The sequence below is a fragment of the Pelodiscus sinensis genome, chromosome 3 (assembly GCF_049634645.1).
Source record: "Pelodiscus sinensis isolate JC-2024 chromosome 3, ASM4963464v1, whole genome shotgun sequence".
Classification (NCBI taxonomy): Eukaryota; Metazoa; Chordata; order Testudines; family Trionychidae; genus Pelodiscus; species Pelodiscus sinensis.
The window spans coordinates 87,286,744-87,408,639 of record NC_134713.1 but is presented as its reverse complement, the minus strand read 5'-3'; the positions used below and the strand labels follow the sequence as shown (position 1 = coordinate 87,408,639).

General features: G+C 42.9%; 2 protein-coding genes and 1 long non-coding RNA gene across 5 annotated transcripts; 2 read left to right on the top strand and 1 right to left on the bottom strand.

The window, feature by feature from the left end:
* The first annotated feature begins 2,633 nt into the window (after positions 1–2,633).
* SERINC1 (serine incorporator 1) lies at positions 2,634–27,102 on the top strand. Of its 2 annotated transcripts, none has more exons than XM_075924068.1 (10): positions 2,634–2,793; positions 8,247–8,408; positions 10,527–10,720; positions 14,535–14,614; positions 14,824–14,961; positions 17,048–17,217; positions 17,350–17,440; positions 19,922–20,063; positions 20,175–20,405; positions 25,634–27,102. In XM_075924068.1, the coding sequence occupies exons 1-10, from the start codon at positions 2,755–2,757 to the stop codon at positions 25,770–25,772; spliced, it is 1,386 nt and encodes a 461-aa protein (XP_075780183.1). In that variant the 5' UTR covers positions 2,634–2,754; the 3' UTR covers positions 25,773–27,102. The 2 variants fall into 2 exon arrangements, with proteins under 2 accessions (XP_075780183.1, XP_075780184.1); XM_075924069.1 differs by lacking the exon at positions 2,634–2,793 and adding an exon at positions 3,051–3,074.
* Positions 27,103–30,526: 3,424 nt separating this feature from the next.
* HSF2 (heat shock transcription factor 2) lies at positions 30,527–64,306 on the bottom strand. The gene is made up of 13 exons (XM_075924067.1): positions 63,985–64,306; positions 50,483–50,591; positions 50,199–50,326; positions 48,540–48,664; positions 44,424–44,499; positions 43,135–43,196; positions 42,915–42,999; positions 40,588–40,757; positions 38,374–38,643; positions 34,157–34,262; positions 32,344–32,397; positions 31,907–31,985; positions 30,527–31,504 (listed from the first exon to the last, which is right to left on the bottom strand). The coding sequence occupies exons 1-13, from the start codon at positions 64,156–64,158 to the stop codon at positions 31,215–31,217; spliced, it is 1,728 nt and encodes a 575-aa protein (XP_075780182.1). The 5' UTR covers positions 64,159–64,306; the 3' UTR covers positions 30,527–31,214.
* A 12-nt stretch (positions 64,307–64,318) lies between these two features.
* Positions 64,319–68,965, top strand: LOC102462378 (uncharacterized). 2 transcript variants are annotated; one of them, XR_332699.4, is made up of 4 exons: positions 64,319–64,456; positions 66,382–66,440; positions 66,542–66,668; positions 67,200–68,965. It is a non-coding gene; the product is annotated as an uncharacterized LOC102462378 (long non-coding RNA). The 2 variants fall into 2 exon arrangements; XR_012902657.1 differs by lacking the exon at positions 64,319–64,456 and adding an exon at positions 64,465–64,603.
* Positions 68,966–121,896: the final 52,931 nt, after the last annotated feature.

Sequence of the window (121,896 nt, the reverse complement as noted above, 5' to 3'; positions counted from 1 at the left end):
CTTCATTTACCTTTGCCAAAACAACAAATCTACATGGCTCCGTCGACGGATTGCTCAATCCTGGCTTGTGCTGGGTCTAGTAGCCCCTCTCCTTGGGGGCCCCAGTGGGAAGCTGTGACCTCCCCTCCACCAGAGCAGCCTCTGCCTGCAGCCAGCCTGGGCCATCACAGACAGGGCTGCTGCCTGAATAGCCTCTGTTTACAATCAGGCTGGGCTAATGCAAAAGCAGCAGCAAGGAGTGTGGAGGGGAGATGGCACCACAGAGTTGGTTCTTGGGGGAACTGGCTTTTAAGCTGGCTTTTAAGCTCCTGCTTCTTCCCTACCCTCGCTGCCTCGGATATAGAGTGGGGGGGGGGGGGGGTAGGGGAAGACAAGTAGTTGACTCGACTACCCAATAAACAGACCAAGAAACCTGGTACTCTGTCCTTAAGAAGGAATGTCTGTATACACTGAGCTACAGTATAGAGATGCTGAGTTACTGCCTATTTGGAATACTCTTTCTCTTGGTCACTGACCATATTGTACTAAGGTGGTTCCAAACCACGAAAGACTTGAATGCCCTTATGGCATGTTGGTACTTAGCCTTAAAGCCTTTTAGAGAAGGACCCTTGAGTAGAGACTTCAAGGGCCAAAGAAGAATGGAGGGTCTGCAGTAAATGCCCTAAAAAGCCCATTAAAGATGTCTGAAAGTATAAGGTACTTGTGCTACATTGATGACATCACCATCTGGATTCATGGGAAGAATGCCCTTGTTGAAATACCTGTAGAATTCTTCAATTTCTATCCCACCATCAATCTCAACCTGGACTAGTCCACACAAGAGATCCTCCTTTCTGGACACTACAGTGCAAATAAGTGATGGTAACATAAACCCTATAATGGAAACCTACCTATAAATCTCCAGATTTTATCCAGAACACATCACATACAATTCACTGTATACAACCAATACAATCGCTTTTGCTCCAATCACTCAGACAGAGAAAAACACCTACAGGATCTCTAACAAGCATTCTTAAAGTACAATACCCTCCTGGGGAAATGAAGGAACAGATTGACAGGTATAAAACAAAGCAACAGAACACAACTGGCCATTACCTGCAGCCCCCAGCTAAAACCTCTCCAACGCAGCATCAAGAATCTACAACTGATCTTAGATCATGATTGCTCACTGTGATCGACTTTGGGAGGCCAGTCCTTACATACAGACAACCCTCCAACCAGAAACAAATATTTAGCATCAGCTACACACTGTACACCAGAAGCACTAACCCATGCAACAAACCTGATTGCAAAGTCTGCCCACATATCTACCCTTGTGACACCATCATAAAACCCAACCACATCAGTCATACTATTATTGCCTTGTTTACCTGCACATCTACAATTGTGATATATCATCGAGTGCCAGCAGTGACACTGCCAAGTACATTAGCCAAACTAGACTGTCTCTATGGAAAAAAAAAATCAGACATCTAGAACAGTAACATACAAAAACCAGGAGAGCACTTCAGGTTTCCTAAACACACTGTTACAGATTTAAAAGTTACCATACTTGATGTTTGTTTTTTGCTTAAAAGCAGAGTGCATCGTGAAACTGCTGAGTTGGACTTTATATGCAAATTTGACACCATCAGCATAGGGAGTGGTAAGGGCTAGTTCATTACAATAATTAATTCCCCCCTTTAGGTATTCTCACCTTCTTATTACTATTGGAAGTGGGCCACAACCATCCTGATTGAATTAATCTCATTACCACTGATGTAACACTCCCATTGCTGTGTGTATGTCTATATCCCTGCCAGCAGAAGCTTTCACTTCCTGTGTCTGAACTGTAGCCCACATTTGTACTAATACATTGTGGCTGTGTCTAGACTGGCCATTTTTTCCGGAAAATCAGCTGCTTTTCTGGAAAAAAACTTGCCAGCTGTCTACACTGGCTGCTTGAATTTTCGCAAAAGCACTGACTTCCTACTGTAAGAAATCAGTGCTTCTTACAGAAATACTATTCTGCTCCCGTTCAGGCAAAAGTCCCTTTTGTGCAAAGCTTTTGCGCAAAAGGGCCAGTGTAGACAGCTCAGATTTGTTTTCTGCAAAAATGCCCCGATCGCGAAAATGGCGATCGGGGCTTTTTTGCGGAAAAGCGCGTCTAGATTGGCACGGATGCTTTTCCGCAAAAAGTGCTTTTGCGGAAAAGCGTCGGTGCCAATCTAGACGCGCTTTTCCGAAAATGCTTTTAGCGGAAAACTTTTCTGTTAAAAGCATTTCCAAAAAATCATGCCAATCTAGATGCAGCCTGTTAGTCTTCAAGGTGCTGCAAGGCTCCACCTTATCCAGACAGCTTCTCCTGGAGCATCATCCTCTTCCCAGAGTTCCTCTCCCTGGGCCCAGGCCCAGGCCCGAGCCCGAGCCCGAGCCCGAGCCCAAGCCCCGCCCCCGCTGCACATTGCTCTGAAGCCCCGCCCCCTGTACAGAACTCCGCCCCTCGCTGGGCCATTCCCCCGCCCTCTCCTCTAAACGCCCCTCTTTTACGCCCCTGTCAACCCTGCAAGCGACGCCCCCTCGGCGCCTGCGCAGTGAGATTTCTGCCGTCAGCTGCTTGCTCGTTTGTGTGGGTGACGCCTTCCGGAAGTGACGCATCCTCTAACGTCAGCCAGGCAGGAAGTGCCTGTCTGGGGGATAAACAAGCTGCCTGAGTGAGGGAGAAGCCTCCATTTTTAAACCGCCGGACTCCGCCGCCCGCCTGCCCGAGCCATGGGAGGCGTCCTGGGCCTGTGCTCCATGGCGAGCTGGGTAACGTGGGGGCGGGGCGGGGCGCGGGGCGCGCTAACCGCCGGGCTCGGCGCAGGCCCTGCGGGGGTGTCCAGTTCTGCCCCCGCGAGCCGCGCCTGCCCCGGAATCCCTCTGTCCCCACGGAGCCGCTGCCCGGGTTTCGTCCGGGCGGGATTTAATGCCCGAAAGTCGCGCTGCCGCCCCGCTGTATCAGAGGCAGCAAGGGGCCGGGAGAGCCGGTGCTGGTGAGGAGCGGGCTCCAGCTCCCAAAGATCTCATCCTCCCCCCGCGCTCTCTGAGAGGTAGCAGTGCAGACAGTGAAGGGGGGGGGGCGGGCTGGAGCCAATTCATGTGAGAAGCTGGTTTGCATGCTAGCTACCTGCATGTGCCGCTTTGTGGGCCTGCCTGCCCTCTCTTACTGCCTCCTACAGAGGAATCCGGGTGGGAGGGCAGGTAGGAGACAGTGCTGGGGGGGAGGGGCTGCCTGCCTTCCCACCTGCTACCTCTATCAGAGGTAACAGCATGGGGTTGGGGGGGGGGGGAAGAGCAGGGCAGGTTGCCACAAAGCAGCTTCTGAGGGGGGGAGGGAGTCCATGGACAGAGTCTGTTCTGCATCCCATGGAACAGTGTCTGTCTGTAGTGAGCCTGGGCCCACTGCTGACAGAGGCTGCTTTGCAACAGCAACCCCTAGCCATGGGGGAGTTCGAGCTCCCTGTGAACAAAGGCTGCCTTTTGGTAGCAGGCACCCAGTCTGTGTGATGAATTGTTTTTTAAACTGACTCCCCTCGCAGACCAGCACCCATCTGCCATCCTGTGCTGCTGCCTGTGATACAGAGGCAGCAGAGCGGAATGGCAGGGGGCTCCGTGGTAGTGAGACCAGGAGCACATTGGCTGCTGGCACCCAGGGACTGTCGAATAGTCATGTAGTCGCTATGTTTTCATGCGGTTACATGACTGTTCGGTTACGCTATAACATCCCTAGTTATGTTTTCAAACCAGCACATTTTTGTTTAGAGGGAGCTATTCCCAAGTTTGAAGGATGGCATGGGAGTTTTGCAGATGTTTTCTAACTCATCCCTTTGTAAATCCCTTCATAAAACTATTTTACCATGATGGTACCTGCAAAAAATTGACTCTGGCTAGGCTGCTGATATGCTGAGATCACTGGTCAGCAGGATATGCAGTGTTCTCACTGTTTCCTTGTATTCTCCCATTAGTTTAAGCCTCCTCCCCAAGAGCTGAGTAGTGATTTTTCAGTGGCTACATGGTTACCTATTTAACCAAATTTTAATATTCCTAGTATATACAGTGCCTAGCATAGTGCAGTCCTAGTCCATGGCCTAGGGTTTGTAGGTACTATGATACTGCAAACAATAAATATATTTTAACTTCAGAGTTAAGAATACCAAAGTTGCAAAATGACAAATCAACTACATGTCTCATTTGGAAATAAAATATGTAATCAGGTAGTAGCAGAGACTCCTGTCACTCTTTGCCGGCCTCCCCTTCCCTCCCCTTCTCCCCCCAATAAAAAGTATAGTAGAATATTGTGTTTAAAACATAAACTACTAAAAAGAAGGAAAGCATCATTTTTCTTCCGCATACGCTAATTTTAAAACACTGTTAAGTGTATGTTCAGTTGTCAAACAAAAATTAGTTCTTTCAAAAAATTACATTTTGCATATTTCAGAGTTGCAAACATCATTCATTCCCAAGGCATTCGTGACTCAAGGTTTGCTATAATACGTATGAGTAGTATGCCTAGGTATGTGATGTGCATTTGTAACTGCCATGAATGCAAGTATGAGCTATGTTAGGACATGATTTTTCAGTGTGTAGTTATGTTCAAAAGTCATCGTCCTTTGTGTAAGTTAGGCATTGGGACTCAGACTAGAAGACAGTTCTTTATTTATGCTACTGCTTTCACTTTGCGTCAGACATGTCTCCATGGATGCCAATTTCCGGATCTTCCCTGTCTTTTGGGAAGAGAAAGGAGCAAACAGAGTTAGGAACAAGCTGTATAAGTCACTCACTCAATGCCCATGACCAGGGATACTAGTTTTCTGTGGCCAAACTCCCAAATTCCCCAAATAACCCACAAAAATCTAGATTTTTTTTCAGTAATTAAAATGAATTGCTTAACTTTATTTCTCCATGCCATGGTAAGTGTAAGTATCAGTTGAATACTTTGTTTTCTTGATGTACATTAGAACTCCATTTATCCAGTTCTCCATTATCTGGCTCTTTGATAATTGAAACACCAGCCATCTGGAGCTGGCAGTTGCTGAAACTTGGGCAGCAGCAGGAGCCCCTGCTCTTCTTCAAATAAGGAAAAATAACTCTGCCAATTCTCCTGATTATCTCAATTTTTGATTATCTGATCTGGCCCTCATCCCGATTAGATCAGATAAATGGGATTGCACTGTAAATTTAAAGGATGCTCAAAAATCAGCCATAAGAAGGGGAGGATATGCATGTTAATCGTTGGTATGTGGTTTTTTTTTTTCCAAAATGTGAAACGTAAAGATTGTTTGTACAGATGCAAATTCTACTTTTTTCTGTGGCAAATGGATTTCTAGAATCCCTGCTTATGACCCAGGGCTTTGTCAGAGTAGTGACTCTTTTGACCAGACAGTTCCTGCACCTAGACCCTAGCAACAGCTGATGAAACAAGCTCAATTCTTTCTCTGATAAATCCATCATTGACTGAGCAGCAGCCAAGATCTTGGGAAAAGAATAAAGTGCAAGTGACTCTGAAATATGAACAAATAATTTAGGGTATGGGTATTAATTGAGAACAAGTTGATTTTAGACCAGTATTTCTTAGTTGGCTGCAGAAAGTGGAAAGCCAGTAAGTGGGCCCACGCTTCTTTGTTTACCTGAAGGATCCATAGCCACGGAGCTTCATGGCTCCCATTGGCTCCAGTTCACCATTTACAGCCAATTGGAGCCATGTTAAGAATGATGCTTACTGGTTAACCATTCACATCTCTACCTATCATAAAATAAAACTGTATTATTCCTTTTTAACTAAATAATACAACCCTCCCCCCCAATATTTTAAAAAGAAATAGCTTGGGATAATCCATATTCCTAGATACTCCTTTTAATTGTTACCATCTGATGGACTCTACACGTGAATGTCACTAATTTAATACATTCTTGGTCTGAGTGGGAGAACGTTGCTAAGTGAATAAATGTTGTAGGTGCATAGTGAAACAATATGTTTTCCTGTTTAAGAGCAAACTGCATCCAGATGTGCTAAAGCAGTGAGTGAGTTTTGTTCTCCAGTGTAACATTTTTCTCAAGATATTAGCAAAGGTGGAAATAAATACCATAGAACTGAAAATACTTGCTAGATATTGAAGTAATTATGTATATACAGCCAGTCCCCGACTTACGCGGATCCGACTTATGTCGGATCCGCACTTACGAACGGGGCTTTCTCGCCCCGGAGGTCGAGGTAGCGGATTGCTACCTGCGAGCTCCGGGGCGAGAGAGCCCCGTTCGTAAGCTGCTCTGGTGCCCCTGGTCTGCTGGAGACTGTCTCCAGCAGACCAGGGGCACCGGGTGGGTTCCCGCGCTTCTGAGGCTTTGCCAGAGCAAAGCCTCAGAAGGGCGGGAACCCGCCGCTGCTGCCGCTTCAGTCGAGGTGCCTGTGGTCTGCTGGGGACCGTCCCCAACAGACCACAGGCAATGGGACTGAAGCCGCAGCCGCGGGGGGTCCCGCGCCTCTGAAACTTTGCCAGAGCAAAGCCTCAGAGGCACGGCACCCCGCTGCCGCTGCGGCTCTGCTCCCGGTGTCCCTGGTCTGCTGGGGGAGGGGGCGGGGGCGCGGCTAGTGTGCCCCCCCCCCCCCCCCCTCCAGCAGACCAGGCTTTTGTTTTGGATCCTGGAGCAGAGCAGCTGGGGTGCTGCTGATTGGTCCTGCAGCGCCGCTCTGGGCACTACTGGACCAACCCGGCAGCACCCCAGCTGCTCTGCCCCAGGTCCTGATTCAGCCGCTGCTGGTCAGTTTCAGCAGTGGCTGAATCAGGACGCCTGGGGCAGAGCAGCTGGGGTGCTGCTGGGTTGGTCCAGTAGCGCCGAGGAGCAGTGCTACTGGACCAACCCAGCAGCACCCCAGCTGCTCTGCCCCAGGCGTCCCCAAGTCAGCCGCTGCTGAAACTGACCAGCGCTGACTACAGGAAGCCCGAGGCAGAGTTGCTCTGCCCCAGGCTTCCTGGAATCAGAGCTGATCAGTTACAGCAGCAGCTGACTTGGGGAAGCTTGGGGTTCTTAAGTTGAATCTGTATGTAAGTCAGAACTGGCGGTCAGTTTCAGCAGTGGCTGAATCTGGACGCCAGTTCCGACTTACATACAGATTCAACTTAAGAACAAACCTACAGTCCCTATCTTGTACGTAACCCGGGGACTGCCTGTATTCCATTTTTGTTCGCTTTTTCTCATGCTTTCTACATTGTTCAGGTCAATCAAGGTGGGGGAAATTACCTGATGGGTCTTAGTTTGAATAGCTGCCAATCTTTCTCAATAAAGCAGAATATTTTTAACTGAAGGATTGGATGTTTTTATTTTTATTACAGAATTGCTGAGTAATTTCAGTAATATTTAAGATTTATGCATGCTGGTTAACTTATGCTGGTTATTCATACAGACATATAGAAAATGAAAGTCCTCTTCCAAAATGAGTATACAGGCAGTCCCCGGGTTATGTACAAGATAGGGACTGTAGGTTTGTTCTTAAGTTGAATTGTATGCAAGTTGGAACTGGTACATATTGTAGGAGAAACTCTAGCCAAACATTTCTCCAGAGCTCAGTTTTATTCTCCCACACCTCACTTCCCTCAGTCCTTTATTCTCAAGCTGAGGTGTCTGCTGAGAAAAGCCGCTCCACGTCTCCCTGGTCTGCTGGGGGGGGGGGGGAGCGCTAGCTTAGCGTCTCCCTGGTCTGCTGGAGGGAAGCAGCTAGTGCGGGGTTGCCTCACCCCGTTTGTAAGTAGGGATCTGATGTAAGTCGGATCCACGTAACCCGGGGACTGCCTGTATAAATGTTTAGTAAGAATCTAAAACAGCAAAACATTAAACAGATTTCACTGGCAGAGACTTCCTTAACTAAATAAGAACTGATGATGATACAATATTTAGGGACCCCTTCACCAAAATAACCCGCAACCTGTTTTCTCTTTAAAGGGGGAAAAAAAATCAGAAATCTACCTCCTGCATGGATGCAATCTGTATAACTTTTGTACAGTAACTAGGTTTCAGTGTAGGAAACCTAATCCCTTGGAACATTCACGGTCATAGACAAAACAATATAACCTCTTGCAGGGAATTATCTTTCATTGATAAAGAGGTGGATGACTAAAGTATTTTCCGTTACTAAAAATCCACATCCTGCTTAAATCTTTGAACAACATACATAACTCAATGTTCATAATTGTTTTAAACTGTTCTATAATCTCTCTCTCTTACAGATACCTTGCTTATGTGGCAGTGCACCATGTCTACTGTGCCGATGCTGCCCCAGTGGAAACAACTCCACCATAACTAGGCTAATTTATGCTTTCTTCTTGCTGCTTGGTGTGGGTGTTGCCTGTGTAATGCTAATGCCAGGAATGGAGGAGCAGCTGAAGAAGGTCATTACTTTTCTGTTATAATGTTTTGGTAGAACAGATGTTGCAAAATAGTGAACTGACACCATGAAAGAATGTGACTCGATGCTGTGAAGTACTTGCTTTGCTACTGGTAAACATACTTGTAATATTATTTGGCATCATCAGATAATCTTACAAGTTCTGTTTAAATATAAAACCTTGGAAGAAGTTACTTGGTATACAGTTGTCATAGATATTAAGCAGCAATCTTCAGAAGTAAAATTGGGTCTTTTGAATTACTAATTAGGTCCAAGTGCTGCTCCAACACAATACGTTTGTATGTAGGATAATACATTTTCTAGTTTCATTGGGTTCTGTTTATATATTCACAGATTTAAAAGCTAAAATTTAGCAAAGTGAAAGTGTTTCTTAAATGACACATTTTTCCCCATTAGCAAAAAATGTAATCGCACTGCAATTCAAATAATTAAGACTTCTTTCTAATATAGCTTCCTGTAGTTACATCAAAGAACACCAAACTGTGGGGCAGGTCACCTCCCTTGAGGTGGAGGTTTGAGAAACATGGGGGAGAGGCAGTGGCATTGCAAGGTCCAGTTCACCTCTGGTTCAGCACTTGTCCCTTTCCCTAGCCTTGGTGCACTTCCGCTTCCGGTCCCGCTCTAGCATCAGCCACTGGCCTTGACTCCTTTCTCGGCTGAGGTGGGCGATGAGGCCAGGAGTGGAGCCACACTTAGCCAGCAGCTGGGCCACAACCCTTCCACAGTGTGGCTGCAGGTCTGCCCCAACCAAGGCTCTAGACCAACCCCAATCTTGGCCCCCTTATCTCTGTTGTGGATAAGGACAATGGGGTGTGACTCTCCAGAGTTTGGGGAACCACTGAGTTACATAAGGAATTGATCCTAGTATCCTTCATTTTGTTGAATCTTAGTTTTCCCAATTAAATGTTACACTCCTTAACCAACATCAGAAGTACATTTTGTGGTCTTATCCTGTGTTAGGGTATTTATAAACACTTTGTGTTGGAAGATTAAACCTCTTAGAACTTGTGGTTAATATGGTTTTACCCTTGGGAAACATATAGTCTTGTAAAGCATGGCTGTCAGGAGGTACATCAGATTTTAATGAGTTCTGATATGAACAGAAACAGATATGATCAGCTGTATTTTGTAGAGTTGTCCCTTGTACTTTGCGCTTAATTGACTGCAGTGCGTTTTGGAGGCTTTTATTTTTTGTCTCCACATAGACCTAAAGAGTCTGTCTTTTTGTTTTATCTCCTTCATAATTGTCATCAAAAGGATATGTGACTCTGAGGCTGTTTGTTAGTGTTTCTTCAGATCAGCAAATGGAACTCAAGATTCTTTGAGTCCCAAAAAATTGATGATGGCTCAGTTGTGTTGTCCGAGTTCTCTTGATTATATATATTAGGGATGTAAATATTGATTGAAACAGCTAGCCAGTTAACCTGTTAAATATTTTAACTTTGGGTCCCATCAGGGCTGGGGTTCTACTGGGTCTGTGAGGCAAGTGTGGGGGTCAACCTATCCACCCTAGGGGCCATTTCCGTGCACCATGGGGCCACTCTGATGGTAGGGCCATGCTCCTGTCTCTTTGCCAAGGGGCCACTCTGATGTGGCCAGGCCAGGGTCTTGCCTCCCAGACCAATACAGAGGCAGCTGGAGTCCTATCCGAAAGCCAGGGCAGGTCCCCCACAACTGTGGCCAGGGTCCTGCCTGCTCCCCTAGCACTGCCACTGTCCCACCAGCAGGCCCAACACAGCTAGTACTGATATGGCCTAACTGGCTGGCTGTCCACTGAGGTTTGGGAAAGCTCGGGTTAACCAGGTATCTTGTAAGCATTCTAGTAAGCCTAATGCTTACTGGGTAACTAGTTAACCAGTTAAATTTTTACATTGCTTGAGTGTTTGTGGTTTTTATTATTCTAACCCACACACTAAATTAATTCTTTTTAAGACAAACCTAATCTGTCTAATGAACTAATTCATGAAGTTATGCAATGTCATCTTTTAAGTGACATATTGTGGTGTACATTTTGCAACTTATTAATAAAATGAACAATATATATTTCTTCATTGGAAGCATTTTAGAGATCACTGAAACATTTTGTGTTAATCAATTATAGATTCCTGGATTCTGTGATGGAGGGATTGGAACAACTATTCCTGGTGTACATGGCCATGTGAATTGTGATGTCTTAGTTGGATACAAAGCAGTATACCGTGTGTGCTTTGGTATGGCTATGTTCTTCCTTCTGTTCTCTTTGTTGATGATCAAAGTGAAGAGCAGCAGTGATCCAAGAGCAGCAGTACACAATGGGTAAGACATGAGAACCACAGCTGTTTGGTGTGTATCTCTGATATAGTTACTTGTGGAAATAATAACCAACACACACATGCTCAGATTGTGCTATGAAAAAAGAATTCTTTATGAGCCTGCATTATACTTCCACATGGTAAAGTATTTTTTACTGTATTAAACTAGTGTTTGTGAGGGAGGGAGATGTGATCAGAACCCTTTCAGAATTTGATTAGAATCATAGAGCTGGAAGAGACTTCAGGAGGTCAACCAGTCCAGCTCCCTGCCCAAGGCAGGACCAATCCGAACTATTGGTCAGCTATTGTAATTTGTCAAAAGTAGGGATGTAAGAGAGTAGTCGACTACACGATACGCTTAAGCCTTTTGGGTAGTCTACCCACATTCTTCTTTCCCCCTCCCTGCTGCCTCTATCAGAGGCAGCGGGGGGAGAGGGGGCGGGCAGAGGGGGGCAGGACCTGGAGTTGGCTTAAAAGCTGGCTCTCCACAGCACTTTCTCTGCCCCTACCTCCACTGCCTCTGCTTCTTGGACAGTAGCCCTTGTCCTCTGGGGATCCCAACTTCCTGCTGGAACTCTCCGCAGACAGAGGCTGCAGTGAAGCAGCCCCTCTCTGCAGGGGTCCCAGTGGAGAGCTAGAGCTCCTCAGTGGATGGGGGCTGCTACCAGCTGGGCAGGTAGCCCCGCTTAGTGCTGGCTTGCACCAGGACCAAACCCCACTGCAGCTCTGCAATTTAAAAGGCAGTAGGAGCTAGAACATTTCAGCTTGGAAAAAAGGAGACTAAGGGGGGGGGGGGGAATATGATAGAGGTCTATAAAATCATGAGTGGTGTGGAGAAAGTGAATAAGGAAAAATTATTTACTTGTTCCCATAATATAAGAACTAGGGGCCACCAAATGAAATGATTAGTTTTAAACCTGCTGCCCATTGAAAGGAAGTTCTTCACACAGCGCCCAGTCAACCTGTGGAACTGCTTGCCTGAGGAGGTTGTGAAGGCTAGGACTATAACAGGCTTTAAAAGAGAACTAGATAAATTCATGGAGGTTAAGTCCATCAATGGCTATTAGCAGGGCTCAACAAATAATGCAGTCTACTTGCCTGTGGCGAGTAGATTCCAACCCGGAAGAGCCGGGTTCGGGTGATCTGTGCATGCACAGATCGCTGGACAGCGCGGCTGACGAGCGGGGCTTGACGCGGATCAGCGAGCCCTGGCTATTAACCAGGCTGGGTAAAGAATGGTGTCCCTACCCTCTGTCAAAGGATGGAGATGGATGGCAAGAGAGAGAGAGAGCTTGATGGTTACCTGTTCAGTTCACTCCCTCTGGGGCACCTGGTATTGGCCACTGTCAGCAGACAGGATACTGGACTGGATGGACCTTTGGACTGACCCAGTATGGCCATTCTTATGTACTTACTATGTTTTAAACTGCAGAGTCTCAGTGGGGTTTGGTCCCAGTGCGAGCTGGGACTTAGCGGGGCTGTCTTTCCCCAATCAGGTAGTGGATAGGATTTTTATCGACTACATGATTACTAAAATAACCTCAATTTAACATCCCTTGTCCAAAGATGTCTTCAAATTAAAGTTGTTTCCACTCCATTCAAGACGAATAAGATTCCAGGATGCCTGATAATTTTCAGTCTAATTCAGCGATGGAAGACTTAAACTTAAGATTACAGTGGAGACTTAAACTCTTTATTTTGTTGCTAGGACGTTGACTTTCCTCACTATTTGGATTCCTTGGGACATTTAGCTGAACAATGCAGACTCCTCTAAATGTACTTTAGGATACATTTAGCCCCTGGGAGCTAACCCAGCTGCAGCTCTGCATTTTAATTGTACCCTACAGCACAGAGCAAAAATGGGGGTAGCTTCCAGAGCTGGCATGGCTCTGGAACCGCTGCCGTCCTTGTCTCCTCCATGCCGCAGAGACAGTGCTGGAGGGAACTGGCTGTTAAGCTAGCTCTCTTCTCTTCCCCCCCCTTCCCCTAGCATGCTGCCTCTGCCTGAGGTGGGAAGGGGGAAGCGAGTAGCCAACTTGACTTATCATGTAGTCATTACATGGTTGACTACTTACATCCTTAATACAGAGTTTATGGTGGTCACTTTATTTTTTTTAGTAGAAAATTTAACCAGTGTTGCTTGGGTCCTTAACTCATTTTTTTATTTGGTTTTTCTTCTTCTTCATTTAAGTCTTCGCTGGGGGTTGGAGCTAGAGATCTGGGGTTGAGTATGCAGGCTTCCCCACAGGGAGAGGACATCTCCAATCCTCTGTCACTTCAGCAAGTTGGAGCTAGGTGAGCGGCGCCTCCACATGGACGCTGCAGCAGACAGTCTGGGGAGGGTTGCATGCCCCTCAGCTGAGGGACAGACAGACACACATACAGACAAAATCTCTCAAATATATAGTATAGAGCTGTCCCTTTCTCTACTCCTGTCTTAAGGATGTTAAGGACTAGTCGACTATCTGATAATCAAATGCTTATCAGCTAGTCAAGTCGACTAGTCTCCCCCCCCCCCCCCCCCATCAGATAGAGGCAGCAAAGGGTGAGGGTAGAGGCGGTACTTCAAAGCAGCAGTGCCACACAGAGCCCGGGCTTCATATGGTGCTGTCACTTTGAAATGCTGCAGCAGTGTTTGCGTGGAGCCCGTGGAAATGCCTTGCAGAGCCCTGGATCAGCTGGAGTGTCCCCGGCTGCCCCCAGGCTCTGCAGTGGCATTTCAAAGCGGCAGTGCAACAAATACCCCACTGACCCCAGGTTCTGTGTGGGTGCTTCCACTGGGGACTCTTATACATTTCAAAGCTGACACGCCATGTGCAGCCCGGAGTCAGCAGGACTTCCCAACAGGGGCTCTTGTGCATTTCAAAGGAGGAATTCGGAAGTGCCTATGGAGCAGTCAATGAAAATTCCATCAATTACTCCAGTAGTAAATTGCTCGATATTTAACATCCTTACTTCTGTCCCCTGCGATTTGGGAGTTATAGCTGCCCCTTGGGAGTTATAGCTGTGCCAATACCCATCTCTGGCTCCTTGCTGCCTCCCTGTGGTCATTATACAGTATAAGTACTTCTAGCAGACCCCTTCCTTTCTGTTTTATGAGAAACAGTCACATTCCAGGCACAACCCATTGACCTGGCAAAACCAAACTTTTTAAAGTTATAAGCCAGCGTTGCATACCTAGCTCTTGCCTTTTAGTTCTTGAACAAATGGTCTCTCAGACACACGTTTCTAAAATCTGTAGTAAGATTATAAATATTTAGATTTGTAAAAATAAAATAAATGGTATTTTTCAATTCATCTAATGCAAGTACTACAGGTTCGACTCCCCCTGGTCTAGCACCCTCGGGATTTGGCTAGTTCTGAATGAAGGGACTTGTCAGACCAGGGGAGGCCCCTGTCATTGGTCTCCCAGCCTGCCACTCCTCCTTACTGCCAGTTACAGTTAACCAGTAGGGGTTGGAGTGGCCCCTCCATCAGTTAACACAACTGTTTAGGGACGTCAAGTCTCGTTTACTTGTTAAAACTCTTCCCTTGATGTGCTCACTGCGGAAGATCATTTAGTGAGTGGTATCTCCTGTGTTCTGCAGGAGCAGTTAATGAATATGTTTCTCAGAATGCAAAAACAAGGAAGTAAAGATGATGCATTTGAAATGCAAGCTAAAATAGGCAAGCTTTAAATCCTGTCATTTCAGATAATTAATTTTCATGTACATTGTGCTCTTTCAAGTGCTTATAAAATACATTGGTTATGGGAACACAAATGCAGATTGAAGTTCATTACCTTAAACCCCTTGATCTTTTGTTTCTGATTTCTTCAGATTCTGGTTCTTCAAATTTGCTATAGCAGTAGCAATTAACGTTGGAGCTTTTTTCATCCCAGAGGGACCGTTTACAACTGGTAAGAACATTGAATTAAATCTTATTCATGTGATTCAATTATAGTGTGACTTATTTTAGAATAACCACCTGTAAATGTAGCTGCAAATAATCTCTCACAATTGTTCCCCTTCCTCCCCCCCCCCCCATTTGTAGGAAGTAAAAAATTAAGAGTGAGCAGTAAAATTTCTAGTGCTCTGAATTTATTGCATCTGATTTTTTTCTTTACAGTATGGTTTTATGTCGGCATGGCTGGGGCCTTCTGCTTCATTCTTATTCAGCTGGTCTTGCTTATTGACTTTGCTCACTCTTGGAATGAATCTTGGGTTGAAAAAATGGAGGAGGGAAATTCAAGATGCTGGTATGCAGGTAACAGAGCTTTTATTCCATTTCAGAGGGCATTGTTGAGAACCTAGTGGAGGTGAGATGTAGTATAGTGTATAATACCATTTAGCCAAGACTATAATGTACAGAAGAGATTTTGTTTTCTGAGGGGCAGGAATAGCTCAGGTTTGAGCATTGGCCTGCTAACCCAGGGTTGTGAGTTCAATCCTTGAAGGGGCCATTTAGGGATCTGGGGCAAATCTGTCAGGGATGGCACTTGGTCCTGCTGTGAGGGCAAGGGACTGGACTCAATGACCTCTCAAGGTCCCTTACACCATCTCACAGAACTGGATCTCCATATATCATATTATTAAGTAGTATTTCCTCTCATTCCATAAAATCCAGCTCTACTGTTTATGGTATAGTTGGATTTTTACTTGGCAGCAAATAACTTCTCAGTAAGCAAATGTAACCCAAAAAAAATCTACATTGGTGCAGAGGTTGGCGCTAACTATGAAACCTTATATATTCCCTTTTTAACTCCTACTCCATGACTTTCAATACTTCACTACTCTGTTTAGTGACCACAAATATGGGCCATATGTGGCACATTGGGGTTCTATGCGTAGCCCATAAGACCTTTTATTTACTATTGCATATGTGCAGGATTTCCAGATTCTGCTGGTTTCTGCACTTTAAGGGCATGTGAAGTGAGATGCATACTGATTGCACACACTGTCAGAGCTGTACACTCCCTCTGAACTGTATCGCTGCTTTGATTGGGTGCAGTCAGCAAACTGCAAATTCTATGTACACAAGTGCAGTTAACAAAACTATCCTATCAGGGGAGACTTTTGGTTACAACAGTCTTGTGGTCCACTGAGATGGAGAGCCACTCATGTGGCCCTCTCACTATAGCTAAAGCTGCTCCCTATCACAACTATAATTTTTTTTCTGTGAGTGTCTCCCCTTTGCCTCTCAGGATATGTATAGTGAGTGATGCAAAATAGAGAATATGGTTAAAATTCCTGCACTAGAGTAATGAGATTGTAATAGGTGATCATAAAACTTAAGTTTTGTTCATTTTAGAAATAAAAAATGGCCTAGTAAGCTAGTTTCCTGATTGCCTGGCAAGTCCGCTTTTTGAAAATGTGGTTGTCTTTTTTTTTTTTTTTTTTTTTTGTAGAATTTTGGGGGAGGGAAAAAAAAAGAATTTTACAAAAATATGTTGAATAAGTTTATTGAGAAATAAGCTGCTTATAAATGTCTCTCCATAGCTCCAGATTTTGTTGTTGTTTTTAATTTGGGGACAATGCTGTTAACCTCTGACATCCTTACTTTGACTGGTTTCCTGGTAAGTGTTAGGCTTACCAGGTAACTGGGTGGCCAACTAACCATGCCAGGCTGGAGCAGCCCTGACTGTTGTGCCTGCTTCAGTCCAGTGGGACCCTGGCTCTGGTTGTGCCAGAGCAGCTCCAGGGGGCTGGCAGGATCCCCAGGCTGGGCAGCTTGGAGTAGCCTGCATAGGACTCTAGCCCTGGCTGCTCTGAGTTGGCCTGGGGTGGTCAGCAGGATCCTGGCCCTAGCCACCCTAAGCAGGTAGCCCATGGCCCCTGGCTGCTGTCTGCCAGTGGTTAAACAGTAGTATTGTAATAGGTTAACCAATTAACAATTTTTCATGGTTATTTACATTCCTAAATCAGATTTCCTTAGATACATTGCTACAGGTTTGCTTATCTTGCTTTTAACCAACTCCTCGGCAAACAAGCCTGTACAAATAATACCCACTTGAAATATCTGAGCATAACTAAAGCCTCAGGTTTCCCTCTGATGGGGTGATTTATCTTTGATAGCAGAACTTTGAGGCATCAGGCAGAATCAGGACCCCGTTGTGCTAAATGCTATTACAACAAAGTAAAACATTATTACTGACCTAAGGATTTTCTCATTTCATGTTTTAAGAAAAACCCTTTTCTTTTAAGTTTTATTGTTTCTTTTTGGTGTCCATAACTATCATCCGATAGCTTTGTGGATTCTTAATGTAGCAGCACAATCATAAGGTACTCTTTAAAGCTTAATAACTTATACTTTTTTAAATGCAAACTTAATTGCCTTGTTTCTCTCCTCACAGCTCTGCTGTCAGCTACAGCTCTAAATTACCTGCTGTCTCTAGTTGCTGTTGTCTTATTTTACGTTTATTACACTCATCCAGAAGGCTGCTCTGAAAATAAGGCATTCATCAGTGTTAATATGTTGCTGTGTATTGGCGCCTCTGTAATGTCAATTCTGCCTAAGATCCAGGTATGCTATGTTGTTGAATTTTTTTTTTTTTTTTTTTTTTTTTTTTTAATTCAGAAGCATCTCTCTAACATTTTAACCGTGGACATTTTGTTAGCTGCCCAATTGAATTTTCTTCATGGCTCTTTCATGTAGGAATCTCAGCCAAGATCTGGTTTGTTGCAGTCTTCAGTGATCACGGTTTATACAATGTATTTAACCTGGTCAGCTATGACCAATGAACCAGGTAAGCCTGTCAGACTTACATTTTTCTAAAAGGCTTTAGTCTTTTGTAAAGATGAAGTAGTTCCTTTGTAAAGCTGTTCAAAATGGTAAATGACAGGAGGGAAGAAGATTCTAGATTGAGAAGAAACTGTTATGTCATAGTCTCTTTCTGCCTACAATACACCAAAATCCATAACTTCATATTTCTCATATTTGGGAAACCTATTTCATAGATATGTAAGGTTCGAAGGGATCCATGCACTGAAGTAGGATTAAATATACTTTTACACCAGCCCTCTCAGGCATTTTTCTAACTTAGTCATAAACAGGGATTCCGTGACCCCTTTAGGTGACTAGTCCTTATCTATGCTTGAGAGAGGATTTTCCTAAAACTTTTAGTAAAATTCAATCTCTTTTGCTGTAAAGGAAGTACGTACATTGCCTTGAAAATAAAACAATATCTGAACACGTAATGAAAGACTATCATGCATAAGGGCAGTTAAGGTTCAGGGCTTTTTCATTTCCTGACTTTCCAGAACTTTATTTTTCATCCTTAATATTCTTTTCGTGTGAAGCAGAGAGATGTATGGGATTTCCTACTGTTCTTAAAAACAAACACAAATTCTGTCATATTCAACTCTGCTAGATACCATGAAAACACAGTACTGTGCAGTATGTACAGTCAGCCAGGACACTTCAGTCCATGCATTACTTTCTATATCTTATTTCTGAACAATTTTTCCTTTTTCCTTTCCTTATGTCCCTATTCTGTATTATGTGGAAGGATGTAGGACTCACTACAGATGTTTTGTGAGAGAGAATAGGAACACCAAGAGATCATTGGCTAACTGTTAAGAGATCATTTACATGCACATTGGAAAATTCTTTTAAAAACAAACACTAAACTTACAGAACACTAGATGGCCTCTCTTCCTGGCAAACTTTAAGTTCCTACTTCAAACCACGTAGGTACTTCAACTGTTTAAAAAAGTGTCATTCTGTATATAATCGATTAAGTGCAAGGGTGATATGTTCTTTTCAGTTTGAAACGACTGAATTCTCTTTGCTCAAAGACCCAAAAATCCCACTGTAGACAAAAACTTGAAAATCTGCCAATTATTAGCCTGTAAGGTTTAAAAAAAAAAAATCTTTGCAAGCTTTATAATTTAATCTTAACTATACAGGTATTACTTTGTGTTTCACTTGTGTTGCTGCCATTCAGAGACCCTGGTCATGGGTTATAACAGCAATAATTACAGGAAAGTAGGAGCATATCACTTAGGTTTCTCTCCTCTCTTTTCAGTGTACACTGCTGTTTGATATATTTTAAAAGCTCAGCTATATTTATGTGGCATTCTTTCATGTAGCTTAAGTCTTCATGGTGTTCAAGCTTAAGCAGGGAGGGGAAAGAGTTGGGAGGGGGTGCGAATCAACTGATTCATGATGCTTTGGAAGTGCTGGTAGGAAAGGGGAGCAAGGGACAGAAGACAGGGTGTGCGCAGGCCTCCAGATAGAACCTCGACGATCCACATGTTTCCCACCACTGGTGAAGACCCTGCATTACAAGTTCCCTCATGCATTTTAACATAGTGCAACCTAGTGTAAACATGTTCAGGTACACTAGGGAACTTATGATGCATGCCAAGAGGGTCTACACAGATCTATTATTATGCAACACAACAGTGCATTTTAGAAACTACACTCCCCAAGCACATACAAATATTGCTCTTTGCAAATAACCCCTAAATGATGGTTGTGTTTAGCTGCTGGTAATGTAACATTTTAGGAATGCTGGAAAAAATGCAATACATTTTTTGCCACAGTTCAGTAAAGGAATGTAACAGTAGGATCAATAAACAACGTTATACATCTTTTTTTAACACAGACATGTTAACTTGAGAGTATTTCTCTTTGTGTCCCTAATACCTACTAGGAATGTTAAGGACTAGTCAACTATCCAATTAGCAAATGCTTATCGGATAGTTGACAGGATAGTAGACTAGTCGCTTCCCTCTCCTTGCTGCCTCTATCTGATAGAGGCGGCAAACTGGTGGGGAGAAGGGGTGGGAGGGGCGGGTACTGAAAAACTGCAATGCTGCACAGAGCCCAGGGGACTCTCCTGCTGATTCTGGGCTCCATGCAGCACTGCCGCTTTGAAACGCCACAGCAACGTTTCAAAGGGGAAGTGTCGCCTCTCGACTAATCGAGTGGTTAATGCAAAAATGCATTGCCTGTTTGATTAGTCAATTGCTCGATACCGTAATACCTACCTTGTATTTACATGACATCGCTAGCTTGCTTTACTTTTTTTTGTCTTATCCATGCTCTTTATTGAGTCAGGGTTTTTTTTTATTTGAAGAAGTTTTGAACTTGTGAAACATTTGCATTTACATTGGACATGAAAATTCCTTGTATTGTTTTGTGTACAGTGTGGAAATTAAAAATACTTTGAATATCTGTTTGCCCTGTTCTTGTTTAATTTCTAATCTTCTTCCCAAATTAGAAAGGAAATGCAATCCAAGCTTGCTGAGCATAATTGGCTACAACTCTACCACTGTTCCAAGACAAGGTCAGGTTGTCCAGTGGTGGGATGCACAAGGAATTGTAGGACTTATCCTCTTTTTGCTGTGTGTTCTGTATTCAAGGTGAGATGAATTCATTAGGATTTAGGTGGCTTTTGCTACTGCTAATGATCAGATTACTAAAATTAGATTTTTATTTTGATAACGTTCTGTATTCATTTCCCTGAAACACAGCATCCGGACATCTAGTAACAGTCAGGTTAACAAACTGACGTTAACTAGTGATGAATCAACACTGATAGAAGATGGAGTACCCAGAACTGATGGCTCTTTGGATGATGGAGATGATGCCCATCGTGCTGTAGATAATGAAAGAGATGGAGTTACTTACAGTTATTCCTTCTTTCACTTCATGCTTTTCCTGGCCTCACTGTATATCATGATGACCCTCACCAACTGGTACAGGTACATACATTTCAGATGTTGCGCTATAATGAATGTGCAAGATATTACAAGATATTTGGGATTCAAGTTATATTTTCAGATGTCTTGAGAGATGCATCCTTTGGTACATGTACTGGGTGACAGGAATTCTCAGAGTGTAGCATTTATTACTATGTAAGAAACGAATTTGTAGTTTAAAAACTAAGCTCTTTTCAATGACCACTGCCACTAAATAAGTGAGAGGTTATAGCAACCTTAATTTCAGTGGAATAGTCCCATTCTGTTCACTCCATCTGGGGCATCTGGCACTGGGCTAGATGGACTTTTGGTTTGACCCAGTATAGGTTCTTTTGAATCAATGAAACACCTTTTGCAGTAAGTTACTACCTGAATAAGGATGGCACAGCCTCATTTATCTTGTGACTGACTCTTTGAGAACAAAAGAAATCTTTTGTTGAAAAACAAGTGAAATTGTAAACTGGTATGTGCAGTTGTCTAAATATTTGTCTTGGGTTCTGCAGAATTCTTAGAATTAAAAAGTGGTGTGTGTATGTTTAAAAAGGAAAAAAATGGAACACAAACATACAATCTGTAAATTTAATGCTAAGGAAAAGAGTAGGAAGAGACAGAATGAAGATTATAAATATGTGTATAAGGAAATAGTATATATTCTAAAATTTCATTGCAATGGGGGGGAGGGTATTTTGTGAATGACAGGGTAATTACTTGATCAACAGGCTCCGTCATGGAATCATAGAACACTAGAACTGGAAGGGACCTTGGGAGGTCAAGTCCAGTCCCCTGCCCTCAAGGCAGCACAATCTATATCATCCCTGATAGATGTCTATCCAACCTGCTCTTAAATATCTCCAGTGATAAGAGATTCCACAACCTCCCTAGGTAATTGATTCCAGTGTTTCACCACCCTGACACTTAGGTAGCTTTTCCTAATGTCCAACCTAAACTTCCCTTGGTGCAATTTAAGCCCACTGCTGCTTGTCCTATCATCAGAGGCTAAGGAGAACAATTTTTCTCCCTCCTCCTTGTAATACCCTTTTAGATACCTGAAAACTGCTATCATGTCCCCTCTCAGTCTTCTCTTTCCAAACTAAACAAGCCCAATTCTTTCAGTCTTCCATCATAGGTCATGTTCTCTAGACTTTCAGTCGTTCTTGTTGCTCTTCTCTGGACCTTCTCCAGTTTCTCCACATCTTTCTTGGAATGTGATGTTCAGAACTGGACACAGTACTCCGAGGTCTAATCAGCACAGACTGTGACTTCTCATGTTTAGCTTACAACACTCCTGTTAATGCATCCTAGATGTTTGGTGGGGGGTTTTGGGGAATGGGGGTAGAGGGAGGAGGTTTGCAACAGTGTCACCCTTTGATTAGTATCAGAGGGGTAGCTGTGTTAGTCTGAATCTGCAAAAGCGTCTGACGAAGTGGGTCTTTGCCCACGAAAGCTTATGCTCCTACACTTCAGTTAGTCTATAAGGTGCCACAGGACTCCTCGTCACCCTTTGATTAATTTAGCTTGTGGTCCACTATGACTCCTAGACCCCTTTCTGCAGTACTCCTTCCTAGACAGTCGCTTCCCATTCTGTATGTGTGAAACTGATTATTCCTTCCTAAGAGGAATACTTTGCATGCGTCCTTATTAAACATCATCCTGTTTACCTCAGACCATTTCTCCAGTTTTTCCAGATCATTTTGAATTATGACCCTATCCTCCAAAGCACTTGCAATCCCTCCCACTTTGGTATCATCTGCAGACTTAATAAACGTACTCTCTATGCCAATATCTAAATCATTGAAGACATTGAACAGAACCAATCCCAAAACAGACCCTGCGGAACCCTGCTTGATATGCCCTTCCAACATGACTGTGAATCATTCATAACTACTTTCTGAAAACAGTTAGCCAGCCAGTTATGCATCCACCTTATAGTAGCACCATCTAGGTTGTATTTCTCTAATTTATTGATTAAAAAGGTTGTGCGAAACCATATCAAATGCTTTACTAAAGTCTAGGTATACCTCGTCCACCACTTCTCCCTTATCTGCAAGACTTGTTATCCTGTCAAAGAAAGCTATCAGATTTGTAAAGAACCAATCATGTCAAACCAATTCATTCTGGCTGTTACCTATCGCCTTATCTTCCAGATAAATAATTCCTTAATTATTTGCTCCATTATCTTTCCTGGCACAGAAGTTAAACTAACTGGTCTGTAGTTTCCTGGGTTGTTATTTCCCTTTTTATAGATGGGCACTATATTTGCCCTTTTCCAGTCTTCTGGAATCTTTCCTATCTTCCATTGCTTTTTTCAAAGATGATAGGTAAAGGCTCAGATACCTCCTCTATCAGCTCCTTGAGTATTCTAGGATGCATTTCATCAGGCCCTGGTGACTTGCAGGCATCTAACTTTTCTAAGTGATTTTTCACTTGTTCTTTTTTTTTAATTTTAACTTTTAATCCTACCACTCACCGTTAGGCATCCCGTCACCATGTTTCGTCATAGTCTTGACAAAAACTGAAACAAAGAAGTCATTAAGCACCTCTGCCATTTCCAGGTTTCCTGTTATTTCTCCCTCTTCACTGAGCAATGGGCCTATCCTGTCCTTGATCGTCGTCTTGCTTCTAATATATTTGTAAAATGTCGTCTTGTTACTCTTTGTCTCTAGCTTGTTTGAGGTAGTTTGTGCCTTTACTTTTCTAACCTTTCCCCTGCATACTTGCGCTATTTGCCAATATTCATCCTTTGTAATTTGACTTAGTTTCCACTTATTACATGATCTAAAAATCAAAAAGATCTCCTGGTTAATCCAAGGTGGTCTCTTGCTATACTTTCTATCTTTTCCTATGCAGTGGAGTAGTTTGCTTTTGGGCCCTTAATAATGTCCCTTTGAAAAAATGCCGACTCTCTTCTGTTGTTTTTCCTCTTAGTTTTGCTTCCTATGGGACCTTACCTACCAGCTCTGAGTTTACTAAAATCTGCCTTCCATTGTCCTTATTTAGCTGTTCTCTTTTCTACCATTCCTTAGAATCATGAACTGTATGATTTCATGATCACCTTCACCCAAGCTGCCTTCCACTTTCACATATTCAACCAGTTCCTCCCTGTTTGTGAAAATCCAATCTGGAACAGCTTCTCCTTTAGTAGCTTTCTCAACATTCTGAAATAAAAATTTGTCTCCCAATGCAGTCCAAGAACTTATTGGATAATCTGTGCCCTGCTGTGTTAGTTTCCCAACATGTGTCTGGATAGTTGAAATCCCCCATCACCACCAAATCCTGCTCTTTGGATGACTGTTAGTTGTTTAAAAAAAGCCTCATCCACCTCTTCTGCTTGAGTAGGTAGTCTGTAGTAGACCCTAGCATGACCTCACGTTGGCTTTTTCCCCTTTTTAACCTAACCCACAGTCTCTCAAGTCTGTCTCGTATGTCCATCTCAACCTCAGTACAATGTATTCATTTTTAATATATAAGGGAACACCTTCTACCTTTTTTCCCTGCCTGTCCTCCTTGAGCAAGCTGTACCCTTCTATACCAGTATTCAAATCGGGTGTATTATTCTACCAAGTATCTGTGATAGCATCTGTCATAGTTCCGGGTTTTTTTTTCCTGCTTATTCCCCCTACTTGCATTTGTATACAGGCATCTAAGATTTGATTTCTGCCCTCCAGTTCTGCCTTGTCCCTCCTGTATCTCTGCTATTATAACCCATGCTCCCTCCCATTTCTGACCCATCTCCCAGATCTCCATGTTATTCACTTACTGGTGGGTTTTGGCCACCTGCCCCCACTGATTCTAGTGTAAAGCCCTTCTCACTAGGTTCGCTAGTCTGAATCCAAATACTTTCTTTCCCTTCCTCCAAAAGGTGAACTCCTCCCTACTTAGCAGTCCTTCTTGGAACAGCATCCCATGTTCAAGGAAGCCAAAGCCCTCCTGGTGACACCATCTTTGCAACCAGGCATTCACCTCTACAATGCACCTTTCTCTGCCTGGGCCCCTACCTTTGACAGGATATATAATGTAAAAGTAATAATTAACAGAGCTCGACAAACCACTGTTTCTACTCGCCTGTGGTGAGTAGATTTCAGCCAGTCGCTCCGTGCGCCCCATTCACCGGTGCTGCGTACATGTGAAGTGCCAGTCTGGCACGTGGGGCTGGCGAGTAGCTCTTGCCACAGTTTGTTGAGCCCTGATAATTAAGATTGTATAAGAACAGCGAAGAGAAACTTTAAAAAAAATAACTTGCAGTAGAGTCCTACTTTTGGTATCTGTTCCTACTCTTATGGTGGGCTTGCTTTGGCTTACCCCAAACAGTTCAACATCTTTGAAGACTGTTTTGAAAGGGGCAAAAGCCTACATTATTGGTGTTCAGGCAGTAAATGCCACTCGGGTCTTGTCTTTCCAGATATGATTACGAGTTCCTTGCAGGTATGTTTGCATTTGTGCCTGGTTCACTTTTTGCACTAGTTTGACTGGCTTGCTACATTATATATCCTCTTACACCCCTGTGACATTTTCTTAACTATTACTTTCAAGGTTGGACTGTTTGCCCCATGTCTCTGGACTTATGCGCTTCTATTGGCTTTGTTTATATTTTTGCTGGATTTTTTTTTTTAAGTATGGGAAATCTTCCCTGGGTTTCAGACATTCCTCAGTCAGAAAATATCTAAATCATACAGTTAGGGCACGTCTAGACTATATGGTTTTTTGAAAGATGTGCAAATTTGCATATCTTCTTCTGATCACTTTTTTTCAAAATTAGGTTTTCCCTCCAGGACTCTTGTACATTTCAAAGGCTACACAAGGCCAACTGGGCCTGTGCTCCTTAAAAGGGCTCTTGTACGTTCAGAAGGAACCTCATACACCCTGTGGGGCTTCCACTTTTGAACTGTAGCAAGAGCCTGGGAGGGCTCACTACAGTTCAGAGGCAGAGGCGCCCTTGTTGACTCTTTGAGTAGTCGAAGGAAATCCCATTGACTATTTGACTTAGTTAGGGATGTTAAATTTAGATTAACTATCTTGACTAAGTTTAGAAGGAAAAATAGTTACGATAATATGCAGGCTTGTTGTGTTTTCTGTAGAAGAGGTTAGATATTCTAGGGGGTTTAAAATTTTGAGCTAATTCAAACCCAACCAGTCATGAGCTTGAGAAATAGTGGTAATCTGTTACAACAGTCTACTAGCAGATCTCAGGTAAGTGACTCTCCCTGTAACTGTCTTTTTTTTTTTCTCCCCAGTCCGGACTCTTCCTATGAAATGATGATTAGTAAATGGCCATCTGTCTGGGTGAAGATATCTTCCAGCTGGATTGGCATTGTGCTGTATGTATGGACTCTGGTGGCTCCGCTGGTTCTTACAAACCGTGACTTCGACTGATCTGTGCCTCTCCCCTGAAGGCTTCAGTTCATTTCACTACTTGTTGAAACTAACAGTATTCCAGACTAAACTGTAGTTGTAAATTTGTGCTTGCTACCCATGTAATACTGTGCCTTGTTCTGCATGATTACCTTTTAGATCATGTCATCTTTCTCTGTGATTACTAGCACATTGATTTTTCCTCAGAGCATTTTAGGGTTAGTGCTATGGGTGAGGTAGATGTAAAATTAGTTGGAGTTTGCGTTTCCCTTCCTCCCCCAATGCTGTGAGTAACAAAGGGTGCAAGAACAACTGGCTTAGAACTTTATTAGGCGTTCAAAATAGGAATTATGGGAGGAATTTTAAGCATGTTGTTTTACTTTTGACAATTTGTGTTGCCTTATATTCAAAGTCAGCCTTCAGAATTGAGCATTTTAGGCAAATTAAAAATGTAACATGCATCATTTTGTCTGGTAGAATGAAGTCCCTTGGCACTGTCTTGGTTTCACCACATAATATATATTAATGCATTTAGCTTGAGTGATGACTGCAGGTATTGGATCCCACGCTTTCAGAGAAGTTATGTTCTCTTTGGAGCTAGTGTATCAGATGTGGCCTCTTGTTGACAAAAGAACATAAGAGAAAAATATGCTGTGAAGATTTGGTCCCAGGAGTCTGACATGGATTTGCAATAGAAAAAGGACTTTATATATTGCTAAGTTATACTCTTTGTATCTAATCAAGCTGGAAGTTTGCAAGGAAAGTAGCAAGTCTCTTTGCAAAGATTAGTGAATTACTTGCTGGGCTTGACAGCAAATGCTTATGATCAGATGGTTGGAGAGAAGGCAGTGCTGAAGTTACAAAAACATTACTTAAACTTTAAGTTCAGGATATTGGAACCTGATCTATTTTAATAGCTTGTTACGTGCTGGTGTCCCCATTGCCGGCAATGAACTTGTGCCTGGACCATATGACTGGGCATCAAGTTAACTAGTAGGTCTGATTTAAAGAAAACTTGTATAGTTATGTGCTGTTTTTGAAAATTTTAAATGCTTTTGTGCCTGTTGCTTTGTAACTACATAAATTGTATGTATGTGTACTGTCAGTCTAAACAGAACCCAGAGTGTGTGGCAGCAGCCATCTTCATATTATCTATTGTATGGTGTTTCTACTGATGTCTCATGTAGCCTAATTCTTGTCTATTTAAGTTTTTTTAATCTACTCCAGTCACATTAGTGTAAACTAATTAAGAATGACTTGTTACTCGGAGCCAGTGAAATTTGGAGGCAGATGAAGTTATGTACAGTCATTTTGAATATATTACCTATCAATAAACTCAGATAAACACTCATTGGCTTTATTTTGTGATGGCTAAAGCTAGGCAGAGCTTGCAGTCCATACTGAAGACTGACTAGAGTAAAGCAAATGCTACAAAATGGTGTTTAGAAAGTTCATGGAATGTGTGTTTAACAGCTGCCATCTTCTAAAGCCTACCCCCTCATCCTGAAGCAGGGTGGCCCAGCTGTGGTTCCAGAGCCACATGTAGCTCTTCAGAAGTTAATATGTGGCTCCTTATCTAAGTACCAAATCCAGGGCTGGAGGGTCCTCACTGTTCAACCCCCAGCTCTGCTTTAGGTGCTGTCCCCCTCCACCCTTTTTCCCCCTTAAGATCTTGCCACACCCATGCTTCTCTCTCTCTCTCCCTCCCCCCCCAACTGTCAGGGTGGTCAAATATTGGAATAAATTGCCAAGGGAGGTGGTGGAATCTCCCTCTGGAGCTATTTAAGAACAGTTTAGATAGACATCTGTCAGGGATGGTGTAGATGGAGCTTGGTCCTGCCTTGAGGGCGGGACTCGCTGACTTCTCAAGGTCCCTTCCAGTCCTATTATTCTATGATTTTATTCTATGAATAAAGCTTTGTATGCAACTTTTTTAGGGTCTGCTTTTAATTAGATACTAGCAATGTTTAGTGGAATTAACTTGATGCTTAATCAACCCATAAAGGCTTTAGTATACCTTGTCATGCCCCAACATTACTAGGTGTTTTATTTCCTTGGTACAGCAGTCCACTACTTTTATATCTCAAAAAACCTCACTGGGCTGCTATGCTTTCTAGCAGCTACTTGTTTGAACAGGATAGCAGCTACTCAATGAGGCTGCAGCATTAGCTTTCTAAATACAGTAACTCACTTCACATCCTACCACTTGACATTACTTTGAGGTTATGGCAGTGCTCCATTACAGAACATACTTGTTTAAAGTTGTGCAATGCTCCCTTAGGTCATGGCTCTGGTTCATGCCTGCAGAAATCTCCAGAAGAGTGGTGACTTTATAATAAAGCATTGCACAACTTGCTGCCAGCCCTTGCTCTCTCCTCTCTTCCCTCCCCCACCCCAAAGCTCCACTAAGCCTCATGGGGCCTGCTGGCACTGCCAACAGCTCCATGGATCAGCACTTACCTCCCCTTGCCTGATGCTCAAGGGCCTGCATAGCTTACCTGCCTCATTGTCTGCAGTGGGCTGGATCTGTGCAGGGTAAGATAGGGGCACCTCTCAGCATGTTTGTAATAGATATGTAAGTAACTCATTTGACTATCCAATAAGCAAAAGTTTATCAGATTTTGGGGGGGGGGAGAGAAGAGGGAAGTGACTAAACTATCAGCAGCAGCAAGGAGGGGAGGGGATGCTGGGAGGAGATAGCTTAAAAGCCAGTTCCCTCCAGCTCCATGGGCAGGGGCACAACAGCACTTCCCCTTTGAAATGTTACAAGAGCCCAAGCTGCTACTCCTGTACATTTCAAAGCAGAAGCATGGCTGGAGCACAGCCTCAGCAGGGGGACTCTCCAGTGGCACTAGGCTCCAGGTGGCATTTAAAGCTTTGAAATGCTCAAGAGCCCCTGTTGGGGATCTTGTATATTTCCAAGATAGAAGATGCACTAGTCCTTATCAAATAATTGAATAGTCAATAGCAATCCCATTGCCTATTTAACATCCCTAGCTTGTAAACACCATGGTACCCATTCTCAGTGATGCAGTTGCTTTGTGATCCAGCTTCACTCCTTCCACCTCCCCCTGGAATAGGATCTGACACCAAGTACTTAAGACAATTTACATGGCTGCAGCAGGGGGTGCACACAGCAATAGCCCTGCCTTGTTTCATTCCCTTGCCCCATCTGCTGAAGTGTGATAAAAACACACAGGGCAGCTTGGACAAATTAAGTTTTACAGGGGAAAACAGCTCCTGGTTAGCTGCACCTCTCTGGGTTACTGACCTCTGGGGGCCTTGAGATAAGTTTCCCTATCAGAGCTGCAGTCAAAGTAGCTAAAACTGCAAAGCCAGGCTAAGCTGCCCTTCCCCTCCCACAGGGACACCATTAGGAGCAGCACCTATGTACAGTGATCCCTTTCATGCCTAGAGATTACTGAAGGCATAGCTAAAAAGGCATTTCCCTGTCTGGGGCTTGGCTCAGAAGGAGGGCAGGATATATATCTACTTTCAGTGTGTTGCCAAGGGTCATCAATCATGTGCAGATGGATCTATTCTATTCCTAGAACTAGCTGCAGCACAAGTGGCACACCTTGCCTTCTTCCATCTTTCTCCATGCCAGTTGCACTAGGGGACCATGCTACTAGACATCCTAAGAAAGACCATGATCACACAGGTGGCATCTGGCTGTCATGCCCACAGTCACTGCTGGGGCAGCTCTCTCAGGTAGGTACACACAGTTCAGCTAAGGAGCTGCACTGCTAGTCCTGCATGCACCCATTTTCTTCACTATTGCATTTTAAAACTGTTTGAAACATACTGGTTTCCTTGAAACTTAACTCCTCCCCTGTATATTAAGCCTTAAGGCAAAACTGGATTTGTTCAACAATGATTTGCTTAAAAGTTGCATTTTTCACTAAAGAGGCACTGTACCTTTTATAAAGTCTACTGATAAAAATCTACTCAGTGCCATGGCTAGCTTAAGTCAGCTGACACAGTCAGGCTGAAAAATTGCTCTATACATGGTCAAAGCCCCAGCCTGAGCTCTAGTACCCTACATGTGGAAGCTTCCAGAGTACTGGCTCTAGCCCAAGCATCTACACAGCAAATCTAGTAACCCAGCCTAGTTTGTTATGCTACTGTACATTTGCACAGAGCCACACTACTAATTTGTAGGCTTAAGGTAATAGGTTAACTGTTTATACAGTTAGCCAATAAGCTTGAACTTTGTTACAGGGACTAGTTAGATGCTGGCTGCCACCTTACATTGCAGGCTCTGTATCTGAAAGGACCCAATACACACCAGGACTCAGTTGCTGCCTCCAATAGTATATGTCTGTCAGAAGCTAAGTTCCTTGCTAGACAGCTCCCTCAGCTACATCTCTGGCCCTACATGGACCCAGCAAGGAGTGGCACCTCTATGCAGCAAATACTTTTAAACAGTGATACAGAGATAGCTTGGGAACCAGATTTCATACTGTTTTATCAAGACATCCCATCTATTATTACTATATGAGCATGTTAGTGTATTAAAGAGTACATAGCTCATGAAATCTGCCATTTATCCCAAATTACTAATTTTAGAAACAACTTTTAAAACTAAGAGGCAGCATCTTTTGCAGCAATGCTAGGATGAATTAAAAGGGCTACCCTCTTGAGACTGTTGTACTAGAAACAATAGTAGTCTAACTTTAGGAACAGCATTATTTTTCAAGTACAACAGTGATTTGAAAAGGTATTCTAAGCTTCACTGACACATGGAGTTAATGTAAAATTACACCCCTAACAAGTCACAGCTAGATAATTTATTTTATCAAAGTGGATGGTTCAGATTACTAGTATTCATGCATGCAAGTAGCTCCATTCTTAATAAATAAAAGCCTCAATTTCTTTCCTTTGTAATGAATAAATGATTGATCACTCTGAAGAACTAAGGCAGGACCAAACAGTCAAGTAGGTTAACAGGCACTTTGTTCCCAGTTCAACCAGAAAAAACACCCCACAAAACTCAAGTCAAGGCCTTGGTCCTTCCTTCTCTTCACCCTCATCCTCTCCCCCCCCCCCACACTTTAAAACAGTTTGTAAAAAATAGAAAACAAATACAGAAATCACTGACTTCTACACAGTACAGTTATTCTAATCAATCGTACATAGAACCAAAAAATAAAAAACAAAGGTTACTGTGAAATTAAATTACTGGGATTTTTGTAATATCTATAAAACCAAATATTTGTCAGCAATTACATTGATAACTTGTATGTAACTTGGTATATGCAATTATATCCATGTCATTTGTATAACAACTATTTAAACAGGTCTTTGAATTTGTGTTTGTGTGGAGAAAGGTGTAAGAGACTCAAGATTCCACAATAGCTGGTTATACTAACCAAAGTATTTACCAAAAAGCCAAGGAGGATACCAAATGATATCCTAAATAAATAGTTTGTTTTGATGAATATATACAGAGTTCCTGCCCAGTTAGTTATCCAGGAATGGCATATCTGTGTCCATGGGTGCAGGAGCAAGTTCACATAAATAAAACAGTGTGGCTTCACTTGCTTCCGCCTCAGTCAGTGGCTCTAGTCGCACTAATTTGCTTTGAGTTGGTTCAGGGTCTAGGCTGCTTTCTAGAAGCTCATCCACTTCTAAGGGTTTGTCTAGGGAGGACGTAGTTTCAGACATGGAGTTTCCACCTTCAACAGTTGCACCTGGACTCCCATCAAGGAATGCAAGGAGTGGAAAGGCAGTATACTGAATGAGCTGTTTATCTATAAAAGAAAAACAATACTTCAGAAAGTCACTAATAGTTTATATACACAGTCCTACTACCAAACATTATTGCACTTTTTACAAAGCAAGCCACATTATAAACATATTTTCAACTAAGTATTGTTAAAATTGGGCACACTACTGAAGTGTTGCAAGGAACTAAAATTTATTATTCAGAGTTGCCGGACATAACACTTCTTCAGTTTCTCTTTGCATCTGGTACAATGAAAATTCTTGAGTTAATTATTTTGGTTCTTATGTTTTTATCAGCAGGAAGCAATTAAGCAGCTAAAACAAGGTCCTGCTTAGTCAAGTCTTAAGCATTCCACAATTTCCTCCATTTTTTCAGTTGAACAACTATGAAGCTCTTCCTGCAAAGCCTTGCCAGTTAGTATACTAACCTGATTTGGGCTTGGAACTTTGTGTGTCCTGTGAAGGAGACTGAGGTCCGTTACTCTTTGTGGTTTCTATTCCTTTTGTCTGCAAAGGGGAAAAAAAACAAGTCAAAATCCTCTTGGTTCTGGCTACAAGTGCGATCTTCACTTTCATCATCTGTAAAAGTGTTTGATGCTTCCCTTAAGACAGCATGGTGATGAACATGGTATTAAAATGAAAATAATTTTCTCCCCTCAACCCACAATTTTGGCTGTTTTTCCCTTCCAGCTATAAAGCAGATTAGGAATAAATTCAACTCCAGTTTTGTGTCCAAGTTAGAGGTTTTATTCACAATACATGAAAATGCTTTGTCACTTCAGTAATGGGCACAGCTAAAAGGCAGGTTATTCACCAACCTTCAACTGTATTTGTACTTCTCACCATTGTGCAGTTTGGAACTTACTTTTGTATTACCGATATGATCTGTGGGATTCATCTGCACGGAGCTTGTAAAAAGCTGAACAAGACAAAACAGTTTTAAAATTCTGAATGTTGGTGTACAGTAAGAATGTCACTAAATATACGTGAGAGAAAACACTGCACTATATTTAAGTCATTTTTCAGCTATTCTTAAACTGTGGGTCACAAACCCATTTTAACAGGGCCACCATGGCTGGCTTAGACTTGCTGGGGACCTGCAGCTGAAGCCTAAGCCCCACCTCCTAGGGATAGCCAAAGGCTGATGGATCTGACATGGTCCCTGCCTCAAGCGAAGTCTTGGCTTTTGCCTCCCTCCCGGGGAGGTAGAGCTTGTGTTTGGGCTCTGCCAACTCTCCTCACTGGAGCAGCAGAGCTCTGGCAGGCCCAGGCTTCATTCCCCTGTCCAAGGATAGTATTTTTGTGGTCAGAAGAGGGTCACAGTGCAAGGAAAGTTTGAGAAACCTTGGTTTATATTATGGGAGGATCAATAGCATCTAAGCAGGTTTGGGACACCTTTCATAAGTTAGCAAATGTTTTTCACAAAATGGCAAAGTAAAAGCTTAACTGTGGAGGAGACCGGTTACATTGAGACTGCAATGCTCACAACCTGTCAATGTCTGTACCATGTCTACCTCAAAATGATGCAGTTACTCCTGATGTTTCAGGAAAGTGTGACCTGCAACACAGTTGACCAGTTGAGAGGAATGATCAAAAGGAAGAACAGGTAAGAGAACTAAGGATCCATGGGCAAACTGCAGCCACCTTATCTATTTGAATTATTTTAAGCAAAAAAGAAATTTCACTCCTTTCTCGCCTCAGCTGCTTAGCTTTGAAACTTTTGGAAATTAAACCCATGAACCCTAATATATAGAAGTTACAGTTCTACAGCACCAGACTAGGATATGGGTATGTTTTTTCCTGAACAGTACACTTTCTGATTTACATGGGCACCAGCCACTAGCTAAAATTGGACCTCCAGTCCTCTTATTCCTTTGTTGTTTCTTCTCCAAGAATGTCCCTTTCTGGCACAATTTGCAATCATTAGAATACATACTCAATTCAAAATTGTGCGGCCCAGAATGCACTTGGACCTAGAACCATGCAAGTCTGATAAAGACTTCAAGAGCCCTACTTCCCCATTTATGAAAGCAGATGCCAATGTATGAAAGCAGATGCCAATGTATCTGCTGAACCATCAGCTTCAGGCCCCAACCATGAAATATATCTTTGGTTCTGTTTGCCCAATTTCATGGAAGTACATGTGGTTCTAGTCAAGAGCACCAGTTCTACTAAACATACATAAACTGGTACATCAATTAACAGCATATACTTCAGGGGCATGGGAAATAGTACATCAATATCAAAGTATGCTCTATTCTGTATTTACTCCCTCTCCCCTCCCCCCCCCCCCCCCCACACCCGGGAAGAAAATTTGGTGCTACAATTGCTCATGCAATGTTATTGTGGCATAGCTAAAGTAGTAAGTATCAGTAAATACAAAAGATTTTTATATTAATGTTAATTCTTCTATTTTGGAAACAACCTTTTGCATACCTATCTCCCGGTTATAAAAACTGGTAAAATTTTTAGTATGCAATATAATTAAACCTTATTATTCATTCTGTGTAACTGTAGAAGTGACTGATGCTTCCAATTTTTGTTTTTATAACTGTGCCACTTTAGAGATGCATGATTTTTTGTATTAAAAGGCTTTTCAGAATCAAATTCTCTTAAAATGTGTGGCTCTCAAGGATCCTGTTCATTACAAAACAGAGGATATTACTAGAAATACGTACATCAACCAGGAGATCTGGATCTATGCTGAACTGTCGTCCTGACAACATGGCTTGGAAGTCCTCTAAACTGCAATCAATACTATCAAGATAATCCAACAGTTCAACTCTGGAAGACAGAAAAACAAAAAAATTGTGTGCTCTGAAACAGCATTATCCATCCCGTTATGCACCCACCTTATAGTAGCCCCCTCTAATTTGTATTTGCCTAGTTCATTGATAAGAATATCATGCAAGACCATATCAAATGCCTTACTAAAGTCTAGGTATACCATATCCATCCCTTCTCCCTTATCCACAAGGCTCATTATCCTATCAAAGTAAGCTATTAGATTGGTTTAACATGATTTGTTCTTTACAAATCCATGCTGGTTGTTATCTATCACCTTTTTCTTCTTCCAGATATTTACAGATTAATTCCTTAATTACTTGCTCCATTATTTTTCCTGTCAGAAGTTAAACTGACTGGTCTGTAGTTTCCTGGGTTGTTATTTTCCTTTTTACAGATTTGGCACTAATATTTGCCCTTTTCCCGTCTTCTGAAATCTCTCCTGTCTTACATGATTTTTCCAAAAATGATAGAGGAGGTATCTGAGCCTTTAGCTATCAGCTCTGAGTACTCTAAGAAGCATTTCATTAGGCCCTGATGACTTACAGACCTCTAACTTTTCTAAGTGATTTTTAACTTGTTCTTTTTATTTTATCTTCTAAACCTACCCCCTTCCCACTAGCATTCACTATGTTAGGCATTCCTTTAAGTAACAGTACCACCATCATTGCTTGTTTAAAACTGAACTGGCAAGTGCTGACGAACAAAAGGAAGTTTTTCTTCACTCAGTACAGTCAACCTGTGGAACTCCTAGCCAGAAGACACGGTGAAGGCTAGAACTGTAACAGGGTTCAAAAAAGCTTGATAGATTCATGGAGATTAGGTCCATCAGTGGCTCTTAGCCAGGATGGGTAGGAATGGTATCCCTAGTCTGTTTCTCTGGAGTTGGATGACAGGGTAGGAATCACATGATGATTACCTGTTGTGTTCCCTCCTTCTGGGGCATCTGGCATTGGCCACTGTCAGCAGACAGGATATTGGGCTAGATGGACCTTTGGTCTGACCCAATTCAGCCATTCTATGTTCTTTGCGTGGTGTTAAACTGTTAAGAGTGTCTGACAGGAATGTCAATTTATGCATCAGATATTCAATATAAAAATTGATTGTGTAACAGCACAAACCCATAAGCGATGACCAATTCACAAAGCTGCTGTCTCCACAATAAAGAGGAGACCAGAATTCACTTTGCTTTAATTAGAATGATTTTTAAAGCTGGAAGTAGATTATATATTACAAGGTAACAGTATGAAAATAATCAGATGTCACATGTGGGGTTGAAGAGTGCCCAATTTAAAAAAAAAAAAAACTTTTCCGCCAGCAAGTGCCAATTGTAACTACCACTAAAGCAATATCTACAATGCCACTTTCACAACTAAAACATTAATCGTTCGAAGATGTGACACACACAAACCCCCGAGGAACAAAAGTTTTAGCACCGAAAAGTGCCAGTATAGTAAACTCCGCTCCCAACCATAAAGTCACATCCTTCGGTAGCGGTGTTTACTTTTTTAAAAAAGTGACCAAGGGAGAGCTGTGTCTCAGTGAAATTGTGAAAGCTCTTTGTTTCACTGAACAACCATTTAATTGCAGAGAGGCTTACTGGTGTCAGACACTGTCCAGCAGCCAAAAGCCTTCCTAATGCAGGCAGTCTCACATAAGTATCTAAAAGAAAAAGGACAATGCTTTAGTATCTAAACCAGTGGTCCCCAACGCGGTGCCCACGGGCACCATGACGTCCACCGGGCCATTTGTGTGTGCCCGCTAAACAATCTGGGCCGGCCCGGCCCCGGGCGCATGGGCTGCCCCTGTCCCGGGGTTGCAGCACATGCCGGTGCTGGCCCCAGCTACACGTGTGGCCCCGTCCCCGGCACACAGCGCATGTAAAGCCCCTGAGCAGCCCTGCCCCCGGCAGTCCCAAAAGGTTGGGATCCACTGATCTAAACTAATAGCATAATTGATAGAAGTGGGATATCTGTGTTTGATCTGACAAGTTTCCTGATGTTGTGCTCCATCCAAATCTTGGGTTTTTTTTAAAAGCAAATAAATGTTATTTCAGGGTGACTGTTGCATTCACGTGGACACCATTTTGTTGACGCAGTAATGACATTTGAAATGCACCAACAAAATTAAGAAAACGTGGCCATAAAAACCAGATGCTGCTTCCAACATGCTTAAGTCTGCATGAAATATTAAATTCAAATCAGAAACCAGAGTTGCTATGTGTTACTTGTCCTGCTCATCTGATTACTGTCAGCAGCTACTGCTATAGAAGAAATGAAAAACATTAAATCTTAGACAACTGGATTCGGGGCCATTTTCAAGAACGCAAACAAACTGAAGACTGTTTTATGTAATAAGAGATGAGCCTGTTGTGCCTGATTGATAGATGAACCTGTACTTTGTGGTTTGTCATGTAAATAATGTGGACTGTGCTAAAACATCCATCTCAACATGATTGTTGTTTCTAAAGCAGACCCTCTGAAAAAAAACTGGCAAAACAAAATGACCACGAGATTCTGTGCACCAAGACAATGTTCATGTTTGAAAATCTGGATCACAGAAAACCCTGGAATGTTTCCCTAATACTTCCAATATGTTTTCTAATACAGAAGTTTACTAGATCCTGACAGTGAAAATCTCAGCTAAACTGAACTTCAAGTCCAGATGTTTCTGAAAAATCTTTTGATTCCAGAGCACGAAAGGAAAATCTAAGATTTCAAAACCTTCAAACACAAATACTCAGCAAGAAGTGCGAAGTGATCCTGGCCCATAATTTGAGCCCCGAAGTGTTTGATGCCAAAGATTCTTTTTGGAATGGTGTTCCAGGTGTTGCATCCCCTCACCATCAACTTCACACCCGTACCAGAAACACAAATCCAGGAACTTATCCCTGCAACAAAACCCCATTGCCAACTCCATCCACATATCTACCCTAGCAGCACGCACCATCACAGGATGAATTACACAGCTATATGAAAGGCTCATTCACATGCACATCTACTAATGTAACATATGCCATCATGCCTTCTGCTCTGTGCACTGGACAAACCGGACTGTCTACCCAAAAGACTAAGTGGACACAAATCGGACATTAAGAATGGCAACATGCAAAAACCAGCGAGGGAGCACTTTAACCTCCCTGGACAGTTTCAGACTTGCATGTTACTGTTCTCTGGCAAAAACACATCAAAAACAGACTGCAAAGAGAAACTGCTAATCTGGAATTCATATGCAAATGTGAAACCCTAAACCAAGGGGTAGACACACACTGAGGTGGTTCTCGCATTTACAATAGGTAATTTCCCAATCAGGGGCTCTCTTCTCATCACTGTTGGAAATGAGCCCCATCCACTCTGATTTAATTAGCACTGTGTCACTTCCATCTCTGTATTTCCCCCTTTTTTCTGCTTCTCTTTCCTCTTCAGCATATGAGGAAATGAGTTGTAGCTCACAAAAGTCTATGCCCTAATACATTTGTTCATCTTCAAGTGCCACTGGACTCGTTCTTCCTCAAGATTAATTTTACAGCTGACTGACTTATGTTAGAGTGTTCCAGCCATTTGACACTAAAGATGAAATTTCAAATCTTAAAGGGGAATTTACTACTGATGTGAAGGTGCCTAGCCTTGATAAGAAACCAGATGTACTGGCTTTTTGCACCAATTATTAGAACACTTCCCAACTTGAGCAAAGTGGCACAGTGAGTTTTGAGTGTATCCCCTGGATCTTTTGATGCAAAACGCTCATTTTCAAAGTTGGGCTACCTCCAAGACCAGAAGGGGGGGGGGGGGGGGGGGAGAGAAGAGAATCACATGAGTGATAGTACTTCACATTTTCTTTGAGCATACAGAAACCAGGATTTCTGGAAAAACTATTAGGTTGAGGCAAAAAAATAAAATAATTTTTTTTGTTTCTCACTCCCTCCCCTCCCCCCGATTTAAAGGTAGAAAAACATGAAACGCTAATTTATATACCATGAAGCAGCAAAACAGCACAAAACTATGATTGAAGAATCCTTCGCAGGGCCTCTTCAAGAGTCTCAGTGAAAAGTGTTCTCTTAACAACCGCCTCTATCAACTTTAACTTTGTCAAAAGCATCAAAGCTACTCACTTCCCAAGAAGGTTGATGTTCTGTGAAATTACTCCATTCTCACTGAGTATGGAATCCATCATTGAGACAGGGTCTTCTGCAGTTAGAGTTGACTGGTTGTTCAACTGGACAGCACTAGACATGAGAGGGCTTGTACTGTCACTGACAGGACTGAGGGGATCACTTGCCGCAATATTGACTGGTTCAGTATTTTTATCTCCTTGAATTACTGGGATGTTGTCATCCTCATTATCATCTTCTACAATTACAATATCAGGAGAAAGACCACAGCTGCAACACACAGAGACCATGAATGAATTAACTCTGAAGAGCCAAAACTATCTTCTTCAAAGTCCTGCCTTAAGGATTAAAGAAAGTGAAGCACTTTGATATGGAAACAGACTAGCTCTGTAGTTGAATTTCATTCTAACTAAGTTTTGACCTCTCATCTCCTCCAATTTCCATGGCAGTAACAAACGTTTAATACACAATAAAAATAATGTCAAGAAATTGGAAAAATGCAGATCAAGCAGCTAATCATCTTTAATCAAAATCCTTGTTTTTAAAAGAAGTTTAAAAAGTCAGGATAATTTAATACAACTGTCTCAGCAAAAGTAGGTTAAGCAAAGTAACTCCAAGCTTCACATTCAGATTATGTTGGTAGGTGACCATTATGGGGCATTTTCCAGGAATTAAATACTTCAAAATCTTAAACTTAATTCTTTTGGACTGGCACTAGAGAATAGGAAGGTATCAGGCTAGAGAAAATTAGTTTTATCTTTCTTATGTCTGTTTGCTATTTTCCAAATCTGAAAGGTAATTTTACAGGACTGGAGGAGGAGGTGGAGAATGGCGCAGGGCGACTCCCAAGGGAAATTCCTGTGGGCATCAAGAACAAGAACTGAAAGTGGGGCTCGTGAAGAGAAGTCAATCTTGTCATAACTGGCTAACTTAGTTAAGCCCACTGGACATTTTAAAAATCTCAGAGATGGGGGCTAAGTGGATCCTAGAAAGTGTACTCTTCTCCCCTTTACTGTATTCTGATACTCCCCTGGCCCTATGCAAGAGATCCCAGAAATAAAAATTCCTTCCCTAAAATTCTCACAACCACCATTTAATAATAAGTGATGGGTATTATGTAGCAGCTCACAGACAGAATCTTTTCATTCCATGAAGCCAGGGAGAACAAAACAAAACAAAAACCCCTCAGTTTACACATTTTCAAAGTACCAAGGAAATGGCACAATTTTAAATGGACCAGTGGGGGTGGATCTCTTAAATATGAACCTTTCCTCTTATCTTACTGGGTTTATAATGCTCTTTTTAAAGAAAGCTACAATGTTTTTACAATTTTTTTTTAAAACTCTTAAATTCCTGATGTATCCTCCCACTTAATGACATTTTCAGGGGCTTAGGGGGAGAACTATCTATTTTCCAAAACTAAATCAATAGTTTTAAGTCTCAGGCAACAAAATCTGGATTTCAAATCCATAAAGCATAGTTATATGCTATTATGTACTGTAAACTAAAGGCAACATTGGAGACAATCCTTGAACCAGAAGGGCTGGGATGATCACCTACTTGTACCCGAGACGGTACAATAAACGTAAGTGTGGACACAAAGATAAAGCACAGAATTAGGGAGTAAAATGTGGAAAATGCACTCCAAAGACCCTTGGACAATAGAACTAAAAAGGCTGGAGGACTTCAGTTTCTGAAGTAATTAAATCAATGACAGTGGCCTGCAGTCAACAAAAAGAGGCCTGGAATAATCAGAAGGCAACGTTTACACTTGGAAGAAACAGCACAACACTATAATCACATAAATTAGGGAAACTCCAGTCTTGTCCTAAGGAACTAAGAACCAAGTAATAAAATGGCATGCAGATGGCACTTTCCTAAAAGTTGTATATACATACCCAAGTGACCCTTTTAACTGAATTCTCAACCTAGCTACCCTAAGCTACAACTGCTGATTTGTACAGTTTAACAAGTGCACAGGTTTGGAGTGCAAAGATTCACATATAATAGTAACTTTTAATAACCAATATGTTATTCAACATCGCATACCTGCACTTTGATTAAGCCTACTTCCTTTACTAAAAAAAAAAAAAAATGGAGATAGGTATCTTGTATAATTCTACAATGAAAATCTGAATTAGATTTTATGATTAAGCTCTTCCTGTCTATGCTGAATTGCTGAGCAACTTCACTATTGATACAAACATTACTTACTTGGAAGAGTCCGAAGTAGCATCCTCATTTGTTTCTGGAGTAACTGGAGCACTTACTTCTTCACCCATAGTGGTCTCTTCATCACCAATGTCATCGGTGACATCATAAATAATGATGTCATCTGAAATCTGTTCCCTCTGCTCTAGTCCCTCTGTTCTGCTGAGTGGTACCTGAGAATAAAACATTGCTATTGTAAAGAACCAAATTTCCAAACTAAAAGTAGACCCAAAAAACTTTGAGCCCTAACTGAATGCCTTTTTTAAAAACAAAGTCTAGATATCTAGACACCCCCCGCTCCCCACACACACAGATTGTGTATATGTTTTAATTATTTGATGCTTTAATTTTTATGAGAGAACATTTAAACAATTAGGCATATAGCTGTAACTTTTGTTGCATGATTAATTACTTTGTTATGGAAGTTTACTACTAACCTATGCAAAACCTCAATTACTTTGAGATAGTTGTCATGGTTGATGCTCCACTTCACATGTCTGTGAGCCCCTGCACTTCTTCAGAAGTTTTAAGTGCCCAGTTGGCTGCGCATGTGCAGTGGCTGTCTCTCTATTCTGAGCAGCTACACAGCATGTGCAACCAACTGTCCTCCCAGTTCCTTCTTTCCTGCAAGGGTCAAAAAAGCTCCAAAGCAGAGGGTAGAATAGTGGGGCACCCCACAGGAACAGCCATCTTGAAGAACCTCAGTTACTGCACAGATGAGTAACTTTCTTCTTTGGGGAACATCCTTGTGGGTGCTCCAGTTAGGTGCCTGCAGTGCAGTGACTGCAGCAGAGCTTTGAAGAGGTTTAAGGGATAGCGGGTAACACCAAGCATCAGCAGCTGATTGAAAACCACTGCATTAGAGAAAAACTGTGTGACCCAGATGAAGAAAATTGTTGATGCCCACAACCCAACAATCTGATTACAGTGTAGGCTGAGGCTGTGAGCTTTGGGGATGCAGAAGGGGGCTCTGGCTGGGGGAGGTGGGGGGCGAAGGGGGAGGAGTAGAGACAGGGCTGGAGCAGGAGAACAGCTCTCAGTCAGCAGTGTATCAGGGAATGCCAAGGCAAGCTTCCTGCCTCTCCTAGCACCACAGACCATGCTGTGCCTCAGGTTCCCAGCCAATGGGATAGTGTAGCTAGTGCTCAGGGCAGAAGCAGTGCATAGAGCCATTTGTGCTCTTCCTCCCTCCCCCCCTTGAAGCTGAATCTTCCCCCCTCTTGCACAAGAATCGTTCCTTCCCCTACCCCCCAGGAAGAGCAGCTCTTGTGCAAAAATGGAACCTCATTCATTATGCAAATAAGGTGCAGCAATATTCCATGCTTTGCCTCGTTTGCATTTTTTGTGCAAGAAGGGCCAGTGTAGACAGCCTCAATGTTCAAAGTGGCATGGGAATCCTTGAGTGTAGGATTGCATTTGTGCCTTCTGCCAACCGTGTGACTTTCAAAAGGACTAAAGGATTTCTCCAGCATCGTAAGATTTTAATTGGAGAGCTCTAGCTTTTCTAGACCTTACAGTGAGCCTGCCTTCCTCCCCCTCAACATTGGCACTTGTGTAATGTGGGTTTCTCCTAGGTGTCAGAGACATTGACAGCCTACAGGACAAATAGAATTTAAAACCTGGGGAACCAGGCATGTCAGGAAAGGTATTCACAAGGAAGGACGGACGGACGATAACCCCTTCCAAGTGCCTCTGGCTAAGAGGCAAATGAGGGAAAAATAAAAAGTATCTTCCCAAAAGGGGAAGTAAAATGGATGAGGAAATAAAGACTAAAACTAAGGGTTAAATTAAGGGATTAGGAACGAATAGCAAGGTTTTGGACGGTACTGCTGTTGTTCCAACCAAAGACAATGGTGATAGAGAAGGAACTGGGGGAGCAAATGCCTATGCATGCTGGGTAATAGCTCGGAGTAGCACAAGATAGTTGCCATGAACGCACAGCCAATTGAGGCACTGCTATCTAAAGTTACCAGCCAGAATGGCAGGGGTGCGCCCGACAACTGAAGTGGAGTTGAACAGTAATCAACTAAGGACAAGACAAAAAAACAAAGCAAGCCAAAAACCTTTGAGAGGGATACAAAAATATATCAGCATCATAAATAATAGGGTCACTATGAATGCTGGCAACAGAAACACACATTACAATGCAAAAGGTTTAACTACCAATTGTAATCTGCCATTCAAGTAGTTCACTGAAGTGAGTAGTAGCTGAATTCCAAACAGCACAACTTCAGCCACTATAGGTTACTCCTGTTAATAATTGTGTTGAGTTTTCTCCATCCCTTCAGTTGCCACAAGAACAAATAATGTACACTTCAAAAGGAACTTACAGGATTGTTTGTGTCAGCTGGTTCTTTGACAATCTGCTGAAACATAGTGGACTTTGGAGGTCCATTGGTATTCAGAAGTAGTGGCCTAAAATCAGAAAAAAGTCAATTGCATGTACACTTGTAAAGTATGAAGGTTTCTATAGGCAAGAAACAGCTCAGCAAAAGAAACCCATAGTTAGCTGATTCATGTACAAAATCCCATTTTTCATACTGTACTTACCGTTTGCGTTTTAGACTCACTAGCTGGTTATTCTGCACCAAAGTAACAATGAATTGTACGATCTACAATAAACAGAAAATAAGTAAACACTACCATGCCAGGTTGTCAATCAAGATAGCCCACCACTGTACAAAATTTACCTTAGACTAGGTGCCCTTTGCAGTCCTTCCTAATGCTATAATTCTAACTCCCTACCATAATGCAGGATTTGTGCCTTAACCTAAGTTGTGGTTCCCAATCTTTTTTATATTGTGGACCAGCAAACTCATTCAAAACTGTTGGCAGACCAGCACTGAAATATTTGCATATTCACTATGGTAATTTTAGCCCATGGTATATCAGGCAAATCAAAGGACAGGAGACATGGTTAATAAGAATTGGAACTATTGCACACACACTTAAAAATAAAATAGTTGCTAATACTTGTTAAAGAGTATTCTTCACTCCAAATCTTTGCCTCAATTGTACTAACATTTAAAAAGTTAACAGATCTGACCATGACGACACATTCTGCACATTCATATTTTTCTATGAACTTAATAAACGTTGGCTGGGAGCAACTGGAGGCCGGGCAGGCTCTTATCAAGCAGGGAGGGAGGGAGAACAAGGTTGCAGGGGCAGCTGCCTTCCAGCAGCACTTGGACTTGGCTGAGCACCGCAGCCACCCTCCACGCAACCCCACCAGCCAGGTGGCACCAACGGCCACTGGAGCTGGAACTGGGGCCATAGTGAGGCTGGCCCAGTAGAACAGCTTCATTGTAACCCCCAGTCACACCACTCACCCTGTGGCTGTGTGGAGAAGTGGGCGGGAAGCACATCTTTTGTGCATGCATAGGCATGCATCTGATGGGGAACCCCAGTGAGTGGGGCTAGTTAAAAGCTGGGGACATGGCCTGGCAATGTGCCACATGGCCTGTCAGGCAGGGGGTTTGGGGACCAGCGGTTGGGAACCAATCTTAACCATCCAAAACAGATGGCTTTCAAGCCTCCTTTTGAAAACCTCCAGTAAAGGACCTTCCAAAAATCTCCTTAGGCAGTCTATTTCATTGTCCTGCTGTTCTTACAAGTTCAGATGTTTCCTGAGATTCAATCAAGATCTTCTAAACTGTAACTTCAACTCACCGTCTTGTCCTGAATTCTGTGCCAAGACAAAGCAACTTCTCCATTTTTATGGCAACCTTCCAAGTATTTTAGACCACTATCCTATCCCCTTCAATCTCCACTTGTGAGCATAAGAATTTATCTAAATCAGACAAAAGCAGCTGTATAATCCACAAATGAATTCTTACCTTTCGAATGACTTGTTGCTGCTGCAAGTGTTTTGCTCTCAATTCTGCCACTTCCCTCCACAGAGATTCGTTTTCCCTGTTTCAACAAAAGGGATTTAGAAAGCTAAACACAAACATAAGGAACCCTTCCATTAATACAGTTTTGCAATGTCAGTCAGGTTCATTAATATGTTTCACATTAAGTATCACTGGCAGAAGCCATTTTCAAATCCCTGTTCCATACCAGGCTGAAGGGGAAATGAAATCATGTCTCCCAATACTAAGTGAATGCCCTAACCATTGAAAGCTATTCTTACCTTCCCCTCATTTTTTAATTGAGCCCTTTATTCCTTTGCTTTTATGCTAAAGACTGCATGAACCATTTTGTTTACATTTCAGGACAAACAATATTTTGTTCAGCTCCAAACAAAGTGTGCTGATTTTTTCAATTTGCCAAAGTTTTGAGGGAATATTCAGATTCTGTTCAATCTTTTGATTTTTGGAAATACCAGAAAACCAAACAGTTTATTAACCCAGCTGTAGGTCTGAGGCTAGAATCATTCCTCTCTCAAAACTACCAATTTTGGCAGGGTCATCCATTTATGAGCAAGTGAATGAGTGTGTGCTAGTTAGACATGGTATGTTATATGGCCCTCCCCAAATAATCTGAGACAACCTTCAGTCCCTTTAGCTATTATCCTACAATGTACTTTCCCCAAATTATCTTTCAATATATAAAAGTTTTTCCTGCATGAAAGTGGGACATGTCACTCAGCATTTCACACCCCTACCTCCCCACCACCTCCCTTTTGCCCTGCTCACCCTGCAGGGATTGGCAACCTATGACTCTTGAGCAGCAGTGCTGAAGGTAAACCACTGCTGGTGCAGGGGGGGGGGGGGGGGGGGGGACGACACATTGCAGAGGCCAGCCGAGTGGCCTGCTGTAGGGGCCAGACAGCAGGATTGCCCGGCCCCTGAGCTGGGGCAGGCTATACCTCTGGCGGGGGAGGGGAGAGAGAGATGGGGGAGGCTAGCCTTGGCCCAGCCCAGCCCAACCCAACCCCCTGGCAGCTTGGGGGGGGGGGAGGGGGAATGGAGAAAGGACGGGGGGGGGGGGGGAAAGGGGAGGCGGAACAGCTCATTACATGTATTTTGACATCCTTAACTCAAACTATTTCACTCAGATGCTAATAGAGATCAAAAGGGATGTTTACTATATCTTCTATACATGAACAAAAGTTATATTTGCAATGCATACACTCCTTTAATTACAGTTACATTTAACAGCCCTCCATTAAAGTTTGTGTTAATGTGAGAACATGTCTGGGTGTTCAATTAATGAAAACTAATGAAATATCCTATTGCTTACTATTACAAGCATTTGCTTTTGTGTAACCTTTGTAACTTACTCAAATCTGGTGAAATACTAAATGAAGAATTTAGGGACATAACAGAAAACAATTTCAAACAAAGTGGTCATCAAGTGAATACAAACCCTTGTCAGATTAGGGATGTTAAATGGCATTTGATCAGCCAATCGACCAGTTGATTAGTTGAGGGGAGGGAGGGGGACTGCAGAGCCACAGCATGGTTAGCTCCCAACCCTGGGAGCTAACCCAGTTGCGGCTTTGCATATTAAATGTATTAAGAGCTCTCAATACATTTAAAAAGCAAGATCACAGCAGAGCGGGGGACCTGGCACGAGCCAGGAATCAGCTGATTCTCGGCTTGTGCCGGGTCCCACGCAGAGATGGTGATTGGGGGAGGGGGGGGGGGGGAGGAGAAAACCAACTTATAAGCAGCTCCCCTAGCACCAACTCCTGCTCCCACTCCTTGCTGCCTCTCTGCTAGAGGGAGGAGGGGCACAGAGAGGAAGCACCTAGTCAAGTCTGGTCGACTAGTCACATCCCTGTGTCAGATTGGTACAGGCAGTCCCCGACTTACGCGGATCCGACTTATGTCGGATCCGCACTTACGAACGGAGCTTTTCTCGCCCCGGAGCTCACGGGCGGTGGGTCGCCACCCGTGTCCTCCGGGGTGAGAAAAGCTTCTCCCCGTCTCCCTGGTCTGCTGGGGGGGGGGTCCAGCAAAGCCGCTGGACCCCCCAGCAGACCAGGGACACCAGAGCAAAGCTGCCGCCTGGGCGGCTTTGCTCGTTTGCCCGGGAGCAAAGCCGACCAGGCGGCAGCTTTGCTCTGGTGTCCCTGGTCTGCTGGGGGGGTCCAGCAACTTTGCTGGACCCCCCCAGCAGACCAGGGGGACAGGAGCAAAGACTTGGAGCACGCCCGCAGCAGGACAGCTCAGGCGCGCTTGGCCTGTCCTGCTGTGGGCGTGCTCCAAGGCTTTGCTCCCCATCTCCCTGGTCTGACCAGCAGACCAGGGAGATGGGGAGCAAAGCCTCGGAGCACGCCAGCAATGGGACAGCCGCGGCGCGCCTGGACTGTCCCGCTGCCCGCGTGCTCTGCGGCTTTGCTCCGGGTCTCCCAGGTCAGCAGACCAGCGAGACGGAGCAAAGCTGTGGAGGACTTGGGCGGTCCCGCCACCTCCCCCTCCCCCCGCAGCAGACCAGGGAGACAGGGGTGCAGCTAGTGCCCCCCCAGCAGACCAGGCTTTTCTTGCCTACTCCTGGGGTAGAGCAGCTGGGGGCTGCCGGGTTGGTCCCACAGCACCGCTCCAGACCACTGGGCAGCACCCCAGCTGCTCTGCCCCAGGCGTCCTGATTCAGCCGCTGCTGGTCAGTTTCAGCAGCAGCTGAATCAGGACGCCTGGGGCAGAGCAGCTGGGGTGCTGCTGGGTGCTCCAGTAGCGCGGAGGGTTGCTCCAGTAGCGCGGCTCCTCTGGGTGGATTAACCCAGCAGCACCTCAGCTGCTCTGCCCCAGGCATCCCCAAGTCAGCCGCTGCTGAAACTGACCAGCAGCTGACTACAGGAAGCCCGAGGCAGAGTTGTTCTGCCCCAGGCTTCCTGGAATCAGCCGCTGATCAGTTTCAGCAGCGGCTGACTTGGGGACGCCTGGGTTTCTTAAGTTGAATCTGTATGTAAGTCAGAACTGGCATCCAGATTCAGCCGCGGTTGAAACTGATCAGTTTCAGCAGCGGCTGACACCAGTTCCGACTTACATACATATTCAACTTAAGAACAAACCTACAGTCCCTATCTTGTATGTAACCCAGGGACTGCCTGTATCTGTAAGCAGCAGCTATAAGGTAGATTTCAAGTAATGATTAATCTCTGGGCTATTTGAATTCTAAAGGGTACAGTAACTAACCAGGAGAATAGAGATCCCCAAGTTTATTCTGGGCATCTCTAAAAAAGACTTTTGCGAAACTGGCAAACTATTACATCTATGCTAGCTTTCTAGATTTATGAACTCTGACTCACCTGTTACTATGTCTTACCCACTTTAACCTCTCAATAACTCATTTCTTCTTACCCAATATACCTATAGTTCACCAAAGAATTGGCTACCAGCATTGTACTTGGTGTAAGATATGGAATACTAATTTATTTGGGAGGAAGTATTAACCCTTTGCAACTGGGAATAACCTGGTGTGGTGTGATAAATCCTGTTTATCTGGATGGAGAACTGAGGGGGCTGTCTGACTCCACTGTAAGACAAATATATTGATCCACGGGGCACATGTTACCAGCTTGTGAAGACTAATTTTAGAGCATACTACCAGTTCAGAATGCCTGCTATTGTTGTCTGACAGTCTCAAAACAGGACTCTCACAGCGATGAGCCACTCTAGACAGGTGTCAATGACATCAGTAGCTGACAGGTTTAAAATAAAATGTAAGATCTTCACACAGTGCACAGTCAATCCATTGAACTTATGAAGGCCAAAAGTAGGAATGGGTTCAAAAAGAGAATTAAAAAAAGTTCAGGGAAGACGTCTGACAGGCATTACTGCACCCAAGATGATCTGGGAAACAATCCCATTGTTCTGGATGTTCCAAAGCTAGAGCTTGGGGGACTCTGCAATATATGATTCCGTTCATTCTTTCTATACATTTCCTCTATAGTATCTGGTATTGGCCAATTTTAAGCACCAATGTATTTCTCACTAGATTTGCAGCTTCAAACTGATCAAATTCATTGCCCTCAGTGCTATTTATGAATCCTAAGTAATATTTACCTCTTTAATGCAGACAGCCTGGATTCAATGGTCTCATGTTTAATTTGCACCTTCTGAGCACTGCTTATGATTTTAGACAGATCTTCCTGACGGATTTTATTTTCTTCAGGTCTTGAAGAGGAAACCTTTAGAAGCAAAGAAAAAAAAAGTCACAACAACCTAGTGATGAAATCTTAATGCTAAATGTTATTTGTCCTACTGCTACTCCAAAAAGAAATTAGTATTTATGAAACTAATTTCTAATGATGATTATTCAGCCTCTCTCAAATTAACTTTCCATGGATAAACAGATTTCAGTAATGTATCTATGGAATGTAAAATACTTCAGTAATTTCTACATCACTAGGCATGTTTAAAGATTAAAGTTGTAAAAGTGTGTGTGTGTGTGTGTAGCGCTTCCCCCCCCTTTATAAAAGATTGACTTTTTAAAAAGGCAACTACAGTAAACGGTTATATTCTACTTCATACAACTTTTTACACAGCCATCACCACTGAGGAATCTGAACAACCTTCCAGTATTGTACTAAGTGAACATATGTAACATCTGTCACGTGTGGTTTGTTCTCTTATCCTCTCACGAGGGATAGTTTAATTTTTTTTTTTTTTTAAAGACAGCGCTATATATTTATACTAGCGAATGCAAGATTAAAGTAGTATGATCTGTAGATGGAACAAAAAACTAAGCAAAATCGTTTGATAAAAATGTACTGGGAGGGGAGGCTCACAGATTACTATAATAAGGGCCAAATTCACAGCCATACAAAATGCATTACAGATTGTGAAATCTGGCCTTATGTACTTTTACCCTATACTGTTCAAATTTCACAGAGACGACTAGCATTTCCCAGACTGGGGGTCCTGACCCTACAGGGAGTTGCAGGGGGAAATAAGGTTATTCTAGGTCACCCTTACTTCTGCACTGCTGCCTTCAAAGTTGGGCACGTAGAGACCAGTGGTTGTAATGTCGGCCGGGTGCCCAGCTCTGAAAGCAGCACCCTACCAGCAGCAATGCCATACCAGGTCATCCTTAATTCTGCACTACTTTCAGAGCTGGGCAGCTGGACAGTGGCAGTGGCTAAGGGCCCAACTCTGCAGGACAGCACAGAGGTGAAGGTAGTACTATAATACTATGCCATCCCTCTGCCCCACTGCTGGCAGTGGCTCTACTTTCAGAGCTGGGCTCCTAGCCAGCAGTCTCCCCTCTCCAGCTTCTCAACTCTGAAGGCAGTGCCAATGCTAGCAGCTGCGCAGAATTAAGGGTAGCAATACTGCAACTTCCACCACTACTTTTTGGGTCAGGACCCCTACAATTACACCACCATGAAATTTCAGATGTAAATATGTGAAATCAAATTGACTAAAATGGCATGTGAGTTTGGTGGGCCCTAACTATAATGGATATTAAGAAAAAATAAAACAGTGAATGAGATTTTTTTTCAAAAAAGTTTGTTTCTCTGCCACTGATGGTACAAATCCAAACAGATTACTTGGGAGACTACTTGGAAGAAGCATGATTTATGTCATTCTCTTTAAATCAAAATTCCTTTGTAACTACAAGCTTCAGTCAAAACTGGCTATTATTGACAACCTGCCCCCCACCTATTAACAAAACTAATTAAAAGCCAACGCTCCATATACTTTCTATGACCTTTCACTCACCTTCCTTTTAATGTGCTCCAATAAATCATCACGGCCCTGCTTAAAGTATGGGTGCTGGAATTCCACAGGACCATCCCGTTCTAATTTGACAATGCCTGAGTCAACATGGACTACTTTACGGAAGCCATCTGAAAAAAACATTTAACCATGAAGGAAAAAAAAGCACTACCAAATTCAGAACTTTATTGCTGCAACCTCCTCCCATTTTTAATGGATAGATGGGGAAAAGTTCTATGATATTCTTAGACAGCAATCTTTGTTAAAAACCAGGCTAAAAAACTTACACATATTTAGCTGTCTCACAAAGCTTGCCATGTTGTTGTGTTTGAAGTACTTAGGAAGAATCTCTTTTGCAAACCTTTGCTCATCCAACACAAGAAAACTCTGGCCATTCTAAAATAAAGAACACACATCGTATTTAACTTTTAAATATCTGTTTTACAACGGGTCACAATAAATACAGGGGTTGAAAAAGCCATTCATTCAACAGTGGCAAATAGTAATTTTCCCCCTAGAAAGTGTGGCATTTAATCCATGCCTTTTCCTCAAACATTTTACTAAAGAAAAAGCTTTTATGCTTCATAGTTACAAACACGTATGTCTGACTATTTGGGAATCAGGCTATACAAACGCATGAATTTTGTATGACATTACGAAGTTCATTATGCAAACTGCTGCGCTCATACGGACTGACTAGGGACATTAGAAATAATTAATTTTAGTAATCATGCAGCCGCAACAATTCTGTTATATGGTTTTACTGAAATGCTCCCATTCCCAGACAGTGCTCTCCTGGCTCCCAACACAAGTCCTGAGGGGCCCCCTGCCATGTCACGCTGCTGCTGTACGAGAGGCAGTTTGGGGTGGCAGGTGGGAGACACTCCATGAGGTATCACCATTATAGTCTGTGGACATGCTGTTCCAAATTAAGAGGCAAGTATTATATTGTTAGATAAAGTTTAAAAAAAAAAGACAGTGGCAACTGGCAACTCTGGATTTCTCTAAATGCAACTTTTGGTATTATATACTCGGGTGATGAGACTAAATCTAGTTACCAAAACAAGTCATTAGGATTAGCTAAACTATCCCCCTCCCCCCCACTAGCAACATTCAACACAGTGAACAGCTTGGGAATTGATGTGTCAAATCACTGACACTTGAAAACAGTCTTGAAGAACAACTTAAAATTCACTTTGCAATGTAACCAGTTGATTTACATAATCTATATCATTTTCTCCCAATAAGCAGTTTTCCTTTGTTTCATTCTTGCATCATCTTCTTGCACTGCTTACATGTGACATGTTTTCCTTTTTTACCTAGGGAATGAACTTCAAAATATTTTTAACAAGGTCTCTTATGCCCAGAAGCCATGACAGTTTTTCTGAAGCAAAAGTGTGGGGGGGAATATAGGAAGCTATGTGTACACTGAATGTCTTCCCTTTTTATTTCCAGACTACCCTACTGTTCCTATCAATGCTGCCTCTGTCCTTTCCTATATATTGTCCCTCTGTGTTTAAGAATGTCTTCACTAACTCATCTGCCATGCTTGGCCAAGGTCCAACACACACAGTCCTATCCAGCCTATGTCTTTCTTTGCACAGGTTACTTTTTTAGTCTGCTGAGAAACAAACTGGAAGCCCAGAACTTTAAAGCAGCAAGAGCTAGTAGTCAGGTTGGACAGACTACACGCCGGGGACCTGACTGATGTTAAACCAGAGAATTTGCTGAACTATGGAAGGTCAATATCCTCTGGCAGCATTACCAACACTGTTACTGCTTATGGGCTCCTGGAAGGCATTACAGCTAAAATACAGCACAACACCAAGAGCAAGGACTGGTGGCTGTAAAACTTGATAGAACTTGGCCTCACCCATATTAAGTGGACATCTGGCTAAGTAAAATCATGCTGGACCACAGATGTTGCCAGACCCAAGAGGTTTAACCTATTAAGCCATTAATTCATTTTTATGAGAAAGTGTAAGCATAACATGTTTGTGATTGAATTGTAATGGTTTAAGGTGTTTGTGTTTTATTGGTAATTCAAAAATCCGATTAAAAAAATAGATTTTTATCCACCATGACCATTGCTCACATAGAAAGTTGACAGATTCTGCAAGTTTTTATTCATGCTATTTTTTCCTACCGGTGTAAAAGCAAAGGCACCAGTAGTGAGGTGTGTGCTCACTACAAACACCACTGACCACGAGAACCGTGCGCTCCCTCTGCATCCAAATCAAAGTACTACTATGGTTCAGTCAGCGCACCTTGCAAATTGTATGTATGCAAGCAGTTAGCAAATGTACCCTATCCTGGGATACCAAATTAATTACGACAGTCTTGCGGACCACTGAGATAAGAGCCAGTCATGTGGCGCACTCACTAGCCTAGATTTCCCAATGCTGTTCTGGATGGAAAGAAGAGCTAAGGTGTTGAAATTTCAAGTTTATCGACCGCCAATTAACAGCTTAATCTTTTACATCAGTTTTTGGCCAAGTCCAGGGACATCCATTTGATAGCAATCCCTACACATTATTTCTATGCAGTTAAATGTGAAGAAGACTGTCTTCTCACCAATACGATTCCGAATTTTGACCATTACTTTGCTTTCACCATCAGGGCTTGTCTACATTAGACCATTCAACCATTTGTATTAAGGATGTTAAGAGGCAGATAATTCGCTAATCGTGTAGTGAAAAGAAATTGTATTGACCACATGATTAATCATTAAGCCAAGTGCTCAATCTCAGCTTGCCAGGAGCTACCCTTGCTGCAGCTCTGCAGTTTAAATGAAGCTAAGAGCCAGAGTGCAGGCAGCTCTGCTCCTACTACATTAAAACTGTAGAGCCACAGCCACCCCTATCCACAGCAGCCTGGACCGGCCACAGCTCATGGGACCCCTGCACAGACAAGGGCTACTGCCAATGCACCCTCTGCCCACAGCAAGCCCCAGCCCATTGCAGGCAGAGGCTGCTTTGCAGCAGCTTCCCCTCGCCACCCCCACTGCTACCTCTGATAGAGGCAGCACCGGGGGACGGGGGGGGGGGGGGAAGGGGAGGAGGGGAGCGCACAGGCAGCACCACAGAGATGGTGCTGGGAGTATCCAGTTTATAATCCAGCTCCCCCCTGCAGCACTGGCTCCTGCTCCTCCCCTTATTGCCTCTGATACAGAGTCAGTGTGTGCCGGAGTGTGTGTGGGGGGGAAGAATACCAGTAGTCAACTCGACTAACCAGTAAGTCTAGGCTTATCAGTTAGTCAACAACTCACTCACATCCCTAGTTTGTACTTCAAATAATTTTACTGTACCAAGTGACACAAAATTACTGAATACGTTCCAACTACTCATTTTAGTTTGCATTTGCTTCTTGTACACAGCAGGCTTTAGAGTTCCCTCTAAGACGCATGCCCATGCACAAAAAATTTTAGGCCCACTCAACTCCCTGGCAGAGCCCTACAGCAGCACTCATAACCACTCACTTTCCTGCTGGACAGAAAGGTGAATGCTGGTGGCGGCGACAGCGGTGGCCTGGTGGGGCCCCGTAGCACAAGTGGCTGGTCTGTCTCTCTCCCCCATTTATTCTGGCTGGTGCCGAGGCGCAGTGAGGCTGTTCCTGCTTGAGCAGCCTCACCAGCCCTTGTTCAAGCTACAGCAGGCAGTATGCCACAGCCTGGCTGGGACTAGAGAGCTGTATGAGAGGCAGCAGCTGCACCACAGCCCCTATGAGGTGGGAGGTGTGGCTGGTTGGGACCAGAACTACCAAGTGACAGCAGCAGGCAGTAGCAGCAGCTCCAGGGCCAGAGCTACCACACGGCCCCAAACCTATCCCGCCAGCCAGCAGCCCTGGCACCCTTGCCAAAGGAGCTGCCGGCCAGCCAGCTGGGCAGTGCAGCCCCAGCTTGCCCTTTGCCCACCAGTTGAGGGAGCCGGGCAGCCCAGCCCGGCTCTCCCTCAATGAGCAGCTCCTGGAGGAGAAGGGGGGCAGCCCAGTCCTGGGCCTGCCCCCCAGAAGAACCAACAGCCCAGCTCCAGTCTCACTCCAGTGAGATTTCAGGGAATCTCTGATCTCTCAGCCCATGTTCCTTAGTTCCCCCTGCCCTGAATCCTGCACCCCTGAGCCACCCCGTACCTCCCACCCCCTGTACCCGATTCCTGTACCACAGGGTATAATTGTGCATGTGAGTGTAAAAAGTAACTGGTGGGTGCCATGGTGGCGCACATCCAAAGACACGCATGATGTCAATGTTGGTGCATCACTCCACTCTCAGCTGTGAAATCTTAGAAGGAACACTGGCAGACTGGCCCTCAATTTAAGATGTCACTGGTGACAGCTCAATAAGATGAGAAGCCTCCACCTTCTTTATCCTTCAATTCAATTACACTTCCTCAGTCAAGACTCCTCAAATCTTAACAAGGAAAATCAAGAGACCATTAGAAATATCATTTGAAAGTCTATGACAGACAGCTTTGCTCTGATGAGCCAGATGCTGTTCCTCATAATGTGATTTGCAGCTGGAAAATCATGAGCATCCCCATAGAACTCAAGTCTTCAGGCATGGCTAAGAGACAGGGGATACTTTGCAATGGTATAGTAGAAGGCAAAGCACAAAGTGTCAGTTAGCAATCCACAATGGAATCACTGGCTGTGGACCTGAGGAACAGACCATGAAAAATGGACACTGGCGGAGGTGTGACTGAAAGGAACAGAGAAAAGATTGTTAGTGCAACTAAGGAGATTCAAAACCCAAGAGAGCTATTTAAGATTATATGGACTGGGCCAATAGCAAATGCATCTTTGGAGGCACTCAGAGTTAGCTGATTGATACACAACTGCAATCTGCCCTATAAATTCTGTGGTTTCTCCCACCAACTGCTCCATTGACAATCAAAGTATGCTGATTAAAAGTGCACTAAGATTGATGGGAACAATTAGTGCTTAGACAAATAATTTTCACCTATATAGGCAAGCCCTTTTTAATATCCAGCTAGTATGTTTCTGACATTTTCCAAGTCACACTAAGCCATGAGATTACTTAAAAAATTAAAAAATCCAAGTTTATAACAGTATAGCCAGATTTTAAGAATCTGGTTAGTTTCATGTTCTATAGATCAATATTACTATGTATCAAAAGAAGTCAGAACAGGTTAAACACAACTGCAATGTTATTCTTCCAGTGTTACAATAAAGGAAACAGGTATCTATTGAAATTCACAACTATCACTGATGTAAAATGTAACAATAAATCAAAGTCTAACTACTTAAATCCAAATGTCTTTTTGCAGAACAGACCCAGAATTCTTACAAAATTCCAATTCTGATCATTAGTTTCTGCCTCAACCTGCCCTACGGAATTTCCAATTAATAAGTTATTCTTTGCTTTCAGTAAAAAATAACTAATTCAGTGTTCTTAGAGCTGCAGGCACTAAAGCCTTTGCCAATTATCTGTCCCTGCTTGGCGAGGAGATGAGAGTTGGTGGAAGCAGCTCAATGTACTACCATCTCTTCCCCCTCCCAATCCCTGTGGAGGGCTGGAGCTGTGATGCTGCAGGAAGCTACTTCCTCCTGCTGCCCTTGCCTGCAGGCTCTGCCCCCACAGATATCATTGGCCAGGAATCCCAGCCAATGGGAGCTGTAGGGCAGTGCCTGCAGTAAAGATGTTAAATGGTGCTTAGAAAGCTAATCAAGTAATCAATGGAATTTCCATTGATTAGTCGATAAGGGGGTTCATTCTGCCTCTGTTTTTTAAAATGTTGTAAGAGCCTGATGGATCTTACTACATATAAAAAAACCAACAGAGGCCCAATGTGTGGGTCCCAGCTCAAACCAAGACCCAGATGCAGCAGCTGTTTTTTAAAATGTGGGCTCTTAAAAAGCAGAGGCAGCATCTGGGATCAAGCATGAAAGGCAATTGCTCAGTCCCAGCTCTTGCCATTTCTCCTGCTGTGCCTGCACCTTTTAGCTGGCTCCTGCTCCGCTCCACCCACTACCGAGGCAGGGGGGGGGGCAGAACAACTAGTTGAGTGTTGACTCGACTACTCAGTAAGCCCAGGCTTATTGGGATGTCGACTAGTCAACTAATTACTTACATCCCTAATCTGCAAGCAAACACAGGGCCACCTGCTTTGCCTCCACCACTAAAGAGGAGCTGCCCCAGTACATGCCCCAAACTAGGGATTAAGCGACTAGTCAACATCCAATAAGCACTGTCTGCATGGAAGAGAACTACTAGACTAGTCAATTAGTTGATTAAACTAAATTTAACATCCCTACCCTGAACCCAATCCCCAGTCTCCCCGACCCCAGCCCTGAGATCCCTCCATCTTAAGTCCCATTCAGACCCCATATCTCCACCCCAACATCCTGTTCTGAGCCTCCTCTCACACTCTAAAACCTTTAGCCCCAGTCTGGAGCCCCTTCCTGCACCCCAGATGCCACATCCCCCAAGTACACACCCCCAGTCATAACCCTCTCCCTCACCTCAGGCTGTAGCCTCCACACACATGATGAACCCCTCATTTTCAGTCTCACCCTAAAACTTAAGTGATACCAAAAAAACCGAAGACCCCAAAAATCTAGAAGACCCAAGACCCAAAAGAGTTAATTCAGTCGTGACTACACGCTAGTTTAGTTAAGTTCTTTCTTTTAAATATGTACTTATGTAGCCCTTCACCCCGATTTATCTGTGGGTCAATGGCCCAATAGAAAAAATGTCTCTAGTACTGCCATAATCTCCAGGGCTTGTAATTTGCGCAAGGTGGTGGTGGTGTACGGAGACAGATGACTGGATGAACAGTTGTTCAGTGAGCCTGTACCAGATTTGACTCCACAGTCCAGCCAGTCAAGTCTGGGCAAGACTAATGGAGGGAAAGGAATGCCAGGTAAATGCTTAGATACATATTTAATTTCAGGGATATTAAATATCAAGATACAATCTTTTGACTTCACGTTAATACACTTATGCTACAAAAGGTAGTGCTCCAACTAAGAGAGCTGGAGCTACTGTACTATCTTCTTAGCCCCGTATAGGCAGGAAGGAGCAGGGAGAGTTGGTAATGCAGTTTATGTAGTACACAAATACAATTAGGAAGGCCAAAACCAATTGAATAGCTAGCCAAAGACTCAAAAAGTAATAATTTTATTTATGTATATCAGAAGCAGGAAGCTGGCTAAACAACCAGCGGGCCACTGGACAATCAATTCAGGCACCAGCTGCGCCCCTCCCCCCCAGCAGACCAGGGAGACTGAGCAGCTTTTCTTGCCACAGAGGACGCAGGCGGCGGGACCACGGCGCATCTCGGCAGTTCTGCCGCCCGCGTCCTCCGCAGCAAGAAAAGCCGCTCTGCGTCTCCCTGGTCTGCTGGGGGGGAAGTGCCCCCCACGCCGCCGGAGGCAGCGACAGTGGGGGAGGCACCCAGTACTAGCTGCACCCCCCCTTCGCCCTGTTCGTAACTACGGGGCCGACTTAAGTCGGACTGACGTAACCTGGGTACTGCCTGTAAGCGAAAAGGAGCTCTCAGGGATGGTAAGGCCATTGTGAAGAAACTCATGGTTGAGGATGTGAGGGAGAATCCTAAATCTAAGTTTTTTGTTTTTTTAAGGTGACAAATCTGAGGAACTGTCCAAGACTAAGGTGTCATTAGATGTGGGTTTAGAGCAAACTGATCAATACCAGATTATATTCACCAGCAAGTTCTGAAGGAACTCAAATAGCCCGTAACCTATCATTTAAGCCAGCTTCTGTATCTGATGACTAGAAGAGAGCTAATATTAAAGGCCAATTGTTTTAAAAAGCTCCTGAGTTTATAATGGCAATTTCAGGCCATTAAGCCTGACTTCAGTATGGGCAAACTGGTTTAAGCTATCCTCAAGGACAGACACATGCAGGGCTCAGCAAAACCATTTATCTACTCACCCGTAGTGAATAGATTTCAGCTGGGCACCCTGTTCACCAGCAGGGCAGGCGCATGGGCGGATTTCGCCATGGTTTGTCGAGCCCTGGACATGTGAACATGATTTTTGAGGGGAAAAAGTCAAAATGTCACCAATCTACTAGAATTTTCTGAGGGGGGTCAACAAGCATGTGGACAACAGGGATCCAGTGGATCTAGTGTACTTATATTTTCAGAAAGCCTTTGACAAGGCCCCTTCCCTTCGACAAGGCTCTTAAGCAAAGTGAGCTGCCTGGGATAGGCAAGAAGATCCTCTTCTCATGGATCAGTAACTGGTTAAAAGATAGACAAGTGTCAGAATAAATGGTCAGCTTTCAGAAGAGATGTAAATAGTTGTGTCCTCACAGCTCTGTACTGGGACCAGAACTATTCAACATATTCATGAATGATCTGGGAGACTGCAATAAACAGTGACATGGCAAGAATTGCAGAAGATATAAAACTACTCAAAATACTTAAATCCAAAGCAGACTATGAAGAATTAGAAAGGGATCTAAAAGCTAGATGACTGAGCAACAAAATTAAATTAAATGTTGATAATGCACACTGGAAAACAACCCCAATTATGTATAAAAATTATGAGACCTAAATTAGCTATCGCTATTAAAAACGATTGAGTCACCATGGACGATTCTCATCCACTCAACATGCAGCAGCAGTCAAAAACACAAACAATCATTAGGGAAGGGTCAGAAGACGAAAAGGTTCCATTGCTTCTGTATAATTTACTCTTAGGGGGATTCTATGCAAAAAATTTAGTTCTGCACACAATATTGTAAAGTTCTGCAAAATTCTGCCAGTCACACCAGTTTCAGTTATTTCAGTAAAATACCTGTCAGCAAACGTCTGAAACAATACAGACTAGGGATATAAGTGATTAATTTACTAGTCCACTATCAGATAAGCAAAAGCTCACCAGATAGTCACCTAGTCACTTCCCTCGTTGCCTTTATCAGAAAGAAGCAGCAAGGGAGGGAGCCAGCTTCGAAGCCAGTTCCCCCAAACTCCATCTCTGTGGCAGGGACACAGTGGCAGTGTTCCACCTTTGAAATATACAAGAGTCCCCCGGGGCTCTTGTACATTCCAAAGGCGGAATGCAGAACTGGCAGGATCTTGCTACATTTCAAAGTGGAAGTGCCCTTACTGACTAATCAAAGAGTCAACTAAAAGTCCATCTAATTTTAACATGCCTAATACAGACAAATATTTCTCAAGAGAGTTAAAGAACTCTGACAAGCCAGTGTACAGTCCAGCTGGGGAGCCACTCAATCCTAACTTTCACCCCCTCTGAGCCCTGCTGAAGGACTCCTCTCTCCTCCCCTCTTCCCCTCCCACTCATTCATGCCCAGACACCTGCCCTTCTACCCTTTGGAGCCCAGAGATAGAGGGAAAAACAGCCTGATACTCAGTCCTGGGCTTGCACAGAGTTTCCTGCACACCACCTGCTCCTTCCCTCAAAGCATGTGGGGAGCTGCAACTGCCAGGATGGGCAAACCTTTCGGCCTGAGGGCCACATCATTTATGGAGAACCACGAATACGGGCTGGAGGAGAGGGCTGTGGTGCCAGAAGGGTGCAGGAGGATGTTTAAGGCAGGGGCTTGAGGTGCAAGCTCTGGCTGGCTGCCACTTACCTCAGTCAACAACCAGTCAATGGTGCAGTGGGGGTAAGGCATGCTCCCTACCTGTCCTGATCCCAAACGACTCCCAGAAAACCAATGTCCTGCAGTAGCTCCTAGGGCTGGGCGACATGTGGCTCCATGTGCTGTCACTGCAGCTACTGTTCCTGCAGCTTCTGTTGGTTCCCCGTTCCTGGGAATAGGAGCTGCAGGGTCAGTGCTTACCAGTGAGAGCAGTATACAGAACCCTCTCCCTCTCTCCCCCACCCCAACCCACAGGAAGCTGCAAGGACATGCCAGCTGCTTCCAGGAGGCAGGGAACATGTATTAGCCCCACTGTGCTACTGGACTGGTAATCCTAAGCACTGGAATAAAGCCCAACAAATACAGCCCAGACTCCATCATTTGTCCAATCCTGCTCTAGCTCTCTCCCCAGTAGTATCTTCTGTATGAAAGCTGGGTACAGTGGTGACCAGCAGCACTGCAGTCTATTTCTTCAGAGAAAAGGAAGCTCTGAGTAAAATGCATTCATTTCTGCAAAATTTTGTATTGTGTTGTGAAGCAGAATTCCTCCAGAAGTAATATAAATCCCTGATAAACCTATATCTACATGCCTACAGCTGTGATCCTTCCATCTCAAAGATAATAGAATTGGAAAAGATACAGGAAAAAACAGCAACAAAAATGAAACAGCTTCTGTATGAAATTAATATGGCTTGAATTTTTCAGCCAGGAAAGCCAGGAAAGAGACTGGGGGAGAAGCATAATGGTCTATAAAATGACTGGTGTGGTGAAAGTGAATAAGGAAGTGTTATTTACTCCTTTGTAGAACACAAGAACTAGGGGAACACAAAGTGAAATAGGCGACAGATTTAAAAAACAAAACAAAAAATACTTCTTCCCCCAATATGCAGTCAACCTGTGGAATTTTGCTAGATGTCCTTGTGAAGCCAAGGACATTAACAGGGTTCAAAAAAGAACTACATATATTCATGGAGAGTAAGTCCATCAATGGCTGTTAACTAGGGATGGAATGTGTGGCAAGTCACTGCTAGGAAAGTCCTTGATCAGTTCCTGCCATCCCAAACAATCAGTGGGAATGGACAGGGGCTGGGTAAATAGTGATTGCCAGGAACTGCCCATGACTCCAAGCCTCTTCAGCAGGAGAGAAAAGAGGGGAAGACAGAGAAGGGAGGTAGAGAGGAGGAGGGGAAGGCAGGAGCCTACTAGGTCTTGCTAGTCAGTCCAAACCCTGTAAATAGTGGGAAACTAGGGAAGTTAAATTTAGATAAACTAATCAAATAGTCGATGGAATTTTCATGGACTGATTAGTTGATAAGGGTGCTTCCGCTTTGAAATGTAGCAAGAGCAGCCACCCAAGAGCCCCATCGACTAATCGATGCAAAATCCATCAACTATTCAATTACTTGATATTTAACATCCCTAGTTTAGGGATGTAAGTGACTAATCAGCGAGCAAAAGCTTATTGGATAGTCAACTAGTCTCCCTTCCTCCCTCACCTCTATCAGGAGGGAGTATTGAGGGGAACCAACTTAAGAGCCAGTTCCTCCCAGCTCCACGGTAGGGAGCAGTGGTACAGCAGCAGCATTCCACTTTTGAAATGTACAAGAGACCCCAGCTGGGGCTCTTGTACATTTCAAAGTGGAAGCGCTGCTAGCCCTGGGTTCTATATAGCATTTCAATCTTTGAAATGCATAAAAGCCCCTATATAAAAATCCTACTTTTAGCCATCTTATCAGGCCAAGATACAGGCCTTATTTTCTTGGCAGGGTAAGCAACAGAAAAGCCTCCAAGACTTCATAAGAGAGCAGATCAGTGTACCACAGAAACTCTTGCACTGGATGATAAGTTCCCAGGAGGTGATGGCAACTATGCCTCAGGATTGGGGCTCTAATACTAGCCAAACAGCTTTTCCATGCACTTTTGAATGGGTTGCCATAGGCACCCACAGGATGAAACAAGGCAATGTGGGCTCCCCAGACTGGCCACCTATCTGACTGGAGACACATCAGCTGCCTACTTGGCACTAACTAATGAACAGGCCAAAGATTATGAGGTGATGAGGTGTAGAAGGGGGAACAATCCTGGATCAGATTGAACTATCAACTGAAAAATAACTGTAGAAGTTTTGGAGCTGTACAGGGCAAGAGATTTTTGGCCCTGAGCTTTTGCCCAGAAATTTACTGACTGGGCTATGTGGTGGCTAAGGCCAGATACAGAAATGGCAGAAGAGATAATGACCAGGTGATCCTAGAACAATCTGCACATGGCCTCCTTGAAAATATGCAAATCTGGGTCCAGTGTTACCAGCCAAACATGGTAGCATCTGCTGTCAATCCGGCTGAGGAATATGCAAACAGACTTTCCTTGGAGAGGAGCAACAGGCTGGGACTTGGGCTAGAGGGAGAAGAAACCCTTAAGAACTTCCTGTCAGGAAAGGTTTCAAGAAAAATAAAGAAGAGACTAAGGAGGCCCCTAACTGCCCAGAACAGTTTGTCTATTAGTAGTGAGGATGGCAGGGACACCTATATCAGGACTGACTGAAAATAAAATGCAAGCTAGACAAATTTAGGTCTGGACAAATGGTGGCCAGTCCTTACTCTTTCTTCTTCTTTCAAGCATCCCCATTGGATGGGGAGGAAGCCCCCGGGCATGGTGGATGCCTTGGTTTGCTCCCTTGTTCAGTGAGAGCTGGTGAAGCAATAATGGTTTATCCCTAAAGCATGAACCATTGAGTGCATCCTCAGGGATTAGAGGTCCTGTTTCACTATTCATAATGCTTAGTGGTTAAACTCAGCCTACTTCCAAGCAAGTGCCTTTGCTGCAGCAGGGCAGCAAAGCCTCCTCCCTGAGAGCGGGTAGGCAAGGGCTGCCAGCTCTGCTCCTGCAGAGATGGCTCCACTGTGTGTAATTTTTAATGGTTACACAGCAACCACATTAAACAAATTTTAACACCCTACTATCTGTTTATGTAGTGACCTTATATTTTCTACCTTAGGTATACCTCTAGTAATTGTTCCTAGAATTGTGTTTTTTTCCAGCTGCTGTTGTGCATTGAGCAGATGTCTTTAGACAACTAGCTCTGACTCCTAAATCTTGAGCAGTTGCTAATCAGCAGAGAGTTTTTAATTAGCATGTTACTTTCTCTGTTATCACTAGTTTGCTCATTCTATAAATTTACCTATCCCAAACTGGTCCCTCTAAAAACAAACTATCCCCTAAAAATACACACACACCCCCCAACCCCCAATAAGATAACATTTGAAAAACTGGCCCAATGGGTCAGTGCTAGAACTGGCAAAATAAATGGGAACCTAAGACTCAAAGTACTTGCTAATCCGTTCATTAGTTCCTTAGCGGCACCATTCATGCAGGGATCCTCAAACTTAACTGCACTGTAACACATCCTTTCTAATTTTTTCCATTCATGTACATCGAGGCATGTGTGAATGTGCACCACCAGTAGAAACACATGCTGCTTTCTGTGAGTGCTCTTCTAATCAGATGGGCAACACCTGAATCTCTCCTGAGATGCTACTAAGGATGGGAATAGTTTACCTGTAAACATCACCCTGACCGGAAGATGCTTACTGGTTATGGTTAACCGGCAGAGGCTGGAACAACCGCTCCGCACCCACCATGGACAGGGGAACGCTCCAGCGTGGCGTGCCCCACTGCGCTCCAGCCTTGCCGAACCAGGCCCGCAAGGCTCAGAAACCGCCCCCGCCCGCGGTTTGGGCCACCCGACAGCTGGGAGCGGCTGAGCCGGGATAGGCGGCCCGCGTCGCTACAGCCCCGCGCCACAAGCGGGGTGGTGGCGCGGGCAGGAGACCGGCCCCACGGGGTACATCTGCTCCCCGCGCAGGGCGAGCTCGGTGCCCTCTCCCCGCCCGCGGGGCCGCACGAGGACCCAGCCTGAGGGAGGCTGCGGGCTTCCGCCCCGCCCCCCGCCGGCGCCTGCGCCTCGCTCCCCGGGCCCCTCTGTGCGGGAAGGGGGGGTGGCTCCCCCCTCCCCCCTCCCCCCACGAGAGCGAGACCCACGAGGCCGGGGGGGGGGGGCGCCTCTTCGGGCCCCTTTTGCCTCCAACGCTGAGGCGGCGGCTCCGAATGACTCGTCTCCTCCGCGGCTGCTCGCGGCCCGACGCCTCCGCGGCCGGGGAGGGGGGAGCGAAACGCGCCCCTCGTCGGGTGCGGGGCCCCTACCTGGCTCCAGGTGACGAGCTGATTGCTGGGCGCCTCCCCCAGCAGCGCCCACAGCTTGCTCAGGAAGGCCGGGACCCCCGCGCTCGCCGCCGCCGCCGCCGCCGCCGCCTGCTGCTTCATTGTCGCTGGAGGAGCCTCTCTCTCGCCTGCTCCGGACCGGCCGCGTGCGCGCATGCGCACTTGCCTCTCGCGGCCCTCACGCGCCTGCGCGCGCGTATGGGCTTCCCCGCCCGGACCACACGCCCTTTACATAACGGGCCCACGTGCAGCGCCCTCACGTGCCACAACAGCGCCAGCCCAGCGTTGCTATTGGTGGGAAGGCGGAACGGCGCAAAGGACCTGTGCGACGGAGCAGCGCGAGGGTGGAGCCTCGCCCGCAGATTCGATGTCAATAAGGAGCCGCCCAGCCAATCGGGGAGCGACGCTCTGCTTGGGCGGGGGACACGTGCGTGCTCTGCACGTGAGAGACAAGGTGGGGGCCGCTGCCTACAGCGCAGGAAAACAGGAGTGGGCGGGGCCGGGCCTGGCTTGGAGGCGGCTGCCGAGACAAAGGCGTGGGGAGAGGCCGGAAGAAGCCTTCGCTCCCTTGTTCCCATTAACCCGTTACCTACTTAAAGAGGCAAGGAGTGAACACGGAAAAGGGCTTTCAGGAAATAATGCATCCTAACTGCGACCCTGTACCTTTACCTTGCAGTTAGCATTGTCAATGCCACTGGACTGGGTCTTAATCTCATTCTACCCTATTTCACTTACAACTTTAGATGCAGACAGCATTTTTAATCCTCACTTCTTTTGCATTAGCTTCACAGCTGCTGGGGATCCAGATGTCTTTTAGTTGTTTAATGTCACACATTATTTTATCTGAGAAACATGGGTTCTGAAATGTCAGTGTTTCTGGACTGCCTCTATAGCTTAGTGTTCCTTTTGGCACAATCAGCAATGAGGGGTATCTGCCTTGTAAAGGGGTATAGTGACTAATAATGAGGAAAAGTAGCTGAGATAATGTCATTTATTGCTCCAACTTCTGTTGGTACAAGGGACAAGCTTTTGAGTTTAGAGCCTTTGTAAGTTGGTTCAATAAATGGCATTGCCTCTCTAATAATTTACAGGGGTTCTCATAACATATTTTTGGTACCCTTCAATTTTTTCTGGAGGCTGCTCTGACAGTTTTTCCTAAAATAATTAACTTTAGGAAAAACAAACATGTAGATACACCCATCTAAATCATTTTAATTCATGTAGTTTTTTTGTCAGTGTCAATTAAAATACGGGAAACCATTCCATTTGAGGTGGAAGCATTTGCGAATCCACCATGAATAGCAAGCTTCACATATACTGGGAACCCTGGCTCCCGGCCCCAGCAATGAACTCGCTGAGGCTCCTGAATTGACTGCGGTGGCTGGGAGCCACAGAGAACTCGCTGCAACAGCCAGGAGCCACGGGAAACTTACCGTGGCTCTTGGCAGTTGGGACGAACTCATGTGGCTAATGGGAGCCATGAGGAACACTGCAGCTCCTGGCCATGTCACTTCCCTTCCCTTCCCAAAGCCAGGCCAGGAGACCTGCAAATACGTGGAACTGCGAATAGCGAGAGTCTCCTCCTTTGTTGTACAATTGTATCTATACTGTCCCTAACAGAAACAGAAATCATATGCTTTGCAGGTTCTTGTCTATTGTTTATTTTGCTTCTTGGTAGCTAGTAAGTCTGATTCTGTGAAAAGTGATAGTTGTATGTGTTGTGTAAAGCCTCCGCTCAATATGGTATAATGTGAATGTAAATTTTGTAACCTTTGGAGCTCTGTAACCTTCGATTATGTGAAAAAGAGATAAGGAGGTTACTCACCTTCCTGTAACTGACTTCGAGATGAGCATCCCTGGGGGTGCTCCACATCAGGTGTTGATCATTCCAGCACTTCTTGACGGATTTTTCTAATCAGTATATTGGGGGCCACGCATGTGCTGCACGTGCAAGTCTCCCCCAGTGCCATCGCGCATGCGCAGCCCCCTCCCTTCAGTTCCTTCTCTATCCGGAACCCGGCAAAGAATGTGCTATAGGTGTTATCATAAGGGCATTCCGAAGTAGAGGGGAGGAAGGAACGGGAGTGGAGCACCCCCAGGGATGCTCATCTTGAAGAACGTCAGTTACAGGAAGGTGAGTAACCTCCTTTTCTTCTTCGAGAGGCGTCCGTGGGAGCATTCCACATCAGGTGACTTCAAAGCAATATTTTCCTGTGGAGGTAGGAACTTTGGATCAGGTAAGTATTCCATTTGTAGTACAGCTTTCACTAGTTTGGTATGCTGGAGGGGTCCTGAAATGAGTACATTATGTTTTGCAAAAGTGTTTTCTAATGACCACGTGGCTGCTGCACATATGTCATTCAGTGGAATTTTTCTCAGGTGTGCGATGGACGTGGTGACTGCTCTTGTGGAGTGTGCCTGAATCAGAATTGGCGAAGGTAGGTTGTTTAGCGAATAACAAGTAGCGATGCATTCTGAGGTCCAATGTGACAATCTCTGTGATTAAATTTGTTTTCATTTACTATGATCTGCAATGGAGACGAAAAGTTGAGAAGAGAATCTGAAAGATTTTATTCTGTCGACGGAGAAGGAGAGAGCCCTTCTGACGTCTAAGTTGTACATCTGAGCTTCAAATGCATTGGTGTGGGGCTTTGGAAAAAATACTGGTAAATATATTGTCTGATTCAAGTGGAAAGGGGAGCGCACCTTGGGTAGGAATTTTGGATGAGATCACATTATGACCTTATCCTTAAAAAAAAAAAAATTGTGAAAGGTGGTTCTGCCATCAGGGCCGCCATCTCGCTCACTCTGTGGGCTGATGTTATTGCTACCAGGAATGCCGTCTTTAAGGATAAATGGCATAGGAAGCATGTTGCTATGGGTTTGAATGGTGGTTTTGTGAGAGTTGTTAATACCAAGTATAAGTCCCAAGGCTCTTGAGGGGTATAGAGCCTGCAGACCTTTCAGAAATTGCTTGGTTATTGGGTGTGCGAAGACTGTGTCTTCCACTGGTGCATGGAAGGTTGTAATGGCTGCTAAGTGGACCCTGATAGAGCTGAGGTAGAGATGTGATTGTTTGAGATGTAATAGATTTTCCAAGATAGCAGGGAGTGGAGTGTCTTGCAGCCATATATTATGAGAGGTCGTCCCGTGAACAAATTGAGTCCATTTGCTCATTTATGTTTTTCTTGTTGCAGGTGGTCTGCTTTGTAACAGGACATCATGGACTTGTTGAGAGCATTGCAGTTCTATGCCCGTGAACCAGGTACCACTCCTTAAGATGGAGTGTGCGAAACTGAGGGTGAGGATACGTAATCCCTGGTTGATGCAGATTGTTGGGATTGTTCAGAAGCGTGATTGGTTGATGTAGTGCCAGCCTGTGTATGATGGGAAACCACGGTTGTCGGGGCCAGCAGGACGTGATGAGGATAATTTTTGCTTCATCCTTCAGAGCCTTTATGAGGACTCTGTTGAGGAGAGGAAATGGGTAAAGGCGTAATGCAGGGGTGCATTTCAAATTATAACAAGAGCATCCCCGGAGGACTCTTTCCCCATGTCCACCCTGGAGCAATAACTTGGGTGTTTTTTGTTGGTTGCAGTGGCAAATAAATCTATATCTGGGAAACCCTATTGATTGAATATGTCTCTGAGGAGTGCATAGCCGAGTTCCCATTCGTGTTCTTGTAGCAGGGTTCTGCTGAGGGCATCTGCCATGGAATTGAGGACCCCAAGAAGGTGCCAAGCAGATATACAACCGTATCGGGCTAGACACCAATTCCAAAGTGCTATAGCTACCGAGAGTAGAGTGTGTGAATGGGCGCTGCCTTGCCTGTTTTTATAGAACATGCATGGGGTGCTGTCTGTATATATTTTTACATGGATCCCTGTGATCTTGAGTAGCAGTTCTTGGCATGCCAGACAAACTGCCCTGAGTTCAAGGGCATTGATATGGAGCATGCAGTCTGCCGGGGACCATAGGCCGTGTGCTGTGCGGTCTTCTGTATGGGCACCGCATCCCATAAGGATGCGTCTGTAGTGATAACTTCAGAGGGGTCTCAGGTTCGAAAAAGGATGCCTACGCACAGGTTGGGTGATTTTGTCCACCAGTGTAGGGATGCTTTCACTGGTTGTGGCAGTGTGAGCATTTTGGTCATAGGATGGACGTGTGGCTTGTATTTGAGTCAGAATCTCCCACTGAGAAAAGAATGCCCAGTACTCCCAATTTAGTTATCTCTCTTACAAGTGTTCACAACTCCCTTGTAAGAACTGGCATCACAAAGACGACCCAGCACCATTTGGCACCATAGATAAGAAAGAGAAATACGTGACCCCACGGGTATAAAGATGGGTCCAGCAGCACACTCACTCTGAGCATCAATCTACCATCTACCTGCTGGTCGGGTTAGGTAATTGCCTCCCAAGGTCCACGGGGACGCCCACCTCGTATTCATCTTTCTGAGGAATTGAGGGACCGATCCTAGCCTGACACGTTGGAATCGAGAGACGCAGAAGGGGGTAAAAATTGTACCCGTATGTGTCCTTTGGTTTTAGTGCATGCATAGAATAGAGCTCTTTAAAGATTAAGCTGTCACTTGGTACCATTACTTTATATCTCCTTTTTCCTTTGTAACCATTTTAAGCTCTGTATTTGCTAGCAATTAAGAAATAGAACAATAGCCATTGTAACCACATGCTTTATAAGCCCCTTTAATAAACCTGTAACTGTTTAAGCTTATAACTGATTCCTTCTGTTGCTGTTAACAGAACCAGACACAATCAAAAGAACTCCAGCCGGTCATAGGGGCAGACACAGACAGAGCTGGGCGTTGGGTCCTGTCGCCTCCATGGGACAGACCCCCTGGGGCATCCGTCAGCCTTCTTTAGGCTGCCTGCTGCGGAGGGACCTTGTGTCCTAGCAGCTAAAGACTCGGGTGTATAACACAAACACACACACACTACACACTGCCCTGACCATCTGCTGACAGGCTCCTAGTTGGTCCACCTCTTGTTGTAGTATGATTTTGTGAGAGGGGTCCCTGAAGAGGGATGGGGTGGGTGGTTGGGGTGGAGTGGGGGAGAGAAAGGGGATGGTGTAACCGAGGGAGATAGTTTGAATTACCCATTTATCAGTGGTAATAGCTACCCAACTTGATAGGAATGGTAATAAATGAAAATGGAAAGGGTTGGAACTAATCTCAAGCTCTGGTGCATATGGTGTAGTTTTATATCTCTTGACTGTTGTTTCAAATTTGCTTGTTGGATTGGGATGAGCAGTTGGGGTTATTAGTCTGAGGGCGACGTCTGTGTTGTCTGTTCCGCCCCCTCTGGTGGTATATGGGGCATGGTCTTGCCTCTGATACTGGTAAGTGAATTGTGGGTACCTAGGTCTCTGATATGGTTGGTACCTGTACCGTCTTGGTCTCGTCATAGGGGTTTGGATACTGAGTGACCGCAATATGGCTCTGGAATCCTTCATTGACTGGAGCAACTCATTGGTTCTTCGTCGAAAACAGCTTTTCTCCATCGAGTGGAAGATCTTCTACTGATGGTTGTACGTGGCTGGGAAAGGCAGAAGAGTAAAATCATGAGGTTCGTCTCATAGTGACAGCTGTTGCCGTAGTCCTCGTAGCTGTATCTGCTGCATCAAGTGCAGCGTGCAGGGCTATTTGTGATATTATCTGGCCTTCTGAAACGAGAGCCTTAAACTGTGCCGTTTTGCTATCAGGGATGTCTTCAATAAAAATATTGAATTTTGTGTCATTCTTGAAGTCGTATTTACTGAGTAAGGCAGCGTAGTTCACCACCCTCATCTGAAGAGTGGCCGAGGCATAAACCTTCTTTCCGAAGGAGTCCAAATGTTTGTCCTTTTCAGATGGTGTGGAACAATTTTGTTGTTTGTTTCTCTGCTGCACAGCATCTACTATGGGGGAATTGGGTGGAGGATGTGAAAAGAGAAATTGGGAACCCTTGGGGGGAACACTGTTTTCGATCAGCTTTCCTGCATGTTGGTGGGATGGATGCAGGTGTTTACCATAGGATTTTTAGCAGGCTCCAAGATGGCTGGGTTAATAGGGAGTACAATTTTTGTTGCTGTGCTGGACTGGAGAATGTTAGCAAGTTCATGTTGAGAAACCCGAACTTCCTCCATAGATATATGCAAATCATTAGCAACTCTTTTAAATAAATCTTGGAAAGAGGAGAGATCGTCAGTGATAGGTGGCAGCATTGCCTCCTCCATGCCTGGGGCTGCATTTGAGTGTAATAGAGATACAGAAGCCGACATTGAAGAACAATGGCTTTCACTGTCATTTCCCCTCAGAGAGCTATGGGGTGACAGGGTTAAGGGAGAGCAGGGCTTCGCCCTATACTTGGTCTTACATGGTCTTTTTCAATATTGTTGAAGGGGTTGATTAAACATTTGCCACTGTGGGGGGCAAAGCATAGGCAGTGGCATCCAAAAATAAGGAGCCATTTGAGCTCTGAGAAAATCTGGTTGTTGCTGATAAGCATATAATCTAGAACCCTCCCTAGAAAGCTGAGGTGAAAAAGCAGGCAAACACTCTTCCTCATCCCCGGATGGGGGGCAAGGAGGGGAAGTCAGAATTATCAGACAATGGAGATTGAGGATGTATGTTATCAGTCAGAATAGGGGAATGTAGAGTGGAGAAATTGCCAGGTCTTTGTGATCCTTGTAGCTAATGAGGGGCATATGCAGCATGGATAGCCCTGCTAACTATAAACAAACTGCCTGCACTGCTGAAGCAGCCTTTGCCTGAGGTTTTGCCCTTGGTAACGACCTCGTGAGGTGATTTGTGAGGAGATTCCTCCGTGCTCTGCCATGATGGGAGCTGGAAGAACTCCTACGGCCGGTGGGAGGGCAAGCGCTGACGAATCAGACAGCGCGGAATGTGAGGCAGGCACAGGAAGACATGTTGCCTCAGTGAGGGCAGACTTTTAAACATTTTTATTGCCCTTTTGGTGCTTGCCCAAAGTACCTGGGCCATCAAATGTGCTCAAGCGGTTATTGCCTGAGCGGTGTGACTTTTTTTCTTCAGCGTGCCACTTTAGGGGCTGCTGATTCACTGAGGTTGCCCTTGCCTTTAATGGCTTAAGGGACGTTTGTCTTTTTGATATTTCGCTCTGATCCACACCCGGGTTAGAGGTATGTTGTTTGCCCTTGTCAGTGAAGAGCATTTTGAGGTGCAGCTCTCTATGCTTGCGCATTCGCGTTTTTAGCTTAGCGCAGTGCTGGCAGTCTTGCTGAGATTGTGACTGCACCAGGCACTTTACACATTTATTGTGGCCATCAGAGACCGGCATTGAGTCCATGCAGAGCGCGCAGCGTTTGAAGCCGGGTGAACTCAGTAGTCAGAGATAGCAGTTCGAGATTGCAGACATCTTTTTTTTTTTTTTTTTTAAACTATAACAAGTAATAGAACTAACAAGTAACACGAACTGTGGAGATAAACTCATTCTAAACAACTATTGAGGGGGAAAAACTATGAGGAGAAGTCTTTTGTGAGAGCAGTGAAGAGTTCTGTCTGAAGCCGGGGACGGCAGAAAGGAACTGAAGGGAGGGGGGGGCCGTGCATGCGCAGTAGCACTGGAGGAGGCACATGCGCGGCCCCCAATACACTGCTTAGAAAAATCCATCGAGAAGTACTGGGACACTCAACACCTTTTGTGGAGCACCCCCAAGGATGCCTCTCAAAGAAGAACAGAAGGATTCTTGTGATTCAGCATGGTCACACTGTTGCTCTTAGAAGTAATTTAGAATATAGATTGGGTTATAAAAAAAATATGATGAATGATTGAAAGTTTGTACAAACAGAAGCTTTGTATTGAAATAGATCGATAACTTTTATATGGACAATTGTATCCCTTTTCCCATGTGTGAAATAATTGTGTAGTTCCTTGGAAGGAGGAGTGAATAAGTTTGGAATGTGATTGTTTGGAGAGATAATTTGTAGGCCCAGCAGTTTCAGAGTCCAGATGGTGGATGACGGGGCTTGAAGACACAGAGGCATTAAGGTACCATGAATTGAGGCCCAAACAAAGTGGACCAATGCAGAACATTATAGACAGCCTTGGAGTGTTAAGAGCAAGCATCCCTTTACAAACAAGACAGCCTTGAAATAACACTGGTTATTTCATACCAACATAGTGATGTCAGAATAAAGAATAACTGCCTGATAAACAGATGTTAAACAGAACAGATGGTTATTATGAACCGATGCAGCAAATGTATAGATTTGAATGGGAGAAAAGTCCTATAAAAGATGGGATGTCTTCCATAAATCTCCAGGTCTTGTCAAGGTCAGAGCATTGGTCCGGACCATGAGAAACCCCCACTCCTCCCCTCACATTTAACTCACCTGACCAAGTGAGTTAATGTGAGCAACACACTGGTAACTTTAAGCAAAAGCAAAACGGGGTTTGTTTGTTTGTATATGAGTGTATGGATGTATGTGTGTGATCAGGTTCAATCCTTTTTCCATGTAATTCAATAGCGGCATTTAATAAAAGCAATATAAGTGTAACCTTGGGTTGCTCTTTAGTGAAAATAAGGTAACAGTACATTTGTTAGTATCACTTTTCACAGCAGCACACTTGTTAGCTAGCTTGGTCTGGGAGGCAGTGAAAAGTGAGATTAACAAACATAACTTTTCACAGCAGTCTCTCAGTCCTGGCAAGCCAGGTGACAAATTAAACCTTAAAATGTGAGGTGGGAGGAAGCAGAAGGACCTAGGGGTCATGAACCCAGAGCCCTGCAGCTGGGAAGTGGAGCCCAACTCAGCATGGCCAGAGCCTCCTGCCTGTCATCCCAGGACTGAAGCCAGAACTCTGAGCCATATGGCCTCTGGCAAGGTAGGGAACTCATACCAGTTGTCAGCTCTGTTGGCATTTGTGGCCCCTAAAGGGGACATGGTCCAATCTTTCCTGGCAACTCCATAGGAAGAGCCTGAACTTTGTGTTTTACCATCACTGTCTAGGAGGTTGTAGTCACAAGAAAAGGCCCTGATAGCCACATGTAGCTTAAAATGCTTCCATGGGATCAACTCAGCTATAACAACACTACAACGAATGATAATTAATAATGATTTTGGGGGTATTCTTTTATCTTTTCTTGTAGATAAACCACTCATTCAGTATAGCACCTTTCCATTCCTTGAATTTCTTCATGTGAGGCCAGCTTAAATTACTGAAGGTGAAAACTTCCACACAAATCCATGTTCTCCCCAAACAAATCCTTAGAAGTAGTGAACTTTTGGAAAGAAGCCTGGACCCCAAACCAACTCAAAACAAGTTGGTTTGGTTGGAGCTTTTGAATGAGCAGGAAGCAAGCAAAGCAAAGTATTGAATAACTAGCATAACAGTCTCTTTATATACTCATCACAATGAAATACTATTCAGAATATCATGTTGATGTCCTCGTGTTTATTTGGCAAATTAGTTTGGTGAACTCTGAAGTGTCTTTCCCACCCTCTTTTACAAAAATACAATCAAACAGCTGTCTAAGAAGTTGTACGTCAACATAGCACTTACCAACTCAAACTTACATCTTTTTACTCTTATCAAATAACTGGCATTATACACATACAAAAACTATTCCAACTATTGATAGAAATGTAGCTGTATTAGTCTGGTGTAGCTGAAATAAAAAACAGGACTATGTAGCACTTTAAAGACTAACAAGATGGTTTATTAGGTGATGAGCTTTCGTGGGCCAGACCCACTTCCTCAGATCAAGTAGTGGAAGAAAATTGTCACAACCATATATACCAAAGGATACAATTACAAAAATGAACACATATGAAAAGGACAAATCAAATTTCAGACCAGAAGGCGGATGCGGGGGAGGGGAAAGGTAAATGTCTGTGAACTAATGATATTAGAGGTGATATTTAATTTCCCCCCATCCACCTTCTGGTCTGAAATTTGATTTGTCCTTTTCATATGTGTTCATTTTTTTAATTGTATCCTTTGGTATACAGGCAGTCCCCGGGTTACGTACAAGATAGGGACTATTGGTTTGTTCTTAAGTTGAATCTGTATGTAAGTCGGAACTGGCGTCCAGATTCAGCCGCTGCTGAAACTGATCAGTTTCAACAGTGGCTGAATCTGGACGCCAGTTCTGACTTACATACAGATTCAACTTAAGAACCCCAGGCATCCTCAAGTCAGCTGCTGCTGAAACTGATCAGCGGCTGATTCCAGGAAGCCCCGGGTAGGGGCTTCCTGTAGTCAGCCACTGGTCAGTTTCAGCAGTGGCTGACTTGGGGACGCCTGGGGCAGAGCAGCTGGGGTGCTGCTGGGTTGGTCCAGTAGCGCCGCCGCTGGACCAACCCAGCAGCACCCAAGCTGCTCTGCCCCAGGCGTCCTGATTCAGCCACTGCTGGTCAGTTTCAGCAGCGGCTGAATCAGGACGCCTGGGGCAGAGCAGCTGGGGTGCTGCCGGGTTGGTCCCGTAGCGCCCAGAGTGGCGCTACGGGACCAACCGGCAGCGCCCCAGCTGCTGTACCACAGGTGCCCGGAGCAAAGCCCCAGAGCACGGGGGCAGCGGGACAGCCCAGACGCGCCGTGGCTGTCCTGCTGCCCTCGGGCTCCGCGGCTTTGCTCTGCTTTGCTCCATGTCCCCCTGGTCTGCAGACCAGGGGGACGAGGGGGACGGGGAGCAAAGCAGAGCAAAGCCGCGGAGCACGCGGGCGGCGGACAGCCCAGACGCGTCTGGGCTGCCCGCCGCCCGCGTGTTCCGCCGCTTTGCTCCCCGTCCTCCTGGTCTGCAGACCAGGGGGACGGGGAGCAAAGCAGAGCAAAGTCCCGGAGCACGCGGGCAGCAGACAGCCCGGATGCGTCTGGGCTGCCCGCTGCCCGCGTGTTCCGCTGCTTTGCTTCCTCTCCCTGGTCTGCTGGAGACCAGGGAGAGTGCCCCGTTCGTAAGTGCGGATCCGACATAAGTCGGATCCACATAACTCGGGGACTGCCTGTATATGGTTGTGACAATTTTCGTTCACTATTTGATCTGAGGAAGTGGGTCTGGTCCACGAAAGCTCATCACCTAATAAACCATCTTGTTAGTCTTTAAAGTGCTACATAGTCCTGTTTTTTATTCCAACTCTTATTTTCCTTCTCCCTCCCCCCCCACTTCTTATACTCCTGAAGAAGTGGGTTTTGCGCACAAAAGTTCATGGTATCATCTACATGTTGTGTTAGTCTTTAAGGTGCTACTAGACTATTTGTTGGTTTTTAAGTTTTTCCTATTATTTTGTACTCAGACTCCTGGCACTATGTCAATGGGACTAAATAATTCAGTGCACTGATGGGGGTTATAACATTGAATATTTTCTTCATTTTCATATCTTGGCTTTTCACACCACTTTCCTTAAATAATTTAGAGGGCAACCAAGATTCTAACTGAACTTTATTTTTTTCTGGCAAAATAGGAACAAAACACATTTACTCAGCTTTCTCTAATTCTGTTGTGACTCTTCTTCAATGTGAGTGATCATCTCCTGCACAGCATAAAGGAGAGATGAGATTTATTCCTCATATGTACAGGCACAGAAGATGCTTATATCCCTTGCTCTTGGTGTAATCCACACAACTTCTGGGTGTGGTGTACTATCCCATTTAGGGGCACTGAGACCACTTACAGAGAGAATAATGAATCTGCTCTACAGTCTTAGCTACAGTTCTAGAGGCCCCAGGTTTTTTTAATCTGAAAGGAAGTATTTTGACAAAGAAACATTATTTATGCTAAGTAACTTTTGTAAGGTTTTTTATATATTAAAAAAAACCAGATGTTTCCATAAATAAGTTTTCAGATTAAATATGAAGTACCAGAAATACCTTAATTCAGGCTAACTAGTGGCACAAAACTCATAGTCTTATCTTTCTATTTCATAACAAATATTCTCTTCTACCTGTAACTGAGGGAGATAACATGAATATCTTTTGGGTAATTAGAAGTCTACATGAGCAATGTGTGTGTCAGTTTAAAGAATTAATAGGGCACCAGTTAAACTCTGAAACAACAGTGTGTATTAAGTGATTTCATGTTGCATTTATGGTGATTTTCAGTCCTGAAGAGCAGATCTTTGTAAGCTCAGAGACTTGTTTCTCTCATTAATAGAAGTTGGTCCAACAATGTCTCTCAAATGCTAACCGGGGAGAAGAGAACCCTTTTTACAGTGTCTTACATTTCCAGAAAAGTTCTCCAGCCTCACTTCATGACATTGGAGGAAACAGCCAATTTGCTGAAGACATAGGCATGCCATACCCATAATGAGCTTAGAAAAGAAAAACAAGCAAACAAAACCCCTCTGACCTCTAAGTGTACTTGGTATTCAGTTTTAAAACATGGATATGTTGATTATATTGAAGCCAATTTTCTTTAGAACAAATTCATGCATCTCTCAAGGAAATCTATTTCCTAGCCAAATAGCAGCTTCTAAATGTCATACCTTTAATTATGAAGCTATTTAAAAAGTCACACTGGAAATGAATCTGCAGGAGAGGCTGAAGAGCTTTTACTTTGACTTTATTATAAAGAAGGCAACAATTTCACCACACAGCAGTTGTGGCAGTGAAGGTTGAGTGATTTGTGCATGCTGAATAGCAGATTTTGCAGACTCCTGTCCAAGTTCTAATTTGTTTAGTTGAAAGTATACAGAAAGTGGAAAGACTGATTTCATTTTCACTTGCACACGGTATTGTTCTTCACTTTGTCTTACTACTCTGTTTTGAGGTGCATTTTCAAACAGTTGCTATGTTTCACCTGGTGTAAATTGCACTGCAATAGCGTATGAAGTACTTCATAAAGTATGTATCAGTTTGTGTCTGTAAAGCATAATGGGTTCTTTCAGGATGAAAGATGCTGTATCTAATCATCACATCCTCTCCCCTGGGAAGGCGGTTTTGCATATCTGAAAGTTCTTCAGCCACTGCTCCTCATCCTATACATGCATTACAATGCAGTCCCATTATTTCCTTATTACTGAGCCCAGTACTGATGGTCAACCATGTAAAACTGTTCCATGAAAGCCAGCAGCAATCTTGAATGATTTGTTTCCATGACAGATAGCCATCAGCTTTTGTCATCAGTTGGCCTTTGAAACTGCCTGACATATGCTAAGAGGATACGTGAACTCTGAAAGGCTGGAGACCCAAGTCAGAGTAAAACACCAATTCTGATTCGAAACTTATACCTGAATTTAGAACAGCTGTTTAGAGTATGAATTTGCATGTAACAAGTCTCTTAATGGATCTGAATTAGCTATGCATTTTCTGTTTATTTTATTTTAGTAACTTACTTTGATTTCTCTGTTTTCACTTGGAACCACTTAAATCCTACTTTTTGTATTTAATAAAAACATTTTGGTTTACTATTGGGCCCAGTGGAAATAACTGTTGCCTGAGCTCTTCTGTACTCAACCTCCATCCCAGACTCTGCAGCCCCTCCATAAAAAAGTGCAGCCTTTTACCACTTATCAAAATCTTGGAGTGGCCCTCCCATTACAAATTATTGCCTACCTCTGCTCTAAATCAACACTAAAGTCAGGAACTGCATTTTATCTTTCTGCTGTTGTTTTCTTTCCCTTCTCTCATGTGTTTATCTTGTTTTGTCTTCATGGAAATGGGATCACACATTAGCAACAATAGCAATACCAACAGCTCCTGCCCAGCTCTAATAACTTGGGATATGTCTAGATTACAAGTTTCTTTTGAAAGAAACTATTTGAAAAAGCTTCTTTGGAAAGTGAGCATCCAGACTACAAAAGCGGATCATAAAAGTGACCCGCTTTTTTGAAAGAGAGTGTCCAGACTGCTAGGACACTCTCTCGCAAAAAATACATCTGGAACCACTTTTGGCAGGCCTTTTTTCCCCCAAAAAACTGCCTCCTCTGCGTCCACTCACGCCTTTTTTCTTAAGAGCTCTTTCAAAAAAGGCATTCTTCCTTGTAAAAAGAGGTTTACCAATTTCGAAAGTAGGGTCGCGTTCTTTTGATTTACTTTCGAAAGAACGAGACTGTAGTCTGGACGCAGGTGAAGTTTTTTCAAAAAAAGGGCAGTTTTTTTTTTTTAGTAGTCTAGACATACCTTTATTTCTGCAAAATAGGAAGTTATTGCCATCTTTAAAACCAGCTAAAAATTATTAAGGGTTTGTTTGTTTTTCTCATAAAAACTCTACAGGTAAAGGGAACAAGAGCTGTTAAAACTAAAGCCTTAATACATTGCACTTCAAATTCTCTAACTTTTTTTTCTTTTTCTGTATCTTCAATAAAAGACTTCATTAATTTTAGTAGCGTGTTTGACATGGTACTCAGCAGGCTGCAATCTCTGTATACCAAACCTTATTTGAGGGACAAAGTGGTTCAGACAATATCTTTTATTGGGCCAACTTCCATGGGTGAAAGAGATAAACATTTGAGCTTAGACAGAGCTTTTCTCCCTCTTATGACTACTTAATTTCCTTAATCTGTTTGGGGGAAACTTTCTATCTTAGGATGTTTATATGCCTTCTATTACTATAATATCGAAACACCTTCCAATCTTCAATATATATCACCACAATATCATTGTGATTTAGGAAAGTGCCATTTCCCACTCTCTTATACAAGAGAGTGTTCTAGATGGAAAGGGAATTGGTTTTATGGGAATAAGCTAAAGGCTGTATGTAAGTAGGAGCAGCAGCTTGGGAGTGGCTAGGGAGGGAAGGCCAGACAGGTAGCAGAAGTACAACCAGAATTTTCCTAAGGAGGAGGGGACCAAAGTTACCTGCCAAGCAGCAGATGTCACAATATGTGCTACATTCTCAAATTCCTCATTGGTGAGATCCCTCTTTACGCATATGCAGTCCACCTCAGAGGTCCAGAGACCTAAGCTACTTCCAGCTTTTGAGGCCCCTAGCCACAATAAAAATAAAAAATGATGACATATGAAAACAAGTAAGTCACCAAAAAAAGAGTGAAACATTTTAAATATTTTTTATTGAGCATATGCTTTTCTATCCTTTTTCTGTGCAAGAAAAATTAGCAAGTGTCTAAATCTGAGGTACCCTTTGAGCTTGCGGCCCAGGCCAACTGGACCTCCTGGTCCACACTTTGATTGACCCTGTGCACATGCTTCATTCTGAGAGGCAAGGCCATGTGCAAGGGATTCCCTTTGCATTTTTGCACATATCCTTGTTAAAATGCTCTCTCTCCTGAAGCAGGCCAGGAAGTGGAAGAGATGTAAGAGACAGAGTAAAGAGGAGGTGGTGGCCTGTAAAGTAGTGAGCTAGATGTAGGATCTCTTCTCCTCCCACTGGAGAGATTGTCCATTTCCTCCCATCCCACTACAGAGTAACATTCTCTGGTGAAAGTGAGTGGGGCTGGGTTCCCTTGTGTCCTCTTCATTAAACATTTGGGCTATGTCTATACTGTAGCCTTCTTCCGGGAAAACTTATTCAAAGGAAGCATGGTATGGAATATTGCCGCAGTTCATTTGCATAATCAATTAGCAGACGCTTTTGTGCAAGAGGCTTTTGCACAAAAAGGAGCTGTGTAGATGGCTCCTTTTTGCGCAAAAACCTCCTCATGAGCAAGAGACGTTCTTCCTCATTTTTTCAGGAAGAATGGCTCTTGTGTAAGAGGGGTTTTTGTGCAAAAAGGAGCCATCTACACAGCTCCTTTTTGCGCAAAAGCCTCTTGTGCAAAAATGGCCCCTAATTAATTATGCAAAATGAAATGAAGTGCAGAGTGGAATATTGCCACATTTGCACAAGTTTTCCCGGAAGAAGGCTACAGTGTAGACATTGACTGTGTCACATCCCTGTACCCACAGGCTGTCTTGAAAAATGTTTTGTTTGTTTTTCATCTAATATGAAGATAAGTGGGTATTAAGGTAAGTAAAATTAGTTTGCTAAGTAGACTAGGATAGTAACCCTGCTGGGGTTTGTGATTAAATATGCGTTGGTATCTAATGCCTGGGATCAGATATTTTACAATAGGGGTGCATACAATTAGGATTCTGTTTACTCCATGGCAACTTGGACCTAATGTCTGCTGCAAGCTTCCTGGATTGTGCAACAGACTAGAAATTCTGAAGCAGTAGCTTAATTTAAAGTGTTACATTTGTTTTTAATTAAATATCATAATATGAAAAAGAATAACATAAGCATGGCAGAGGTCCTGAATTGTTTATTTTGATATTAAATTTATTTTGTGCTTGTTTCAATGATTATTTATTTAGGGCACTATCATGACACTAATATAAGAATAAATTACTTTATTGAATCCAAAAGCCATATACTATTTATACAATTGCTCTAACTTGCCTAAAAGTCTAAACAATAAACAACTTACTACATTCAAACAGTAATAAAACATTATATCAGGATCCATAGATCCACCTTTGGGTCAGCTACACCGTGAGCAGGCAGGGATGAACAATAAACCTATTAAGAACGTACTTTATATACCCTTTAACAAACAAGTGATGTCATTGCCAATTACTAACTTCAGCTAGAAAACAATGAGACGCAATTCACTCTTGTTTCCTGTCTTGATCCAGGTAAGAATTAGAGCCCCTCTTTTCCCCAAGGCCTTTTCTCTTTATCTCTTTCCCTTTTTGCTGACCAACAATTTTGCTTTTGCATCTTGGTTCACAGAGGCCCTAATTTTTGGGATATCACTGGTATATGGGGTAAGAAGGGACAGGTTTTAAGACTGAATCTCTGTCTTATTTAAAACCATCTGCAGTCATCCTATTGGTTAAATGACTTCATTTTAGAAACTTTACCTTATTCAAGGGTTTCTGAAACTGGGGTTGTGAAGGTGGTTATATGGTGGCAAGAGCTGTCAGATCTGTGGGGCAAACAGCCCCTAGTCTCCCTTAAATTAAACTACCCCTCATTTTTAATTTGTAAGAGGGATTTACAAATGTATTTCTTCAGTAGGTTTTAATTTTTACCTCTAGATGGTGCTAGTGCTATTCCATTGAAAATCATATTTGTAAAAAATGCTTAAAAAAATCTGCCTGCAACTTTTGAATAAAGGGAGTCAGGTTTATTCAACAGACCTCATATTGATGGTTTGCCTATAATTTCCATTGTGTGAACCACCCTAAAATCTATGTTTGTATAACACTTAAAAGGATTGATTTACACCCACAGAAGTCAGCATGTTCAAAATTAGGGCTAATACTCTGTGCCTAAGGAAATGCTAAATTTAAGTATTGTGGCACATGTTGGATGCAAGTTTACCCACTGTCTGGATCTCCCTCTTTCCAAGCCATTCATCTATCCAATACAAATGCACTGTGCCTATTTTTATAACATGTTAGAGTTGTGAAATATTTTATGTACATATGTAAAACATGTTGGCATGTGATGTGCCTGTTTCTGTATTGTTACCTATGCAAAACATTTATGTTTACCTACTGTTCTTCTGAAGCCCTTCTGGAAACAAGATGTTGTCTCTTTGGTGAGCAAAACAAACTAGAATTTACTGCATTAAAATTACTTTGTGTATAGATGTTAGTACTGTACATAGTTGGGGAAATGGCACTATTTCAAATCAGGTATGAAATAGTGTTTGCTACCTTTTACTGCATACTTATCAGCAAGCCTACCGACAGGGGGAGGCAAAGAGGGCACTTTTTCCAGGGCCCAGTAATTCAAAGGGGTCTGGCGCCCCAAACCTTTTAAATTGCTGCTGGAGTGCTGCTGTGGTGCTACAGGCAGCTTTTAGGGCTGTCTGGGAAGGTGGGAGTGCCGTGCAGCATGCTGTAGGCAGCAGTGGAGGTTGGGAGAAGGTGTTACTGTCCGGGCAGTGCTATGGGCTGGCTGCTTGTGGCTCTGCCCCTTCTGCATCATGGAGTCAGCTCCCCCAACCTTGCCTAGGGGTCTGGCATGGCTGTCAGCTCTTCTGATTATCAGTAACTGTTGTTTAATTTGTCCACTTTTTTTTAAAGATTGTGTCCTGAAGGGTTCACCTCCTTGCCTCACCTTCCTTCATTTTGGCCCACAACAGGCCCCGCTACTTACTGTTGCTCAGTATTGGCTTTCAGATATGGAAAATTCTTAACTCCAGTCCTCTCTGGTCCACTGTTTTTTATTAGAATGTCTCTGTTTTGAAGGCTGGAAATTTCCATCTAAGTAAGACCCACCTCAGTGAAGCCCAGAAGATGGACTGCTCTGTTACCTGGTAGGGATGTTCTCTATGGATCACAACTGTTGCCATGCCAGTCTCATATGTGGTAATATGCAGGACTTGTGTATGCACAGTGACAAAGGGTGAAATCCTGGTCCTATTGGAGATAGTGGCAAAACTTGCAAAACTGCATCCAGTGAATTTAGATGAAGAACTTTACTTCAAAACTGCAAATTTTCTGATATATGGACCAAATATAAAAATGCATTTGTCAAAATACAGTACTAGAGTAATTTTAAATGAGTAATTTTAAAGTAATTAGCATTATACAAAGCCCAGGAGTATTTTATTGTTGTCTGGTAAGAATTAGTTACTTAAAATTGCTCCTTCCCTAACCCCCCTACTTCTGTGACTAATTTACTGCCGAGTATCCCTAATGTAAACTGTTCTAGGGCATGGAGTCTGTAGACTGTAAAAACCTGTGAGATGCTGTGCACCAATAGGAATTGGAGTTGTGCAGTGCCTCAGTGGATTGATCATTTCATTTGCAAGCTATCACAGACGTGCAACTTGGATCCTGCTCTACAGAGTTAACCACATAAGTGATACAGATTACCTCTGTTTTATGGCTAATTAACCTGCTAATTATTCACAAATCATTTTGCCACATGGTGGTTTACTAAGTTGACAGGAATTACTGAAGCTGAAAGAAACTTTTTTTTTACTGTTCCCTCATTATGTTTGATCCCATCCCACAATATTTTGTATGGATGATGAAATAATAGCCAAAAAACCCTAACCCCATCCATTTGACTATTACCTGCCATCTCAAAAAACTAGAGACATCCCTACAAATGAAATAGCAAATCGGGAATATGCTCCTGAGACTGAGATACTTGTTCTTGATTCAGGTTTTAGTACCAGACAAAATGTTAGATAAGATATAAAACTGGGATCTTGACTACTTTTGGTCTTTAAAGATCCCATAGTACTTCTTGGGAGTTTGTTAGTCCATAGGTCCTCACATCCTTGCTTAGCAATTCACAATGAATTCAACCTCAGAGTTACAAACTAACCGGTCAGTCATGCACCTCATTTGGAATTATTTAAATTCTGCTCCAATGAGTTGGAACCTTTGTCTATCACTAATTGTTCTGGTATATCAAAGTGAAAGGAGGCATACTTCAGTTTCTCAATAACACTGCAACATGTTATGACTTTCAAATACATTATTTCTATATACCTGGAAAAATACTTCACAATGACTAGGAAATGATGTTTTCTGAAGTTGGATCAACCTTGCCCCAAACCCTTTAAATTTGAAGCTAGTCTCTTCCAACTCTCTGTCTGGTAGAGTTGGTGGTATGCAAAAAATATTAGTTTTGAATATTACATTGCTTTTAGGTTGACCTTGCAAGTCAATCATATAATGTGTGGGCTTTGCATCTTTGTTGTATCTTAAACCTTTATACTGTGTATTTCTGTGTGGTTTGGGTAGTGAAGCTACTTTGTTCTGTCACAGTGGTATCTAAGCTATCAAGATAATCAGAACATTGATGATTTTGTAACTTAACCGCATCTGTAACTACGAAACAGAAACTTATTTTTCTCAGACAATCTCTTTCTCTGAAAGATGTATTGAGGAATCTTAGGAGAGGATGCATGCCAGATGATAGCCTACAGAAATAGTTAGACTTGTTTACACATGGTGGAATAAGTCTGTGGTGGAATCTATACTGGAGGAACGTGACATTGTACTGCAAAGATAGTGAAGTACAATGAAAGTTTATTAATGAAAGGAAGAAATGATGGCTAATAAAGTTTAACTTAATCACATTATGGTCATGGGTTTGCATCCCAAATAATTTTCATATGCGTTTGTCCAGGGAGCTATTTTGATAAATGGTACACTCTAGAATTACTTTGGGAAAATTCTTTGGCCTGTGCTATTGCTATGCAGGAGGTCAGGCTAGATAATCACAGTGGTCCTATCTGATTTTTGAAATCTGTAGATTAAAAAATATCTGACTGCTTATGACAATAGAATATGTTAGGCTTATCAGATATACTACTTTTTAAAAACTCCTTAAGCTGCTACCAAATAGAAAAAGAATAAGTGATGTGCTCTCGCTGTTCACTTGCTTGTGCATGGAATTAGAGCCAGAACTGAGAGGGGATAGGCAAATGCTGAAGGTAGTTTAGTTTCATACCGAAAAACTAAGGGGCAGTACCCCCTCCTCACTACTCTTGCCAACCTCCCTGTCTGTGGAGGAGGCAGGCCCGGTTCTCCCCTCCTCCCCCCCCCCCCCCCGGCTGGTAGGGAGGACTGGTCTGTAGTTGCACCAGTCTGGGTCCCTTCTCCCTCCCGCTCCCACCCCTGCCTCCCATTGCACCAGTCCAGGCCCTTTCTCTCCCCACCACCCCACTGTAGCCTAACTTTAACTCCCCCTCTCCCTGCCAAGGCTGTGTGAGGCCCTGCTCTGCCCCCGGCTGCCCTTGGGGGGTGGGGGCAGCCGCTCAGAGGCCTCGCCCCATGCTCTCCTCCTGGCCACTGTGAGAGGGGGAGCTGCTCTAAGGCCTCGTGTGCCCTGTGCTCTTCTCCCAGCTGCCAAGAACAGAGGAGGAGGGAGACGTGGCATGGGAGCCAGCACTGGGGAAAGGGGAGGGAGGGGCTGAAGGATGCCAGAGTGATGTGATGATGTCACTCTGTCACTTCACAGGAAAAAGCCTTTTTTTATAGGTATAGTAAGAGAATGGTAAGATAAGGAAATCTTTTCTCTTGAATAATCTCCTCTCCTCACTGGGGGAAAAAGAAGCTTAAAGTTATAAATTTGGAATATAAGTGATAATTCCTTGTTGGCTTGAGACTTTTTTACTAGCTTGAATTGTCTGTGTGTTGGGGGAAGGGGCCCTAAGTATCCATTTTCAGTGCTAGGAAAAAAATTCCTCTTTTGCTACAGCTGATATGTAAACTTCATTTAATATCTTTGTATGTATTGTATTCTAAACCTTGTCAATCATAATGTAGGGGTGAAGTATCCAGTATGTCCATGTTACAGTACAGTTTTTGGTGACTGCTGTGTTAAATAGTTCATCAACTTGATTTTTTAAAATTTCTTTTCTCTGAGAAGTACTACAGGCAGTCCCCGGGTTACGTACAAGATAGGGACTGTAGGTTTGTTCTTAAGTTGAATCTGTATGTAAGTCGGAACTGGCGTCCAGATTCAGCCGCTGCAGAGCAAAGCAGAGCAAAGCAGAGCCAAGCCGCGGAGCACGTGGGCAGCGGACAGCCCTGTCCGCTGCCCGCGTGTTCCGCCGCTTTGCTTCCTCTCCCTGGTCTGCTGGAGACCAGGGAGAGGAAGGGCCCCGTTCGTAACTGCGGATCCGACATAAGTCGGATCCGCGTAACTCGGGGACTGCCTGTACTATTTTCAGAGCAGCTATGTCACTTTCATGATCTGTGACCACTAGTGTGTACTTAAGGGTCTCATCCAATTTCAGGGTTTGGGACATTTGTCAGAATGCTGTGCTGAAAAGCATGGGCTAGCCATCTTCATTATAGATTTTTAGCAGCAGAAGTATTGCAGAGGTGGGAGGGGTGGCTTAGCTGGGCTGCAGGGGGAGCCAGGAAGCCCAAAGGGGGCAGGGCAGAGAGGGGTGGGCAGAAAGGGGGGGGCAGAAATGACCTCCCTATGTCCAGCAAAATCCCTCATCTGGGACCAGTCATGTCCTGAGGGTGCTCAACCGGCGAGGTCCAACCTGTATCATGAGCATTTGTGGGCAAAGTTCACTTTATGATGCGGGGGGAAGTGGGGCGCGGGAGGGGGAAGATTAAACCTCCTCAAAATAGGCATGGCTCATGCATGTGTGTGTCTAAAGTCAAAGTCTTTGTGTGTCACACAGTTAAATTTATAGGAAAATTAAAAAGCGACATATATTTCTTATATATTTTAAGTAGCATGATGAACAAGAAACTCAAAACTAAGAAATAAGCAGCCAGCGTGTCAGACAGAGTAGCAATCAGTTACAGTTTGTGGTGGCAGTTGGAACACAACAGTGAATTGTCCAAACATCCCCGGACATCAATGACTGTTTGTTTTTACTAACCAAGAAAAGATGCTCTTGCACTAATTAGAACAGAGGAAAGACATACCAGATAGTTGGCTAATCTGTTATATTTGTAATTGATGCAAGGCATAGTGAGATAGGCAATGGGATCCAGGAGAGAATACACTAGAGTCGCACCTGGGTTTTGTTCTCAACTTTGCCACAGTCCTGCCATGTGATCTTGAACAAGTTATTCACCTTTCTGTGCCTCTTTTCCTCTCCCTCTCCACTCTCTGTCTTTTATACTCTTTAGGGCAAGGATTAACTCTCAGTCTGTTTATGTACAGTACTAAGCCCAGTGGGGCGCTGATTTTGATTTGGGGTCTCTAGACGCTGCAAACAAGATTGGTAACAACATTCTCTGTTTAACTGGAGTAGAAACAGGGAGCTCTTTCTTCCCAGATCCCTGGCAGTCGTGCAAATAAGGAGCCAAAGATGGGTCAACAAAACTGTTTTAATTATTCTTCAAATGCAGGTGTGGGAATTGTAATATCCTGTTGTTTTTAGAAGTGAGAATAGTAAAGTTCAGGCCTGGCTTGTGGCTTAGTCCATCATAGAGATAGTGGCTGCCTGCATAAGGTTGGCTCCATTTTTAAACTGTCTCAAGGATTTTGTTTGGGGAAAATTGTCTTTCTTTAGGAGTCTATCTTCTTCTTTTTAGATATGTACTGCAGAGAGCACCATTGGTATATGGAGTTTATGCTTGAGTTAATATGGATGGCACTCAGATATACAGGATTATAGATTGAGTCATTAAAAAGCTGGCTGGTTGCTCATGCATACGGTCTCCTTTTCGGAGGTATCTTGAAACACCAAAGTAAACTTTTTTCATGTCCCTCTGGAAAAGGGGTGGGTAATAAGCTGGAAGCGATTTGCCAGAGTTAGCCCTTGGTGAGCTGTCAGTTCTTTATTTAGCTGTATGTCCTCAGGTATGGCCTCTCACAGCTCCTTTTGACTGCAGATCACCATTTTTGGTCAATGGGAGCTGCAGGAAGCAGCGCGGAAGGGGACACCATTTCCTGCAGCTCCCATTGACAGGAAACAGCAATCTGCAGGGAATGGGAGCTGCAAGCAGCCACCTAAATAAAACATCTGGTGGCCCACTCCTTCTCAAGAAAAAGAAAGATAATACAATGGACTTCCATGTCATGCTGCAGTTTCTCATTTGTGGGAATTAAGATGCCAAGCTTGATTTGTCCAGCTTTCTCTGACAACCCAGACTTTCCTGCAGTGGACCATATGACTAGAGGAGGGGATGTTGTATTACAACTTCCTTTCCATGGGTGGATCCATAGTCAGACAATACAGTCTCAGAAGCAGAACAGTTTGGCTGGAGAAGGGACCTTTCAAAAGCAGCCAGAAGATATGCTGACCTACTACCGGGACCCTTGTCGATTCTTGGTGGCTAATTAAATCTGTCCTTATGGGGCAGAAACCATTGTCTCAAGGGTTCATCCCCTCTGGGTCACAGTATCCTTTAGCTGGCTCCCTGAGGGTTAGTTGCTACCTCCCTGCATCACAGGTGGGGGACTTGTCTTCAGTATCTGGTTTTAAAAAACCTTGACTCATTGTTGAGCAGACACCTCTCATGCTGGTTCTGCAGTGGTGTAACACCATCAACTTCAGAGGCATCATTTCTGTACTTGACCAGTGTAAGTGGGGCCATCAGATTCAGGGGTCAGAGTGAAAGCCTGGACCCACCGAAGCCAATATCAAAATGTTTGTTGACTTAAAAGGCCAGGATATCAACCAAAGGGTGAAGTGAAATAGCTAATTACTAATCATCTTTCTCTAGGTCTGCACACACACTGGCTAGTAGTGTATACAGAAAGTAAATAATCTAGGCAACTTCATTTCCATTAGGGCAGAAAATCCACTATGACATCTCCCCCATCTTTACAATCTTTGGTTTTTGTCATAGGTTCTTTCTCTTTGTGTGTGTGGATCTTGTTTTTGTGTTGATCCTTTGTTTGGCTTCAGTTCTGATATCTGAATAAAACGTAACATGGTAGCATGCACAGGTGTTTACACCCTTCATTTGCTTAGTAAGTTGACCACGGGTATCATCACAAATCATCAATGTGATTCTTTTTTTGAGTATCCAGCCCTCTTGACAGTTATGACCAAATTTTAAGCTGTATGTGATGGGCCTGCTTCTCCATTCCTATTGATATAAAGCAGAAGCAACTCCACTGAGGCTATGTCTAAACTGAGGATGTTTTGCGGAAGAGGACATGCAAATGGAGCGCTCATTTGCATACCTCGCACTCTTATTTGCATATCTTCTTTTGATCCTTTTTGCGGAAGAGGTTTATGTGATAAATAGCCGTGTGTAGACGGGGCCATTTGTTGGGAAAAAAAAACCTTTTGCGCAAGAGCCCTTATTCCTCAAAAAAATGAGGTTTACAGGCTCTTGCATTTCCTCTTCCGCAAAACACCCGCAGTGTAGACGTAGCCTGAAGATACTCACCTAAAGCTTGTGGAAATGAGATCCAAATGAAACTCACATATTTCCTGAAGTGTGTATAAATTGCAGACCTGCAGTCAGGGCCATGGATCCAGCTGCTTTGAACTGGATGTCATAAACCTACAGAGAAAGCCAGGTGGGGATAAGAGAATCTAACACTACCTATCTAGTTGCCCGGCACAGGGTGTTTTATAAGGGCATGGCTGCATTAGGGGAGTGGCTGCATGCTCATAATCCTTGGCTAGTATTATGTCAGGTACAAGATAGAGAAAGGCAGCTCTGCCTTGAGGGCCAACAGGACTCTGGTCCAAGGAAGCACAAAATTGGATGATAGCATCATATTTCAAATATCTAGTGTCCTTGGACCTACCTCTTCAAATTCCAACTTGCCCACTTTGTTTTTCACAAACTTAATTCCATATTGTAGGTGGGTTTTAGCAGAAACCTTAAAACAGTTTTCTGAGGATAATTAAAATTTCTTCATCATTCTTTGCAAGTGGATAGGTTTGCCCAGTAACCTTGGACAAGATACCCTTGCACCTCACAATTTTGTAGCTTCACCAAGTCCCAGTTGTTTGGCTTGCTCTTGCCTTCCACATTAGATTGGCACTAGTTCAGCGGTGAACAGATTCCTGTTTGGAAAGTGTTTTATGATCATTCAAGATGAAAAACACTATATAAATCTGAAGTGCTATTATGATGCCTGGCTATGATGAGGAGCTAAACAAAAACATTTGAATACAGAATATTTTTCAGTGACATGATTTCCTCCCTCAATATTTTTGGAAAGATTTTATGAGGACAAAGCTAATTTTTGTGGTCAACTATATACTTTTTATTTTAAGTCTAACTGGCTACAAAACTATGAAACAGATGTACTGTTGTTTAATTCTTCCCAGACATTGGCAATAGTAAGTTTGCTCATAACTTTTCAATGGGACTGAAGGTTAATGATGTCAAAGCAAATTTTGTGCCTGTCTACTTAGTACATTACCATTATTTGGTATAAAGTGAATGCTTGCCAGGGAGAGTGAACTTGAAAACATACCTTAAACTTGACTGACCATGTTACTATTGTCTTACAGCCGTGTGACTCCATTAGTTTCAATAGTTACACTGGCATCAGTCTGGAATAATAGAATAATGAATCAATCTCTTCATGGTTTCTGTGACACACTCATATGTTCTGGCAAGTGCAGTTTTGCTTTTTAGGTCAAATTCAGCCCGAGTATAACAGATGCACTGTGTCTTTAGGGATGAAAGAAGATATTCATATGCAGGACATGTATATAATTCCTGAATCATGTGGGAAACTATCCATCTAGTGACTGCCCCATCTTTCCTAGGGATAGTAGTAATCCCCTTGGGTTCGGTCTGCTACCTTTCTGAGACTAATTGGAAATCAGGTAAGTATTTAACAAATTCTTAATTAAAGATGCTAGGAGTTCTACTTCAGGCAAAAGCACCATGGCCTAATTTGACCAGCAGAGAGCTTCAAAGACCTGGTAACAATGTGTGAGCATGTGTCTCTAGCCCCTTCCCCTCCCTCCCCCCGCACACACACACCAATCAGTACACAGCCTAAGGTTTTGTTAAGTAAACTGATTAACCAATCAAGAACTGTTGTTGTGTAAACAAGTATCTTTTGCATGATTTATAACTACAAACAAACTTCTGAAGCCTGCATAATTCAGGCCAGGAGTTCCTTCTGCACGTGTGCAGACCAACAAAGGTTACACAGCGAACACCTTGATTAACAACCATAGTCTGCCTTTGCTCTGCAGGCCATCTGGATCACAGCCTAGATATATCATATTTTTTATGCCATGTCTGTGTCAGGCAAGGGAAACTTTCCATTTCTTGTGCTACAGTACCATCTGTTTCTTCAGGATTTACTGCCTTTTCTGATACTCCTATACCCAAGCAATAGGGTCAGATCCTCAGCTGGTATACATCATAGAAATCATAGAACACTAGAACTGGAAGAGACCTCGAGAGGTCATTGAGTCCAGTTCCCTGCCCTCACGGCAGGACGTAGTACTGTCTAGACCATCCCTGATAGATGTCTGTCTAACCTGCTCTTAAATATCTCCAGAGATGGAGAATCTACAACCTCCCTGGGCAATTTATTCTAGTGTTTAACCATCTTGACAGTTAGGAAGTTTTTCCTAATGTCCAACCTAAACCTCCCTTGCTGCAGTTTAAGCACATTGCTTCTTGTCCTATTCTTAGAGGCCAAAGAGAACAATTTTTCTCCCTCCGCCTTGATACTTTTAGATACTTGAAAACTGCTATCATGTCCCCTCTCAGTCCAAACTAAACAAGCCCAATTATTTCAGTCTTCCTTCATAGGTCATGTTTAATCATTCTTGTTGCTTTTCTCTGGACCTTCTCCAATTTCTCCACATCTTTCTTGAAATGTGGTGCCCAGAACTGGACACAATACTCCAATTGAGGCCTAATCAGCGAAGAAATCACCAGAACTCATTTGAAGACAACTCAGCAATCCCAGAACTTCATCTGTCTTAAACAGCATATAAGCTTCTGGGTTTTTGCACTTTTTCATTGGCTCTTTAGGACCATGTTCATAGTTTCTAATTAAAACAACTGGCTATGAAGGGAAAGACAAGCCACTTTTTCCACTGAGGGACTATAACTCAATCTGCATGTGTACACTTAAGGCACTACCATACAGGGACATCCTTAGGATTTATGGGGCCCTATGCAGTACTATTAAACTGTTGCCCCTATGCTTGTCAGCGTCCTGGGATAGGAGTGTGGGAGAAGGATGACAATTTTTTAGAGATGTGATTTTATTATTTTTAGCAACAAACTAATGACATTTTTAAAACACATTTTAAACTAAGGCCCTGTAGACTAATTCAGCAAATTCAGAAATTGACAGTATATACTTGGGGTGGGCAAATGTCTGTTAAATGTCTTCATTATCATTTAAATGACTCTTTCACAGGTTCAGTGTTCTGCTAGTAGATCTTTAGGAAGTTGACGTTGTACTACTGATATCAAAAGGGTTGTTTCCTTGAGGCCTTTTCAGCTCATTGAAATCACTAGGAAAAAATCCCATTGATGTTGATGATTAAGCCCTAGGATTGAGGACAGTGTATGTCCACCAACCAACAAATAAAACTAGCTTAGACTAAACTAAAAAAATGGATTTTAAGGGCCAAATATCCAAATATAGTGCTACTTCTATGCAACTTTAACTTACAAAAATGCAACTGACAGCTGAGCATGTCATGGCACTGAGCCACTAGGTAGTAGTGGTGGTGTTTCAAAAAGTGTAAACTGAAATAGTACGATTGAGATTTCTCACACACCATCTTGTCCCCTACTGTCTCATCAGTTCTTTCTCATAAAATGATTGTCTAATCTTTATCCTGACATGTCTGTGCTTTTAGAAAGGTTTTATGCTGACAGATATCAACGGTTATTTGATAACACAGCAAGCCATATGTACAGTTAATGAGAAATGAATGTGATATGACATCAAAAGGCTTCACATATTAATTTTTAAATGATGATAATTAACATGCTCCTTGATTCTAAGCTAGATTGACTAAAGAGACAATGAAGGTCAATTTCAGTTCACTAGAAAAAGTAAAAATAGAATAACTGAGTTGCTTAAAAAGAAAAGGGACTCTCTCAATTTCAGATCTATTCTGTTAATAGCTGCTCTGCACAGATATGAAGGTGACACACTTAAAATTATTTTAATAGCCAACATTTTCACTTATTAAAGCATATTACTTATGATAAAATGGATGGCTTCATTCTCCATTGACGTGCACTGCTGTAAATGAAGAGTAGCTCAACAGAAATCAATGAAGTCATGCAGGCATAGAACCAGTGTGAATGGAAAAGTAGTTCTGTATTGCTTAATTTATTTTTTATCTGTATTGTATAATTTATTTAGCCATATCTATATATTTGAAGAATATGGAGCTGTGCAAACCATCCATTTTCACCTGGTGAAATTTCAGTAGTCAAAACTGCCTTTCTGAGAACTTAATTAGTGGAAGCACTGCCACTTTCTAGACAAACTTTTTTTTTTTTTTTAAGAAAAAAAGCGGGGAAAATGCACTTGAAACAATTTACAAATTTCTACTATTTGGGGCAAACAAACATTTTGCCTTTAATTAGCAAAGTTTTCTCTTCTTTTTCTCTCATCAAAACTGGAGGTTTTGACGATGAAGCAGATTCATTCTACTCAGCTCCTGTGACTGAACAGGGATCTGTTTGTTTGCAGAGAAATAACAGGATAGATTTTTTTTTAGTTTTGCTTGCTTTAGTGTTTTAGTGCAAAGGTGAGGAGGCCATTACCCATTAGCTTCTTTGATAATGAAAAAGGGAAATGCCACACACATCGTCACATCATTAGAACAACTACAAACATAAATGTTACACAACAGAACAGCAAAGTAAAAATTTAATTTAGTTTCTAAGTCCTGATTTCAAGCCCACTGAAATCAGTGAGAGTCTTTTAAGTGGGCTTTGGATCAGACATCAAATATTCAACTACCCTAGCATTTTTCTTAAAATCACCTCTGTTACATTACTGGTGCTGCAGCTCTATTACTTCCAGTAACCACAGAAATGGGATAACCTGAGCCATTCTTTTAGGTGATAAATCTGAGGAACTATCCAAGATTGAGGTGTCATCAGAGGAGGTTTTGGAAAAATTGATACATTAAATAAAATAAGTCATCAGGATCAGATGGTATTAACCCAAGAGTTCTGAAGGAACTCAAATGTAAAACTGCAGAGCTACTAACTGTATTTTGTAACCTATCACTTAAATCAGCTTTTGTACCAAATGACTAGAATATAGTGAATGTGACTCCAATTTTTGAGACGGGCTCCAGATGTGATCCCAAAAATTACATGCTGGTGAGCCTGCCTTCAGTATTAGGCAAATTAGATGAAAATATACTAAAGAATAAAACTGTCAGACACATAGATGAACATAATTTGTTGGGGAAGAGTCAACCTGACTTTTGTAAAGGGAAATCATACCTCATCAATCTACTAGAATTCTGGACAAGGGGGATCCAGTGGCTATAGTGTACTTAGATTTTCAGAAAGCCTTTGGTGAGAGACCTTGTCAAAGACACTTAAGCAAAATAAACTGTCATGGGTTAAGAAGGAAGATCCTCTCATGGATTGGATAATTGTTTGAAAGATAGGAAACAAAAGGTAGGTATAAATGGTCGTTTTTCAGAATGGAGAGAGGTGACTCGTGCGGTCTTATAGTATTGGAAACAGTACTATTTGACATATTCATAAACGATCTGGAAAAAGGTCTACAGAATGACGCGGCACATTTTGCAGATGATACAATCAAACTCAAAATAGCTAAGTCCCAAGCAGACTGTGAAGAGGTACAAAAGGAGTTCTCAAAGCTGGGATTATTGGGCAAAAAACGGTAGATGATGTTCACTGTTGATAATTGCAAAGTAATGCACATTGGGAAACATAATCCCAACAATATGTACACAACAATGGAGTCAAAATTAGCTGTTGCCACTCAAGAAAGAGCTTCTTAGAGTCATTGTGGATAGTTCTCTGAAAACATCCACTCAATAAAGCAAACAGAATTTTGGGAATCATTAAGAAATAGATTGCTAATAAGACATGTTTCCCTATCCTCTGTTTGCCAGAAGCTAGGAATGGGTGACAGGAGATGAATCACTTGATTACCTATTTTGTTCATTCCCTCAGGGGCCCTATCAAAGGCTACTGTTGGAGGACAGGATACTGGGCTAAGTAGACTGTTGGTCTGATCCAGTATTTCCATATTGATGTTCTTAATTTATACAAGCTGACTGCTAGTGCCACCATATTTTTATTACTGTATTATCTAGACCTGCTTGGAGAATGGCTAGATGACAAGGTGGTAAAAATCCCTGCACTCTTTCTACACTAACAATTGCATTATTGCCGCTCATGGTGGACGTGCATGTATGGGAATTTAATGGGGGGGAGATATTCTTAAAAAAAAAATCTTGTGTTGACAGATTTTAGCTTATTTTGGCTGTGCACAGCCTTGTCAGCAGCTGGGCTCCAAGTCTTTTCACAAAAATTCTCTTATAATTAATGATTAGCATCTGGAAGAATCACAAGATACTTTATAGATTATGGCTCTAGTCATGTATCACATTCACTAATGTGGACTTCTGTGCCTGTGTGGAGTTGGCTTTGCATGGGCATAGGAGTTTGTGGTAGCAGATCCTTATGCAGTGTTAAGGTTAGTATACTATGTGTTGGTAATTGTCTGTACACTGCTACCTTGAAGGTGCTACTGAGAAAATACTTAATTATGCATGGTAGCACTGCACAGCATCTCAGGGCAGGAATGCAGAATACCATCACCAAGTGAAACTACAGGAACAGTTTTAGGTTGACAGAATGTACAGTAATTACGCAAATTGGAATTCCACCAGGGCAACAGTGATTTCAGCGCCAATGGAGTAAAATACCAAGGAGGCTCCTAAGAATCCTGTTTAGATCTATTCTTGGAACAGTGGGGATAAACAGGTTGAACCAGGCTTGCAGCAGACCCTGGAGAACGTGCAGGCTGCTGGTTGGAAGTCCTGCCCTCCCCTTTTACTCTCACAAGGCTTTGACGTTCAAGCCCCTAACCAGATGAGGTTCTTTAAACTGACGGTTTTCTCCTTCTTTGGGACAGGCTATTGCACAGTCTGACTTTTCTGTATTCCCACAGTAATGATAAGCTTTGGTGACCATATTTCACAATTCCTGCATTTAGCACTAACAGTGGGGACGACAGACATCGTGGGCCCTGGTGCAAGATGTATGTAGGAGCCTGCCTCTACACTCCCCAAAAGGGCGGGACTAAGGGCAGAAAGGTGGAGCCAAAGATAGTCAGCCCTTAGTGCTGCCCAGATTGTGGTGCTGTTCTTGGAGCTGCATGGACTCATGGAGCAGTGCTCCTGTGGCATTTCAAAGGGCCCTGTGGGCTCAGCTGCTGCCACTGTTGCTACTATGGTGGCAGCCAGGACCTCTGAGCTCCTTTTAATCTGTCAGTCCTGGGGCAACTTCCCCCTTTCTCCTCCACCCGCATCGGCAGACCTGAGCACTAACATTATTTGTTACCCAACTTCAGACAAATTGGTTACAATCAGCAAAACATCAGTCCAACAGCTGAATATCTAGCAAATCTAAGCAGAACAAAAAAGAGCAACTGTATTTATATAACTACATCCAGAATCTCTTTCCCTCTTCCCAGCTAGCTGTCAGGGAAGCATTCATTCAGATCCTGTGCACATAGATTTAAATGTCTCATGCAAGAGATGCTCCCCTGTGTCACTTGAGATAAGCTATTTCTGATTTTTGTCTTAGTGACATCACATTCATTTTCACTGATGTACACAGCACTGTCATATATACAGAATTAAAAGGGAGTACCTGGGCTTGCAGGGAGAAAGATCTTAAAGCACAAAAATCCAAAATAATACAAGGGATAATGTAGTGTCAATGGTTTAATGTTACTAGCACAATGGCATGTATATAAATGATTTTTCTTTTATATATACTCCAAGGAAAAAGTCTCTTTTTAAGAAAATACTTCACTGTAATTAGGAGGTGAGAATAACACTTATGTAACACATCCAGTTGTTGGGGAAGCTTGCATGTTTTTGTTCTCTGCATGTGTCCTGGGAGAACCAAGGCTGGGGAGAACGAATGCTTAGGCAGAACATTTACCAACTTAATAGAGTAAATTAATCTATCTGCAGGAATTTCTGAGCCCTCCCTGCTATAGTATAAGAATATTTTCTTCACTCTTTTCTGGAGGTAAAAGGGGCCTGTGAATATTGAGAAGCAAGCTCCTTATTCTCTAGAAAATTTCATATAAACTTAAATAATTAAAAAAAATACTAGCACTTCAAATCTCAATGGAAAGAACAGCTTTCACATTGAAGGGGCTGTGGCTGATTCAGCCAAACACTTAAATACATGTCTCAAAGTTAAAGATGTGCTCAAGTAGCTTGCTAAACTGGGCACATTGGTGGGTTAAATCATGAATAGGATGCACCTCTGAATTACACCAATATAATGCCATAGTCTTACCTTGAGGATGGTGCATGGGGACTCGTGTTCTGTGATGGTATGTAAGCCATACATCAGCACTGAAGGGGCTAAAAAGAACCTGAGAGCTCATTAAGTGCACCAAATTGCACCTAGATAATGGGATGAGGCCCAGCTAGAGAGGGCTATTATTTTGGTAGGCTTCCAGGTGGAAGAGGAGAAGGTGGGCTAGGGGAGAAGCAGGGCTTGAGAGCCTCTCCTGGAAGGAAGCTCTGAAAAAAGGGTCAAGAAAGCTAGTATATAGAAGAAGGCAACATCCCTGAGCAGGGAAAGACAAGGGAGAAAAACCTTGGAAGGCTGAAAGGGAAGACAATATCACTGGGGAATGGGCTTTGAAAGACAGGTAGGGCTGAGTGAAAGCTTTTAACAAAATCTGACAGTCTCTCTTCAGATTTGCATATGGTGTATAGCAAAGGAAAGTTTCTTGCATAAAACTGTGACTCCTTAACAGAGTATTGGAGATGGTTGCTTTCCATGAGGGCAGTAATTGTAGCAATAATTCAACCTTCCTTTCTCAGTTTTATTATGTCTGTTATATTCTTCTGATTAGACTTTAATTTGGTATTATGTTTTCAGATTACTTGCAAGACTGAGAAAACGTAGCTAGTCTGCAAAAATCTCACTGAATGGAAAGACTTTTGTCTTAGAAATGACCAAATCCAAAAAATAGTAGTGGTACACTATATTTCTTTCCTTTGGCTGAACTGCTCTGTCCACAACATATACAATTTTTGTCTTATGAAAACAATTAGTATCAATTATTACACTAGATTTACAAGAGACGGATTAAAGAGGAAGTGAACAGAATGTACTGGCTGCGGTTACTACATTTGCTTTAACAGTTTCTTATTTTCTAATAACCTGGCATTGCAGGAAAAAGAGACTATTATGCAATAATTGTGGTGATATTTTTCCTTTGCTGTGGAATGCTTTGTCTGTGTGTAGTTCATAGCTTTTAGCAAATCTGAAAATAAAGATTATGAGATCTGAACTAGGTTTTATCAGATTAAATATCTTGATAAAAGAGGATTAGCACTGCAAAATAATCACTGAGTGATGCATTTAAACACCCCTTCTAAAGATTTTTTTTAACTGAAAATTATTTGGATAATAAGATGTCTCTCTGATGCAGAGCAAATCCTTCCTTAGTAGCTTTGTCTTCAGCATATGGTGTTCCTCTGATTATAGCCAGCATACCATTTCTTTCTCTTCCCCTGCCCCTGGGATTCTCAAAAGGATGGGAAGAGGAACTATGTGTATTTGCTCAGACCCACTCTGATCCACCTAGAACCACTTGTAACCCTTTTCTTCTCCCCCATGCCACACCTTCTTAGTTTCAAACCCTTCCCTTGTATAGATGCTGACTTCCTCTGTTCTGACCTGGCAAAGACAAAACTGGATTACAGTACTGTAATATTAAGGTCTGCAAATCTCAAAGATTTAGCTAGGTCAGATGCAAGAGGTAGTGGAGCAAAATGCCCAAGTTCTGCAGAAAGGAAGCAATTAAGGATATTAGAACCTGGCCTTTAGGGTTTTGCCTGTCCAAGTAAGAGTGAGGAGTATTTGTTAAACTTAAAGAGCTAAATTCTTGGTCTGAGTCTGTTTTTCTACTTAGTATTTATTAAGTAATTTTGCATTGTTTTTGAAGATAATTATATGTGTCTAGAAACAAATGTGTTCTCAATGAAATGCAAATAAATAAAATGCTTTATTTAAAAATGAAAGAGCTTACTTGCTTCATTTTTGTAGCTGGGTGAAAAAAATAATTCCATTTCATGGAGGAATTTGATATTTTGAAATTTGGTTTCATTCCAATTCAGAACAAAAACGAAAAATGTTTGTATTCTCTGCAAAAGGGAATGGAGCCCCAATTTTTGGGCAGTCCACCAGGCATGTTGTCCCAGATCCCTGGACCCCAGAAGCCCTAGATCTTCATCAAAATTCAAACAGTCTCCCCCAAACACTTCAATTTTGAGGACTAGATCTATGTATTTAAATTATACCCTAACCATATTAATTTTTTCATAATTGGTACTGCTTTCATACATTCTACCATGTGAGCTTTGGTTATTAGTTTGAGCCTGTGTTTGAGAAACTAAGCATCATAGTGGTGTACCTATTATGGAGATTTCATTTTAAAAAATAGCCCATATTAAAGCATGGGGGAAGGATGTCTTTCCTACACTGCACCTATATATCTTTAATTCTACATCCTAACAAGATCTACTAATGACATTTTAGGAAAAAAAGGAGTATATCTGGTTCCCAGCAATCTACTATGTGTGTTGGTTTAATATATGGGGGTTAAGTATTCTTTCTGCATAATTACCCAGGTTTTCTCAGTTTGACTGAGTTTCTATATTCTTCCATATGCATTTTTTTATATAGGAACATCTATTTTCATGATTTCGTGGTTTTTTAGGAGTTAATGTATGAGGACTCAATTTGAGCATTTCAGCCCTGGTTTGATCATTCCATCTGTCTCCAGTTTCCTTGACAAGCACATGTACAGGGGAGGGAGGTATGTGGAGGACTGGAGACCATGTGGGAACATGAAAGAAGAATTTGAATGAGGCAGCAAACTGGGATAGTTTGGAAGGGAGACATTTTTGCTGTTATATTTAACAGTGAATTTTGAACCTGAAATGTTCAAACTTCCCTATAAAGACACATAATCAAACCAAATCTTCACAATTTATTATTTTAATAATATATTTTGGGGTAGTCTGATGCATGATTTTTATAAGCCTGGGGATGACAATATGGAGGTCTGAGTCCTAAGCATTGTCCTCCTTGGAGACATCCCCTCCAAAAACCAGGTCAGTGGTTGTATCCCAGAAACTAAATGTTTAAAAATGTATTCCTTATTGTAATACGCATTGTGAAATAATCATACAACTGAGAGAGAATTCTTAGCTCTCCTTCCCCCACACTGGACCTTTGCAAATTCTTTTCAATATATTGAACTGAAATTAGTCCAACTTTCAGTTTAAATTGTCCATCTCTCCATGTTTTTCCATCTCTTCTTTTGCAGAGCTAGAGGGTGTGATTTCAGAAAAAAGACTTCATAGCTTTAAAGTTATTTGATTTATTCTGAAAGACTGAACTTTAGAAACCACCTTATCTGGGGTTCAAGAACTGTTTATCTAGGTGGATGAAATTTTAGTTGGCTGCCTGCTGATATTTTATTTATGCACCATTCTGCTTGAAGGATGCCAGTTTTGGCCATTTAAGCTGAAGTTGTTCTTGAAGTCACATATACTGATGAAAAAAACTCTTCTTCCTGTTAAAACCTCTTCTAAAGAATTTTTGTGTGCCCAAAATAGCATAATATTCTAACCTTGCTATTTAAGTTTTCTCTTCATTTTTAGAAATGTTTTAAAAATTCTTTTCACTTATGGCTTTCCAAATAGTAATGGGATTGTTTGAAATTAAAGTCTAGAAAACCTAATGGAATTTAGTTGATGAATTAATTCAGTTGTTTCCTCTAGTTTGGCCATTTCATTATGTGCAGAGCAGAACTCTTAGTGTTCTTGTTCCCAAAGTACAGGTCTTTGCCACAGGCTACAAGGCTTCTGTGGTCTCTTGACATCAATGATTCTGACAGTTAAGCCTGCAGTATGTTGTATGTGTGTAGTTTTCCACCATTCTTGTTCTTGTGGGCTAACACCGATCTGTCACAATGATTGAAGGGCTATTGGATCACATTTATGTATACTTGGGTGACCTGTGGGAAATTTTCAACAACACTTCTGCTCACAAATAACTGTAGTAGTGCTGTTCCTTCTTTAATTTTTGGAATGTTCCCTGTAAGGCAGCAAACATGCACAAGGACTAATGTCTTAAATTCCTGTTCCTTCACTGTTCCTCCTGGGCAGTGTTCCCTCTAAGCAGGCTGATGAATCACCTGGGAAGCTGTGCTGCTGTAAAGCTTCCGGGGAACACTTCTCCAAGACCCTTTCAATTGCCACTGGAGTGCCAAGTGCCACATTCCGGCTGGTTATAGGGGTTGCACAAATACAAATGGGAAATGACTTCCCAAGGAGTACTGAGGAGAAAGGACAGTTATAGTGGATCACAAATGAAATATGAGTTAACATCATAATACAGCTGCGAAAAACCTCAAACATTCTGGGAAGCATTAGCAGTGGTGCTATAAGTAAGACATGAGAAATAATTCTTCCACTCTACAAAGGTCTCAGCTGCATAACCGTGTCCATTTTTGGCACCACTCTATGGGAAAGGTGTATACAAATTATAGTGAGGCCAGAGGAGAGCAACAAAAATGATTAAAGGGTCTAGAAAACATAACCTATGAGGAAAAATTAGACTGAACAAGCCCATTTTTTTTCCTAGAGAAGACAAGACTGAAAGGAAGACATAAGTCTTCAAAAACATAAAAGGTTGTTATAAAAAGGACAGTGATAAGGAGAAGAAATTATTCATTAAAGGCAGGATATTGGTGAACAGGAGCGACTAATAGCAGTTTTGCAAGGGAGTCCTTCAGGTGAAGGAGGAGTTATGTGACCCATGGAGTAAGTTAGTTGTCTGTACTGTGTGTGCGTGCGTTGAGGTGTGCTTCCTGATTGACTGAAATATACCATGTGGTCTGTTTGTTTGGGGGACCACATGCTGAGCCTAGTAGCCTGCTAGGCAAAGCTGAGAGCTTCTTCATGAGGCTTTCATCACTAAGCCAAGGATGCCATGTCTGTATAATCATGACTGGCATGGAGAAAGTAGTAAGGAAGAGTTGTTTACTCCTTTTCACAATACAAGAACTAATTACATTAATAGACAGTGGGTTTAAAACAAGCAAAAGGAAATCTCTTTTTCACACAATGCACAGTTAACTCGTGGAACACCTTGCCAGAGGAGCTGTGAAGGCCAAGATCTTAAAAGGATTCAGAAAAGATAAATTCATTGAGGATAAGTGTATCAATAGCTATTAGCCAGGACAGGCAGAGATGGTGTCCCTAGCTTTTCTTTGCCAGAAATCAGGAATGGGAGACAAAGGGAGGGGTCACTTGATGATTGCCTGTTCTGTTTATTCCTTCTGGGGCACCTGACATTGGCCACTGTTGAAAGACAGAAACTGGGCTTGATGGACCTTTAGTCTGACCCATATGGGGTCATTCTTACAACAAGAATAATGGGCTTACATTGCAGCAAGGGAGATTGAGGTTTGACACTGGGAAAAACTTCCTAACTGTAAGGATAGTTAAGAACTGGAATAACTTGCCAAGGGAGGCTGTAGAATCCCCATTACTGGAGATTTTTAAGAACAGGTTAGACAAAACCTATCAGGGATGGCCTAGATAATACGTAGTCCTGCCTGAGTGCAGGAGACTAGAGTAGATGACTTTACCGAGGTCCCTTCTAGTCCTATCTGTCTGAGGCTGAGTCTTATTATCAGAATAGGTGGGGATGGCCTTCCTCATTCATACTAAACCCATCTTAATGTAAGCAGGGGAGAGGTGGGGAATGGTCCTGCTATTGTGGGGAACTTTCCTGACTTCTATACTACCTCGGTGAAATGGACCAGCGAAAGGATCTGAGTCCCTGCTCCCACTTCCTTTACCCCATGGCCTCCCTGATCCTGAGGGCTTCCCTTCTACTCTCCTAAGTAGAAGAGACCTCGAAACCCCAACAAGGCTGGGCCCAGGTTTCCTGGGGCTTAATCCCCGACCTTGTAGTCCCTTGGGGGCAGGAGCTAGGGTGTCCCCTCTCCGGGGTGCTCTCTTCACACTGCAGGCTTTCTTGGCCCAGTGATCATTTCATAAGGTTCAAAGCAAATACAATTTATTAAACATCAACTGATTAAAGAGAAAAGAATAAGAAAAAATGAGACTGGTTAAATGAGAACACACAGTCCTGCTCTGTAGCATGGTGACATCAAAACAGCAGTCTGCAGAGTGTAAGGACAGTTCCTTATAGGTCCCTTATAGATCCTGTCTGTGCTGCAGGGGGGCTGCAGGCTGGACACGCTTGCTCTGGCAGTGACCACACGGCCTCAGGCTCTAGGTGGTAGGACCTCTCTCCCAGTCTGGCCTGCAGGGCCTCTTGGCTGGTGGTGTCTCCCTGCCCAGAGCCTCTCCCTCCACTTTGCTGGTCCCAGCTGCTCACCACACCCAGCTGCAGGCTGTGCTGCTTTGCCAGTCTCCAGCTTCTTGTATTGCTTCTCTGACCCCTTTGGCTCTCTGATCACTGCTAGTCTGCTGCTCAACACAGGGTCTGCGTTCCTTGGGCTCTGTGTGCCTGGCTGTGTTGCTGCAGGACTGCCTCTCCACACGGCTTGCTCCTCTTAGCTCTTTCTTCTTGCTCAGAGAGACCCAGAAAAATCCCAGCTCGCACGGAGGATGGGGCCTGGCCTCTTACTTTCCTCACTGCCCTGTCTAATCTGTCAATCAGGCCGAGCTGGAGTGTTGGCTGCTTTCCCTTGTCTCTGGGGTCTGTCAGTCTCAGGGCCCTGATTTCTCATGGACCCTTCCCCTTCTGATACTGGGAGCTGGCAAACCAAAAACTCCCACAGAGTTTTAGGAAGGGGCTAACAGTCCCCTTACATTAAACTTCGCAAGTAAAAATCCATTTTCAGTTTTGGACTCTCGTTTGTGGTATGAGTGAGTGATCATGAACTGCTTCCTCTTAATATATGCACATGCCTCAGGTGGCATGTGACCAGGATTCATCACTGAGCTTGGTCCGCTAAATTAGATCATGAGCTTCCTCAGCCTGGGCTGGTTCAGTTTATCCTTCCATTTAAATTTAATCAAAAACAGGTTATTAGCTATGATTTTTTTATTTCTAAAGGGCATACTTTGGGAAATCAAAGGAATTAGCTAAAGAAATCAACAGGTCTGAAGAGCCCAAGGCTTTAAATGTGAAGAAGGCCTGGAATGTCTTCAAATCAATTATACAAAAACTATCTTAAATTTGCATCCCAAATAAGGTCAAAAACACTTGTGTTGAATGTCTCCAGCCCCAGATGGAGGAATAACCCCCTAAAAAAGTTATTAGGAGGAAGCAGAGGTCCTAAAGGGATCAGAAAAGAAAGCTACATTTTGGAAGTTAGCAAGTACCAGGATAAAGTGAAAATTAGCTCTTGCCAAGGAAATGAAAATAATTAAGGTTTTTTTAGCTCTATAAATAGAGAATATGGAAAGAGGAGGTTGGGCTACCATGCAGTGTGAATGGGGAACTGATTAAAGATAATTTAGGTAAGGCCCTCAAGCTAAATGAATACTTTGCCTTGTTTTTTTCATGAGGATGATAATATGGAACATATGCCTAAAGGCAGTATATTTGACGGAAATAAGAGCCTAGAAATGGAAATTACCACATCTGAAGTGGAATTAAAACTTAATGGGGCAGCGGGGGAGTCAGATAGCTTTCATCCCAGAATACTGGAGAACTGGAACATGAGATTGCTAGCCTGGTAGCAAGGACTTTTAATATTGTGTGTTTTAGGGTACAGGTTAAACCTCTTTAATTTGGTACTCACTGATCTGGCAACATCCATGGTCTAGTATGATTTTAGTTAGCTGGATGTCCACTTCTGGCTAAGTTTTCTGTGGGCCCATAAAGTTTTTTTTATAGCCACTAATCCTGGCTCTCCATGTTCTGTGCTGTTACTTACCTCTAATTTACCCCTAAATGTCTTTTCAGAGCCCTGTAAACAGTGGAGTGTTGATAATGCTGCTAGACAATATTGACCTCCCATGGTTTGGCAAATCCTCTAGTTCAGCACTGGTCAGGTCCCAACGCTGCTGGACTAGAGAGGTTCAACCTGTAGTACTATATAACTGCAGACCAACGGTACATCTAGACTGCAGAGTTTTTTCCGGATACCAGAGGTGTCCGGGAAAAACTCTGCTGCTTCCGAGGAATGCATCTGTTCTTCTGATTTTTGACACATTTTTTCGGCATCCCTGTAGACCTCATTTTACGAGGAAGAAGGGATGTTCTGAAAAAGGGTTTTATTCTGACATTTGGCCCAGTGTAGCTGGGCCAAATGTCGGAAAAGCCTCTTCCAAAAACAAAAAAAAAGAAGCAGAAAAAGCTTTTTTTCTGAAAGAACTGTGTAGTCTAGACCAGAGTTTTTCAACTAGTGGTACGCGTACCCTTAGGGGTACTTGAGAGGAGTCTGAGGGGGTAAGTCAACTCAACTGAAATTTGGAGAATACTGTATTTTTGTTTTAAGTTTTATAGTGCTTTAGTATTTTTATACATTTTACACCCAAAAAGTTCATCGCCCACCCGTCTATGATTAAATTGTTTAAACAAATGTGTTGCTATGGTAGAAAAAAATTGTGTGTCTGAAAACTGTAGGTACTGGGGGTACTTATAATTTTTATAAAAAGGGTACTTTTTAAAAAAAGGGTTGAGAAACAATGGTCTAGACACAGCCCAACTAACATAGTATTCATATTTAAGAAAGAGTCAGGTGGTGGGAAAGGTGTGATCCAGGCAATTACAGATATGTTAGTTTGACCTTCAAGTTATGCAAAGATTTAGAACAAACAGTGAAGGAAAAGAATAATTGAATGAATGTAAGTAAATGGTAAAGGAGTTATAATGCAACATAAGTTTACTAAAGGTAGACTGACAAAACTGTAACCAAACTGACCTAATTTCCTTCTTTGAGAAAGTAACTGATTTTGTTTTGTTTAGATCAGTGTTTCTCAACCTTTTTTTGTACCCCTTTTTCAAAAAGAAAAATTGTAAGTACCCTACCCACCCCACTCTGACCCAATGCACCCACCCCTTGCCCAGAGCCAGGCATCCCTAGTCCCTCCCTGTTCTAACCCAGTGCCCCTCTCCTACCCCAGAGTCAGGCATCCCCAGCCCCTCAGCTCTAACCCAATGCCCTTCCCCTCCCCCAGAGCCAGGCAGCAGACATACAGTAACCCTAGCTTTGAAGTGCCCGCTCCTGCCTCCTGGCCCTGCCTCAGTGGTTTATCTGCAGGGAGCAAGTGGCCAGCCAGCGCCGGGCTTGCCGTGTGGGGCTGTGTGCTCCCACCTCAGCCCGGTGCTCCCCCTAGCATGGCACCAGAGGGCAACTGCACCCCTTCCCCCTTGCTACGCCACTGATATGGGATGGGATGGGAGGGGAGGGTGTCCTCTGGAGCAAAGCTTATTGTGCCATTTCACCGCCTTTTAGCTCCTCTATGCAGTGTCATGGGGAAGGGGCGATGGGGATTCATTGTACAGAGCTGCTGGTGGGGGTAATGCATGTCTCCAGGTTCAGTCACCCTCCCCGCTGGAGCAGGGAGGATGCCAGAGAAGAAATGAACTAGGAGAGACGGCCATGGAAGTGATTTTTTTTTCTCCCCACCCAGATCCACCACCCCGAAAGTGAGTGTGAGTAGAACCTGTCTTAAGGGATACCCAACTGGCTACAAAATAACAGGGATGAAACTGTACTAATAAAAGTACAATATTCCTACCTCTATCAGATGTAGACACAATCAGAAAGGTTATGATTTTAATCCCTTCGTACAGAAGTTTAAACTTTCAGATCTTCACACGCATTCATTTCAGCCTGCCATTCTGATATCACTCAGCTCCACTTCTGAAATCATCACATTATGCATGTTGCCTTAAAAGCCTTGCATTGTATTGCTAACGTCACACAAATGCTTACAAAAATCCCACCATCCTAAATGCTATCATCCTTTTTAACTGAATTTTTTTCAAAATTGATTCTTATAGAAGATGTTTTTTTCAGGGAAAAGTATCACTTTTATAATTTTTTGCCTAAATCCTGGCTCTGCTGTATTCATTATGTTTAGTATCTGTCATCCTCTTTCAGTCTATGTATATAAGTAACTTACACTGTCAACAATTCCATTTACCTTGAATAAAATGATTAAGGAAACAGGAAGTGAGTTTGAGCAAGAAGAATATTTGAAAAGGAATTCTCATTTCTAACTATTAAAAATCTCTCTCCTCTTTTAAAACAATCTTAACATTGTTAATTTTTAAAATACACCAGGCTAATGCAATTCTTGCTTAGAGTTGCTTCCTGTAGAGTTACAGTGAGGTTCACAGCCTCACCAGGGCCTGGACAAGGCTGGGAGCTGGCTCCCCCCCGGAAGGGGTGGGTTGGGGCTAGGTTTCCTCAGGCAGCCTCAGCGCAGCCCAGAGTGTACCATACAGAGCTCTGGTCGTCAGCGACCAGGAGCCTGGACCCTTTTGAATTGCCAGGCCCGGGCAGTTGCCCCCTTCCCTCCCACCTGCTGGGAACTGAAGACTCCTGGATCAGCTGATATTGTCAGGGGGAGGGACTGGATCTGTATTTAGATTGTTTTGGGATCCCATGTGCCTATACTCTGGTGAACAGAAGCAGGGATGGAGAGGTTTGATGCATTAGCAGAGGATTCATAGCCCTTTCACAGCTCCCAAAGTACTACCTTTGCATATACAGTAAGGCTGTGTCTACATTGGTGTGATCTTGCGCAAAAGCGGCTGCTTTTGCGCCAAAACTTGCTGCCTGTCTACACTGGCCGCGAGTTCTTGCGCAAGAACACTGACATTCTAATGTATGAAATCAGTGCTTTTTGCGCAAGAACTATGACGCTCCCGCTCAGGAATAAGCCCTCTTGCGCAACTGTTCTTGCGCAAGAGGCCAGGGTAAACAGGCAACATGAATTTCTTGCGCAAGAAAGTCCTATGGTTAAAATGGCCATTAGAGCTTTCTTGCGCAAGAGAGCATCTACACTGGCAAGGATGCTCTTGTGCAAAAGCACATCTCTTGCGCAAAGGCACATGCCAGTGTAGACGCTGTCTTCTGGAAGAGTTTTTGCACAAGAACTCCTCTGCAAAAGAGTTCTTGTGCAAAATCATGCTAATGTAGACGTAGCCTAAAACTGCACTGGTTCTTGTGCTGTGAGACTTAAAGTTGGGAGTTTGGTGTCACAATTTGAACTATCCATTGTGGCAGGGTCAGGCCAAGGAGCTGCTGCAGAGAGGGGGAAAAAGACCGCCCCAAAGGGTAAAAAAACTGTAAGTAGAAGCAGAGAACTGCAGGCCAATTAGATGCAGCTGGGAGGGAGCTGGCTCAGGTAGATTGGTGCCAGCTGACTCCTCTGCTGGCTGACTGAGGGCCTTTAAAAGCCTCAGCAATTGGAAGTTGGGGAGATGTGCGAGAGGATGGAAGGGAGGTGGTGGAGAGACAGAGAGAAAGAAGTTTGAGAGAACAATCTGTAGCAGCCTTAGGTAGAGGCAGCTGAGGAGAGAGTCTGAGGAGGCATAGCTGGGCTCCCTACCACAGAGATCTGCTGCAAAACCCAAACTCTGGGGTTAGGAGTGAGAGGCCTGCCCAGTGGTGGCTTGGGTAAGAGGGGCCCTTGCCACACCATATTGTCATATTCCCTTACTCTTCAATTAACAACTCAAATATTGCTTTGATCAGCATATGATCCTAGTGGTGGATTTAGTATTGAGCAGATATATGCTGGAAACTACTATGGCTGCATCTTCACACGATCCAGCCTATTCTACTAATTGCAGTCATGAATGAACCTGAAAAACTTGGGCTTTGTCGTCATTACCACACAAAAAAAAGTTGGGTTTTATCCTGTCCTATCCTATCCTATCCTGCTGTGAAATCCTAGGGGAGACCATGCACTCTAGTTCAAGATGAACTGGGTGAGATCAGACATGGATTGGGATTTAATGGTGACCTTGCTTAGGTACCTCTTGGTACAAATTACAACTGCCATGTCTCCACTAGGATTTTATAGGAGAATTACTATAAAAACAGTTTTTTGGCAATGAGGACAAAGTATGACATTCAGGTCTTTTATACTAGAGTTCTTTGTGTTGGAAGGAGCAGGAAGAGCTATAGAAGCAGTCTACATGGCTAGTGGTATATTTCCTTGGTTATGTGTGTGAGAAATGAAAACATCTCCCTCTGCAACCCTCTAGTAAACAGGACATACCTGTTCACACAGTTTTTGCTCTTTACAAAACTGAAGTGCAGTGATCATTCTAACCTTTACAAATGGAAACTCTGACTTCAAAATCACAGGGGATTGTTCTAAGATAAAGCACAATATTCCTATCTCAGCTATATTTAGCCACTGCCAACGAGAAAATAGGACATCCAGCATTGCATATGCAATTCACATCTGCAGTCACAAATCTCTAGATACTTACATCCCAGAATAATCATACCACATATCTGTGACATATAAGTGGCAGCTTATGTGGATTGCGACAATGATGAGTTTCCTGGGCAGCTTATGTGGATTGCGACAATGATGAGTTTCCTGTAAATCTCTCTCTCTCTCTCACACACACACAGTTCACACACAGTTCTTGGTTTTTCTTGCCTCTTTTCTGGATGAGAATAAAGAAAGACACAAAAAACGAATCATGAACAGCTCAGGAAAGAATAGATGGAGAAATTGTGCTGAGAAAGGTATCTATCTGAAAATGAATGATTTTACAAGAATGAAGCTGGTTGGTTAGCAGCATTTGGATAGTGTTCAGAACTAGTCACAGACTTGAAAGGAGAAGCTTGTTCATCAGCAAATCCTTTAAGCATCATGGGAGACAGACGCTTCAATGGACCTGTAGGACTGGGAGAGTCTAAAAAATAAGACAGGGTTCAAGACAGCAGCACTGATGAGTATGTCTGGAATGTACACAATGATGGGAGGGGTAACCAGACCTCACCCACCCCAAAATTTCTGACCTCGCAGTCTGGAGTAAGAGATAAATTGGAGCTGGAGAGACAAAGAGTATCTGACTGACTGCGGGACAAAGCTGATGGAGAAAACAACAATATGATTTGGAGTTGGAACAACTACACAACCAGGATCATTAGGACATCTAACTGCCCAAACATGGACTACAGATTGCTATCTCAAAATAAGGATGGAATTGAAAGTGAGGCTGAAAACCATCTGAAAACCTTTGAGAAGGGCTGTAAATTAAACTGGAGGTATGCTCTGGTAGCTGTCTCCCTCACTGATGGGGAAGCCTTTAGATGCCTACAGTCTGATCAGGACTAAAGAAGATATGTGAATTTTTTTAAACTTGTTTCTCTTTGCAAGTTTGAGTTGGCACCTGAAATTGACAGAAGACAATTTCAGGGAGTTCAGCAAAAAGCCATATGAATTATTTTGAAGTTGTACTCTAGATTAGGGTATTATATCAGGAAATAGGAACTGATTGGGATGTGACAGCTTTTTGAAGAGCCTGAACAATTTGAACTTGAGCAGTTTCAGGTCTTATGCCAAGGGCTTACCAAATTCATGATCCACTTTGGTCAATTTCATGGTCATAGGATTTTAAAACTAATATATTTCATGATTTCAGCTATTTAAATCTGAAATTTCTGGGTTTTGTAATTGCCGGGGTCGTGACCAAAAAGAAGTTGAGGTGGGAGAGGTTTGCAAAGTTACTGGAGAAGGGTTGTGTTACTGCTACACTAACATCTACACTGCTGCTTACATTGCTTCTTCAGAACTGGGCAGCCAGGAGGTGACAGTTGGTGGCCAGCAGCACAATTCTGAAGGCAGAGCCACTGCCAGTAGCAGTGAGGAAGTAAAGGTGCCATGGTATTGTAATGCTGATGGTTACACAATTTCATGGTTTGTGACTTTTTCATGACCTTCAATTTAGTAGAGCCCTACTTATGCACATATAACTTAAAATCTTGGTTAATAGACAAAAAACCCAAGATATGAACACAGCTGGTAATCTGATGATCACTTAGACAGTAGTCTTGTAGCCAATAGGAAGGAGAAGAGGAATGGACCAGGTCCCACCAGAGGCATAAAGCCAGGGGAGAAATCTGGTGTCTCACTGTGAAATCTGATCTTTTGTATGCCTTTACCCTATACCACATAGATTTCACAGGGGAGACCGTTTCTTTTATTGGATGTCCTGACCCAAAAGAGAATGGTGGGAGGTTACCAAGTTATTTTAAGGGTGCCATGGTAGCCACTTCTTCACTGACTCCAGAGCTGGGCAGCCAGAGAGCGGTGGCTATTGGCTGGGTACCTTGCTCTGAAGGCAGCACTACTACCAGCAGCGGCACAGGTATAAGGGTGGCAATATCATAGTGTTCTATCCTTACCTCTGCACTGCAGGAGGGAAACCATCCCCAGAGAGAATGGGGAGAAGCAATGTCATATTGGTAGCAAACCACAATCTCACCTGGAATTGCCCAGTCCATCCAGTGAGAGCAAGTGTGGTCAGTTTTACCCAGCCTCTGATGAAATGGGATTATACAGCCAGGCCTCCTGAGGAATACAGTGAATGTGATGCTGAATTCACTCCTAAGGTTCCAGTACAAGTAAATTATAGAACAGTCTTCCCAGAGAAATGGTGCACTCCTTTGGAACTATTTTTTTAAAAAAAGGATGGACAAAATATTAGGAAATATGTTGCAAGGAACAAATTCTGCACAGGCTAGCTGAATTATTGAGTATTTTTCATTGCTGTTTTCAATTATTTGTTCATTTCTTTCCTTGTTTACACTACAAACAGGCCCATGGACCAAGAGGTATTTTCAATTATAAGCATTTCACCAGCTTATTCATGTAACGTTAACTTCAATTCAGTCATTCTGGCTAAGCACTGTTGGGAGTTGGTCAATTACCACATTTTTAACAGGAATGCATTGACGTGTTTACAGCATTTTCCAGAACATCAAGGTCAACAGAAAATAAGTAATCGGTGCATTTTCAATCATTCTTCATTGAACCTATTACTGGCCTAGATGCAGAAACTAAAATTAGTGGTATTTACATAAGCTTAACACCCTATATTACACTTAAGTGAAATGATATGCTAGAGAGGAAATATTCAACACACTGAGTAGTCTTTAAGCAAAAATACAATCTATTTTTTTGGAAAGCCCAGTTCAAAGAACATGTAGACATATAATTTAGGGATGCAATGCAATCACCAGAAATAATGTAAAATGAGTTACTTAACTTGAGCATGTCTCTTTGAAGAATAAATAGTAATGCTTTTAAAAACATAATTACTTTAATATTTGCTCCTTTCAGCAAGTAACAGACTGTTAGATTGAATGCCGAGTCCAGAGCATCTGTCCACTCAGATTCTGTTTGTTCTTTGGGCTGTCATAGTTCTGTTATTTAAACCCATTGATGTGCTTTGATGTGTCCTTGCACATAAAATGACTAGTGCAGACTTTCATGCAAGCTGATCTTTGTTACATTAACCTTTTTAACGTATGCACAGTCCAAAGACAAGTTGTAATAATATATAACCCCCCCCCGAACTCTAACAAGAAACATTACAAGTTAGAAAATTCTTCAAATGCTTGCTTGCTTTTAAAGCTATAGATGTGTTACTATTGATGTGGTCATGCCATTCACAAAGGATTTAGCAACTAAAGTTTTATGTTTGAGAATATGTAGAATATTTCTTATACTGTAGCCATAGCATCTTGGGCTGTGATCTTATAATTTCTCATAAACTTAGCAGTGAATCCCAAGACCTTGCAGGAATGGTGTTCTGGACTGAGTTGATGGCAGAGCCTTAAAGAATGCTTTACTTTGACATAGGTACCAACTTGTGGATACTATATTCCTGATGACACATGGTATCCAGTCATTCCCTCTAGAACTATACACAGAAAGGAACCTCTGTGGATGAATGTCTCTTTGCTTGCATTTCTGTTAGTTTGTTAGTCACATTTTTTCTCGCTTTTTGAGATCCAGTGAATGTGCTCCACAGGCTCCCATCTCCCCTTGTGAGAAGAATATGGCAACAGCTCAAGGATGTTGGAATCTTTACAGTTACTATAGTTTAAGTCTGGGTTAACTTTGCTACAAAGCCGCTCCAAGTTGTGAGAAATCCCTAGTGCTGCAGTTTTATGGGCATATGATGTGATCAGGTTAGGGAGACAGGAATTACTCCAGGCCAGTGACTGGAATCCCATGCGTGCCCCTTTGAATTTCCACCAGAGTGGCATGCTGGGTGTTCTGTGCAGCTCTGAGGATTGACAAAGTGGGGGGCATGCCACAATCTGGGTGACGCTAAGGGCTGACTAACCTCAGCCCTGCACCTTCCAGAAGGGGCAAAGCCTCAGGTGGGGGCATGGAGCTGGTCCCTCTATACCTTGCCCTGGGGCCCGCATTGGCTGTCAGCCCCACTGGCTGTGATGTAGATTCATTGGCAAGGAAATGGGGGACAACAAGAAGTTGCAGTGAGCTCTAAACTCAGGGCTTCTCCATGAATGGCCCTTTGGCTTCCAGTGTTCACCAAGATTTGCATATATCTCAGAGGAATCCATGGAGTTTGTAGATAGTCTTAGAAGGTGAGAATGGGTAAAAAGGGAGAAACCCTGCCCACCCTTTTCCTATGGTATAATTCAAAGAAAATTGTCCACCCTAGCCCCCTGCCTGGACTTTCTGGTGTAGGCTATAGCTAATAAAAACCTGATAACAGTCACTGTACAAGCAAGACATGCCTGCCTAACTTACATTCAATTTACCTAAAATTTTTCCTCTGGTTTCACTTGTATTTTAACCCACCGAAGGCTGTTTTCCAGTGCTGTGCAAAAATATACTGTATCTGTCTACTGTTTTTAAGGTATTTTATGAACTGTCTGGGTCAAAAGTACCATACAGTAGTATAGTATTAGTACATTTCTAGAATGATAGATTTGAAGTCCAGAAGAGATCAGTTATCATTCATTCTGACTTTATTTATTCTGATCTCAAAGTACTACTACTGCGTTCTTGAGAAATCCCGTTTTGTAGCTCATGCAGTTTGAGTTTCTCTTCATAGAACTTACTGAATGCTAATGTAAATACTCACTTTTGTCTGTAGGTGGCAGCAACATTCTTCAATATTGGCATGTGAACTTTGATCTCTATTTGGTCTGGTTGTAGCTTGAATCCTGATGTCCTTATTATAATCTAGGCTGGCTACATTAAATGTACTTTTAGTTAAGCAAGCAAAGGCGCATCCTGTACTTGTTTTTCAGTACGTGGAGTTTTCAGTGTGAAATCTACTCCCACTAGAAATCACAGTGTGATATTGCTGATCTTTTTCCAGAGGTCACTGAAAGTTCTGAACTGTACAAAAAAAAAAAAAAAAGGCAGAATCACAGAATACTTTGTTATCCTGATTGTTAACGTTGAGAGAATGCTATTACACAATTTTTTTAACTGCAGAGACCTATAACTTGCTTGCAGTACGTTTTTTCTGGGTTCTCTAGTGCTGCAATCTAAAATGTTTGCTTTTCAGTTTTTCCTCTGTGTGCACACCTATTTGAGGTATTGTGGGAACTGGCACAAAATATAACTGCTCACAGTTTCACAAAAATGAGAATCTCTGGAAGCTCACTGTTATCATATTGAGGACAAATTTGAGGCTAATGTTGCTGAAATGTGCGTAGAAATCATCCCAATGTGCAGCAAGAAAAGCAAATATGGTAAGCGACCAGATTGGCTTACTGGGGACATCCTTGGTGAGCTTATACACAAAAAGGAAGCTTATAAGAAGTGGAAACTTGGACAGATGACTAGGGAGGAGTATAAATATATTGCTTGAGAATGCAGGGGAGTTATCAGGAAGGCGAAAGCGCAATTGGAGTTGCAGCTGGCAAGGGATGTGAAGGGTAACAAGAAAGGTTTCTACAGGCATGCTAGCAATAAGAAGATGATCAGAGAGGGTGTGGAGCCCTTACTGGATGAGGGAAATAACCTAGTGACAGATGATGTGGGAAAAGCTGAAGTACTCAATGCTTTCTTGCCTCTGTCTTCACTGACAAGGTCAACTCCCATACAAATGCACTAGGCAACGCAGTATGGGAAGGAGGTTGGCAGCCCTTGGTGGGGAAAGAACAAGTTAGGAACTATTTAGAAAAGCTAAACATACACAAATCCATGGGCCCAGATTTAATGCATCTGAGGGTACTGAGGGAGTTGGCAAATGTCATTGCGGAGCCTTTGGCCGTTATCTTTGAAAACTCATGGAGCTTGGGAGAGATCCTGGATGATTGGAAAAAGGCAAATGTAGTGCCTATCTTTAAAAAAAGGAAGGACAGTCCAGAGAACTACAGACCAGCCAGCCTTACCTCAGTCCCTGGAAAAATCATGGAGGGAATCCTCAAGGAATCCATTTTGAAGCACTTGGAAGAGGGGGAAAGTGATCAGGAACAGTCTACATGGATTCACGAAGGGCAAGTTATGCCTGACCAATCTGATTAGCTTCTGTGATGAAGTAATTGGGTTTGTGGATAGGGAAAAGTCAGTGGATGTGATATACCTTGACTTTAGCAAAGCTTTTGATACGATCTCCCATATACTCTTGCCAGTAAGTTAAGGAAATATGGATTGGATAAATGGACTGTAAGATGGATAGAAAGCTGGCTAGACTGTCAGGCCCAATGGGTAGTGATCAACAGCTAGATGTCAGGTTGGCAGTCGGTTTCTAGTGGATTGCCGCAAGGATCAGTTCTTGGACTAGTTTTGTTCAAACTCTTTATTAATGACCTGGATGAGGGGATGGATTGCACCCTTAGCAAGTTTGCAGATGACACTAAGCTAGAGGGAGAGGTAGATATGCTGGAGGGCAGGAATAGGGTCAAGAATGACCTGCACAGATTAGAGGATTGGGCCAAAAAAAATCTGATGAGCTTCAACAAGGACAAGTGTAGAGTCCTGCACTTGGGACGGAAGAATCCCAAACATTGTTACAGGCTGGGGACCAAATGGCTAAGTAGCAGTTCAGCAGAAAAGGACCTGGGGGTTACAGTGGATGGGAAGCTGGATATGAGTCAACAGTGTGCCCTTGTAGCCAAGAATACTAATGGCATATTAGGGTGCATTAAGAGGAGCATTGCCAGCAGATCCAGAGAAGTGATTATTCCCCTTTATTCAGCTCTGGTGAGGCCACATCTGGAATACTGTGTCCAGTTCTGGGCCCCCCACTATAGAAAGGACGTGGACACATTGGAGAGGGTGACCAAAATGATTAGGGGGCTGGAGTGCATGACCTATGAGAAGAGACTGAAGGATTTGGGTCTGTTTAGTCTGCAGAAGAGAAGAGTGAGGGGGGATTTGATAGCAGCCTTCAACTTCCTTAAGGGAGGTTCCAAAGAGAATGGAGAAAGGCTGTTTTCAGTAGTGACGGATGGCAGAACAAGGAGCAATGGTCTCAAGTTACAGTGGAGGAGGTCTAGTTTGGATATTAGGAAAAACTATTCCATTAGGAGGGTGGTGAAGCACTGGAATGGGTTACCTAGGGAGGTGATGGAATCTCCATCCCTAGAGGTGTTTAAGTCTCGGCTTGACAAAGCCCTGGCTGGGTTGATTTAGTTGAGGTTGACCCTGCCTTGGGCAGGGGACTGGACTTGATGACCTCCTGAGGTCTCTTCCAGCTCTATGATTCTATGATTTTATGAGAGTCAGAAAAAGGAGAAGAAAGTTGCAGAGATGTTGTTGTTCCATAATAATTTATTATATGAAAAAGCATTGTTATCTTTTCAACAGACCTGTGAGGAAGGCTTGTCTTCTAATTAAGGGATTATACTGGGACTGTAGCAATTCTGGGCCAGTTCCTGGCTGCACTATAGAGTACCTGTGTGATGTTAGTCAAATTGTGTAATCTCTGCATCTTAATCTCACATCCATGAAATGGAGGGTAATAATTTCTCCCAGCATTTTTCCATCTTCTTTATTTATATTATATGCTCTTCATGCAGGGACTGTCTCTGTACAATGCATGATTCAATGAGGTGCTGATGTTGGCTGAGGAGGCCTTTGGTGTACTGTAATATAAATAAAGCATCAAGTTAGCACTTCTAGCATAGAAATATGTTGCAGGATTTCTGTTTTTTTTGTTTTTTTTTAAAGTCTCTTTTCTTTTATCCTTCAGTTTAGGTAAAATGCACTATGGTGGGGTGGTTCACATTAATAAGAGTTCTGACCTAGCCCACCTTATAAGACCTAGCCCACCTTATAAAGCTTGTACTTCAGGGTTCGAGTTTAAAAGGAAAGAAACTGAAAAATATGATGCGGCTCTGACCTCTCCCAGTGTTGTCATTTTAGCTGTTCCGATCCATTTTGCACTGTGTTGCTTGTCCAGCTTTCTGACATCTGTTTCTTCATTTCTGCTGTGAAGGCAGTGATCCAACTAGCTAACTAAATATTTTTGTGAAGCAGAACACCTTGTTCGTAAGTTTGAAGAGATGACAAGTCCCCGTAAATATTTTTGACTGTGCAAAGCCCCATCATTATGATTTTAAAGTCTATGTGAGAGAAGGGCTGAGGCAAAGATATTTTTTTTATAAGCATGTGATCATCTTTTGGCTAGATTGTGCAATACACAATTACTCACTTTGGTGAGCACTGAACTCACAGGGGCTACTCATGTGCCTAAGTGCTCGCCAATGCAACCATTACACAATCTAGACCCTAATTAATAAGTAACTGGAGAAATGAAGGATGTGAATGTGTCATGTGTTTTTTTTCTTATAGCTCATCTGAATAAACATAACTCGATTTATAGGCACAGCTACACCCAGATCCTCAAATGACATTTACTTTGCCTCAAATGGTTTCAAGGCGTGATTGCAATTTACAGCTGTGGAAGGTCTGATTTTACACAGCCTTTTGACTGGTGTGAATTCATTTATTTCATCTGAGTTACTTGAGTTCAGTGGGGCTGACAGCCATCATGTGTGATTGGGGGCCATCCCTTTGCCCCAGAAGGAGCAGGGTTGAGGGTGGAAAGGGCAGGGCTGAAAGCAATAAGCCTATAATACAATGCTGGGCCCTCCCAACAGCCCTCAAAGCTATGCAAAGTGCCCCGCATAATGCGATGCTTCAGTGTTAATTTAAAGTGGCCCGGTGTTCCAGCCACGATATGGCTGGGAGCTCCGGGCCTCTTCGAAACACTGGGTTCTGGAGAAATAGCCCGTTTTCACGCTGTTGCACCCACCCTGTCAGCGGGCCTGCTTGTGTTTACAACAGCGTGGAATCAGAATTCATTGTCAGGATGCTTACAACATTATCTTCTTCTACAGGTCTGTCATCACTGCTGAACCATCTACTGCAGCTTCCCTTTCTCTAGTTAAGCAAATGGCTGCAGATAATATTTTAACAGGTGCAAAACAGTGCTCTTGTGCACTGAACAATCACAAACATTTTCTTCTATAGAGGTCAAAGTACTTGAAGGTGGTCTAACATGTATTTCATACATGCCACACTTCCTAATAGCAATAAGTCTCATTTAGGGTGTGAATTTGTAGGCTAAGGGGAACCTACTTCAAAGGTGGCTAAAGGCATGAATTCTCTCAATACGTATCTCTTAATGCATACCTGTCATAGCTGGTTGCTACAGAAACATAATACACAGCATTATTTATCAGTCACCTCATCCCAATCTAACCAACATCATGCCGTAGTCTCAGCAGTCTTTCTTGAAAATACTGAGTGAGATACCTACTAATATTTAACACAATGCTTTGAAGTGTTTTGATACTGATTTCTTATTACTTTCAGTGCTGCTTCTATTGTACTTGTAATATACAAAGAGCTAATGGCAGTCATTTACGTATATTACTTAATGAGAATGATCTGAGCAGGGAAGCCTTGGGACACAAATGCAAAACTGTCATCAGATTCAGTTGCTAAATATGCTTTCATAGGGATGAAAACTTGTTTCCTAGTAATGGGGTGGGATTTTCAAACGGAATTTTTACAGAATAATCATGGAACAAATGAAAATAATGATGAACAAATATAGGGGGCTTGGAGACTGATTTGGTTCACTTAATCATCAAGGAGTTTTGGCGATTATGTAAACCTTAATTGAATAACAGGACATTTTAATGTTCTCACTCCAGATGCTTGTCCTTGGCTCCCTCCCTTCCAGTGACTACTAGACTTTAGGGATAACTATATGGTCACCTGCTCCCAAAAAGTGGGAGTCAGCCGCAATTGCTAACTGGGTTGTTTTGCTCAGCACATCTCTGTTGCAGCTTACATGAAATATAACGCTTGTGGTAGCCGGAGGACATGGCATACTCATCTTTGACTCTGTTTTCTAAAATGCAGTGCTCATTCTGGAACAAAATTAAGGCTATTTCTATACTTCAGGCAGTGTGTAAAACACACGCACACACACACACACAGAGCACAAATAATAAATAGTAGTGTAGATGGTACGGTATTGCTTAAGCAAACAAAGACAGGCTGGAACCCCGCGTATGTATGTATCCTACACAGGTCTCTATACACCTAAGCAGTTCCTCTTCTGTCTAAACTGCTATTTTTTAGCAATGTAGTGCCATGGTCCTTGTCATAGGGAAAGGCTCTGGGAGCATCCCTGCCTTCCCTGTGTTGTTGGACCCTTTCCCTGACTACTGTCTGCTCCTGCCAGAGCTTTTCTCTGTTTTTATATATATATATATAAGAGAGAGAGACCTTTGTGTGGACACAGCCTGATTTTCACTGTAGATGAAAATAGTAGATGAGACCTTAGGGCAGGACTGGAGAACCTTTTTTGGGTCTGGGGCCGCTGACCCACAGAAAAATTAATCATGGCCTGGGAATGAGGGAAGGCGGGCAGAGGAAGGGCTGGAGTGCCAGCACAGGCCCCCCAATGTTGGCGGAGGTCCTAAACCTCAGGGGCCGGATCCAGGCAACCCAGAGGCCATATCTGGTCCCCAAACCTTAAGTTCCCACCCCTGCTTTAGGGGAACCTGGAGCGGCAGGGTGGCCTAGCAGGAGGAGATTAGAAGAAAGAAACAGAGTGGGTAGATAAATTAAATTGACTTTAAGCTACAAAAAACAATTCAATTTCAGTTCATAGGATCAATAAAGATTTGTGTTGGTTCTTATCTTTGCCAGATCTGGTTTGTCTGCTCATGTTATAATATATCAGGGGACTGCTGCAAATGCAGTTGGACAGCTAAAAATATCTGGGGTATTTTTAGGATTTTCCTTTCCTAAAGTGTGGGGAAGGAAGGTTAAAGCATTTTTTAAAATCATAACAAAATGAGCTGCTTTGTTCTATTAAGTTCCTTAACTTCTGCCAAAATTTCCATCTGTTGAGGCAGAAGTTTAGTAAAGTATAGTGGTTAGAGCAGGGGAGTAGGAATCGAAACTTCTGAACTTTATTTCTACATGTCACTGAGTCATTGTTGGATTTTGGAACAGTCAGAGAGCAACTACATGTCTCAGTTTCCCTGTCATTGACCCTACTTTTCATCTTCACTAATCACTCAGTATTTAACTCTAGTCTGGGTACGTCTAGTCTGCGGTGCTATTTCAGGATATTGAACCAGCCAGATATTTCAAAATAGATTTCGAAATAATGGGTTCGCTATTCTTACATGCCTGTAACTGTCATTTCATAAGGGTTAAGGACACTCAGAATAGTGGTTTATTTTGAAATTAGATCGAAATAAGATACACGATTGGCACAGCTCAAGCTGAGTATCTTATTTCGACCTACAGGTGCAGTGTAGATGCACCCTTTGCGATCTTTGACTGGAAGGTGCTATGAAATGCAAAATATTATTGTTTAGAATAATAATACACAACAAACTTTTAGTATTTATGTATCACATTACTCATTTCAAAGTGCTTTACAAATATTAACCAAATAGTTCTCATATGGAAAATATTAATGATAGTATTTTTTTCTCCTCCTATGCTTGCTCTGACTCTTCCCCTCCCCAACCCCATTTCCCCACAATAACACTAACTTAGCTGCCTGTTATACTTATGATATTCCTCACATGCTCTTATATGTAACCTGATCTTGTTGGTACATTTACTAAATCTTATACACCATCATTTTGTCACAAACACACTTACCATACATCCCTAAATAATGTAAATAATCAATTTCTATATTATTCTTTTGTTATTTAAAGTTTCATTCATTTCATTTGCTTTGTAAGTTTCTAGGTCTGTTCTTGATGGTGGCAATACAATTGAACTCTTTGTTGAATTGATCTGGGTATCAACTTACATTGTATAACCACCTACTTCATAGGAAGGAAGGTGGTACTGGAAGTAATAACCCTGTGCTGCTTTTTGCAGAGTTGATGTTTCCTGATATTATCGTTTCCAAGTCTGTAGTTTGGCACCAAACAATCCAGAATAGCAAACACCCACAGGGAAGTGCAATAAAATCAGAGTTTCTGTCCTGAATATGCTTTCAAAGAAGATTTTCTCTTAGGCATCAAATTCCCAATTACTGTACTTGAAGTTTTACAACTTATTTTTTTTTTAAATATTGTGTATGGAAAAATCTATAAATTTCAAAGAACCATTGTAAAATGGATTTCCTGTAACAAAGGACTGAATTGTGCTAAACTATTCAGGTTTAGTATTTTGATAACATGTAAAGGAAAATAAATGCAGTGGGTGTTTTTTTAAATATTTTAAAATTCATTTTCTCCACAGGAGCACATGCGGCTGTCGACTTCCCTTACTCCTCATTCTATGAGGAGAACCACACACTTGAGAGGGCTACTCTCAGCATTTGATTTACAGGTCTACGTTAGACCTACTAAATCAAATACAGAATATTGACCTTCGGAGGATCGATCTTGCTAGTGTAGACATACCCTCAGAGACCAGTGTAGTCATAACATCACAGTTCGGGATCTTTTAAAGCTGTATTTTTTTTCTTTTACATTTAGGAAAGGAATTTTCTTAAAGACATTTTCTAGTTTAACAAGAATCATTTAGTGGAAATTCTCTGTTGCCTGTGTACAGGAGATCAGTGATCCCTTCTGGCCCTGAAATCTATGAATCTTCTCTAGAAAGTATTACCTTTGGAATTCTAAGGTATATAAGTGTGGACATATCTAGACTGTTTCTCTGTGAAATGAGTGTTCCATAGAAAAATGTTAAATTAATGGTCACCATTATTGTGTTGTCACACTTTTGAATGGGGAGCCCTTCCTGTTGGTTTGGTGTGATCTTGAAATCAGGTCTCTAGGGCTCGTCTAGACTACGGGGAATATTTGAAAGAGGATATGCAAATTCTGCGGGAATTTGCATATCTTCTTCCGATCTCACTTTCGAAAGCAGAATGAGGTTTACA

Coding starts and splice junctions, on each gene's coding strand:
- SERINC1 (XM_075924068.1), top strand. CDS start 2,755: ATGGGAGGCGTCCTGGGCCTGTGCTCCATGGCGAGCTGG. Junction 17,441..19,921: donor AGCTATGACCAATGAACCAG/GTAAGCCTGTCA, acceptor TTCCCAAATTAG/AAAGGAAATGCAATCCAAGC. Junction 20,064..20,174: donor CTGTGTGTTCTGTATTCAAG/GTGAGATGAATT, acceptor CCTGAAACACAG/CATCCGGACATCTAGTAACA.
- HSF2 (XM_075924067.1), bottom strand. CDS start 64,158: ATGCGCGCACGCGGCCGGTCCGGAGCAGGCGAGAGAGAGGCTCCTCCA. Junction 50,592..63,984: donor AGCTCGTCACCTGGAGCCAG/GTAGGGGCCCCG, acceptor TCTTTATTTTAG/AATGGCCAGAGTTTTCTTGT. Junction 40,758..42,914: donor CAGCTGACACAAACAATCCT/GTAAGTTCCTTT, acceptor TTTTATTCTCAG/GTACCACTCAGCAGAACAGA.